At 39.9% G+C, this 112,714-nt stretch overlaps 5 protein-coding genes across 13 annotated transcripts; 2 read left to right on the top strand and 3 right to left on the bottom strand.

Moving 5' to 3' along the window:
- Positions 1-1,376: 1,376 nt before the first annotated feature.
- On the bottom strand, positions 1,377-29,262 carry trappc13 (trafficking protein particle complex subunit 13). 6 transcript variants are annotated; one of them, XM_016990886.2, is made up of 13 exons: positions 28,978-29,260; positions 18,176-18,244; positions 17,206-17,305; positions 16,344-16,428; positions 15,189-15,316; positions 14,920-14,992; positions 12,190-12,234; positions 10,467-10,484; positions 5,907-6,040; positions 4,603-4,801; positions 2,979-3,079; positions 1,812-1,959; positions 1,377-1,700 (listed from the first exon to the last, which is right to left on the bottom strand). In XM_016990886.2, the coding sequence occupies exons 1-13, from the start codon at positions 29,021-29,023 to the stop codon at positions 1,596-1,598; spliced, it is 1,251 nt and encodes a 416-aa protein (XP_016846375.1). In that variant the 5' UTR covers positions 29,024-29,260; the 3' UTR covers positions 1,377-1,595. The 6 variants fall into 6 exon arrangements, with proteins under 6 accessions (XP_016846375.1, XP_003216376.1, XP_008101090.1 ...); XM_003216328.4 differs by having other exon boundaries at positions 1,812-1,962; XM_008102885.3 differs by lacking the exon at positions 1,377-1,700 and adding an exon at positions 2,282-2,337 and having other exon boundaries at positions 1,822-1,959; positions 28,978-29,262.
- Positions 20,183-22,719, bottom strand: shld3 (shieldin complex subunit 3). Its single transcript, XM_016990887.2, has one exon. The coding sequence runs from the start codon at positions 22,647-22,649 to the stop codon at positions 21,903-21,905; it is 747 nt and encodes a 248-aa protein (XP_016846376.1). The 5' UTR covers positions 22,650-22,719; the 3' UTR covers positions 20,183-21,902.
- Positions 29,263-29,460: 198 nt separating the features above from the next.
- Positions 29,461-71,118, top strand: trim23 (tripartite motif containing 23). The gene is made up of 11 exons (XM_003216322.4): positions 29,461-29,617; positions 34,234-34,396; positions 56,448-56,569; positions 58,515-58,793; positions 59,859-60,041; positions 60,898-61,113; positions 61,858-61,992; positions 62,889-63,018; positions 63,108-63,218; positions 65,969-66,093; positions 66,253-71,118. The coding sequence occupies exons 1-11, from the start codon at positions 29,525-29,527 to the stop codon at positions 66,430-66,432; spliced, it is 1,737 nt and encodes a 578-aa protein (XP_003216370.1). The 5' UTR covers positions 29,461-29,524; the 3' UTR covers positions 66,433-71,118.
- Positions 71,119-72,979: 1,861 nt separating this feature from the next.
- ppwd1 (peptidylprolyl isomerase domain and WD repeat containing 1) lies at positions 72,980-89,791 on the bottom strand. Its single transcript, XM_003216290.3, has 11 exons — positions 89,574-89,791; positions 86,559-86,661; positions 84,655-84,755; positions 84,365-84,485; positions 83,086-83,533; positions 82,255-82,445; positions 80,805-80,994; positions 77,176-77,357; positions 76,345-76,426; positions 74,505-74,687; positions 72,980-73,428 (listed from the first exon to the last, which is right to left on the bottom strand). The coding sequence occupies exons 1-11, from the start codon at positions 89,758-89,760 to the stop codon at positions 73,285-73,287; spliced, it is 1,932 nt and encodes a 643-aa protein (XP_003216338.1). The 5' UTR covers positions 89,761-89,791; the 3' UTR covers positions 72,980-73,284.
- On the top strand, positions 79,146-105,498 carry cenpk (centromere protein K). 4 transcript variants are annotated; one of them, XM_062972377.1, is made up of 11 exons: positions 79,146-79,161; positions 85,353-85,422; positions 91,961-92,086; positions 92,775-92,831; positions 94,888-94,960; positions 97,915-97,961; positions 99,794-99,876; positions 99,982-100,080; positions 103,002-103,134; positions 104,793-104,840; positions 105,049-105,498. In XM_062972377.1, the coding sequence occupies exons 2-11, from the start codon at positions 85,390-85,392 to the stop codon at positions 105,205-105,207; spliced, it is 858 nt and encodes a 285-aa protein (XP_062828447.1). In that variant the 5' UTR covers positions 79,146-79,161; positions 85,353-85,389; the 3' UTR covers positions 105,208-105,498. The 4 variants fall into 4 exon arrangements, with proteins under 4 accessions (XP_062828447.1, XP_062828450.1, XP_062828448.1 ...); XM_062972380.1 differs by lacking the exon at positions 79,146-79,161 and adding an exon at positions 80,386-80,487; XM_062972378.1 differs by lacking the exon at positions 79,146-79,161 and having other exon boundaries at positions 85,176-85,422.
- Positions 105,499-112,714: the final 7,216 nt, after the last annotated feature.

Consider the following 112,714-nt stretch of genomic DNA (forward strand, 5'->3'; position numbering starts at 1 on the left):
CACTTACTTTAGATTGTTTAAAGAGATGTGAGGCAGATCTATGGAAGTTGAGTCCATCATGGTTAGTGGACATGATAATGTATAGAGAGCCCAGGCTCAAAGACAGAATACTATTTGTGCAACTTGGAAAAGGTAGGATTTTTTGGACTGACTGGTACCTGATTGCTACAGGTAACGGGACACTGATTAAGATTGTCTTGATTATATTCTGAATGATGCAACCTGCCTTCTCCTTCTCCAGATTCGCCTGTCTTTCCACCTCACTCAACATATATTAAATGCCCAATATATTAGGACCAAAGCGAATATATGCAATACTTCGGCGTGTATCCTATTGCTGCACTCAAGTATAGTGGATGCTCTGAATTGGTGAGAATTACATCTTGACTCACTATTCAGTCAATGAGTCTACTCCAGTAAAAACTAGCCATTATGTTCAGACCTTTGTATTCCTAAAGCAGGGGTCCTCAAACTTTTTAAGCCAAGGGCCGGTCCACAATCCTTCAGACTATTGAGAGGCCGAGTTATCATTTGAAAAAATACAAACAAATTCCGATGCACATTGCATATGTCTTATTTGTAGTGCAAAAACAACAAGAACAAGAACAATGAAAGAACAATACAATATTTAAAAATAAAAACAATTTTAACCAACATACATTTATCAGGATTTCAATGGGAAGTGTGGTCCTGCTTCTGGCCAATGAGATAGTCAAGTTAATTCGGGTTGTTGTTGTTGTTGTTGTGTGCCTTCAAGTCATTTCAGACTTTGGGTGAGCCTGAGTCTAACATTTATTTATTATTTACTGCATTTATTTACTACATTTGTATCACACCCTTCTCACCCCAAAGGGGACTCAGAGTGGCTTACAAATTATATGTACATACAATATATTATATTATTAGCATAGCACAATATTAGCATTATATATTACTATATTGAACTCTACCACTATACTGTAATATTATTAGTAATATTATATGTAATATAGAATATATAATTAATATTATTATATGGTATTATTATTAGTGTTATATTGTATTACATTATAATATTATCAATATTATATGTATATACAATATATATTATAAAACTGAGGGCGGGGGCCAGGTAAATGACCTCGGAGGGCCGCATCCGGCCCCCGGGCCTTAGTTTGGGGACCCCTGTCCTAAAGTATAAAATCTAGTCTTAAAATGGAGAGCATAGGAGTAGGAATTCAATGGCTGTCAAATTAAGTAATGTTTTTCCAATCAATGTCTGTTCATTGATTTGTACCTTTCTACTGTTTAGAACAGAGATTTTTCAGGAGTTTAATCAAAACACAAGTCAATATAAGATGAGATGTACAGAAATAAGATTCAATTAAAACAGCTGCCTAATTGGGCTAAAGGCTTTATTTCCAACTCAATTAAAATACATATGTTTGACTCTTTGCAACTGTTTTAAAACATTGTGAAAGATGACAGATTGAATTCCAGAGGAACAATTAAATAAAGTATTCTCTCCCTCCCCGCTTATAGATGGATGCAGTCTGGCATGTTCATCACATTGTTGGTCCAAAACTTCTGGAAGGACATATTAAAATAATTTATTCTTAGTTTTCTTTTATTTTTGAAGAAACCACACAAACTTGTGCAATATCGTCGTACTCATACGTTCTCTTCAAAAAGGTGTCTGTCAATCTCAAACCAGAGACACTCTGAAACGGAAAAAACAGAGAAAGAATAACACGGATTTTAAGCCTGAGACAGATATGCATCCAAATTAAAAGGAAAGTCACACATCTAGACCTTAAAGAGGGAGCTCTTACTTGTAGTCCCTGCACTGAAGACAGCAGTGTAAGTGTCAAGTGGAGGGAGGACGTGGGGTGCAATTTGCCCAGCTGCCTCCCAGACACACCACACCAGTGAATGGAATTAGTGTTGCACATTTCCAAAACCAGATCCATGGTCCTTTCACTGCTGGATGGAAAAGAGAATCATTAACATAGATATCTATTTTTCTAAAGGCTGGTTCACTCCTATTCCTTGCCTCTCCATGCCATCTATTTTTCAACTAACTGAGCAATGATCATCACCCTAAATGCATCTCAACAATGTCCTTTACTGAATACTTAGTGCAACTTGGTAGAAGGGAATAAAAATATTTAATTTTTCTTGCATCAAGACATTGGTTGGCATCTTCAGTATTTATAATGTAAGCTAGATGTAGAATCCCATAAATGTTGGTATTCACAGTAATTCACAATTGCTGTAATTGAAGATGCCACATAAAACCTACCTTAAAAGTCATGAAGCCATTCTAATCAATGAAGTTCAGTGACTGGATCAACATTGCTGCAAAAAAATGACACATCCAATCTTCACCCATTACTGCACAGCAGCAGTGTCATCTTTCAGCACCCCGATTTGCCAGCACAGCTAACTCTTTTTGGTTGGTGTGCTTGCTAGACTTTTAAAGTGAGTTTTAGCTATATCTCCCATGTGAGATCTCATGGGAGTGTTGTTTTAAGCCAATGCAAAATATAAATTGTTCAATATATATCATTTTCAGTACAAATTCCTGCAAATCAAACACACCAATACACAGCCTTTGCCTGACGAATGACAGAGTCATACATCTTTAGCCTACTATCACATGCAACAGATTAGATGAGCATGGATCAGGGTTTTGCTCTCCTTTCCTAGGGGTGGAGGAATGAAATATGCCTACTAACATTACTTCTGGATTCTAAAACCTGCAGTTAGGAAGTGGGGAGAAGATATGCGTATTCAGAAATGAACATTTCTATCAGCTTGACCACCCCAAAAAAGCATTTTTAAAAATGTCAGCCATTTCCTTCTGCAGTGCATGATAATGTTAATTCAAAGCACAGATCTGTAAAATATTTTAGTGCATCTAAGTAGTTTACAGGGCGTGTAATCACTACAAAATTCTTCCAGTTTGCCAAGAGGAAGGGAAAGAGTAATTTCATTACCTGCAGTTTGTTATTTTACATGTAATATCAAATGGTTCTTCCAAGTTTACTGTGTCTGGTATGGTCTCCAATGAAAGCCTCACATCTCCATAACCTGGAGCCTGAGAAGGTATTAAAGGTTTACCATAAGTGATAATGTTTGGTAATGTGTTGGGATTGTCAAATGAAATTATCAAGCTAAATACAACAGTATCAACTTCATATTTAAGCTGAAATACAGTAGCTCTGCATATCATGCTGAAATACAGTAGGACTGGCTGCATTTCTGTCCACTGAGAAAGGAAACTGACTTCTCTCTCTGGAAAAAAAAATGCAGCCAGGCTTTGGTCAATTCTCTTTACACAGGAGAGAGATTGCTTTCTTGATGGAGGAAAGTGCATAACCGGGCTTCCTGCTAGATTTGGCATCCAGAGGGGTTTTGCTTTTGGGAGCTTTTGGGGACTCAACACAGGCAGACTGCACCCCATTATGTGCATGAATTACATCAGCAGGGAAACACTTTTTCCCCCATTCATAGTGTTAACAAGCTGGTCTGCCTTTTAGATTTCTTTTTGCCTTGATTATGCTTTTGGAGCTGTAACTATGTATTGTAGAGCAATATATTAAATGAAAATAAACGTGTTTTCTCCATGTAGGTATAAACAAAGGCAAGATTATGTTTTTCCCCCATGACAGGAGTGATTTGTCTTGATGTATATTGTTTTGTATGTTTTTTGGGGGGAGGGGAAATTGAATGGTTGCCATATGTTTGGAAACCACCCTGAGTCTCTTTGGAGATATAGGGTGGTCTATAAATAAAATTTTATTAGTATTTATTATTGAGAAACTACAAGTCGCTTCTGGTGTGAGAGAATTGGCTGTCTGCAAAAGCATGAAATTACTGACCTAATGCTTGTAAAATAACTTGGTGTCTATAAAGAAGAGAGGGAGATACCAGTAGGTTGAGGGAGAAAATAAATATGTACTCTGGCAAGAACAGGCAGAAGAGAAATGATACCAACTTTACCTCAAATCCCTCTTTATTGGATGGGAGAGCAAGGAGTAAAATAGATTTCCCAGCTGACTGGCTAAGGAAAGGCTGAAGGGGGTAAAACAGGTCTAGTAGTGTTGCAGCTGCTAAGTAGTTGCTGATAACCTGAACTTTCTTGATCGAGCTTGTTATTTAATATCAACCCAAATACCAGTGTACAGATAAGGTTAAACAGACATGCTAGGAGAGGAGGTGTAACTTTTACTATATAATTCTACTAGCTTGTGCCTTGACTAGTGCAAGATCTCTGTAAGCTGTGCTATTTGTTTTATAAGAATAAACCTTAGTATAAAAATTGCAACTTGTTTGTCTGTTAATTTCCTGAAAGATCAGAGCTTAAGAATACTTTCAGGAAATACCTGATGTGGCTCTGACTACTGGATAGAACTGAATTGCAACCTTGGAAGCTTAGGTGGCCAGTAAGCCAACTCCTAGAAAATCCAAATGGATTCAGACCAATTCAAACCCAACAGGCACAAGGCCAAGAACCTTATATCTTCTACATGATAAGAAGAATCATAGTTCCAATAGTATGGGATACCAGGTCATTATTCAGGTATTAATTTTAAAGAAAATATTCTGGAGAAGACATACCATTCTTTGCAACTGACTTGTCTGCAACCTTCCCCTTTCACCCAAATTTGTCTTCCATACTATATCCAGTTTCCCAATAACAGTGACTCCTTTAATCACTCCAGCTTTCTCTGCAAACTCTTGCTTAGGTTTAAGACAATATAAATACTGCCGTGTATCCATGGGTTGTAAATATGTCCTTGTGCCAAATGTTGAGATACTAGAAAAAGAAGAAACATGCTTGACTTAGCTTATACTACAAGCCAGTGAACTAAATGCTTAGTTTGCTGTGGCACATTCTGCAATTTTCACTGAGACGTTTTCTCCATTGCAACTCATGGTAGGAAAAGAGCAAAATCTAAAATGGGAGTGCTGTCCCAAGTTTTTCTGGGAAACAAGGCATGGGAAGAATCATCATGTCAGCAAAGTCTATTTCCCAGCAGAAACCCATGAGCCCACCAAACAGCACTTTGTTGAACTGACAAGACATCCAATTTTGCTGAAAAACTGCACGCACAGCTCTTGTTCTGTACCCCACTGGTAACAAGTGTGTGTGTGTGGGGGGGGGGGGGGATGATTCTATGGGATAAGGCACCATTGCTGATCTGTGCCATGGCAGAACAGCAACACAGGACAAAACTCCAAAGAGCAAATCATTTCTAGAACAGGAGAAAAAAGAAGGGTGTGGATATTCAAATTTATATCATATTGAAGGCACAGAGCAAGCCTGAAGAATATATACCATCTTCAAAATATTTTTTGCCAACCTCTGGGATTTTACTTTTTAAGTGTCAATGCACTGCCCCTTTCAATGGTGTTGGAATTCAGGTCCCAGGAGGCCTAACCAGCACAACTATGGAGGAATGCTGGAGCCATACTCCAACAGTATCAGGATGGACTCCTGATGCCCACCCCTCATGTACAGAAATGAGACTCAAGCTATAGTTTACACTGACACACAAAGGAAGCACTCTTTCTGGTCAATATGTTTGGAGGTCATACATATCTTGCCAAAAGCTACATAGATGCAATAACTTAGTGTGTGCCATCAAATCACTACTCTATGTACGTACAAAAAGCCAATATAATTTTGGATACAATCTGTCCTATATGTACAATACCAGCAGAAATCCAGTCACTGAAAGCAATGTAATCCAGATGCCAGAACAGCCAAATTGATAAGATATTATACTCAGAGTCCATCATTCAGAGGATGAGAAACACAGAAAGTACATGCAAGAATTGTACTATCCATTGTTAATACAACAGCACCATGCTGGAATATTGTAGACAGCACAGTTTAGACATGCAAATAAGGTTCTTACCTGTCCTCAGTGTGGCTCACAGTATTTAATTCAACAACATTATACATAATAGAAGGTTCCAAGGACACCTTCTCCATAAACATTGGAGAGGTGGTGATATTTTGAATTTGGGCTTCCAAAAAGACTTCATCAGTCTGGAAAAGCAGAGAAAACGCCTAAGTAAAACATAGTCTAAAATGATGGGTGCTCAAAGACCTTAAGTGTTTGAAAAACATTAAAACCACAAAAGTAGTTAGTTTCATGCCTGAAAATCAAAATAACAGTCATTAAATGTGAGAAACTCTTGATCCCAAAAGAGAGCAATAGAAGCAAAAATGTTAGTCAACTGGAATAGTGCTGAACAATGGATGTGGGATAATTTTGGTATTTCCTATTTTCCTTTTTCAAGTGTAGTGTTTCTATGGCCTAACAGAACATGTAATATGAGCTCCAAGGGTTGACATCAACTCAGATTTTTACATTAAAATTAAATATTTTAGAAATGTGCAATACACAATGTAGACATGCCATGCCAGATGAATCAGGCTGCATACAAGAAAGATATATGGTCATTAATAGGGAGGTTTTTTTAAAACTATATAAAAAACATGTTAACTGTCACAGGGACTTAGATGCATGCTAGGAGTACAGGGAAGGAATACTTACACACTACAGTAGTTGATTTTTTTTTAAAAATAACTTATTTATTGTCTCCTTCAAAAACTGACTTCAAAAAAATTGGGTTCTATGGCCAGTGTGCTCAAAGTAGTTCTTTGGATGTCAGCTCAAAAGCAAATCTCACTGACCTGATGAGTACATAAAATTGCAGCCCAAAAATAGTATCATCAAGATATATAGAAGTATCTTACCAATACTTTAAATATTTCTGTGTTTCTTTATTTCCTACTTTAGAAAATCAAACTTTTGTACCAAGCACAAGGCACAATGGTAAGAATGGGAAAAATATGCGTATTTACCATGCATTACTAAGAAATACCACATATACTCATGTATAAGTCTAGAAATTTTAGTAAAAACGTTGACCAAAAAGATGAGTTTAATTCATCCTGGGAGAACCTTAAACAAGCACTCTTCCCCTCTACTCTTTCTTCTGGCCTTTCTGAATGCCAGGGTGGGGAAGTGGCAGTGGCAGCCGGCCCCTATGGCAACATTTATGCTTTCTCCCTGCATGGAATGACCTTCAACGTATTCATAGTTCATATCAAAACCCATAATTTTGGCCACAAAATCTGTCTTTGATTTATATATGAAGTCAATTTATACACAAGTATATATGGTATGGTAAAGTAAAGGTAAAGGTTTCCCCTGATGTTAAGTCTAGTCGTGATTGACTCTGGGGGTTGGTGCTCATCTCCATTTCTAAGCCGAAGAGCCGGCGTTGTTCATAGACATCTCCAAGTCATGTGGCTGGCATGACTGCATGGAGTGCTGTTATCTTCCCGCTGGAGCGGTACCTATTAATCTACTCACATTTGCATGTTTTCGAACTGCTAGGTTGGCAGGAGCTGGGGCTAACAGCGGGCGCTCATTCCACTCCCGGGATTTGAACCTGGCACCTTTCGATCCGCAAGTTCAGCAGCCCAGCGCTTTAACACACTGTGCCACAGGGGCCCATATGGTAAGGTAGGCATCCTCAAACTATGGCCCTCCAGCTGTTTGGGCCTACAGGTCCCAGAAGCCCTAGTCAGCTTGTTCAATGGTTAGGAATTACGGGAGTTAGAGGCCCAGACAGCTAGAGGGCTGGAGTTAATGCCTGTGTTAAGTGATAAAATTAAACTTGCTTGACTCTTTAAATGTTTAACGATGGCCATTAGGGTATCAGCATTTTTTTTTAAAAAAACACATTACCTGCATATTTGGAAGTATCAACTGCATGATGTCCCTTAACAAGGGATACAACCCTGTGATTTCTGTAGTAGGGATGTACTATTCTAATGTTTTTGCAAGACCGTAGCCCTATGAAACATAACAAGATATCCAGCAATTCAAAGCTGGAATCAAAACCTGCTCAAGATCAAAGGGATAGCAGCATGATCAAGATAAAGAGAAAAACGTTCACATCACACCTTGTAACAAACATGTACAGTTCCTATGGAAACCAAATGTCCACCAGCAAACACGACACTATTGCTGAGAAAATGATAGCACCTTTGACTCAGATGAAAACTAATTTGGAAGTATTTGCTAAGTAGCAATACTGAATTAAAAGAAATTTCGTTCTTCAGATTTTAAGTACAAAGGACCTTCAGAAGAGAAGACACAGGACTGGTTCTGAAAGTAATGCTAAGCAACAGTTCAGTGTTATGAGAACAATGTAAAATGAGCATTTGGTTCCATACTCCTCTTCCTTTTTCTCTATGAACACAAGAAAGCTTCTATATTTTAGATTAACCACAGCATGCTATGTTGTCTGAATACAGAATGAGTTAAATTAATCTTAATTATGGTTAGTGGAAACAAACCAACTTCAAACCATTACCTGAGGCTTGTTTCTACTAACCATAATTAGGATAAACTGGAGTATGACATACTAAACTGTGGTTGTTTAAACAGAACTAGAAGTTTCCTGCCTCTCTTTTGCTCACTGCAGCCACTTTAGAGGATTTTTTTTGGGGGGGGGGGGGATGCCAATTAGAGGCTTATTCTCATAACGCTAAACTGAATTCAACTATACACAAGAAGGACATCAGTAACAACATTTGGCTATTTTACCATAAACATCAAAGAAATCTAAGTTGCTACGAGGTCTTCCAACACCAGGGATTTAATATTTTGTAGTGTTCTGGAAGAATAGAATATCCCATTAATCCATTGCTTGTGTTTTTGTTTCCCAAGTGTCCCATTTTAAAACAGCCACATTAGGAAAAATAGCAACAGTTAATTTCATGGAAGAAATCAAACCCAAGCAGCATCATGAAAAAGCAAGGTAGTTTATGATGAGTCCCAATAAAAGGATTAGATTGGTACGCTTCACAGCAGATTTACTAGATTATTAGCCACACGCAGCAAGATTTGAATTAAAATCACACTGGAATTACATCATTAGAATAATTGTCACATGCAATCAAGGGTTTAGAAGCAGACTTCTAATAAGCATGCATAAGAAAACAAAGTAGGCATTAGGCTCTCTCCTACCATCCAGTGTCTTCATGAGACAGAAACCAAGTTATAGCAACATTAAACAAACCTACATGCACACTGAGGGGGGGGGGGGGGTACTTCATGCTACTAATTCCACCCACATACAAAATAAAGACTCCCATATTCAGACAACCCAGTATTGTAAAGTGTGTATGTTATTTAAACTTGAGAATTTTGCATTCTGGGCTAGATACTGCAAGTAGAAGCTAAATAGTGGCTAGTAGATTTAAGGCAAAATGATGTGCAAAATCTTGACCCATTTATTTTGGCAGTGTAATCTATCAGACAAAAATAAACACTGATCCTTTCAACCCACTAAAAATGTAATAGGTTTTGTAATATTTGGAATAGTATTTTATCTTCTTTATATATCACGAAGCAAAAGACAGTCCTCTTATGAATGAAAGATAATTTTCATATGCAGAAGGTGACCTCAGCACCCAATCCTAATCTCAAACTATTTCTTAGATTTTGCATAACTCATTCACTTTGTTTAGCTGTGGGGAAGGACTAGGACAGTGGTTCTCAACTTGGGATCCCCAGATGTTTTTGACCTTCAACTCTCAGAAATCCTAACAGCTGGCAAACAAATTTCTGGGAATTGTAGGCTAAAAACATCTGGGGACCCCAGGTTGAGAACCACTGGACTAGGATCTATACAGGACCATGGAAGCCTACTACCAAGCACCTGAAACCTTAAGTAGACCTCTGACTGGCTTCTGGGATGTCTGCATGTATTATCCACACATCTGTACACCACTGTAAGGACTAAAACCCATTTTTATTTCGTCTGTTTACAATGAAATCAGAAATTCTCAAGAAGGCAAGTCACATACTGTCACAGAATGGCAACATGAAAAGGCTTAACTGTCCATAACATCATGTGCTACTTTCTTCAAAGAAAATAAATTCATTTGCTTGCCACAGTACTTTAGTGAAGTAGTTGTTCAGCCCTGGTGTCTGAAGTACAGGCCACCCCTGTATTTGCAGGACCAATTCTCATGGTTTCATTTATCCGCATTCCACAATATATGGCTTTTCTAGGCATTGTCCAAGTCACCCTACACAACTCTAAGAAGGAAAGAGGTCCTTTATTTCAATAGTGTTCACTGTTATCCATTGTGTGTGTCTACACAAAGTCTGGAAATATACCTTCTGCATATACAGTGGTTCATACTGTACTACATACTGCTAAACAGTGGATAGTAAGGAGAGCGCTAACACAGCTCAAGAGTAGCTTTGTTCCCCCTGCCAAGGTTTGGTTTGCATAGGAAAGGAAAGCACAGAATCAAATATGTCTGTGTAGATGTAATGAACATTGCTTTTTCATTAATGTTTACAAAATAATGTTAGTAACAGGCAGAAAGACAAACAGAAGACAAGCATACATATATATTTATAAATAATAAATAAAATTACCACAGAACTGAGGTCACTCTAATGGGAAAATAAAAAAGAAAAACATTAGAGAAATTAGGGTTAAATGTTAAAGAAAAAAGGAGGACAACTAAGTTTCAAACAAAATGCATCTTTTTGCATTTTTTTGCATATTCTAAACAAGACAGCATTAGTAAGAGAGGAATGATAACTGGCAATAAAAAAATAAAAAGGACTAATAAGAAATCTTATTTATAAATAAGACTTGTGTCAGCAAATGATATAAATGAGGAAAGAAATTATGTGGAACAGGAAACACAGTTACCACACAGTGAACACATTGGTAAATCTGTACATGCTTACAGCATAGTTGTACTAAGGAGTTCTATGTGGATAAGAAATTAAATACTCTATCCCCCATTCCAGAATTCCATCTTTTAAGTAACTTTCTTATTGTACAGATCTAATTTGAAATATGATTTGTTCACTGTTTAATGTCAATTTGGAACCACGAGTTGAAATAATCTGATAAGAACCACTAGAAAAGGACTCTTGTTAAATAAACTTTCCTACCAGATGGATATGTTGAAGAAAGCTAATTCACTACCTTGATTATCATAATAATCAATTTATGTAGGTCTCTTTATCTTGGATTTATTCAGCAGTGACATTAAATATAGATCAGGAGGCTCTGAAATTTAAGGTATTGCAAATTGGGTCACTGGAATGTGAAGCACAGTTCTCTCTCTTTTGTCTCTTGATTTCTCAATAATGGGGCACCACAAGTATTGTATTGCTTTTTTATGTTTCTTGACAGTGTATCTTTGCTATAATTCAACATGTGCAGCTTTCCCAGTATGTAAATGCAGCAATGAAAAACCTATTCATGTAGTATAGCAATCACTTAACTTATAGGGGAAACAGCAATCCTGTTTTTCCTATAGGTCAAGTAACTGCTTAGCTACACCTATCCTATTTAAATAGATGAATAGAAAAATAATCATTCCCCATGTCATTGCTGAAAACATCTCAGTCTTTTGGAGTAAATGCCAAATAGATACATTTGGTGAAATTCAACAAAGAACACAACAATGCTTTAATGTATATAGCCACACCTTTCCCAAATGATAATGGCAATGACAACAGATAGGTTAAATCAAGAAGGAAGGAAAACAAGTATTTTACTTACCTATTTCCCTCACTCTCACTCAAAAAAGAAGTCAAGATTATTATCCCCCACCCCACCCAAGAACTGCAATACTTTGCATACTGGCATGCAGAAATTTAATGCCACAATCAAAATTCCCTTGTCGGCATTTTATGTGATCTCCATGTCTTGTAAAATAGCATGTTAGGCATTTTAGCTTGCTTTGAGAATATATTAAGTATATTTGCTGTTTCATCTAATTTCATAACAATTCTTCAAGACTTAAAGTTGTGTCTATCCTTAATGTTTCAATTTTCTCCTATTTCAAGTCTACTCTACCTAACAGCTAATAAAAAGTTCAATATTCAAGCTGTCAGCAACTAGGAAAAACATTAATAATTTTAAAAACCCTAATAAATGTAGAAAGGAGAAATGTAAAAATGCCTGGCTGGCAGAAAAAAATGAAGTGGGCTTCTCAAAACTGCAAACAGTATATAACACACGGAGAAATTCCTTATTAAGAACCACCATTCTATTCTTAAGGTAACATAATTTTATTGTCTGTTTATTTAATAAATTATTATACTTCAAGCATTAAATTGGATGTTCTGTACTTACCTCAGCATTGTAGAATTTAGTTTTTACATCTAGTGGCTTCAGCACCTGGTTTTTAAAAAAAGAATAAATGTGAAAGCAAGATTTATCACTCTCCCATTAATATTACTATTTATTAATTTTTGTCTCCCTTGGCTTCTAAGTATTTTTAATAGCCAATTTGTCCCACTTATAACTAAACTAATGCAAATTGTGTTAAAAATACAAACATTGATATTTTAGTGAAAAACTAAATCATAAACCCACTTTCTCTTTGCTATGTTTAGAAATTCTTCAAGTATTATATTTACACCCAAAAAGATTTTAGAGAAAGAATCTAAATGCCTTTCCCAGACAAAAAGTATTCTTACACAAAATGCAGAATTTTGTGAACTAACTTTGTCAGTCTGCTTAAAATTATGCATTTCTGAGCAAGCAGTTTTTAACTTCTAAATATTTTTATCAAGGAGTGTAAGAAACTAAGACAAAGCTGTTTTTTCTTGCTTCTGCTAGAAGAAAGTCAGCCAGTGGTAGATCAGCTGTAAGCAATTACACTAGAAATTGTTAGCTAAGTTTTCTAATTGAAGAATGTAGCTTTAACATCTTCACTGAAGCATATTAAACAGAACCTAAGAATGTCAAGTACCCAAGTAACAGATTAAAATAAAATGTTTGCATGAGAATTTTGAGAACAAAAAAGCTGTTCGCATAATACTTGTTATAGGTCTATAATTATTCTCAGTGAGATGACACAGTGTCTTGATCTGAGAGTAGAGTGACTAGAAAGGCATTTAACTTTTGAGGAATTTTCATTATTGCATTATCCAACCAATGAATAATTTGACACAGTGACCACTAACACAGTGATGCTGGTTAAAACAACATTTGCCAAATTCACTCGCAATGCCCTTATTCATGCAACTCATGCCAGGGAAATGTCACTTGTTTATTAACTGCCCCTTATATAGCTACCTTGCCAAAAAGAAACGGGTCTCTTAATCACCCTTATGGTACCCCATTACTTTGTCCATAATCCTATCAGGGCTGTGGGAATAATTATTCATTCATTTCTTCCCCAAAAGCAGCACTTGATGCTTTAGGTCATTTGGAAAAACTTTAAACATTTGATTTTCACTGAATTAAAACCAACAGTTCTGGCCTCTTTTTCTATTTTAATTATAAATTCCCAAAACTCACTGCCTGCTTTTCTCTTCCATAGTTTGAAACATGGAAAACGTAAAACTGAGCCAAAGAGGTTAGAAGTCCCCAATATAGCTTTAGTATAGATGCTGGCCTGTTTTAGCTTTTGAAATTCACCAAGGCTGGGATTCTGTTCAAACTCTTAAGTTTTTACCACCCTCACAAGAGTGATAGAATCCTAACTTGAAGCATACTGGTTTCAAACAATTTTCACCCTGCATATCTACTGATTTTGAAGAAGGAAAAAGGGCAGATGGTGTCTTTTTAACTTCAGGCACTTTTGGATGACAGTGACTATTTGGATCTGCTGTAGTCTAGCTTTTTTTGTGATGAAACCCGCCTAGGTCATCCTAGGACATACCAGGGAATAAAAAGAGAGATAGTAATGTGATCCTGTGAATTTTCTCAAACTTTTTAGTAACCACCAATATCTTTCTATACCAATCATCCCCATCAGAGTGCCCTGTAGAAATTTTGGACTACCATCAATCCAAGACAACAGAGTCAACAGAAAAGACTGGCCGTTGGAAAGACATAAAGTTAAAGGAGACATGTCGGTCACTCAGTGCAGTGGAACCTAGTTTTCTAGATGGATGGTGATGGATTTCTACATATAGATACTGGGACTGAACTGTCATCAATAGACATTCAGCTTTACCTTTCATCTACAATTCTATTTCCAGAGAGGTGGAAGCAGTTTTGGATCAAAGGGGACAACCTTAATTCATACAAGCTGCAATTGATATTGGTTGGAACATCTGCCAACCTGGATAGATGCTTAAAATTTGTTGTTAAGAGAACTGCAGTATCTGAAAAGCAGTATCTTGGCACTAGGGGAATCCCCTATACTTTGTGCTATCAGAGCTTAGGGATGCCTTACATCAGCTTAGGCTAGTTTGCTAGCTGCAACCCCGTCTGAGAAGCAAACTTGGCTTCATTTACACGCATCATAGTTGCAGCCACTACCTCAAGCAGTACTACACAGTTGACTCTATTTTGAGCTATTTGGAAACTTCAAAGGGTACAGATTGTAGTCATGAAGATGCTTGCAGAAGACAAGAACTGTTGACCAAATGGCATAAAATGAAAGTAAATGTTTCTTGCAATGTCTAGTATGCATCTATGAACTGAAAGGTTCCTTTCATTCACAAATGTGCAATCAGGATCCAAGCCTAGCTTGTTTGGTATCATATATTCCTTCTTGTATTTCATCTCAGAACAATTTTGAAGTGACTGGGGCAAGAAAACCTAACATGAAAGATCATCTAAAAAGGAGTCAAATGGGAACATTTCAGGTGTTTTTTTAATGTTAGTTTTTTTTTACATTTATCCATATTAACGCAGTGATGAGAAGTACTGTATAAGAAAAAAACAAATACACTGAGCCCTTTGTTCAAGGATGGGACTGAGACAAGACCAAGGAACTGGTGGAAGGGGAAGAAAAATTTTGAAAACTAATCTATTACAAGCATTAGGCAGGATAGAGAAAATGCAAGACCAAGGAAAAGTTGGTTTCAAATATTATCCATGTTGCAAGCATTGCCTTTTCAATACCTGGAATTTGAAGAATTTTCTGAAGTACATCTTCTCACCAGTCTGGGTGGTGTAACTTACTGCACACACTAAGCTGAAAGATAGAAATAATCAGTGTTTTAATTATTTTTTTAATCTTGCAGGTGTCAGGAAGGATAGACAAAGAGCAGCACATGCCTGTTTACAGTACACCTTCTTTAAACTTCTGAGTACATTTGGCAAAACGTCTACAAGGTGGGTACATTAAATGAAGTATTAAGTTCATGGGAATAAAGTATTAAGTGTCTCACATGTGTGTGCCTATTTCCTTTACTTCATGGTGAATTACATCATCGATGCAACAATCTTGTTTGAGTTCTGCCACCGCAGCACTAGAGGCTGAAAGGTTTAAACGTTGTGAACTTGTCTGCAGATCAGCCTTGGAATTAAAAAAAGAAGCAGAACATATTTTTCAGCGAAAGAATGATTCCTACCTGTTGAAAGAAATGGTGTTGGAGCAGTGCCTCATACATTTTTTACAAATCTTATTTACTAAAATATTTTCAACCCACCCTTTATCCATGGATCCTAAGGTAGGAGACATTCAATAATAAAGATTTGGCATAATAACTATAAAAATCACAGTCAAAATTCACTGTGAGTTCAATATAGATAGGTCATAAACCCACAGATAAAGTGTAAGGTACAGTAGAGTCTCACTTATCCAACATAAATGGGCCGGCAGAACGTTGGATAAGCAAATATGTTGGATAATAAGGAGAGATTAAGGAAAAGCCTAATAAACATCAAAATAGGTTATGATTTTACAAATTAAGCACCAATACATTATGATATACAACAAATTTGACAGAAAAAATAGTTCATTACACATTAATGCTATGTAGTAATTACTGTATTTACAAATTTAGCACCAAAATATCATGATATATTGAAAACATTGACTACAAAAATGCGTTGGATAATCCAGAACGTTGGATAAGTGAGTGTTGGATAAGTGAGACTCTACTGTAGTTACCATTGTCCCAACTCAAGAAACCAGACTTCAGAATTGCATGTAGTAGATGCAACAGGCAGATGCCAGTTGCAAGCACTACTACAAAATCCAGGCTATGGACTTAAATTATTTATTAATATGGTTCTTTTCCAATTTTATGTACCATTTTTCATAATGTATCCATTAAAAACTTGGGCACAATCCACCAAGATGACTTGCTGGAAAAGCACTGCTGAAACATCTGATTCCCTTGAACCCTAGAACTTCCCAATGGATTATGCTTTTAGAAGTGCAAAACAAAGCTGCTTTCAGTTTTGCCTTAAAAGTGTTCACTAGACAATGAAGTATGCTTAGTTTTTTACATTTAAATCTGAATCGTATATGGCTAGATGGAAACTATGACAATTAATCTTTAAATGCACATTAAACTAATATATGAATTCAAACATACCTTTACCAAAATGTCTTTGACCACTTGGTGACTGTCATTATGTACACTAATGTAGCTGGAAAACGTCTCTCCTAAAAATATATTTCTTTTCAGTGGGTTGGGGAAAAGAGAGAGTATTATTAAAGCTACAGGTTTTAATAATGTATATATTTCTGAAATCTGCAATTGTCCACTTTAAAGAGCAGCAAACACTTCTGTCATCCTTAAATATACCTTTTATTTATTTATTTATTTGATTTAACCTATAACCTATAGCAACTGTTATTCATTGCAATCTCTCATTCAAGTACTAACCAGAGCGAACCTTTCCAAGGTCTGTATGTGTGTGTGTGTGTTAGGAGCAACTTGAGAAAATGCAAGTCGCTTATGGTGTGAGAGAATTGGCTGTCTGCAAGGATGTTGCCCAAACATGTTTAATGTTTTTACCATGCTCGTGGGAGGCTTCTCTCGTGTCCCCACATGGGGAGCTGGAGCTGACAGAGGAAGCTCATCCATGCTCTTCCCAGATTCGAACCGGCAACCTTCGGGTCAGCAACCCAACCTTCAAGTCACAAGTACTGGTGGTACAAGGGTTTAACCCATTGCACCACCTTGCGCTCCAACTTTCTAAGATGAAATAGGATTTGATGCTTTTGGGTATCTAGAGTCCCTTAGACACTATTAGGAATTGCAAAGAAAAGTCAAGTCAAGTCAAGCCAAACCAAACCAAACCCTTATATATAAGGGTATGTTATATACATTTATTGGAATTAAGTGCCACTGAAATAGTTTGGGAATTTGAAAACTAGGACTGTGTTGCAAAGGATTAAAGACCATGAAACTATTTCCTTTATAGATGTAAACATCTGCATGAAATTCTTACCCAAAATTCTGAGGCAAAGTCAACATTTCTCCAAGCATTAATGTTTCTGCTCCTTTTACTGTGGAAGGATCATCTTTCATTAATTGGTTAAATAGATCTCCTGTAGTAATAGAAAATGTTGTGTCACGTCATTTACGGTTCATTTGATCAACTGAGTCAAGATTTTTAAGTAATTAGGCATCAGACAGATTAAGTACTTAACAAATCTTTGGGTTCTAACAACATTTGCATGTACGTTTTGCTTTGTCTTATCTTAGTAAAAACAGCTTTTCTAAAAGTTAGAAATTAAATGTATCCTAATTAAGTTAAAAATTGGGATTCTAAATTCTCTATAAAAACCAGATTTGTTGCCAAAATTGTAAATAATAAAGATTTAACATTGCATCTAAGATATCATAGTGACTAAGCTGTTAACTGCCAATCTTACTACACAATCATTAGTGAACACAGGCAATCTGGTTTACTGCTGCTTTTACAAACTAGGTGGAATGTTTTCTCTCCATCTCAGAGGCCATTAAAAAGCTAATTGCCCTAAAGAGAAAAGCAGCAGGACTATAAACTCTGGATGATGATAGTTGCTTAAACTGCACTTTACCAACAGTGACAAGAATGAGGAAGTAGTACATGACAACAAGAACACACTTCTAAAGACCAGCAACCTCTGCCTGCTTTTTAGTGGGGATTGAGTCAAAAGACTACTTTTTTGAAGGCCTTGAAAACATAGCATCTGTTTTCTATCACAGCTTGTCACTATCTGAACAAAATAATAATACTATTACAAATACTAAAACTACTACTACTCATTTATTACCTGACTCTCCTGAGGTAGGTTTCACTATGACAGAAAACATTCTCTACCCCTACTCTGCTCAAGATTCATTTTCACATTGACTTGTTTTTTAAAAGCTACATGTGTCTAAAATGCAAATGGACCACAACTTTTAAGTATTAACATCAAAACATAATTTACCTGGCAAATCTCTTTCTTCACAGGTCACAGGAATATTGGTGAACAATGTAGGCTTGGTCAACCTCATTACTGTGAATTTAGAAAGCAAATTCAGGATTATTGTCAGAGGATCATAAATTCAGCACTTTATAAATGACAAATACTGCCTTGCCTCCAGAATTCAACTCCTGACAAGATAAGGTAGACATCTGGCATACAGACTCTTTTATATTCTTGTCACAGAGGAGAGAAGATAATGCAGGATCTTGTGTTTCCCTGAATTAAGGATCTCTATCAGACTGCACATTTGCCCCCACCAGAGCTTGAAAAAGTCATTTGATGGACTACAACTTAATGGATCCTTCAACACAAGCAGGATTGCGGTTGGATCATATGAACCCCTTGGATGTTACCTACAATGATCATGATGGCAATTCTGGAAACTATACTCAAAATAGTAACTATTTTAAAAACGAGTTCCTACTATATCATCTATGAAATTAGAATGGATTACAGAGACAAAGCTTCAATGAGAGATTTAAGGAGAATATACAGTGATACCTCGAGTTAGGAGATTAATTTGTTTCGTAATCAAGCTCTTGACTCAAATTGCTCTTATCTAAAAGCTAATTTTCCCACTGAAATGCTAATAATTTTTGTTACATGCTTTTAAATAAGAACATGTCCTTTTAAATAACAAGCAATGTATAAATGCACATTCATGTGGAACAATAAAAAAGGATTAACTTTAAAAGGCAGGAAGGATTCTTTTCTTCATACTGTACTCATTCCAGCCTCCCTCTCTTTCTTGCTCTCTCTTCATGAAACCAAATAAACCAGGAATAAAACTCACACAAAATCAACTAACCCAAAGTTTCTCAAAGTGGACAAGAGCCAAGAGGACAGCAATCTCCCAAAGCAGACAAGAGCACAAGGCACAGAAGCTGCTCCCTTGAAGCCCTAAAGCCTTGTAATCTGGCGTTAACACCTCCTCTGGCACTAGCACTAGCTCTTAACAAAAAAAACACTGCTTTTATGTCAAGGGCTGAGTGATGGCTCTTAACACAAAATGGTCTTAAGTTGGGATGATCTTAAGTCGAGTTTCCAATGTACATAGAATCATAAAGTTGTAAGAAACCTCACAGGTCATCTAGTCCAACTCCCTGCCAAGAAGCAGGAAAATCGCATTCAAAGCACCCCCGACAGATGGCCATCTAGCCTCTGTTTAAAAGCCTCCAAAGAAGGACCCTCCAACACACTCTGGGGCAGAGAGTGTTCCACTGCTGAATAACTCTCAATTAGGAAGTTTTTCCTAATGTTCAGGTGGAATCTCCTTTTTTGTAGTTTGAAGCTGTTGTTCTGCGTCCTAATCTCCAGGGCAGCAGAAAACAAGCCTGCTCCCTCCTCCCTATGACTTCCCCTCATATATTTATACATGGCTATTATGTCTCCTCTCAGCCTTCTCTTTTGCAGGCTAAACATGCCTGGCTGTTTAAGCCGCTCCTCACAGGGCTTTTTCTCCAAACCCTTGATCATTTTAGTCGCCCTTCTCTGGACACATTCCAGCTTGTCAACATCTCTCTTCAATTGCAGAGCCCAGAATTGGACACAGTATTCCAGGTGTAATCTGACCAAGGCAGAATAGATGAATCAGAAGACCTGCAAAATATTTTATGCTGGTCACCTCCTCTATTCTAAGCATATTTTAAAGAACCTGGGAGCAAAGCAGTCCTCCTCAGTATGTGTTCATTCTCCAAAAAGAGTACCAACACTAGGAGTAGAAAACCGCACAAATATTTGCTTTACCTTGTTGTCAGTGGCCTAATCGAAAGCCACACAGAATGCTTTCTGACAAAGCCATTCCATTCCAGATAAATCACCACAGAACCAGGCAGGCTTTGCCTACTGTGATCCTATATGTGTGTGTGTGTGTGTGTGTGTGTAATTGTCAGCGTTTCTTTACTTTCAAATAATGGCCATGTCAGTGATGAGTTAGAGACATGCATGCAGTATGGAAAAAATGTGACATTTCCCTGCTGAACTAGTTTATTGGAAAGAGAAGGTACCATGGTCTTGTTTTGAATGATTTAACAAGGAAGTCATATTGATATTGTCATTTCTGCAATTGTCTTGAATGCCTGATACCACAAGAAGATTTTTTTTAGAGTTCTAGTTCAGAATACATTTCCACATTTCTTTTAATGATGATTTTAAAACTTAAACTGGAAACATAACAACCAACTGCCAGATCAAAATATACAAAACATAGTCATTAGATTGGCTTCTCCTTACACTGAAGGACAGAAGATAGCAAAACAGAAAACAGATTGTGATGAATATTTAAACAATATGAAATGCAGCAGGTCTCTATTCATTCAGGTCAGACTAAATATGTATATACCAAGACAAACACCATAGTTTTGACAATGAAGTTGGGGGAAGTTGGATGAAAACTATTTTAAAGGCCTTTTAAAGTTTGACTACATGAGCTCATTAGCTCAAACAGTATGGCTGGACTTCGATGAGATGGTTCAAATCCTATTTATATTAACATCTCAAAAAGTTATTTAATTCCACTGTAGGGAATTGATCCAATTGACTATAGTATTCAGGCTTGTGTATGAAAAACTGACCTTAGTATATATGATTCTAATATATTTAGTTTTCTGTCAAAAGGCCTGATTAGATAGATACTAGCCACACGTTTCTCTTTTAGCTTTCTAAATTTGAAATTTCACAGAAGTAATTTCTGTATGGCTCTCAAGATATTGTTAGATTAAAATTTCCAGAGTTCCTCTTAATTGGCTGTTTAAAACTGGAAAGAGTTTTGTCTGTGAACAATGGTTCTGAAGAAATTTTCTTTTTGGTTAACATAATAGTTGGCATGTTGATGAAACATGATCATCCTATTCTGGCCATGCTAAGTTAAAAAGCGTAACAAGGATCAAATGACAGCTACCAACCAAATGAGAAATGGACAAACCTCAGTATGACAAACCTAATGATACCAAAATTGAGGAATGATTTTCTAGTGCAATCAGTCTTCTCTTATTAATTAGTAATGTTAGTCAATTAACTGCAAACATAAACAAGACAATGCCTAAACATTAAAACATTAATTCTTAAATATGCAATTGATCTTATAAAAGACATATCTCCTTAAGCAACAAAAAAGCACAACTCGTCATCTTGTAGAGATCAAATTTGAGAAAATATCTCCAATTTTCATGGAATTCATACATTTTAAAAATCTTCTGAATAGGTTCTACAGCTTAGTTCATAGGCACAGCTAAATAACAGACAGCTCTCTTCATGTGAGCAAAATGCTCTAAGAGGACTTCCTAAAAGACAATAACATAAAATGTTGATGTTTTTGGTAACACAGAATGATAAGATATTTACAGTAAACTACAGTTACTTCTCCACATTTGTGGGATAAGTATTCATGGACTTATCAGTGTATTACTTACTGTATTAATAAAAATCACAAATGCCATTTCCTTTTACTTGACAGAACACTTCTCTCAGGATTTCTAGGATCGCCAGCATATTTTTATGTTCCACTTCCTAGAGAAGTGTTCTCTCAGGTTTTAAAAAAATAGCATGCACAATTTTTATTTATATTTACAGCTTATCCATTTCTGCAGGGAACTGGTGCTCTCAACCCCCATGAAAGATGAGGGTTAATTACAATTAGGTCGTTTTAAGACCTTGCCCTTCATAAATGTGCACAGAAACATACTGTTGTCTATAGTTCCAAGCTATGTATTATTCCATATTTATGAACATACAAATTCATTTTTCCTGAAAGATTTAGTTTTTCTCTAAGGTTACTGGCAATGTATTCACAGTAAAGTATGTCACAGAAAATCAAAATCTGGCCCTTAGATCTCTGGACTGTAGCATTGCAAGATGGCAGTTCATCGTGTTTGATCATTCTGATAAGCTTTGTCCAAACATCTTCAAGTGTCTGATTGTTTAAAATGGAAGGTTCAATTATCCATTGTGCTCTATAGAAGACATGTAGTTTTAGTTTTTGTAAAGTTTTCTGTAGCTCTATGGATAAAGGAAGAATTTTGTCTTTGAGCTCAGAATTTGTAAGAGACACACTCCAAGATCTCCTGAAGGTCTGTTTGTCACTTGTCGATTGCTTTCCCAAACTGCTCGATTTAATTTTTCCTTGTTCAGTTTGTAAATACTGCACAGCTTTCGTATCAGGATGAAATTCCTTAAGCTCTTCTGTACAGTCATAATATAGGGAGCCACAAACAGTTTCTAGCAATGCATGATGCTGTTTCAGTTGTTCTGCCTCTTCAACCGAGATAACTGGAGGTTTTGTTTTAGGCTTGAGGGGGAGATTGCATAAGTCACTTGGAAACCAGGGTATGAAGCTTGGCAGCTGCCGGATGGGAAATTCTTTCAGTGCCTCTTCTGCAATTTTTTGCAATAGTGCCGGGTCCCTTTGCCATGGTCGATAGTGTAGAACCACATCCATGCTTGTACATGTTCTAATCAAGAATGTATCACGGAGTTTTGCCACCAACACGACAAAAGAATCTTATTTTGTCTGTTGAACAGAAGAAAACAGAATCTAGAGCATAAGTATTACAAGTAATAAGACACACTAGCAACTTTACCATCAAATGTACTTAAACAGACTCAGTTTTCTTAAACAAGGACAAATGAACAACTTGCTTGGGGGGAAAAGGGATTCAAGAAGTGCAACCTGCAGAGGTACATGCAGCCCCCTGGGCCATTTCTGTGGCCCCAGGCTCCCCAAATGTTTTTTAAATGCTCCAGAATGCTCCCAAATGACTACCTGGGATAAACCCAATAAAATAATTGGGATTTCAGTTTTGACAGACAAATGCCATTCATGTCATGTCATTAGTCAAAACCAACTGAAGGACTGCAAAGGGATACTGGGAAATGAAGACTGGGATACTGGGAAATGAAGTTTGCATTCACTAAGAAGAATCTAGCTTGAATCCCCAGCAGCAGTGTCTGTGAGGCTGGCAGGGCAGTGAAAATTAGCTATTGAGAATCTCAGAATACAAGTGAGACTTGGCCTAACCCATACAACTTTTTGTAAGTTATAATCAGCACACTGAGATGTGCCCAGAGACAGGCTGTCACATTATACTTGAAAACAAATGGAGGGCGGGGGGGAGAGAAGCTAGATAGATTAAAATAGGATTTATACTTACATTTGATTACTGATGTCCACTAAAGTCTCTACCATAGTAATTTTATCAGTGCTACAGGGCTGTTGTTTTCCTATAGGAACCTAGTACAACCTCTCTGAATTTTACTGTAATAATAATAATAATAATAAAAAACTTTATTTATATCCTGCCCCCTCTCCCCAGGGGACTCGGAGCAGCTTACAACATAAATAATACAATAAGTGCAATACAATAAAATACAGAAAATGGAATAAACAATTAATGAACACATTAATAAATATAAGACACAAAATACAGCACAACCAGATATAAAAATCAACAATAAAATTATAAGCATTAAATTAAAACATTAAATTAAGCCAGACTTGCATATAAAATAAAAAAATTCAATTCTGCTACTAGACACTGTTTTTAAAAAGCTTAATAATTCATCATTGAACATAATGAGCACTCACCAAGCAACTATACATTCCAATTACCGGCATATGTATGACTTCTCAGGAGGAAGTTCAACGTGGTTTATTTTCAAGTCAGTAAATGATACAGAACTGCCTCCTTTAAATCCTCCACTAATGTTAATTACCTAGCCATACGCTTTGTTTATAGACTAGACCAGGGGTCCCCAAACGAAGGTCTGTGGCCCGGATGTCGTTCTCCAAGGTCATTTACCTGGCCCACGCCCTCAAGTTTTAGACTTAGGCTCACCCAAAGTCTGAAATGGCTTGTAGGCACATAACAACAATCCTAATTAACTTGGCTGTCTCATCGGCCAGAAGCAGGCACACATTTCCCATTGAAATCCTGATAGGTTTATGTTGGTTAAAATTGTTTTTATTTTTAATTATTGCATTGTTCTTTCATTGTTATTGCTTTTGCACTACAAATAAGACATGTGCAGTGTACATAGATTTGTTCGGTTTTTTTTCTTTCAAATGATCATTTGGCCCCTCAACAGTCTGAAGGATTGTGGACCGGCCCTCTGTTTAAAAAGTTTGAGGACCCCTGGACTAGACAAAAACGTGCCTCTGCTATACAAACAAAAATGTGCATTGCCATGAAATTACTTAAAATCATTTTGTCTGGAGAAATTCATTATGATTGGACTGATTCCACTATGTTTGTTTGCTCTTTTTTTCACTCAGAGAAATGACTTCAAATGCTTTTCTAACCGCTTTACTGATTATAAGAAATTGGAGAAAAACAGATGACATAAAAGGGTTCAATTCATGGCTTCTTTGCCTAAGAACTCTACCACTCAACCTTCTCAAATTGCTCACTGTACTCATTTTTTACAACCCAGTTGCTTTCAATGAAGTACAGCTTCTACCTGAAAACAGTTGTCACCAAACATAAAGCACTATATCCATGACACAGAAAGATACCTAACAAACACTGTGGGAAGGTGTGTGTGTGTTAAGGAAGGAGACTGACTGCATTACATTTGTAGAGAGAAGCTATTCTTTCAGCACCAGCTGGTTTGGGGTAATTACGAAGGCTATAGATTGCATTGTACAGATTAAAGAAATCTCTGTTTAGGAGGCACTGACATCCAAGTCTCAAGAGGAGTTTGACCATTTTCAAGACATTACAGTGGAAATAAAAATAAAGATTACTTATTTCAATATTTTCCTTTTAGTTATTTCCAACATGGTGACCCTATCAAGGGGTTTGTTGCCTTTGCCTCCCTCTGAGGTAGAAAGAGTATGATTTGGGTCTCCATGGCTGAACGAAGATTTGAACCCTATTATTATTATTATTATTAAACTTTATTTGTACCCCGCTAGCATCTCCCGAAGGACTCGATGCGGCTTACAAAGGCTTACCCTAGTCCCTAATATCATAGTCCCACACTCAAGCCATCACACCAGCTCTGCACAATAAACACAGCCCTCAAACATTTGTTTATTACCAACATCTGAAAATTACCTCTTGCAGTTAGCACTTTGGGAAACACAAGAGTGGTGGTAGGGTCTCCCTTGTGAGACAGACTTTTGCTAAGGAGTCAGACTAAATGCAGCAGACTGCTACCAAGCATCAGGAATTGTGTAGGGGGTAACACTGAAAGAGGATCTCTCAAAGACAATAGCAACAAGACCATCAGTAATACTCATTAATAAAAAAATCAGAAGAAGACTTGCACTTGAAAGGGCAGTTATGAAGGAACTAGGCGGGATCCTGAAGTGTCAGGTTGGTGTTGTTAGTATAAGTTAGGACTGTGCATGACATCATATTTCTAGACTCTATGTGAGGTTGTGAAAACCGGACAGTAAAGAAGCTGATAGGAAGAAAATATTTGAAATGTCGTACTAGGATGAATGCTATGGATACTGGGGGCTGCGAAAAAGCCAATAAATGGCTTGTAGAGTAATAAAGCCTGAACTGTCCCTAGAAGCCAGGATTACGAAATTGAAATTGTTGTACTTTGGTCATATCATGAGAGGGCACGATTCAGGAGAAAAAGCAATAATATAGAGGAGAGTACGGTAGGAAAAGAGGAAATTGCATTATATATGGATAGACTATGGGTGAATCTACAGTGTAGAATTACTATAGTTTGATACCACTTTAACTGCCATGGCTCTCAATACGATGGAATCTTGGGATTTGTAGTTGGCGGGGTACCAATATTATTTGAATGAGAAGGCAAAATGCCATGTAAAACTACAAATCCCAGCTTTCAACAGCACTGAGTCAAATGTGTTTCCCAAGTGTTTTGATATGGTTGATGGGTTAATCAATAAAGTGTACTACCATTATTATGGGATCCCCGATGGTGCGGCAAGTTAAACCGCTGAGCTGCTGAACTTGCTGACCAAAAGGTCGCCGGTTCGAATCCGGGGAAGCGGAGTGAGCTCCCGCTGTTAGCCCCAGCTTCTGCCAACCTAGCAGTTCAAAAATATGCAAATAGGTACCACTCTGGCAGGAAGGTAACGGTGCTCCATGCAGTCCTGCTGGCCACATGACCTTGGAGGCGTCTATGGATAATGCTGGCTCTTCGGCTTAGAAATGGAAATGAGCATCAATCCCCAGAGTCAGACACAGCTAGACTTAATGTCAGGGGAAAACCTTTTCCTTTACCTACCATTATTATTATAATATTATTATTACAGTATTTAAATTTTTAAAAATAGAATTTAGAAAGCAACCTCAGCCTTGTTCTGCACATAAATCCCAAAGAGTGGCCTCAAAGGAGTCATTTCTCGCAGTAAACACAAACACTTCAATTCAGAAACCTTTCAATTTTAGGTAAACCCTTATTGGAAAATGATGTTGCAGGGGGTGAGGGGCATGTATAGATTTACAAATGATGTAAGAAGGCAATTGTAATGTGTTAAATATGTTAAATACTTTACCATGGCTGGTTTAAATTGCTTTTAATGATAAGTATTTAATACAACTATTTATTTTAACTTATTGTACAATGTTTAGTATTGTCTTTTGTTTAAATTTTTATAGTTTTTTGTTTATATAGCATTGAATGTTTGCCTGTTACCATGTTGGAAGCCACCGAGTCCCCGTGGGAAGATAGGGCGGGTTACAAATAAAGTTTACACACACACACACACAATCCTGCAAGGTACACTCCAGCAATACATGGAGCGAGAGTTGCCAGATATACAAGCTGGGTTTAGAAAAGGCAGAGGAACAAGAGACCAAATTACCAATATCCGCGGATAATGGAAGAAGGCAGGGAGTTGCAGAAAAACAACTCTTTCTGCTTTATTGACTATTCTAAAGCCTTTGACTGTGTGTATCATAATAAATTGTGTCAAGTTTTTGGTGGTATGGGGATACCGAGTCATCTTGAATGTCTCCTGAGGACTCTGTATAACGACCAAGTAGCAACGGTAAGAACAGACCATGGAACAACAGACTCGTTCAAGAACGGGAAAGGAGTACGGCTGGGCTGCATACTTTCACCCTACCTATTTAACTTGTATGCAGAACACATCATGCGATGTGCGGGGCTTGACGAATCCAAGGCTGGAGTTAAAATTGCTGAAAGAAACATTAACAACTTTAGATATGCAGATGATACCACTCTGATGGCTGAAAGCAAGGAGGAGCTGAGGAGTCTTATAACCAAGGTGAAAGAAGAAAGTGCAAAAGCTGGGTTGCAGTTGAGCATAAAAACCTCAAGATTATGTGAACCAGACTGATTGATAACTGGCAAATAGAGGGAGAAAACGTGGCAGCAGTGTCAAGACTTTGTATTTCTAGGCGCGAAGATTATAGCAGACACAGACTGCAGCCAGGAAATCAGAAGATGTTTATTTCTTGGAAGAAGAGCAATAATCAATCTTGATAAAATAGTTAAGAGTAGAGACATCACACTGGCAACAAAGGTCCACATAGTTAAAGCAATAGTATTCCCCATAGTAACCAATAGATGCGAGAGCTGGACCATAAGAAAGGCTGGGCGAAGGAAGGCAGACGCTTTTGAACAGTGGTATTGGAGGAAAATTCTAAGAGTGCCTTGGACTGCAAGAAGATCCAACTAGTCCATATTCCAGGAAATAAAGCTTGACTGCTCACTGGAGGGAAGGATATTAAAGGCAAAGATGTAGTACTTTGGACAAAATACCTTGGAGAAGATAATGATGCTGGGGAAAATGGAAGGAAAAGGGAAGACAGGCTGAGCAAGGGCAAGAAAGATGGATGGTATCCTCGAAGTGACTGACTCAACCTGCCACTTCATAAGGAGGGAAGGAAAGCAGTGATGCGCTCTTTCTCTCTCTTGGCTGCCCCACAAAGAAGAGTGTGGACCTTGGAATACTATAACTCTCAGGAGGACTCAATTGCATGGAGCCATGGCATTTAAAGTGGGGTGCAAAGGCATTCATTCCATACCGTAAATGCTCCAAGAGAAGGGTATGGACCTTGGAAAACGATGACTCCCAAGACTGCACAGCATGGAGACGTGGCATAACAATAATAATAATAATAATAATGGCATTTAAAATGGCTCCCGGCTGCATTTATTTTCCAGTACAGATGCATTCAGAGAAGGGTATGGACCTAGGGAAACTAGAACTCCCAGGACTGCAAAGTATGGAGCTATGGTATTTAAAGTGGGGTCCGGGAGCATTCATTCCATAGTGTAAATGCATCAAGAGAAGGTTATGGACCTTGGAAAACTATGACTCCCAGTACTGCACAACATGGAAAAATAGCATAATAATAATAATAATAATAATAATAATAATAATAATAATAATAATAATAATAATAATGGCATTTAAAATGGCTCCCGGCTGCATTTATCCTCCAGTGCTGATGCATCCAGAGAAGGGTATGGACCTTGGAAAACTATACCTCCCAGGACTGCATAGTATGGAGCTATGATATTTAAAGTGAGGTCCATGAGCATTCATTCCATAGTGTAAATGCACCAAGAGAAAAGTATGGACCTTGGAAAACTATAACCCCCAGGACCGTACAGCATGTAAACAACTATATATATAAATATATATCAATAGTTAAAGCAGGCCTCGATCTTTAAGCTTTCTGAAACGAAAGGAGACAATTTTCTTAAAGGGAAAGTTTTTTCTCTGACCCTGCTTTACCCACAAGGCCTCTGGCCTTCACTTCAGAACTGCCATGAAGTGAGGGCAAAGCGAGCCGGGCTCGTCGTACCTTTCAAGGCCAGGAGATGCTCCTGCTTGGGCTGGGTGACATCCATCGCCTCAGCCTCGCCACTTCGCGGCCTCCTCCTTTACACGGACACAATCCCTCCAACTTCTGCCGAAAACACTTCCCCTTCTCTCCCGCCTACACGACACAACGAAACGAATCCTCTCTGCCTTAGGGCCGCTCTCTGTTCGGCCTCAGCTAGCAACTATCGCGTTGGGAACTACATCCGCCAGAATACCCTTCGGGTAGGCGTGCTGAGCTTCCTCCAAGCCGTCGACGCAATGCATGATGGTAGCTGTAGTCATCCGCTGCTAGTGAAATCTCGCTGAGAAGGAACGTAAAGAGTGACGTCGATGCTGACATGCGCAGTGCAATAGGAAGCCATAGGCGTATGAAATTCTTCGACGTTACTAACGTACAGCTCTCATTGGTGTGACGTCGGCGCGTAGAGTCGCCCCGCTGTTTCCAGGGAAACTACGCTGTGGGCGGAGAGAGCGCGGAGGGGGCGGATGCTGTTGCTGCTGCTTGGCTTTATTCTTCCCTTTCCAAGATGGCGGCGCTAGGTGTAAACAAGGTCGGGTCTGGCGCAGGGATAGATGCCGGGAGCAGGCCGGGCCGGAGTCCGGGTGGGCCGGTGGTGAAGGTGAGGAAGGAGAGCGAGCGGATGGGCGTTGAGGACGCGGGACGGGACACCTCCGTGGCTCACCGCCTTTGGAGATGGGAGAGGCCGTGAAACTCTACGGCTGTAGAGAGGGCCGCAAATTTTTCTACAGTAGTCCTTCAAAGAATGTTATCCTTCTGTGGATCGATTATCTGGTCGACTATGGGTGCATCTACGCTTTTATCTTAATGCCGTTTTGACTTTAACTGCCATGGCTCAATGTTATGGGATCCTGGGAGTTGTAGTTTTGCAAGGCCTTGTCCCCCAAAGAGAGTGGGTGCCTCACCAAACTACAGTTTCCTATAGCACACAGCCATATAGCCCAGATTAGCAAGGCAGATCATTTTACAATATCATCTTTAAACTGGGTTATGGGTCCACACTACTATATAGCCTGGTTCAAAGCAGAATGGGGCGCTTTTATACAGCTGTGTGGAAGGGGCCTGGGTCATAGCAGCTTATTTATTCATTGTGTCAGAAGCGAACCGGGGGTGTAGTTGTAATGTACTTAAAAACACAAAAACTTGGCATTATACTAAATGTCCTTTGACCAGTAGCTGGACACTTGGAGTGCCTCTGGTGTTGCTGTAAGAAGGTCCTCCATTGTGCATGTGGCAGGGCTCAGACTGCATTGTAATAAGTGGTCTGTGGTCTGCTCTTCTCCACACATGCATGTCATGGACTCCACTTTGTGGCCCCATTTCTTCAGCTTGGCTCGGCATCTCGTGGTGTCAGAGCGCAATGTTCAGCACCTTCCAAGTCACCCAGTCCCCTGCATGTCTAGAAGGGAGTCTCTCATTCAGTATTAGTCATGGCTTGAGGTTCCAGGTTTTAGTCTGCCACTTTTGGACTCTTGCTTGCTGAGGTGTTTCTACGAGTGTCTCTGTAGATCTTAGAAAACTATTTCTTGATTTAAGGCGTTAGCGTGCTGGCTGATATCCAAATAGGGGATGGGTTGGAAGTGTCACAGCCTTGTTCTTTTCGTTACTGGTTGCTATTTCCCAGTGGATGTCAGGTGGTGCAATGCCAGCTAAACAGTATAATTTCTCTGGTGGTTTGGGGTATAGACATCCTGTGATAATGCGGCATGTCTCATTAAGAGCCACATCCACTGTTCTAATGTGGTGAGATGTGTTCCACACTGGGCATGTGTATTATTTACCCTGTTTCCCCTAAAATAAGACCTAGTAGAGGTTTTGCTGAATTGCTAAATATAAGGCCTCCCTTGAAAGTAAGACCTAGCAAAGTTTTTGTTTGGAAGCATGCCCGCCAAACAGAACACCAGAGCATGCAGGATCGGTAAATGAACGTACCATAGAGTGTTGTAAATGGAAATAATGGTAGTAACAAGAAATTCTTGATAGGATTCACAGTTTGTCTGGTTATGCTGGTTTGTGATGACAACTACTGTACAGTATATAATAAATGTGGATTACTCATGGAAAAATAAGACATCCCCTGAAAATAAGACCTAGAGCATCTTTGGGAGCAAAAATTAATATAAGACACTGTCTTATTTTCGGGGAAACACAGTAGCAGCAGAGTTGCAAAGGGCAAAGGCAGATGTCTTCACTGTATCTGAATGTGATCTCCAGGTTGTGCCAGTCAGCTTTCGTATGATATTATTTCTGCCGCCCACTTTTTGCTTGATAGTCAAGCAGTTATTATTATTGTTATTATTATATTTATTTATATCTCGCTTTTTCTCTCCATAGTCAAGCGACTTGTCATAGCAGTTAAAGTGATGTCAAACTGCATTAATTCGGCAGTGTAGATGCACCCTGTGGCCTAGCACAAGTGATTGCTTGCCTCCCCTGCAATTGTTTATTCAGCTTGAGTGTCACTTATCCAGAATGCTTGGGACCAGAAGGATTTGGGTTTTTCCGGGTTTTAGATTACTTGTATTTGCATATACAGGCTGTCCCTGAATTACAAGCATCTAACTTGCAAACGACTCATAGTTAAGAACGGTGTGAGGCAACAAAATCGTCACTGCTCCACGACTTAAACTTCCTGCCCAGGGAAGCCAGAATAGCCACTTCCGGAGGCAGGCTAAAACCTACCTATTCTGGCAGGTTATTAAAGATGAAGGTGTTTGAGACCATCAAGGGCTGTTGTGCTTTTGTGATTTAGTTTTATATGCTTTTATGGTTTTAACCTGGATTGTTTTAATATTAATGTTTAATACTGTTTTAATATTTGTATATTTTAAGTTGTAATGAAATGCTTTTAGTTGTGAGCCACTTTGAGTCTCTGTATGAAGAGAAAAAGTGTGATATAAATAAATAAATAAATAAAGATAATAATAAAAATAATAATAACAACAACAGGGAATTAGAGAAATCTACCCCTTGGAAGGGAAATTCACTCCTGAAAGAATTGTCATGGAGAAAAAGCTGTCTCCACTGAAACTTTATCAAAATCCAATTATTATAGGGACATAAAGTGAGGCAAAGTCTGCTAAACAAGGGGCACAGACCACAAAACAAATATCACAAACCTACAGAACCTATCCTGTTCGTAATTTGGGGACTGCGATGGGGTTCAAGTCAAAACATGAAATTCGTTTATGCATCATACATGCCTTATATACATAGCATGAAGGTATTTTTGTACACAATATTTTTTAAAATTTGTTAATGAAATAAAATGTGTATACAAGCAGTCCTCAAATTACAAAGATAGGTTCTGTTGGTTTGTGGTGTTTATTTTACTCTCTGTGCCCCTGTTCAGAAGATTTTCCCTCATTTTTTATCCGTGTGATAAATGGATTTTAAAAAGGGGGCTTCTTGTGGAAACAATGATTGGTGATAAAACTTCAGGGGAGACACCTTTTCCCCATGATAGCGCCTTCAGGAGTGCATTTCCTTTCCTAGGGATAGATTTCTCTCACTTCCCGTTGCCCCCCCCCCCTCACTTTCTTAACTATGAGCCATAAGTCAGATGTTTGTAACTCAGGGACTGCCTGTACACAGAACCGTCAAAAAGACAAGGTGTAGCTCTGGCCCCATCTACACTGATCATTTAATGCAGTTCAAAGCTAGCTTCAAACTGCAGTGGCCAAACAACAAATACTCACGAAGAAAATCCTTAATGTTCATCAGTGTCCTGTGATTTGGGTAATCACACCATCCAGGCCTTAGTCTGGTTCCAGTATTTCCTTTGTAATCACTTTCTTCAATACTGGTTTGAAACGGCATTAAACAATCAGCATAGATGGTACCTCTCTCAGCTAGGCATGTCAATAATTTTGGATTTCTGTGTTCAGATTAAGAGATACTCAATTTGTATTGCCCTTTCTTCACCCCTAACTATGTTCAATGTAATATGATGTTATGTGGGGGTTTTGTTTTACAGTTTTGTTTCTGAATGTGTCAGTGGGACAAGAATAGAGGAGTGAAATGTGTCAGTATTCAGCTTTGGCAAATCTCTTGTACTTTTAAACGTGTAATAGGCAGAAATTTAGTAGGGGAACCTTTTTAAAGTATGAAGATGCAATGATGAATCACATTATCTTTTGTTTGCATTCTGCTTGTCAAACTGCTTCCAGTGTAAAGTTTTGCCTGTCCTAAAATGGAGTGGCAATGCAGTTGAATCACACAACACATCAACAGATGCAGTGATAGCACTACGTTGAAAATGTTTGTACAATTTCAGACTGTTTAAAACATAGTGGGATTCAGTGTAAATACCAGTGAAAGGCATGAATCTAGTCTCTTTATTTAGAGATTTGTCTATGGATCATTTATCTAATGCAATGATTCCCAAATGGTGGTCCAGGTGTTTTAGACTTCAGTTCTCAGAATGTTTGACCATTGGTCAGGCTGGATGCAGTTTCTGGGAGTTGAAGTCCAAAACACCTGGAGGACCAGAATTTGAGAATCACTGATCTAAAGTGATTTTTCTCCTGCTTGGAGGTGGAAGCACCCAGAGACCAATTTAAATCAATTTGTTCATCTCAGTAGAATGAATGCTATTTCCATGAGTGCTGATTTACCACCCAGCAATTGATTCAGTGGGTGCAATCTACCTGGAACTAACAATAGGATTTAAATCTACATTTGACATGACATATTGATAGTACATGTTTGGGCTGTAGAGAACGTGTTGGCCTATGAAAGATTAAAATGGATCCTCAGTCTACCTGTAGTGGCATTTCTTGGCCATACGTTATGTTGACTTTTGTATTGGTTAAAATTGAACATATAGGCATAGTCAGTTAATGAAACCTCTGAGAGTGAGACTACTGTATAGAAATTATTTTTATGCTGCCTTGAATTTCATGATGGCAGAAAGGCAGAATATAAAGTAAATGTCCATCCAGATTCTCTTTTCCTCCATGACTCTGGGATATTTATAGCAGCACTGGAGGATGTCTGAAGAAACACAGACTTTAGATACTGCATTACAGCAATGTATCTGCAGTATAAAAAAAAATGTAATAAAACCTGAACTGAGAAAGAATGGGATTCTGCTTTAGGCTATTCTTTCCCTGATTTTTCTACCTCTGGTATCAAACTTTCTGTTAAAGAGGTAATGCCTAAGAGCATGCCTACTTTGTTAACTGAGGTATGCCTGTATTCCTTTGTAACTTTTAGGTTCTGGAATGTGGAGTCTGTGAAGATGTATTCTCATTGCAAGGAGACAAAGTTCCTAGACTGCTTCTGTGTGGCCATACTGTTTGTCATGACTGCCTCACTCGACTTCCTCTCCATGGCAGAGCAGTTCGATGTCCTTTTGATCGGCAGGTTACAGAGTTGGGTAAGGCACTGAAACAGTAATAACATTAACATTGAAATAATCATATTGCGGCACCAAAATTCTGAAATTTAGTAAATCTAGATATAATTATGTTTTATCTTTATTCATATAGCTTATTGTGCATTGTATTGTTCTAGACAGAGGTATATTTAAATTATATTAAAACATTGTAATTGTAATTAAGTTTATTTTAGTAACGCAAACTTAGCTTTAGAAACAAACCCATATTGGTTGGAAGGTAACTCAAGAATTTTGACTGCCATTCAAAAATAGTAGCCCTTCTGTGTGCTACAAAAGTTGTGGAAGATTTTAGTTTAGTGAAGGATGACCTCGTTCTGGAGATTGTCAGACTTCTATGGCACTGAATTCATTGACAAATGTTCTCAGATTTCGGCAGACCTTTGGTAAGGGTGGTTGGATAAGCTTTAAAATTAAACCCAGGATGTAAAAGTCACTGAGTTCAGCAACAGAATTTTCTCTGTGGTCAACTTAACCAGGCACGAAAGGTTTGTTTCTTTGAGCAAGTTCCATAGATCACTAAACTATTTCAACTGCATATTTCCTAAATATGTTTCTAGCCTTGTAAAGAAAGCATCTGTGGTCAAGACATAGCCTGCTGCTCATAGTAATGCGTTATCACTGGTGGCAGAGTTAGATTAGAAGAAAGTTGATATAAATGAGGTTGTGTTTCTTATGGAAGAGGAGCTTAATCATATTTTCTGCAAAGCCATCCATGCATTTGGAAGTATAGAGAGTAACAAAGGAGAAAATGACATGTTCCTACTGTGATAGATTCACAGTTTTATTTAAAGCAAATTTCAGGCAATAATACCATTGCTTTGGTTTAAGTGAAAAATTAATGGATAAGGTTGGTGAGGGATTTTTTGCAAATCCATTCTAGGCTTTCTTGGTGGTATTTTAACTTAACGTCCTCACAGGTGTGTGGTTTTGAGCCATGGTTTGGCTGCTTCTCATCATTATCTATTTCTGTCAACATTTCTAAGAATGCGCTAGATTTTTTTGTATTGTGTCCTTATTTTTTTCAATACTCAGGTTCCGGCAGTCATATTTTAACTACAAAATGTGTGTTTGACTTTTGATTTCAGGCACAACTGTATCTCTCCTCTCTTCTTGGTATGCAAGGTTCCTAATTCAGATAAAACAGGAAACAATACTTAATTAGATACTTCCTAGTTTGATGGTGGTGGTGCTGGGTTTAGTAGGAAGGCATAGATTTTCCTAGAGAATGTTTTAACTGGAAATTTTTCCTATGACCTAAATAAGACCTTGATCTCATAATATTTCCCTAATATATAGTAAATGTTATTGTTCCCACAGTCCATATATATTTTCACTTAAATATTTGGTCAAGGAAAATGAGAACATATAATTTGGTTTATATATTCTGTTAAAAATAATTCAAATCTTTATATGGAAATTATATTGGTATATTTGTCTTTAAATGTTTGCAATATGTAACTTCTCTTTTATAGGTTGTTTAAATGTAAAGAGGAAAGTTACTGAGAAAGCTGCAGATGTGTGTAATGACTACTTCTGTGAGAGGTTTATTCTCTTCTTTTGAAGATGATGGTACAAATCCATTTTCACTGGCACTATTTTGCACTGTGCTAGTAGAAAATGCAATAGGAACCTTTTAAATAGGTTGTAGAGTCCTCTGTACCAAAAAATATGCTCCTTCAAAACTAGGCCTCAGTCTCTAGACAGTTTCTGTTTTATTTTTAGGGTTTTAGCATTTTTCTCAGTTTATTTTCAGTCTGGAAAAAAGTCACTTGGTTAACAAGTATAAACTTCTTCCAGTAGATTAGGCAAGGAATCTCTGGCAAGTGTGTTGAAACCAATAGGCATAGTATTCCGTCTGGGATTGACTCCATAATGCCGTTTTGTTTCTGATCTGCACAGTTGCCGCTGTTAGATACCTTTTCTGAAGAGAGGCTGCCAAAAATGGGCAACAGTCGCTGTTGTCCGTTTTTGGTCTAAAACTATTTAGCTGTTTGTGATCCCTTTATTTTATCAATTTTAAACTTATTTATTTATGCACTGCTTTTGACACGAAATAAACATAAATAAATGTATGTTGATTCCTGATAATTTGTCTTTGTTCAAAAATATGTCTACTTATGTGTGCAGAAGCGGTTTACTAATTTACCCCCAAATCTGAAATACAGTGGGCCCTTTGCATTTGCTGGAGTTTGGTTCCAGGACCCCCAGTGGACATCAAATATCGTAGATGCTCAAGTCCCATTAAAGGCAATAGCATAGTAAAATGGCATCCTTTATATAAAATGGCAGAATCAAAGTTTGCTTTTTTTGGGCAGGTGGAATATTTTCCAGCCTTGGATGATGGACACCATGAATATGGAGTGTTGATTGAACATAAATGTATGGCGGTGGGGTTCAGAAAGCAGAACCAAAGTATGCAATGCTGGAGAGAGTGGTCTGGTAGAGTATGTGTTGCGGCTCAGCAGCCTGATGCTGGGAATGCTGAGGATTCTGCCTCGGAGGATGAGGGGAATAATTGATTTTTCACTGAGTTTGTGTGTGACCAGGCTAAATCTCAGACAGAAATGCAGGCTGTAAATCAGAAAGCAGGGCCGACAGCTCTTGAGAATCGACCTTCTTGGCCTTCTCAGCCTTCAAAAAATTGGGAATTACCCCGAGATATGAGATTAGGGCTTTGCTGGGAGATAGCGAAAGGTTAATTAGAAAGTTAGAAAGACTTTGTCAGAAGCAGTCTTTGAAACCCAGGTGCCGATGGGATGATCTCATGGCTTCATGGTCAGGTTTGAGCTTAAATTGAGTGATATTTTCCTGGTCTCTTCAGAGCAAACAACATTGCATTAAAATCAAGTTTATGTTTTGTTATGATTGAGCCTCATGGCTCTGTTACTGACAGACGTGGGCGTAAGACTCCTCGAGAGTCAGATACTCTCGAGGAGCGAGAGAGAAAAAGACTGCGAGACATATTTGCAGCACCATCTGACGAGGAGTCTTTCGAAGGGTTTACGGAGAGAATGGAGGAGGGGCTGGTTAGCTCAGAGGAGGATGAGATGGATTGGACTCGGGTAAGGGAGGAAGTGGGTGCCACTGGCCATGATGGGACAGAAGATGAATGGGGACCTTCAGGATTAGACCCATGGTTTAGCTGGAGGGATGGGACGGGATCCACAGCTGGAGATGCTGTTGGGCGTAGTCAGAGGTGTTCCAGCTCTGACGAGGAAAGTGATGAGGAAACGCCCGGGTTAAGGAGGACAGCTGACAGTGATGAAGATTTGTAACTGGCATAAAATGGGGCTTGAGAGCAATTGCAAATTGCGTTGGGCAAGGTAATCTGGGCAAACGCTTGGGATCCGTGTGTGTGTGGGACGTTTCCCTGAAGACTTGTGTGCTTTCCTGTGCTGTGACGTAAGTTGATTGGAATCCAGGGTCAGACGGCGGGAGGGATTGTGTGGGCATTTGTTTGTGCAAACCTGTGCTTACTCTTATTAGCTTGACCTTCCGTCGTCTTCTTGACGGACGCCATCTCCTGCTTTGAGAACTCGGACTGAACTGACCACGGCTTGTCTTCCCCCCTTCTTGGACTTGGAAAAACTACAAACGTCTGCTTCTGGCTTTGATCTACGGAACGGAACTGGTCTACTCAACTGCTACAATCCTTGGCTGATTTACTCGTGTTGGAGATCCTGTCTGCTGTGTGTGTGGGGGAGCGACGCAAGTTACTCTAAGCACAGTGTTGGCAGCAGAGAGGAATCTGCTGCCAATTAGTTGCATTCTTTGTATCTTTTGTTCCTTGGCTTTCGTTTCGTTTATACCCAGGCTGAAGCAAGCAGTTTGTTTTTACCCGGATTAAACTCCGGTTTAATCCGGTTTATCTTTTGAACATTTACTTTTGCCCCTTTTTGCTCCTAAAGGCAAAAACTGCCTGGCCCTTGTGTTTTACGGGCATTTTTGAGTTCTGTAATCTAATAAACTCTGTTACTTTGAATCTTGTGGCGTTCTGTCCTTGACAGATTGCCCAACGCCCATAAAAAGTTTATTGCAGCAATAAACCCGTCAGGAAGACGATGGATGAGTTAAGGGCCAAAGTAGACCAATTGCAAACGGCTTTTACCGTTATCCAAACAGCTCAGGCTGTGAAAGGACATGTTTTGACTCCTGAACGCTTTGACGGAACCAGGTGCAAGTTGCCAACCTTTTTGGCACAAGTGGAGCTTTATTTTTCTCAGCTCAGTGCTCATGCTTTTCCTACAGACACTAGCAAGGTGGCCTTTATTTTGAGTTTGTTGACCGGTCCCGCAGGACAATGGGCCACTAATTTAATTTTGGGAAATGACCCAGTCAAGGACAATTTGAATAATTTCAAAAAGTTGTTAACTGATACTTTTGGGGATCCTCTCCGCACGGAGAACGCTGGGTGGGCTCTGTATCGGTTGAAACAGGGAAAGGGGACTGTTTTGGATTACTTAAATAAGTTTAACCTGTATCGCCACCAGCTGGATTGGGGGGAAAATGCATTCATGCTTTTATTTACTGCCGGGTTAAGTGATATGCTCCAGGATGAATTAGCACGCTTGGAGCCGGCTGAAAGCTGGGACGCCTTAGTAGCTAAGGTGCTGCGTTTAGACGCAAGGTTCGAGGCTCGTAAACACTCAAAAGCAATGTGTGCGCCACCCATGCATGTAACCAGGGCACCTGTGGTGATGGGGGAAGAGCCCATGGAGCTTGGGGTCTTTAAAAAGCTGTCTACAGAGGAAAAGAGCCGTAGGAGGCAGCTGGGCTTGTGTTTGTACTGTGGGAATGCTGGGCATTTTGCCAAAAATTGTAATGTGAAACCTTCCCAGCTTTCGGGAAAAGGTCAGCCCTAGTGCGACGTGAGTCCAACGCACTAGGGCTCCTCAAGCAGTCAACTGAGGGGAGGAAGCATGTTTTCGTACCCATTACATTATCTGTTGGGGGTAGGGAACTTGTTTCTACTTTGGCACTGCTGGACTCAGGGGCTACGGTCTCCTATGTAGATATTGAGTTTGCTAAGAAGCATGGCATTCCTAGAGTGCGCAAGGCATGCGACGTGTGGGTGGAAGGAGCAGATGGGAGACTGCTGGAGACTGGGGTGGTTAACCATGAGACCTCAGCAGTAACGTGGGAGGTGCAGGGAGTAACGGGAACGTTTGTGTGGGATATTACGAGCTTGCCTAGATATGATGTGATCCTGGGGATGGATTGGCTAGCTGTAGTAAACCCACAAGTAGATTGGGCAACACGTAAAGTGATCTTAAAGAGGCAGGACTGTTGCACTCTAAATGTTACTCATTCTGATATGGAGGGAGTACCTGCTGAGTATGGGGAGTTCTCTGATGTATTTTGTAAAAGAGAAGCGGATAAATTACCACCGCACAGGCCATATGATTGCGCCATCAAGTTGGCAGAAGGTGCGAAACTGCCAGCAGGGAGGCTGTATGCCTTGACTGTACCGGAAAGGCAAGCTTTGCGGGAGTTTCTAGATGAAAATTTAGCCAAGGGGTTTATTCGCCCATCTAGTTCTCCAACTGCGGCACCGGTATTCTTTGTAGCCAAAAAGACTGGGGAACTTAGGTTGGTCTGCGATTATCGGATCCTAAACAAATACACCATTCGGGATAGGTACCCGCTGCCTTTAATCTCGGAACTGTTATCAAGGGTGCAAGGGGCCAAGGTCTTTACCAAGCTTGACCTGCGGGGGGCCTATAACTTAATCCGTATACGGGAAGGGGATGAATGGAAGACGGCATTTAACACGTGTTTCGGATGCCACGAGTTCCGAGTCATGCCTTTTGGGCTTTGTAATGCTCCTGCGGTATTCCAGAGGTTCATGAACGATGTGTTCAGGGACCTAATTGACCAATTTTTAGTGATTTATTTGGATGATATCTTGATTTTTTCTAAGGACGAGAAAGAACATCGTCAACATGTCAAGCAGGTTCTGCACCGACTGCGGGCTAATGGGCTTTTCGCCAAGGCTTCCAAGTGCGTCTTTCATGTGCCTGAAGTGGAGTTCCTAGGTCATGTAGTGTCAGGTAGGGAACTTAAAATGGACCCACATAAGGTTGACGCCGTCAACTCATGGCAGGAGCTGAAGACTAAGAAGGATGTACAAAGGTTCTTGGGTTTCGCTAATTACTACCGGGAGTTTATTCCGAATTTTGCAAAGCTCACGGTACCTTTGACGCAGCTTCTGCGCAAGAAACAGCCATTTGTGTGGGGGCGGGAAGCTCACGAGGCGTTTCTACAACTAAAGTCTAGTTTTCAATCGGACAACATACTAACCCATCCTGATGTTGACAGACCGTTCGTGGTAGAAGCGGACGCTTCTAGCTACGCGTTGGGGGCTGTATTGTCTCAGAAGGATTCCTCAGGGACCTTGCGTCCCTGTGGATTTTACTCGCGGCAACTAACACCCTTCGAGCAGAACTATACCATATGGGAGAAGGAGTTGTTGGCGATTAAGGTGGCGTTTGAGGTGTGGCGGCACTGGCTTGAAGGGGCACGGCACCAGATCGTGGTCAGATCTGATCACAAGAACTTAGAGCACTTGCAAACAGCAAAGAAGTTAAACCAGCGTCAAATCCGCTGGGCTTTGTTTTTCTCCAGGTTTAACTTCAAGGTGCAGTTCGTGGAGGGGAAGGCAAACTTGCGGGCCGATGCTTTATCCCGCAAGCCGGAATTTAAGACCAATGAGCAGGTAGTATGTCAGACCATCTTGCCTACTGCCTCTCTGTGTGTTGTAGATAATGAGCTTGGGTTACATGACCAGATCCTTGAGGCTCAGAAGGATGATGTGTGGACTCAGGAGCAACTGATGCTGCTCTCTGCAGGTAACCGTACCATACTGCCGCATCTCCAGGATCAAGACGGGGTATTGGTGCGTAGGGGGCAGGTTTACGTACCAGTAGGGACCCTCAGGTTGGAGGTGATTAGAGCCCACCATGACGAACCCATGGCTGGGCACTTTGGCAGGTTCAAGACCGTACAGCTTATCACCAGGAGCTACTGGTGGCCAAAGATGCGGCAAGACATTCTGCGCTTTTGTGACAGCTGCGCCGTTTGTCAGCAGAGTAAGACGCCTGTTGGGCGCCCTAGAGGGTTGTTATCGTCTTTACCTGTTCCGGAGAGGCCATGGCAAATCATTTCCATGGATTTTATTTCAGATTTGCCTAAGTCTGGGGGTTATACTTGTATTTGGGTGGTGGTGGATTTATTTAGTAAACTGGCTCATTTTATTCCTTGTTCAACCATTCCGGCGGCCCCTACGTTGGCCTTACTATTTACAAAGCACATCTATCGTTTGCACGGAGCACCCGAGGTGATTATTTCAGATAGGGCTCCGCAATTTGTGTCACGCTTTTGGAAACACTTCCATGAGTGTTTGGGGACTAAGTTAAACGTGTCTTCAGCTTTCCATCCGCAAACGGATGGACAGTCGGAACGGGTTAATGGGCTCTTAGAGCAGTATCTGCGTTGTTTTTGTTTAGATCAACCCACGGCTTGGGTAAAGTGGTTACCGGTGGCGGAATTTGCTTACAACAATGCGGTGCACACGTCTAGTCAGCATACGCCATTTGAGCTAACTTATGGTTTTCACCCACGGGGAGGTGTGGCGCCGTCGACCAATGTGGTCTCTTCGGACCCTGTGTACCGCTCTTCGGAAATGGCTGCATTGCATGATGTTGCCCGTCGCTTACTGTTGGAAGCTAAGGCAACGCAGAAGACTCAGGCTGACCGCCACAGGCAGGCAGGGGAGGAGTTGGAAGAAGGGGATTTGGTGTGGTTATCTTCCAAACATATTAAACAGGCTGGGGGAAAGTTTGCGCCTCGGTATTTGGGTCCCTTTCCTATCGTTAAAAAGATTTCTTCTGTTGCGTTTCGTTTGCGTTTACCGTCTAGTTTAAAGGTCCATCCAGTCTTTCATCGTTCGCTGTTGAAACTTGATACCTCTAGTCGTCGTGGTGCTATAGCGGAGGGTATCACTGCCACTTCTCCGCCATCGGGGGAGGAGGCCTTTGTGAGAGGGGATAGTGTTATGATTGAGCCTCATGGCTCTGTTACTGACAGACGTGGGCGTAAGACTCCTCGAGAGTCAGATACTCTCGAGGAGCGAGAGAGAAAAAGACTGCGAGACATATTTGCAGCACCATCTGACGAGGAGTCTTTCGAAGGGTTTACGGAGAGAATGGAGGAGGGGCTGGTTAGCTCAGAGGAGGATGAGATGGATTGGACTCGGGTAAGGGAGGAAGTGGGTGCCACTGGCCATGATGGGACAGAAGATGAATGGGGACCTTCAGGATTAGACCCATGGTTTAGCTGGAGGGATGGGACGGGATCCACAGCTGGAGATGCTGTTGGGCGTAGTCAGAGGTGTTCCAGCTCTGACGAGGAAAGTGATGAGGAAACGCCCGGGTTAAGGAGGACAGCTGACAGTGATGAAGATTTGTAACTGGCATAAAATGGGGCTTGAGAGCAATTGCAAATTGCGTTGGGCAAGGTAATCTGGGCAAACGCTTGGGATCCGTGTGTGTGTGGGACGTTTCCCTGAAGACTTGTGTGCTTTCCTGTGCTGTGACGTAAGTTGATTGGAATCCAGGGTCAGACGGCGGGAGGGATTGTGTGGGCATTTGTTTGTGCAAACCTGTGCTTACTCTTATTAGCTTGACCTTCCGTCGTCTTCTTGACGGACGCCATCTCCTGCTTTGAGAACTCGGACTGAACTGACCACGGCTTGTCTTCCCCCCTTCTTGGACTTGGAAAAACTACAAACGTCTGCTTCTGGCTTTGATCTACGGAACGGAACTGGTCTACTCAACTGCTACAATCCTTGGCTGATTTACTCGTGTTGGAGATCCTGTCTGCTGTGTGTGTGGGGGAGCGACGCAAGTTACTCTAAGCACAGTGTTGGCAGCAGAGAGGAATCTGCTGCCAATTAGTTGCATTCTTTGTATCTTTTGTTCCTTGGCTTTCGTTTCGTTTATACCCAGGCTGAAGCAAGCAGTTTGTTTTTACCCGGATTAAACTCCGGTTTAATCCGGTTTATCTTTTGAACATTTACTTTTGCCCCTTTTTGCTCCTAAAGGCAAAAACTGCCTGGCCCTTGTGTTTTACGGGCATTTTTGAGTTCTGTAATCTAATAAACTCTGTTACTTTGAATCTTGTGGCGTTCTGTCCTTGACATGTTTAGCTTTCAAGTTTGCCTTTGTTCCTGTCATAGTATTGCCTTAGAAAAGGTCCTGTTTTTATGCTTATGGATATATGCTTATGTTCCTGACTTCATTGATTTCATGTACCTTACTACCTTGGACTATTGATCTTTGTATTTTTTGGACTATTGCTATTCTTTTTGACTGCCTTTTGGGGAAAAGCCTATTTTCCCTTTTGTATATTGCTTTTTGTAAATAAACTGCTCATACTGGACTATGTGTGGTGCTGGGTGAAAAGGTGTTCCTTCCCAGGCCAGAGTGCAACAGTATGAATAAAAATTAATACAGGGATGATGGATATTATTTATTCACAGCTTTAATCTTATGTACTCTCATTCTGGTATTTTCATTTGTGACAAGTACAGCTTCCCTTTTGTAGTTTGGATCCATTGTCATCATCAGGAGCACTGTTCTTGATATCTTTTCTTGCTGAAAGTAATGCACATAGTCTGGCTCTGATGTTCTTAGTAACCAAGGAATCAAAGAGGGACATCTGTTTAATCACTGACTGGTGTGCTGAAATCAATAGGCATAGTATTCTGTCTGGGATCGACTCCATAATGCCATTTTGTTTCTGATCTGCACAGTTGCCGCTGTTAGATGCCTTTTCTGAAGAGAGGCTGCCAAACTGTGTTTTGAAATTCATATCATTAGTTTCATAGAATATCTGTGAAACCCTATATTCTTGCAGATGTGGCCTTCATAGTAATGTATGTATTGATATGAGTAGCCTGTCAATTAATATTGAATAACTTCTGTATTTGCTGTAATATATTAGTAGAGGCCTAATTAATATTGGCATTTGTTTTGAAGTAGGATACTGGAGACATAATATGAAAATATGGAGAAATAAACTATCCACAATATATTTATTAAAACTCTGAAATATATGCATATACTAAGCATAATGTGAACCCAAAATAACCATTTTTGCTATATCTATAGTGGAATAATGATAATGATAACAATAAGTTTATTTACAAGGGCTATCCAGAAAGTTCATGACGTTTTGGAATTAAAAATAAACAAAGTATAGGAGAAAACATTTACCATATTCAGTTGAAAGCCAGACCCAAATACTAATTCTCACCATAATCCCCACTGAAATCTAGGTAGTTATCATAGTGATAAAAGTGTTTGAAAAGCCCTCCCCCACCCAAGATTCCCGCCTGGCTTGCGTCCTGAACCAGGCTGGCTTCCCTTCTCTCAGCTGTCAAATGGTGCGCTCAGCTTTCCGCACGATCTTCCTCGATCGCTCTTTTGTTTTGCAGATGCTTGCAAGGAAGGTTTTTTGGGACAGGAAAGGTGTGCTTCTTGCAAAACCTTAGAAGAGCACCTTCTTTGCAAGCATCTGAATATCAACTGAATATGGTAAATGTTTTCTCCTATACTTTGTTTATTTTTAATTCCAAAACATTATGAACTTTCTGGATAACCCTCGTATATACCACTCTATCTCCCTGAAGGGACTCAGGGCGGTTTCCAACATAGGTAAATTGTTCAATTACCAACACAAAACATACAACCATAATAAAACATGAACATAATTACTATTAGCTCAACATACTCATGTAAAATTAAAATTAATGCCAACTGGAAAGGTAACAATTGAGATGTGTTGTTTAGCAATTGGCCCTTGCATCTGTGTTAGAAAAAGCTGGAACTAATACTAGGGATTCTTGGATCTGTGTGCAGCTACTCTGTTGTTGCCCTTCTCATTACAGTACTTTCATCCTGTACTATATTTACGAATTTAGCACCAAAACATTGCAGTGTATTGAAAACATTGACTACTAAAAATGGACTACATATAAAGATAGAATTGCATAAAATGAACTTACAGTAACAACATTGTCAGAAGTTACATCCATAAAAAGTTCAGTCCTTGCTGCCTAGAGAAACAGCTGTGGATCTGGGCGGGAGGCAGACTACGTTGGATAATACAGAACGTTGGATAAGCGAAGGTTGGATAAGCGAGACTCTACTGTATAAGCAAAGCATAGTGATGTCTCTCAGTATAATGTTTTAGCCTGGTTTACATGTAACAATTGACCATGTTGGTGTTCTGGGTTGCCTTACTGGGACAAGTACTTGAAGACATTTTTTTACAGTGGCTTCATTACTTCCTAGAGCAGCAAACCCAGAAGGTGGTGCTGAGGGCTTTCTGCTTGTCCCCTTGGCCTGTGGGATCCCTTAGCGTATACATGCAACTACTGGGAGAGGTCATCTGGAGTTTTGGAGTGCAGTGCCATCAATATGCAGATGACACTTCTGCTAATCTATTCCATTCCAATCCAAGGAGGCTCTCCTGACCTTAAACCAGTGTCTGTCATCAGTAATGGATTAGATGAAGGTAAGCAAATTGAAACAATCTATACAAGCTATAGATGCTCCTGTCAGTTGGAAGGCAGGTCAGGAAATGGAGAGCACTAAATGACTACCACCACCCCGCCCTTTGGAAGACATAAGCTCATTTTGTGTAGTCCTGAAATCAGCTTTTTTTACTGGCCAAGAGTGCTTTTGTGCATTTAAAGTTTGTATGCCCACAGAGTCAGTTCCATGAAATGTCAGATCTGCCACGATGATACATTTTTCAGTCTTATCCCATTTAGAGTACTGTAACATGCTATACTTGGGATTGCCTACAACTGGTTGAAAGAACTGCAGACATACTGTTGACTGCAGGTTACTATGCCATGTTGCAACAGCTCCATGGCTGCCATTTTGTTTCCGGGCACAATTCAGAGTGCTGATCATGTCCTATAAAGCTTTACATGGGTCAGATCCTTGTTGTCCTTTGGGTAGCAGCATAAAACATTTTTATTCACTCATACTTTTCAAGCCAGGTTTTTAATTAATAGTCTGTAGGGTTCTGTATTGTTTCAACTGAACTGTTTTAAAGAACTTTTTATATATTTCAATTGCATTTTATTTTATTTCTCAGATATAAATTGTTGTAATATTGTAAATAGTTTAATTATATTTTAACATTTACCTTTTTATATGTTTTAATTGTACAGTATTTTTTTTAATTATGAGTTGTTTTGAGTCACAGTTCTGAGGGAGACAGGATATAAATTAATATAACAGCAGCAGCAATGATGATGATAATGTCTGGGGAAGGTTTGAGGTAAGACAGCCAGAATTACATTTACAAAACTAAACCATTTGAGAGTCTTTTCTTAGTGGGGTTGGGTTTTTTCTGTCTTTTTTTTTGTCTATCATTTGAGGCTGAATATTTTTGAACAGCAGACTGAAATGAAGGTTACATGTATGGCAATTCACTGTGGGTAAAAATAACAGATATTAAAAATAGTGTATTTATAGTACAACAATCCTATGCATGTCTACTGGGAATTGAAACTAATTTAATTCATTGGTACTTACTGTCACGACCCAGGCGGCAGAGGCACCAATAACCATACACAGAGGCCAGAATCTAACTAATATCTTTATTGAAGGAATATATAAAGTTAATAAAAACAAGTATAGAAAATAGTCCAGAATTAGACCCTTCAGGAAAGGTCAGAATTAGTCCAAAAAAGCAATGTCCAATAAGAAATATTAAGGTCCAAAGTTGTAATCCAATAACCGAAACACTCACTTTGCCAAGCAAAGTGAGGGGAGATGACAAGGTCCTTTAGTCCATAAAACTTGAGCGAGGCTAGGAAATAACTTGATACTTGAAACAAGGCTTGAACGTGGAACAAGGTAACTAAGAACAAGAACAAGGTCCGTGGAATAACTTGGTAAAATCCGTGAAACAAGGCAAGGATTAATCCTGGGAAACAAGGCAAAGTCCGTAGATAAACAAAGGCTGGGAAGCAAGGCGAAGGCTGGATGGCAAGGCAAGGCTTGAGCAGGAGCGAGGCTTGAATCGGAGCGCGCTGTCCAGACACAACTCGCTCCGTAGGCTGACGAATTGACTCCGCGAAGTTGCTACGCGGGCAAAACACCTATATAGAGTCCAACTTTCTCACCAAAGCGGTTCTCTGGGAATCAGAAACGAAAGCTAAACTCTGAGACCAGATGTTAAACTCCTTAAAGATTCTCACGAGAACCAATGTTAATTGGCAACATTCTTAGCTGCTATCCTCGCACTCCTGCGCGAAGCTGAATCCAAACTTCTCTGTTGTTTACAAAACTCCCGGCGCAAGAACACGGGAGAAGTAGGCTCTGGGGTTGTTTGACATACTTCTGGGGCACAACTTTCTTGCAGGTGCAAGGTTTCCAGATCTGCCTGGGAAGGATCTGGCTGAGAGGAATCCAGTTCAGACTGGGAAGGTAAAAAACCCAAGTTTTCATCTTCATCAGGGATTACAATGTCCTGAGCAGGACTACAAGGCCCATGGTTCATCACACTATCCCCCTCCTCAGGGCCCCTCCCAAACTGGGGTCCTCTCCCCGAGGCGCGAGGTCGCGGTTTGGTGGGATAGGTCAGATGGAAGCGACGGGTTAGATCAGGAGCATGGACTGTGGAGGCGTCTTCCCAAGAGCGTTCCTCAGGCCCAAAACCCACCCAGTCAATGAGATATTGTAGGCGGCGGCGATGAAAGCGAGAATCCAAAATGTCCTCAACCTCGAACTCCTCCTCCCCATTCATCAAAACAGGAGGGGGGGCCGGTTGGTCTGTATCAGGACGCACACCATCCGCCGGAAGGAGCAGGGAACGGTGAAACACTGGGTGAATGCGCATTGAACGCGGAAGTTGGAGTTTGAAAGTCACGGGGTTTAATTGCGCCACCACTGGATAGGGGCCAATGAAGCGGGCATCTAACTTCCGGCATGGGCGGTGGGAGGGCAGAAAGCGAGTGGACAGAAAAACCCGATCTCCTACCTTGATTTCGGGGCCCGGCTGGCGGTGTTTGTCAGCGTGGCGTTTATAGTCCTCCTTGGCTTGGTCCAGTTGCTGGAGCAAAAGTTGTTGCACCGCTGTGAGTTCCTGCAGCCAATCCTCTGCTGCGGGAACTTCTGAAGTTTCAATGACAGGGGGAAAGAAACGTGGATGGAAACCGTAGTTTGCAAAGAACGGCGTTTCTTTTGTAGAAGCTTGAACTCCATTATTGTAGGCAAACTCAGACAGTGGTAACAGAGAAGCCCAATTGTCCTGTTGGTAGTTTACATAACAGCGAAGATACTGCTCCAAAGTGGCATTGGTGCGCTCCGTTTGCCCATCTGTTTGGGGATGATGAGCTGAAGATAAGCGAGAGTCTATGCCCAGTAGTTTTTGTAGTGCCTTCCAAAAACGAGAGGTGAATTGAGATCCACGGTCTGTGACTAAACTCTTGGGCAATCCATGTAGTCTGAAAACATGTTGAAGAAATAGATCCGCAGTTTCTTTGGCCGTGGGGAGGCCTTCGCAGGGAATGAAATGGGCTAACTTGGTGAATAGGTCCACCACCACTAAGATCGTGGTGAATCCACAGGAAGGTGGTAGGTCAGTGATGAAATCCGCGGAAATTATTTCCCATGGGCGAGATGGGGTAGGAAGGGGGTGCAAAAGCCCTGAGGGCTTCTCCCTTCGTATCTTGGAGCGCTGGCATACTGGGCAGGTGTTGACATATTTTTCCACATCCTTGCGGATCTTGGGCCACCAAAAATCTCTTAGGATCAAATGCATGGTTTTAAATAGTCCGAAGTGTCCTGCTGGTTTGCAGTCATGACACAGACGAAGCGCTTTTTCCCTGCCCGGTCCGGGTGGGATATAAACATGATTTCTATAGCAGAGCAGCCCATCTTTAAGCGAAAAGGGAAAATGCAGACCTTGGCGAAGTTGGTCCTGCGCCCAGGCATCTGCTTGCTGACTAGCCCTGATTTCTTGAGCACAGATGGGTCCTGGAGTAGGGGAAGTTGAACCAATGGGACTGGATTTGGTGTTCCCCACTGTGAGCGTGGCAAAGTTCTCAGGTTGTAGCAGTTGGGATTCAAAGGTCTCCTTGCGTCCTGCAGCGTATTCCGGTTTACGTGACAGGGCGTCTGCTTGCTTGGTTTGAGCTGGGGTCACATAATGGATCTGGAAGTTGAAACGTTCAAAGAATAAAGCCCAACGTTGCTGCCTCTGATTTAGTTTGCGGGCAGTTCTTAGATGTTCTAGATTACGATGATCAGTGTGGACTTCAATGGGGAATTTGGCCCCTTCTAGCCAATGTCTCCAAGTTTCAAAGGCTGCCTTTATGGCCAGTAGTTCTTTTTCCCAAATGGTGTAATTCCTTTCTGGTGTGGTTAGTTGACGAGAATAAAAGGCACAGGGGTGGAGGTGATCTCCCACCGGTTGTAAGAGTACAGCCCCAATTGCCACATCAGAGGCGTCCGCTTGCACCACAAAAGGGGTTCCAGGATTTGGGTGCTGTAGAATTGGCTGGGAGGTGAATAGTTTCTTCAGTTGCTGGAACCCTTTCTCTGCTTGATCAGTCCAGCGGAAAGGCTGCTTTCCACGGATGCAGCTAGTGATGGGGTCGGACCAGCGGGCAAAATCTGGAATGAACTTGCGGTAGTAGTTCGCGAACCCCAAGAAACGCTGCACCTCTTTCTTGTTAGTTGGCGCCCGCCATTCCAATACTGCTGAAACTTTGGCTGGATCCATGGAAAGCCCTAGAGGCGAGATGCGGTAGCCAAGGAAATCTACCTCTTGTAGATCAAAAGCGCATTTTTCTAGCTTGGCATAAAGTCCATGATCCCGCAGTCGTTGCAACACCATTTTGACGTGGTTCTCATGTTCTGATTGTGATCTGGAAAACACCAAAAAATCGTCCAGGTAGATTATCAAGAATCTGTCTAGATAGTCCTGAAAAATATCGTTGACAAAATGCTGGAACGTTGCGGGAGCTCCGCATAAACCGAAATTCATAACTCGGGACTCGAATAATCCGAATTTAGTCTGGAAGGCGGTCTTCCACTCGTCCCCTTCTCTGATGCGAACTAGATTATAAGCCCCCCGAAGATCCAGCTTGGTGTAGACCTTGGCTCCTCGAAGTCGGTCCAGTAGATCCGAGATTAAGGGCAGGGGATAGCTGTTCCGCTTGGTGATATTGTTCAATGCTCTGTAGTCCACCACCAAGCGTAATTCCCCTGACTTCTTCTTCACAAACATCACTGGGGAGGCGGCTGGGGATTGAGAGGGTCTGATGAACCCCTTGCGAAGGTTTGTCTCTAAGAATTCCCTGAGAGCTTCTTGCTCTGGTTCAGTCAGGGAGTAGAGATGCCCTCGCGGGATCGGGGCCCCCTCCACCAAGTCAATGGCACAGTCATAAGGTCTATGTGGGGGTAATTTTTCGGCTTCTTTCTCATTGAATACATCCCAATACTCGGAGTACTTCTTTGGCAAGGTGATGATGGGCTCGGAGTCTGTGGCATGGCATACCTTGGCTACGAGGCAATGGTTTTGGCAGTACGGTGAAGCAAACTGCAGTTCTCTGTTGGACCAGGAGATGTTAGGGTCGTGGAGTGTCAGCCATGGAATTCCCAAAATCACAGGGAAATGGGGAACCTCGGTAACAAAGAAGGAAATCTCTTCCATATGTTCCCTTATCCACATCCTGGTGGGTTCCGACCACTGGCTTACGGGGCCCGTCTTGAGGGGACGGCCGTCTATGGCTTGCACCACACGGGCATTCTTGAAATCATGATATTGTAATCCCAGAGAGTCGGCATACTCTCTATCGATGAAATTGTTGGTAGCTCCAGAGTCTATCATGGCGTGGATCATGACGGGTCCCCTTTTTGCTGACCATAATGTGACCACGAGAAGGAACAGGACCCCGGTTGGCGGCTCTTGGATGGATTTTTTGACCGGGTTGGCGAGCCTCTCTACACCCGGTCGTTGGCTTCCCCCGCCGGCTGTGTGCCAGTCGGCTCAGACGCCTTCGACTCCGTGGAGGACGCCGCCGCAAGACGGGCGGCAGGCTTCCCTTTGGCTGGGCACTCTCTGGCGAAGTGGCCCCCGTTCCCGCAGTACCAGCAGAGGTTCAAGCGTTGACGACGGGCCTTCTCGGCGGCATCTAGTCTGGGACGCACATTGCCCAACTGCATCGGCACCTCCTCGCCTCCTCTGGGGTATGGGGTTGGCGGCGGGGGTCTCCACACCGGACGTGGCTGAACACTGGCGGGAGCGGGGGGTTTTGCCCCGGCTCTACCGCCCTGGCCTCGTACCCATTGTTTCCTGTTGGCAATCATGACTTCAGCCCGTAAACATTGATCAATGAGTGCCTCGAGGGTCTGGGGAGGATCCACCTTGGAGATTTCTTCCAGCATTTCAATGTTGAGACCCTCCCGAAATTGTCCTCTGAGGGCTACATCGTTCCAGCCGGTGTTGTGGGCCAGCACGCGGAACTCGGCTATGTACTGAGACATGGGTCTGTCTCCTTGAAGGAGGCGCCGGAGTTTGTGACCGGCTGCCTCCAAATTGTCCTCGATTCCCCAGGTCTCCTTAAGGTGATCCAAGAAGCGTTGTGCTGAACTTAGGTGGGGGGAGGCTTGATCAAACAGGGCCGTCGCCCAGCTAGCCGCTGGTCCGTCTAGAAGACTGTAGACCCACGCCACCTTGATGTCTTCTTGGGGAAACTCGGCATCACGGGCCTCTAGATAAGCTTGACATTGGCGGCGGAAAACATGAACCTTAGCAGCTTCTCCAGAAAACTTGGTAGGCAACGCCATGGCCGGGAGGCGAACTCCGCGCTCCCTCAACCCTTTTATTTCTCCATCCTGCGCGTTGAGTCTGTCACGGATGCGGTCCACTTCGTCCTTGCTGATGGTGTAGCTGAGCGGCTGTCCAGCCGGCGCGGCTCCGGTAGACATCCTGGCCTCGGTTAGTTGGTGCTTATGGGGGGCGGAGTCAAACTGTCACGACCCAGGCGGCAGAGGCACCAATAACCATACACAGAGGCCAGAATCTAACTAATATCTTTATTGAAGGAATATATAAAGTTAATAAAAACAAGTATAGAAAATAGTCCAGAATTAGACCCTTCAGGAAAGGTCAGAATTAGTCCAAAAAAGCAATGTCCAATAAGAAATATTAAGGTCCAAAGTTGTAATCCAATAACCGAAACACTCACTTTGCCAAGCAAAGTGAGGGGAGATGACAAGGTCCTTTAGTCCATAAAACTTGAGCGAGGCTAGGAAATAACTTGATACTTGAAACAAGGCTTGAACGTGGAACAAGGTAACTAAGAACAAGAACAAGGTCCGTGGAATAACTTGGTAAAATCCGTGAAACAAGGCAAGGATTAATCCTGGGAAACAAGGCAAAGTCCGTAGATAAACAAAGGCTGGGAAGCAAGGCGAAGGCTGGATGGCAAGGCAAGGCTTGAGCAGGAGCGAGGCTTGAATCGGAGCGCGCTGTCCAGACACAACTCGCTCCGTAGGCTGACGAATTGACTCCGCGAAGTTGCTACGCGGGCAAAACACCTATATAGAGTCCAACTTTCTCACCAAAGCGGTTCTCTGGGAATCAGAAACGAAAGCTAAACTCTGAGACCAGATGTTAAACTCCTTAAAGATTCTCACGAGAACCAATGTTAATTGGCAACATTCTTAGCTGCTATCCTCGCACTCCTGCGCGAAGCTGAATCCAAACTTCTCTGTTGTTTACAAAACTCCCGGCGCAAGAACACGGGAGAAGTAGGCTCTGGGGTTGTTTGACATACTTCTGGGGCACAACTTTCTTGCAGGTGCAAGGTTTCCAGATCTGCCTGGGAAGGATCTGGCTGAGAGGAATCCAGTTCAGACTGGGAAGGTAAAAAACCCAAGTTTTCATCTTCATCAGGGATTACAATGTCCTGAGCAGGACTACAAGGCCCATGGTTCATCACACTTACTCTCAGGAGAGTGAGCAAAGCATTGTGGCCAGTTTAGAACACAGTGTCTGCTGTTTTCTGCTTACCCAGAATTAATTGATTCTTCATTGGGGGAAATAGTCAAGTGAATGCTTGCTTACTTAGGCGATCCCTCGTAGGCCGAGGATGATGGTCCTCTCATTTTGGTGTCTTGGGGGTGTGTCCACAGGTGGCTGAAGAGATCTATTCTTGACCCGCATGTTCTCCTGGCGTGAGGACATTGGTTTCCAGGTGGAAGGCAGTCCCGGTCAGGGTTGGCTTGACACACCTTCCTCTTGGCACGTTTCTCCCTTAAGTTCGTGCCTCTTCGAACTACGCAGCATTTCTGATCACAGCTGACCTCCAGTTGGTGCGCTCAAGGGCCAGGGTTTCCCAGTTCTCAGTGTCTGTGCCACAGTTTTTAAGGTTGGCTTTAAGCCCATCTTTAAATCTCTTTTCCTGTCCACTAACTTTCTGTTTTCCATTCTTGAGTTGGGAGTATAGTAACTGCTTTGGGAGACGGTGATCGGGCATTCCGACAAAGTGGCCAGTCCAGCGGAGTCGATGGCATTGGAGCATCACTTAAATGCTGGTGGTCTTTGCTTCTTCCAGCACGTTAACATTTGTCCGCCTGTCTTCCCAAGAGATTTGTAGGATTTTTTGGAGGCAACGGTGATGGGATCGCTCCAGGAGTTGAGTGTCACGTCTGTAGACTGTCCACATTTCGCAGACGTATAGCAGGATTGGGAGGACAATCTATATATATAAAAGAGTGATGGCATCACGGCGACCCACAAAACAACAAAACTACAGGCCCCCCAACCTCGAAACTTGACAACACAACCCATCATCCACGCCTCTAGGTTGATACAACAAAAAGAAAAGAAAAATAAAGTCCTAATTAGAGAGAGAGGAATAATTGCTTTTATCCAATTGCTGCCAGTTAGAAGGCTAAGCTCCTCCAACTTGGTCTCCTAGCAACCCAATAAAAAATAATAAAAAACACTAAAAAAATTAATACAATAAAATACTATAATAACAGAAAATAACTAAAAATAATACAAGAAAATAATAAAATATAATAAATAAAAATATAACTTACAATAAAATTAATAAAAATGCAAATAAAGTCAAATTAAAATTGCACAACAATTTTTAACCAATACCACCACCACTTTGCCACAGCAACGCATGGCCGGGCACAGCTAGTGGCTTTATAAATGAGCACCTTGGTATCTCTACGGATGTCCCGATCATCAAACACTCTCAGCTTCATTCAGAAAAATGCTGCACTTGCAGAGCTCAGGCAGTGTTGTATTTCAGTGTCAATGTTGACTTTTGTGGAGAGGTGGCTGCCAAGGTAGTGGAAATGGTCAACATTTTCTAATGTTACACCATTAATCTGTATTTCTGGTCTTGCAGAGGGATTGGTTGGTTCCTGTTGGAAGAGCACTTTGGTTTTCCCGGTGTTCAGTGAGAGGCTGAGTTTCTCGTATGCTTCTGCAAAGGTGTTTAGAGTGGCTTGTAGGTCTTCTTCTGAATGTGCACAGACTATGTTGTCATCAGCATATTGGAGTTCTATTACAGATGTTGTTGAGACCTTGGTTTTGGCTTTCAGTCTGCTGAGGTTAAGTAGCTTGCCATCTAGCCGATAGATGATTTCCACTCCTGTGGGAAGCTTCCCATCAACAAAGTGGAGTATTATAGCGAAGAAGATGGAAAATAAGGTTGGGGCAATAATACATCCATGTTTGACACCTGATTCCACCTTAAATGGGTAGCTTTGGTAGCCATTGCTGTCCAAGACTGTTTCCGTCATGTCATCATGCAGGAGCCGCAGGATGTTCACTAATTTGTCAGGGCACCCGATTTTTTGGAGGATGGTCCGGAGAGCACTGCGATTTACTGTGTCGAATGCCTTTGCAAGGTCAATGAATGCCATGTACAGAGGTTGATTTTGTTCCCTGCATTTTTCTTGGAGCTGTCGTGCAGTGAAGATCATGTCCACTGTTCCTCTGGGGAGTCGGAAGCCATTCTGGGATTCTGGGAGGGTGTCTTCTGAGATAGGAAGAAGGCAGTTTGGAAGGATTCTTGCAAGGATTTTCCCAGCGGAGATTAGGAGGGAGATACCGCGATAGTTTCCGCAGTCTGTTCTATCCCCTTTCTTGAAAAGGGTGATGATGGTGGCATCCTTGAACTCTGCTGGGATTTTCTCGGTCACCCACACTTTTTCACTGAGCTGATGGATGACACCAGGACAAATCCTCATATAATCTAAAGCATTTCAATATTTTTGTGGTTGACCACAAAACAATACTTAACTTGGGTTCTGTCATTGAAACAGATGACAATGGTGAACTCACTTAAAAGATTCTATTTTCAGACATCATCATGTCATAGTAAGGATTTCATTGTTTTTGTGCAAGTAAAATGAATGCAGAGTTGTGGATGTAGCCACACACTATGTCTGGAAGCCATTGGAAAAATGAAAGAAAGAAATGAAACCATTCTTTGTTTCCTTTTCTGTTCAAATTTTTACTGCAACACTTTCAAAGAGTTGTCTTTATGAATTACTCTGCAATGTTCTGTATATTTTGATGTACAAAATTCTTTAAAATTGAAATATTTAGAAATTTTTATGCTGTTCATACAAGAAAACCTTTTACATTTTAAAGTGGTGTAGGACATTGTTCTATATTGTTTCAATGCCTTTAGTCAATGTAAACATTTTTCTATACATTTATAGACCTAAGTAATTATTGTTTTTTAAAAAATCGAGTGGAATCAATGTATCATTTAAATTTAAATCTCTGGGAAATCTAGTGCACAAATAATTATAAATATTTGGGCTGCAGAATTAGGAGAAAAGCATATTTTAAAATAGATTATTGTAAAATTCAGCAGATAATAATTATGAAATAATCTGTTACTGCACTGAATTAATTTGCTTAAAAGATAAAATTGGTAATTTTATTCTTTTCCTCCCCAAAACAGGAGACTCTGGAGTGTGGGGTTTGAAGAAAAACTTTGCTCTATTAGAACTCCTGGAACGACTGCAAAATGGACTTGTTGGTCAATGTGGATCAAATGAAGACAGTATTGGCCTCTCTGGAGAGGTACTGACAGTTAACGTAGTATTTTATTATAAATGTAATTTTCAGTTTAGTTTTTGCTCATCTTGAAGTTTTTTGAATTGCTATTTTAATGTTTTTGCCCTTATTAGTTTTAAATAAAAATCTGACGTGATGCTAAGTGTTTTACCATTACGCCTTTTTGCAGTGTTAATAGATCAACATGATTTTGTTTTGTAAGAAAATAAATTCAGAAGTACCATGTAATACAGAGCTTTCAGAATTTCAGATTGTAGGGGAGTCAAAAGTATATATTTTACATGCGAGAGCATTCAGATAATTCCTGTAGACAGTAAACTGATCTGAACATGAAGGAAATTACAACTTACCCTTCTGATATCTAAACTTTCCATGGGTAGGGAATTTCCGACAGAAGAAAACTTTCAAATACAGGCAATCCACAAGTTACAAACAAGATAGGTTCTGTAGGTTTGGTCTTAAGTTGAATTTGTAAGTCAGAACAGGTACATTTTTAAGTGTACAGTATATGTATATTAGTTTTGGATAGCATAGGGAAGGGTTCAGCAGATTTTACCTCTTTGTCCCTGTGATAATTAGATTTTGAAAAATTTGGCTTGTTGTGGAAACAAGGATTGGTGGGAAAGCTTCAGTGGAGACACTCTTTTCCTGTGATAACTCTTTCAGGAGTGAATTTTCTATTTAAGGGGGGTAGATTTCTCTCATTTCCTGTTGTTTTACCCCTGTTTGTAACCATGAGGGTTTTTTTTGCAAGTCAGACGTTCGTAACGCAGGGAACTGCCTGTATATGATCTTCTGACTTCAAGATTAGTTCAGACAGTAGTGTTCCACTTTATATTTCTAGACATGAAGTTAATAGAAAGTGTATGCTTTAGAGCAGATGTTTTAGACCTTCAGTTCCCAGAAATCCAAACAGCTGGTAAACTGGCTGGGATTTCTGGGAATTGTAGACCAAAAACATCTGGTGACCCCAGGTTGAGAACCACTGAGCTAGAGTAACTCATCTTTCTAAACAGGCTAAAGGTGATAGCAGGTTTCTTGGGTTTCCTCAGAAGGGAGTTCAGATGCAATTCGATGCATAATGTGTCCTGTGGTGTTGAAGGACAGAAACCCAGTATGTGTCACTTATTTTCAGGCATTTTCTTTGGTTATTAGTTAGTTTCCAGGTTGACGCCAAATGCTGACTATTACCTTTAAAGCCTTAAGAGACCCAGAATCAGGTTGCTCAATTTGCCACCATTACTTGAAGGATTCTACAAGTACAGTAGAGTCTCACTTATTGAACACTCGCTTATCCAGTGTTCTGTGGATTATCCAAGACATTTTCGTAGTCAATGTTTTCAATACATTGTGATATTTTGGTACTAAATTAGTAAATACAGTAATTACTACATAGCATTACTGCGTATTGAACTACTTTTTCTGTCAAATTTGTTGTATAACATGATGTTTTGGTGCTTAATTTGTAAAATCATAACCTAATTTGATGTTTAATAGGCTTTTCCTTAATCCTTCCTTATTATCCAACATATTCGCTTATCCAATGTTCTGCCAGCCCATTTATGTTGGATAAGTGAGACTCTACTGTATACCTAAGACTTACGACGTATATCATAATCAGGCATTTGCTTAGCAGTTAGAATAGATAGATTAAGGGAAATGACCTTATTTGTGGCCCCTCCCTGATAGAACTCTCCTCCTGCAGCTTTTCACTTCATCTGTTCCCTGCAGATACTTGAGAAATGTTTTTGTTCCAAATGGCATCTTATGAATAGGAAATAAGCTCTGAGCAAATTAAAACTTGAGTCAATTCCTTCACAGTATTGCTTTTAGATATGTATATGTGCATGTGGTCCAATATTTTTATCATTGGCATTGTGAGGATATGCCATTGAAGAGCAGACCGTATGTTTATTGGATAAAAAGTGAATGTGTTTTTATTTCCTTTTAGTGTATTATCCGTTGTGATGAAGACGATACTCACCTTGCTTCGGTATACTGCACTGTATGTGCCACTCACCTTTGTGCAGAGTGTTCCCAGCTTACGCATTCTACAAAGACACTAGCAAAACACAGGCGTGTGCCACTTGCTGATAAACCTCATGAGAAAACAATGTGCTCTCAGCACCAGGTGCATGCTATTGAATTTGCATGCTTGGAAGAAGGTTGTCAAGGCAGCCCCCTTATGTGTTGTGTCTGCAAAGAATATGGAAAACACCAGGGTCATAAAGTAGGTGTGCCTTTTTCTCTCTATTGCTTCATTGTTAATGCATAACTAACTGAAGGGCGGGTGCATATATTTTTTATTTACTCGATTATATTTTTGTTCCCTTTTCTGTTTTTCATATTAGTGCTTCATAAGCTATAGGATGTTGGGCACTGATAAGGTGTTTTCCCCCATGTGTCAAGAACCAGTAACGTATTTGTGTCCATTGAATATAACTTTATTTCATGGAAACTTGCCGTGAAACAGCTCACAAATGAGCACCAGTCCACCGACCACCATAATGAATACCACTAATTTTGATTACTACTGTAATAATGCCTCATTTGGTATGCTGGCAAGGGCACAATCTAGACGAATGCATCATTCTCACCCTTGGTTTAAATTTAGCTGTTTGTCCCATCTGGAATAACTTGTATCAATGACATTTCAATTGATTCAGTGAATCTACAGTAATTTAGTTGGTATCAGTGACTCTATTTAGGCCTTAAGCCATGTGACCTGCCAGAACATTGTTTGTTTTGAATGCCATTCTGCTGTCTCATCTAAAACTATTACCAGTTAATTTGGAGTTTGATTTGGAATGGCATACGAAACTTGTTTTCCTTTTTTAAACGTAATGTTTCAAATGAAACCACTCTGCATGTACTTTAATCTGAATTTAATCTGAATTGTTTTAATGGTGTTTTATACTGTTTTAATATTTGTATATGTGTATATTTTAAATTGCATTGTAATGCTTTTAATGTTAACTGCTTTGCATCTCCTTGTGGAGAGTAAAATCAGTATATAAATAAACATAATAATAATAGTAATACTTCAGAATCTTTTCCTAACATTTGTAAAATATAGTGAGGCTATATAATTCTCATAGCAAAGATATACAATGTAAGTTTTATTATTTATATCTATACCCTGTCTTTCCAAATAAGGTATTTAATTCAGAGGGTTCAAATTTTCTGTCTTTCTTCTGTCCCTTAATAAAAGTATACAGCCGGAGAGGTACAGATGGCAAAAAAACAAGAATTCCAGGAAAGGATTTCACACACACTTTTAATGCTTTCCCTTTAGCACAGTGTTTTGGAACCAGAAGCCAACCAGATCCGTGCTTCCATTTTAGACATGGCTCACTGTATCAGAACTTTCACAGAAGAAATTTCAGATTACTCCCGGAAACTAGTTGGAATAGTTCAACAAATAGAAGGAGGAGAACAGATAATTGAAGATGGCATTGGAATGGCCCATACTGAACATGTAAGCAGTCTTTTGTTTTTCTACTTAAATCGTGTACCATGCAGCATAATTGGCTGCTTTTTAAGAACTGCAAATCCAACCTTCACTTTAGTGTGTAAAACTAGCCTATTATTCTTTGAATTTATTATTAATATTTTGATTTCCAGATGCTATTTCTGGCTCTTTTGACACAAAGGCCGGCATTTGTGTTATGCAAGAATGGCAATGTTGGTTGCTAAAGATTTGTCAAGGAATTATATAAAGAGCCAGAGACCCAAATGATATATATATTTGTTATTTGTTGTCTTTTTTTGGTTATATTTTAATGAGTACACACAGCCTTTATTTTTGTCATAGTAATTTTGTGACACATAGCTCTGTGCTATTTTTATTATTTGTAGATCTGAAGATCTTTTAAAAGTTATTATCAATTCTTTTTCCATATGCAGATGGCATTAATATATACTTTTGCATGAAACTGATGGGGAGAGAGAAACAAGGCATATATAATGTGGAGTATTCTGCTTCTTCTGTCTACATTAATTCAGAATCAGCACAATGTATGAGACATAAAGAGACGCAATGTATGAGACATAAAATGACAGTTGAAAATTGGCACTTTTTGTCCTGTTTTTAATGTTCAAAATGTACAGTACTGCCCTTTCTTTCAGCTTTCTTCACAACAAAGCAGGCTAGTAACATTATAAAACTGAAGACTGTTAGTTCTTGAGAGAGATGATGTATTTAACCCAGGCCATATAAAATATGTTTGTCCAGTCAATAGAATCTTGTAATTAGAATCTAGTCTCATGTATGGAAAGGAGAGGTGTGTAGCAGCTTCATGTATGGAAAATGAGAGGTATCTCTTTGTTTCCAGGTCTCAGGCACTGCAGAAAATGCTCGTTCATGTGTCCGAGCCTATTTCTCTGACCTTCATGAGACCCTCTGTCGCCAGGAGGAAATGGCGCTTAGTGTGGTTGATGCCCATGTACGAGAAAAATTGATCTGGCTTAGGCAGCAACAGGAAGATATGACTATTCTGTTGTCACAAGTTTCAACAGCTTGTCTTCACTGTGAAAAGACTTTGCAACAGGTAGGAAAATCTTTGTGTTGAAATTCATATGAATCTTGGGTTCTTGCTTGCAAGATGCCAATATTAATTATCTGGGACCCAGAATCTTAGATCTTGATCATTCTGTAATTTACATGTAATCTAATTACTTTAAAATGTTGATTTTGCAAATATTGGTTTGGAACCCATTAGTGGATTACAAACGTTTCTTGAGTAAGTGGGCAGGAATGAACATTCGATCACAAGATATCTGGGTTAAAAGTTGGACCTGAACTAAATGTTGATGCCAGACAGCGGTTCTTTTTTTAGAAAAATGCTTGAAAGCCATCTGTCTGAAAAGTGAGTGAAAAAAAAACCCCAAACAAAATTGATTTTGCAATTGGCATTGCTTTTTAATCCTTCCATTTTTTTTAAAGCTATTGTGAACTGGTCAAATTCAGTTTTAGTTAATGAATAGAAAATTCACTTAACGTTTTCCCCCCAACTGAGTAGAACAGTACCTTTCTTGTCTTAGTTATGGTATCGTAATGCTTTGTCTTCTGTAGCTGGTATAAACATCATATATTATTTTCTTGTGTTCCTGCAAACTTTCAAATTTGTTAAAGTTACGGCAGGATTTTAAGTCTACTTGAGCTAAAGCTCTATTTTAATTTTATTGTTGAATAAAGTGTTGTCTCTGAGTATAGGCAATTGTTCAGATGGATTTTAGAAGGAAAACACATAAATGGTGGTGTGTAATTAACATTAAGTTAATTTTTGTTTCAGGATGACTGTAGAGTTGTCTTGGCTAAACAAGAAATTACAAGATTTCTAGAAACCCTACAGAAGCAGCAGCAACAATTTACAGAGCTTGCAGACCACATACAACTTGATGCTAGTATTCCAGTTACTTTTACAAAGGTACAATCTTATAAACTTATAATGCTTAGAACACTTCATTATTGTGAGTGTGAATCCAGTTATGCCATGGATATATATGTGCTGTTTTGAAGTGATTTTCGCGGAGTTTCAAAAGCAATTTGCTACATGGTTGAGGTGAAAATTCCCTATACTTAAAAGAGATTCAGTGATCTAGAGCTATAGCAAAAAGTGCAATTTGAAACTTCCAAATAATGTTTTAAGACACTTTCATGTGTTGGGTATAGCATCGTTAAAAGGTTTAAGTTTCATAATTTATGTGGCTGGGAGAAACTCTTCCAGTATTCCTCATAAAGTAGTACAGTGGAACTGTACAGTGAGACGGGTGGGAAAGGGACAAGGAACTTTTCTTCACCTGAGTTGAGGAGGTGTTTTTGATCTTGGATAACTATCCAGAACAACAAAGAATGCAACATGAAGGAACTGCAGAGAGGAGGGGAATCAACATAGATTCATTCAGAGTATATTTTTGCCACAGTTCAATGAAAGCATCCCTTCAAATAAAACTTCAGTATCACAATTAAGATGCAGTGCAAAAGATTTTAAAAGTCCAGACATTCCTATGCATAAAATAGGGATTGCCAAACACTCTTCTGACTATGGTTTTATATATTGCAGTAAAAACCACAGTAGAAACTACCTTCACTGTTCTGGCTACTGAAGCTTCAAGGCATACAAATCCAGAGTTGTTTTTACAGAGAGTTTTTTTCATATAGCTTTTTCTTCTCTTGCCAATTTATGAAGATTAAATTGAGGGACACACACAATACTTCACAGTAAAGTTTTCCTTTGCTACAGCACTTGGACCTGAAGAATGGTTTTAAGAAAAGAAAAATACAATGTCAAGTCTCTTTTTAAAAAAAATCTCTCTTCTGTAGGATAACAGGGTACACATTGGACCAAAAATGGAAATCCGGGTTGTAACTCTTGGATTAGATGGAGCGGGCAAAACAACAATTCTGTTTAAACTAAAGCAAGATGAATTTATGCAACCTATTCCAACAATAGGCAAGTAACAGCATTTACAGACATTATGAATTTCAGATATATAAACTTGGTATTGAAAATGTATGATTAAATTCCTATTCCCTTTTTAGGTTTTAATGTTGAAACTGTTGAATATAAAAATCTGAAGTTCACTATTTGGGATGTTGGTGGTAAACACAAGCTGCGGCCTTTATGGAAACATTATTACCTCAATACACAAGGTAAGAATGCAGTAGTTTTCCATTAATAAATTTGATAAAACACAATATAAAATTCACCATTATTTTTGGAAAATGGCATTCATAAGCATTTGGAGATTAAAACCTTTTGGAAAAGTTTGATCTTTCAGAGAAGAACCAAAACCCCGTTTGAATAGACTCTTCTCACGTGGTATACAACCAAATGTAATATGCAAGGCGATGTCTTCAGTTATTAGACTGAACCTATTGTCTCTGATCTGTTAAGAAAACAGAATATGCCAGTGCATAAAACAGAAGTGTTTTTCAGTGCCCAAAATATATTTACTCTCCCATAAAACAATTTTATATAATGCACTCAAGAGACAAAAATGAAGTAGGCTTTGGTAAAGTAACATATTTGGTTTATTCACAACCTTCATGGTTTCAGCATAACACAGGTACATAACTTATCAGTCCAGTTTCAGATATGTTTGAGATATGTTTCTCTGTGCAGATGAAATAGTGCATCTTTCCTACAATCATCAAGCAAGTGTTTGCTCTTAGCAGTCCAAAGTCTAAAGAGAAACTAAAGTGGAGTCTGAGCAGTCTTAGATCAAATCATATGGTCTGCAGCCCCATCCACAACTTCTCAGGAAACATAGAGCAAAAGAAGCTGCATACCAGAACATACACACAAAACATTAAGCAAACAGAATCATAGATAAACAAATGACAAGAAAAGGCTTGAAGAAGGTTGTAATTTCTAACAATTATTAAATTGTGTTTTAAAGAAGAGAATCTTTTATTTATGATATAATCTGTAGTCATAATTATATCTGAAGTTTACTCATATGTTCTTTGGAAATCCTGGGGAAATGCATTTCAAGGAGAAAGTTTCTAAAACTTCACTGTTGAGAAGTTATTTTGGTTTGCTTGATTTTTCTCTGGAGTTTTCACTGAGCTATAATGGGATTAGTCAATGACCATTTTAAATAACAACAACAACAACAACCTTATTCTTATACCCTGCCACCATCTCCCCAAAGGGACTCGAGGTGGCTTACATATGGAACAAAGTGCCCAGAAGACATAAATACAAAACAATAAATTAAAACACAAACAATCAAAATAAGAGCATAGTAAAATATAACAATCCAGATAAGAGCACAATTAAATAAAACATAAGAATATAAAATAGCAATATTGAAACTCAATCAAAACAATACTCAACAAAACCAACAATACTCAAACAAAACCAATAGCCAGTAATATAATGGACATGACCAGGCTATAAAAAGACCAGGCATGGGATAGTGCAAGCATATGGAACAGTAAAATAATTGTTAACATGCATGAAAGACTTCTTCAAAATACTTTAAAAGATTACGGAACAATTGTCACAAATCCAGGCAAACGTTTTTCAGTATTTTTCACTTCTGCAATTAAGAGTTGTTAAGTATTACTAACACTGGATTTATTCTAAATCAGTCAGTTTTGACTTATCCTATAGTACAGTGTTCCCTCACTTATCACAGGGGTTACGTTCCAGAACCACCCGCAATAAGTGAAAATCCACAAAGTAGGGACACTGTATTTATTTTAATGTTTATACATTATTTTAGTAGTTATACACTATTTGAAGCACTTATCAACCAATCGTGTGTTGATAAATTGCCTCCTTCTCCTCCCGTTGCCGCTTGGGCTCATTTTCTCTCCCTTTGGCTTCTCCCTCCTCCCTTCCTTAGGCTGTAAATTGTAATTTTTTAATGATTTATAATATTCTTTTACAGTTTATTGAAAAACTGCGAATCTGCGAAAAGTGAACCGTGAAGTAGTGAGGGAACACTGTATTAATTCTTGAGATAAAGAGAAAAACATTAGATCTGTGCCTTTTGAGGTAGGAATGTCTTATTTCATTGTGAAAGCTCTGGCAACAAACCACTTAATACTGAGGAGCCCTAATGAAGTCACCATAGTTCCTCCTCATGTGGTTTTGGATCAGACTGCCATTTAGTATAGCAGAAAAGTAAATCTCCAGCAATACGTTTTCAAAAAAAGAGCATCAATTTTATATGGTATTTATTTCATTACTACATTGTTAATGTTTACAGCTATTATAACCAGATTAATACTGGTGCTTTACATGTATTCTAGTCTACGTTTCTCCTTACTTGGGGCACAAGGCAACTAAAACATTATTCACCACATCTGGCATCAGTAAAATTCCAATCACTTAAAAAATTCAAAATGTAGCTTTCTACAGTGTCCTGATTGTCTTACCATCACTATCAGTTAAATAAAGCAATATGTACTGACTTTTTGCCATCTCACACTACCATTTCCTTGAAGAAAACACAAGTAAACTTATTAACTGATAAATATGTACAAGTGTTAGAATATGTTGGTTTGAGTCTAGAGTTGCTATTCTGTGTAAATTCTCTTTCCATTTATGGCAGTCACCAGTCCCCAGAGCCATCCTATAAGCAGTTATGGGATGTCATTTAGTTTTCGCAGTGAATATATGAGGGCTGATGAAAAGAGGAAGAATTAATTTAAAAAACTGCTTCGCCTCCATAGTTTATTGCCTGTTGGATCATGACATTTACAAAGCTCTGCTCTATACAACTCTGGATCCAGTCCATCTTTTTGTAACTTAATGCTGTTCATTTAAATTCTATATTTTTTCATTCTGCTTGGTGCTTGTGCCAGTTTAGAAGTCCTATACAATATCTCTTTGCTATACAATGAAAATGTGAATAAAATGTAACTCTGAAAGTGTTCTCTTTCTATAGCGGTGGTGTTTGTTATTGACAGCAGCCACAGAGACAGGGTCAGCGAGGCACACAGTGTACTGGCCAAACTGTTAACAGAGAAGGAGTTGCGAGATGCGCTGCTGCTGATCTTTGCCAATAAACAGGTATTCTGGTCCTTTCTTGGACTTCTCCATTTCCCCTTCCTGTTTTGCTTTATTTCTTTTAGCACTGTCTTTCTTTCAACATAAGTCATTCAAATATAATACAATCACATTCAAATTGTTTGTCTTTGCATTTAATAAATATGTCACTTTCCTTTATAGGATGTAGCAGGGGCACTTTCCATAGAAGAAATCACAGAATTGCTGAGTCTTCACAAACTCTGCTGTGGCCGTAGCTGGTACATTCAAGGTTGCGATGCCCGAAGTGGCATGGGACTATATGAAGGACTGGACTGGTTGTCCAGACACCTGGTAGCTGCAGGAGTACTGGATGTGGCTTAAGGCCCTACTGGGAGGCATTAAACTTGAAGATCTGTTAATTTATTTGTGTAACTTGAGTAGTCAAAGATGAACTTATCATCTGATTTTCTTACAGGAACCAACTAACAGTTTTGCTGGAATGCTTATTGAAGTGTAGTAAAGTGAGTGTGTAATTCCTATAAATTATGGTAACCAAGTGATGTAGTGGATTTGCAGGAAAGGTGCCTTGATTCTTCTAAAGAAATTAAATATAAAAGGTCTTCAGCTTTCCTATTAAACAGATTAATCCATTGTTAAGACTAGTGATTTCAGGAGTTGGCATTTATTTCACCTCCTTTTTTCAGAGTTGAATTTATTGCATTCTTTTCAGATTGGAGACACATGTAGATTTAGACCTTTGACAGCAGTCTTCCTTTCCTCCTCTTCCCCATAGCAGATCTCTCTCCTGAAAATACTACACAGTGGGTTGAAGGGCCATATGAATGTGATAAGGTGCAGTTCAGGGTAGATGCCTGAAAACTGGGTGAAAACACCTTCCATGAACAGCCCTGCTGCCTATGAAAGCCAAATCTTGGGTCCAATACTGTGTTTCTCAGATCAGAAGTATACACTTCCTTCAGTGCTCACACTGCCAGCATTTGTCAAAAGATGTGCAATTGTAGCATAGACTAAATTGTCAATTTTTTATTTTTCTGGCTTTTCGCCTCTGCTTGTTTTACTTACAAAACTCAAGTCTGTATCTTTAGCAGATCATGGCACTGGATTTGGTTTGGGGTACCATCTCTCTAGAGTTTTTCTGAGAGGCTGCCCTACTCTCCTTTGCTTTCAGTTATATAGTTCGTAGGTGAAGATATTCATATTGAAAAGATTGCTGCACTCATTAGAGAGTCACGTATTATTTTGCACCATGTCAGTCATATAGTATCTGTGAGTTATGCTACTTTAAAAAATTATGTCAATAAAACACACAATTTTTTCTTGTTACGTATAATAGAAAAATTAGGAGCATACATTTATAGTGGCCATACATTCAACATTCTGGAAGTTAAAGTTGAAATTTAGTAAACATTTTATATCTTCAAAAAAAAGTACCTAAGTTAAAAAAGTGCTGTGAATTTTATTTTGGTTAATCTGCTTCATTAAGGGATTGTGGTTGGAATGCCTGAACAGATAATATTTTGTACCTTTTATTAGCATGACATCATACTTAGTTTGCTGAATTTTCAGTTGCTTGAAATCCCTCACTGATGGACTTCTTGAGGCATTAGAATTACCAGGAGCAGTATTTATTGAGTCCAAAAGTGAATCTCTGTGTTGTAAAAGTGCTTTACAGGTATTACTTGTGGTGTGATGGACCCAGGCTTTTTTTTTTTTTGGTGAAATGGAGCTGCAGATAGGAGAGCCATAGAAGAACAATGAATATAGTTCGGATAGGAAAACAATAACTCATTGTGTAACTATTAAGAGTCTAGTGATGTGACAGCAGGAGACTTGTACAAAATTAAGCCAGAGGAAGAGAGTTAAAGGAGAAACAGTTGCGTTGTGGGCAGAAGAATGTGGTATTTGATAGAGAAAATGGCAGCAGAGTAAGATGAATTGGAGAAAATGATTTCTGCAAGTTGGAGCCTTACAGGTTGTTTGTCCTTGGTTCCCTCATTGACCTTCTACCCTTTATTTGCTTGCATGTGAATGTAGGATCCCAAGTTGTTGTTGTCCCTCATTGCATTATTCAGATGGAAAATGTTCTTAAGAGAAGGAAAGCCCATTGCCCTCCAGATAAAGCAACATTAAGAATAATCTCTAATTTTCTGATGTTGTGAGAAAGAGGCCTTTATTGGTGGCCAATCAGAACTCAATTATTTTTAGTAGATAGTTGAAAGAGCAAACTTCCCCAGTTACCCTAAATGTGTCTTAATGGAGATCTTCACAAATGACTTTTCATTGTAATTAAAAATAGAAATCGTCATCAATTTGTGACTGGATTGTTTTTATAAAGCTGCATCATATGCGGTTCCCTTCTCCCTCTGACATCTCAAGTGACCTGAATGCCCTACACTGTGACTTGAGTCAACTGCTCATTTGATGGCAGATTGCATTTCCGTTCCTCCCATCAAACAGATCAATCATGCTTTATCTTCAGAACTTTGTGATGAAAAATAATGTAAAAATCTTGTAGGTATGGACAATTTTTCTTGCATGTGCTCATAACAGAAACAGTTTCTGTGTCAATTTGACTTACTTTTTTTGATCCTGCTTAAAGATTGAATGAAACTTGACTTCAACTTGCGGGTATTATCTTTGGCTGATACAGAATCAATAGTTCTGCATATTTTTCCTAATGTTAGACTGTGAGTGAATGAGGAAAGCTCTGTACCATGATTGTAGCAGTTCTTGTTAAATTTGCAGTCTTTATACTTATTCCTGAATAACCTGGTTTGAAATACTTTGTATTAATAGCAGAGGTAGGACATAAGTACTTGATGGCAAAGATGCAATTGGAGCAGTGGGAATCAAGTCTTGATGCTTATATTTCTGGATTGAAATCAAGCCAAATAGTGGATTTTGTAAGTTACCAGCACAGCTATCGTGAAAGCATATAATCTCTCACACAGTTATATTATCTCACAATTGAGTCTCTGCTTATCATTGGAGATCATATTTCCTCTGAAATCTGTGTTTTTAAAGACCCCAACAGGTAAGTCATTGGAATGGAATGTATATTCCCTCTGTCTGATTAGTCAGGAGGATTCTGACCCACTTCCTTTCTTACATACATAAGCACAGTCGTATTATAATAAATACTAATAATAAATCTTTATTTATATCCCGCTTTCCTCCCTCATGGTACCCAAATCTGAATTTTAAAGTGCTTGCATCTGACAAGTTGGATAAATCGTTGCCAGGTGAACTGATTTCAGTTTTTAAAAAATTACAGTATATTGCAATCTTCTTCTGGGAGTCCTTTTGACTTCAGTTGTAAGGTCTGTAGTTGTAGAAATAGTTGAAGCTACATGTGAAAACATGCCCACAGTCATACTGTCTTCCAAATCTCACCACCTTATCTCTTGTCCAAGACACAAAGTTGCTAATAATCTTAAAAGACACGACAATTTAAAATCCAGAGCAACTCTGGGTTGAATATTTTAGTGGCGTAAACAAGGGCTTAAGCCACAGGAAACCATACATTTCCATTAGTACTCCGTAGCCATTCTTAACCTATTCCTGGTTCCTGCCCCTTCCTTACATTCAGTTTGTGTTTAAGATGCAGAATGTATTTATTTCAAAGAGAGACTTGTGCAATATCTTACTGCTGAAGTAAGTGGCCTCACTCACTGAGGGTATGCAATGAAACTGACATATGTAATTTTACATGGCATTGTAGCCTTCGCTGCAAGTGAAACGATAGCTAGTGAAATGATCTATGTAAGTTGATACATAAAAATGTTACCAATTTTGTTTTCCTGTTTGAACATACCTGGGCATGAAATACTTCAAAACACTGGTGTAATTTCACATTTTCAGATATTTTTCATGATGGTCTTTTTTATATGCCATCCGAGATTAAAAATACATAGAACATACAGTCCATGACAAATTCCAGGGTTGAATGTAAGCACAACTATCCTACCTAACTGATGTAAGCCTTCTTCTATGGGGTCTTTTCATTTTTTTTGTTTCTTTAGATGAAGAGATTTTTGCATTCTGTATCTCTTAAGTGAAGTTGTAAAGTAAATGCAGCCTTCCGATTTATCACAAGGGCTGCATATAAGTTTCCACTCCCCCCCCCCCCCTCCAACTAATTCTTACCCAGAAGTAACTCCTTTTTTTCTTCAGTGAATAACCTTCTTAAAGCATAAAAGATGAAGTAATACTTTTAGATGGAAAGTCTATTGTGGGTGTAAATAATCTGAAAACATTTTATTATACTCACAGAAGCCACTTTCACATTGGTATATTTAATAGTTACACTAGACTATTTTAACTGAAATGGAGCAATTTGGAAAGCTACTTGTGAATTGTTAGTTCTTCTGCTGATTTTAGGACACTGGAAAAATAGTTTGGAAAATATGTTAATTCTTTAACACAGACAAAGTCAAACTGTGCTACAAGTGTGGTTTGCCTGCATAAGTATTATTTTAATTACACTGAAGTTGACTGTGAAAACAGGTATTGCAGCTGTTTGGATTCAAGTTTTACCAGATTCATCTAGCAGCTTGTTTGAACAGTGTGTAATAACTTCAGTTATAAGCTTAAGCTTGTTTCAAACGTCACTGAGCTTTAAATTCACTTTAGTGTACTAATGTGTTGCAGCTTTTAAGTGTGTTTAAATTCCATTTTTTAAATGCTAGTATAGGTTGTTTTTAAGAGCAAACTGTATTTGACTAAATACTTGTTTGTAAACAATTGGATCGTAATCAAGTTTTAACTGTGAAACTAAAATGCAACATTGTGACTAAAGGAAAGGTATACTAACATCTTGCTTTAAATGTAGAGCTTTATTTCTTGATATACTCTAGCTTTTAAGTGTTTAATGAGTTATTTTATGATTCTGGGAGTAAAAGGGTAGTTGTTTCAACATGATGTCATGCTCTCTGAAAAGACACGATGTGTAAAATAGCGCACAAAAAGGAACAGCATGTAACAGTTGTACGAGAGTGGATTCAAGAGGGCCCTGGACTCCCTAACAGTAAAGGTTATCTAACAAGAGTTTGAGTGTGTCTTCTTTCTGATAAAGCAAAGCTTGTCAGTTTTAAAATTCCTCTAGAATTCAACAGTTACAGATTCATCGCTGAAGTTAGGGTAATTCTTGTAATAGATTGACCCATTTTTCATAAAGTAGTAACAAGGGAAATATACCCTCCTGGCATAGCTATATGAGATATGGATTTATGCAGTTTAATCCAGTATTCTGCATAGTTCCACCAAATGGGTAAAACTGGAAAACTTACATTTTTATTTCAAAACTGCCTATTGGAGGTTGTTTTCTTAAACCGCTGCCACTAGTGTATCTTCTCACTATTCTGATCAACATTGTTATACTACCATAATGCACAGAATCAATATTTCTATGTTGTGAAGGTAGAAGAGTAGAACATTCATTACCAGCTTTTTAAACGACTGCATTAATCTATGCCATAATATTACCTCGAGTGGAGGCCTTGGTGGTGCGGTATGTTAAAACCCTTGTGCCGGCAGGTCTGATGCCATGAAGGTTGGGTTGCTGACCTGAAGGTTGCCAGTTCAAATCCAACTTGGGGAGAGCGCGGATGAGCTCCCTCTATCAGATTCAGCTCCATGTGGGGACATGAGAGAAGTCTCCCACAAGGATGGTAAAAGCATCAAAACATTCAGACGTCCCCTGGGCAACATCCTTGCAGACGGCCAATTCTCTCACACCAGAAGCGACATGCAGTTTCTCAAGTCGCTCCTAAGACAAAAAATAATCTTGAGTGTATTTCCCACTTTTTACATGCAGAACAGTGGAATACATTAACCTGCATGCAGCACTTTCCTTTGCCATTTAGCTAAACCTGAAATACTTTGCCACAGTTTATCACCCTGTTGCAACCATTTACCAGAACAACTTGTATGCTGTGTGCCTTTGACATTTTATTAAAGGGCTTTTTTGTTAGGATTCATTGAGAAGTTTGCTGTTGATCTCTTCTTCATAGAACCCACAGCATCTAGTGGTTTCCAAAGTACAATCCTGATCCTTCTAAGTTTCCAAAATCAGGATCATGGAGCAGATCTGGAGTCAAATGGGAGGGGCGTTCTTATCCAGCTGTAGTCTTACCTCCAAGTGAACAGAGTATCAGAATCCCCAACCATTTCTATTTGTACCATTCGCATGACCTTGTTTCCATCCGCTGCTTACAGAAACAGGCACCTATACAAATGAACTTTTCCAGCCAAGGTCTGAAGAAAAAGATTTTTCAGGCTTTGGGGGGCAAAGCTCCAGGCCTGCCAGCCAGAGTCTACATCCGAGCAGGCCCAGCGCTCAGGTGTAGGCCCTACTTGCTGGGCCTATGAGCATCAAGCACTCAATGGCTCGTTGGCCCAGCTCGCAGGGCTTACGAGCTATCGAGTGCTCTGTAGTCCCTGCCTGCCAGGCCTATAGCCAAGAGCTCAATGCTAATATGCCTGGCAGACAGGGCTTATGAGCATCGATGGCTCCTAGGTCCTGCCTGCCGGGTGTACAAGCACTGAGAACTTGGCGCTCGATTTTAGGCCCTGCCAGCCGGGCCTACAAGTGTTGAGTGCCGAAAATCAGCCAACCAAATGGCTACCTTCCCCCCCCCTTTCTTTTTTTCCATTGCACTGTTTCTTTTGTTCAGGATGGGGTTGTACTGTTCTGTGTCATCCGAATGGACAGAACAGTACAAAACCATGAAAGAAACAGATGAAACAGGATTCGGGCCCAACTATACTGAATAGGGAAAAGAGGGAGAAAACATGGTTGATGGTGCAAACAATTACCTATTGGGTGAGAAGAGCGGGATATAAGTATTGTAATAAATAAATGTTTTGAGAAAAAACTATATTCTGACAAATGATAAGACTTCTCAAGTCCTTTAGATGCTTCCGTGGTTTTATTCAGCTTTGGATATGCTTTGTTGCTGGAAGACATCTATATATTTTTGAGATGGGACAGCTTATAATGTGGGAACATTTTTTTCAGATGTGAAACCAAAAAAATACACATACCCTTTGTAGTAAAATACAAAATACACTTGTTCAAAGATGAGTATTTTTTCTGTACAAAACATTACAAATACAGATAAATGAAGATTAGAAAAGCTGTTCTGAATCTTCACAGCAGAACTACTGTGATACCATACAGATTGTACTTGGAAGTCCAGAAGAAATCGTGCTTCATTTCACTGTGATATTAATAATACTGACATCTTCATAAGCTTTGTCAGTTTTTGGATTCACTTTCACATTCGATATTCTCTGAACAACTTCCATCCCTTTAGTTACTCTTCCAAACACACTGTGCTTGTTGTCTAGCCAAGGCTATACAGTTGTGTTAAATTGAGAATGAAAGAAAAAAAGATAAAAAGTATTAAAATTCTACAATACCGAAACGTGGGAGAAACAAAGATTAGGAGTATGAACAGTCTAAAGACTAAATTTTTGGAACGGGGGATATGTTCCCCAGTATATTTTTTCTTAAGTTTTTACTGCAACAAGTAAGTCTGCAGAGGTATTTTTATCTCTTAACTTGAGAAAAACACAAAAGGATACTACTAAACAGTGATGGTGTAAGGAAGGATTCATGGCCTTCTGCAGAAAAGGCAGTTTGAGATTCAATCTGTAGTCCCCACCCTTGGACTTATTTTTACTAAACAGTACATCTTATGCAAGCTGCTTCCCCATTCATCTGGTCATGCAACAACCTTAAATGGTGATCCAGCATCCAAGTGTAGCTGTACCCCCACCCTTCTGGTGGTCCCTGATTTATCGGTACAGTGTGCAGGGAACTATCCAGGCTACACATCTTACTTTTTTCAATAGTACAAGGAGAGGGCAAAACTTTTTCCTCCATTGGTATTACTTAGGATCTTCAACCCTCAGTGGCAAATATCAACAACAAGCATGCATTAACTGGGCAAGTGTGGCAAGTTCATCAAGTGGAAGATGTATGAAGCTTTCCTCTGATTTGCCTTAGGTTTCAGAGGAATGCTGAAATGCTTGCATTTCTCGCTGCTTCTAAGTATCTGAGTAGCATTGAAGCAGCCAATTCATATAAGTGTGAAGACTGACATGATTCTACCTTAATTTTGTGGTCCCATTCTTCCACCAAGTAGACCTGACATGGGCAACTTGTGGCTCTCCAGATGTTGTTGGACAGCCAACCCCATCATTCCTAGACAATGTAGCTGATGGTGACATGAATTACAATATAAGACTATCTAGAAGGCCTACAAGTTACCAGTCCTTGCAGTAGACTATTGACTCAAATTGAGCTATCTTTTGGTTTAAGTTTCCACCACCATCAATTGTTACTCACCACCAACATGCTTATGCAACTAATACAGCTTATAATTTAGCAACTATGACTATTGACAAATGACTGACATATTACTTACCGTTGGTACAACTGTTATAAAGAACTGCGAGCCATTGGTGTTTGGTCCTGCATTTGCCATACTAAGCGTGTAAGGCCTGTCATGTCGTAAAGTGGAGTGGAACTCATCCTCAAATTCTCCTCCCCAGATGCTTTCGCCTCCCATTCCTGTGCCTGTTGGATCACCAGTCTGAATCATGAAGCCCTGCATTGGAAATAAGTATTGTACCTCCATATTATAGAGAATTTACAGACACCCAAAATGCCCTGCTAGACTGGACCAAATACCCATTTAGTTCAACAACCTACTAACCACAGCTAAAAAAAATCACTCTAACCAGCCCAAATGCAGGCTTTGAAAGTAATCGCTTTGTCCCTGGGCAATTTCTACTCTGAAAAATCCAATAACAGAATGTAGGCAGGTGAAATGCAGCAACTGATTTACCTTCCCTTCTCCCATTTCAAATGAAGCTATCGCCTCTTTGTGGCAGCAAATGTTGTACAGTAATTATGTGAACAAGGACATTATTTTTCCTGAATCTAGCACCAATTTTATCATGTGATGTCAAGTACTACAATGATGAAATGAAGAGAAATATCACCCCATTTTCTCCACACCATACATAATTTTATATAATTATATTGTATATCTTCTTAAATAGGGTCTTTCTAAGGTAATGTTTTCACGTTACCTCCAGTCTCTTGATTCTTATGGTTGTTTTTCACAGTTCATTCAAATGCTTTTTGTATTGAGGGCAAACAGAACATACCCAGTATACCATGTTGTGCTAATTAATAAATATAAGTATGCAACAAGCAACTTTTTACCTTCTCTAGTATCTTGTTGCCCAAGAAAAAGCTTATATTTTATTTACTGGATTCATCCACTTGCAAGTGCAAATTGCAGTACTAAAGACTAATCCTCAGCAATCTCAGGATCTCCCATGTGAAAAAATTGAAGAGAAACACCTTAGAACAGTTATGGACAAACTAAGGCCTGGGGGCCGGATGCGGCCCCCGGGAGCTTACCTCAGGTCCTCCCCATTTTCACTGTCCTCTTGGCATAAGGATATGGCAGTTCACCACATCCTCATGCCAAAAAGATGAGAGAGGGAGGCACGCAGCAGCTGAGAGCCCTCTGGAACGCTCTCAGCCACTTTATGTCTCACCCTTCTCCTCCTCCCAGAATAAGGATGGTGCAAGTGGACTCATCCTTATGCCAGGACAGTTTTGAGGAAGGCGTGCAGTGGCTGGGAGCCTTCCAGGGGCTGCCTGTGTCACCATCCTCCTGGCATTATGCCAAGAGGACGAGCCAAGGATCAGGGGAGGGCAATGGTGAGGAGGATCGGGGCGGTCACAGCGTGTCCCGCCTTCCTCCTGTCCTTATACTGGGAGGACAACCTGAGGAGGATCCGGGCCCTGCCCTGCCACCTCGTAACCCCACCATTTCCCTCTTCCGGCCCCCACTGTGTGCTTGTCCCCCTCCCGGTTTTCTTGGCCAGGTTTGCAATGCAGCTGCAAGGCAAAAATGTTTGCTCATGCACGTCTTAGAAGATATTGGCGGTTGTAGCAGCCACATCCAAGTGGCTGCTAAGAGTACAATGAGGAAACTTCAGGTAAATTTCCTCAAACACAAAATCCATAGGAAGATCTTGGTTATAAATAGCTCTATGTATCATGCTCTAAACCAGACCTCCACAACCTGCAGCCCTCCAACTCCCAGAAGCCCTACCCATTGTCCAGTGGCCAGGAATTTTGAAAGCTGAAGCCCAAAATACCTGGAGGGCCACAGGTTGTGCAGACTTGCTCTAGAAGTGGAAAATATTGTGTTGAAATGCTATAAATGATTATCAGACATTTACCTTTATGATGCGGTGAAAGGTGTGGCTATTATAGTAACCATTCCTGCTATGCACACAGAAATTTTCCACTGTTTTAGGACATCTGTAATTGGAGGTTTTTAGGGTTAGTGCAATGTATTATGTTAAGTTTTGAATGAGACATAAAACCACAAGGAAAGCTCTGACAGATTAGACAGATGGGCATATGCATGGGGTTCCAGGCAACCTCCCCTTCCACTGGCTGGGCTGCCTCTTCCTAGCATGCTGGAATACTCATTCCTAGCATCACTTACAGACACCATTTTGGGCCAGCCTTAGGTGCAAAAAAATTGCACCTCTACATGGCGAAGCTATTGGAAGATGGATTCCTGAAGGCTGCAGAGCCTAGAAACAAAGGGAATCAAAGCAAGCAACTATGAGCCATCACCCTCTATGATAACCATGCAAACAGGTTGATTAGAGGAATATTCACTCTTCCAGACTGTTCTCAGTCTTCATTTCTTTTTCCTGCCTCAAACTGCCAGGCTAATGCAAATATATTACAAGACCACTAATATAAGTTAATTCTTTCATGCCACTGGGCAGCTGTCAACATTTGACCATACTTCCACTGAGGAGATCAAATGTTATGGGGTAGGGGATTTAAACTGATGCATTTGCAGATATTTTCATCATTTTGGACCACCACAGAACAAAATATAGCTAGAAAAACTGGAGGGAATGAGAAAACTCTGGAAAAACTGGCAAAAACAATCAAGATAAAGGAATGGAATATATATAGTTCCGTCAAGTAGGTAAAATTTAACTAAGTTTTTTACTAAAAATAAAATTTAAAAATATTCATATACATACTCAACAGGGAAGAGCTTGACATGAATATCTCCCATGCTTGTGTGAATAATGGCACTATCAGATACTCGTTTGGGTCCTTCTGCCTGAGTGGCTGCCATGACCTCTTCTTTAGACGGCTTCTCGTTAAATACATCTCTATCAGAGTCTGCACTCTTGGTGTCTTCTGGTTCACGCTTGGTAAACTGAAGAAAGAGACAGTAGTACCCTTGTTTTATTTTTATTAACAAGACTCATCATAAGAAATATATCTAGCAACCACACTCTAAAATTCTCCCAATAAATGTCCTATATCAGTGGTTCTCAATCTGGGGTCCCCAGATGTTTTTGGCCTTCAACTCCCAGAAATGCTAACAGCTGGTAAACTGTATGGATTTCTGGGAGTTGTAGGCCAAAATCATCTGGGGACTCCAGGTTGAGAACCACTGTTCTATATGATAGCTTAATTTACATAAGGAACGCCATCTTGCAGCATAGTGCAGACTCCATTTCACCACTATTACTTTTGTGAATCCTTATTAACCCCTATTTTTGCTTATTAACCCTGACCTTTCCTAAAGGACATTTACAGTGTTCCCTCACTTTTCACGGAGATTACATTCCAGGACCACCCACGATAAGTGAGAATCTGCGAAGTAGGGACACTATTTTTATTTTAATATTTAAACATTAGTTTAATAGGTGACCTTTCTCCCCCTTGCAAGCCCAGCGGAGAGTGAAGCCTTTCCTACCAGCGCTGGCAGGTCCCTTGCTCCGTGCCCACCCATGTTGTCCTGTCTGCCTCTGCTCCTGCAGCCAGGGAAGAAGGAACACCGCTCTGCCCGGTGAGCGAGCGAGTGAGGGTGGGTGAGAGAGTGACAGTGAGATTGAAGGCAGGCAGCAGCAGTGGCAGAAGAGGAGCCTGGAAGAGGGGGCCAGGCTCCTGTTTCTGTTGCCGCTCCAGCCAGCCACGCCGGGAAACGTGGAGGACTCGGAAGAGGAGGCAGGACTTGTGCAGGACTCCGCTCCCTCCGCCTCCTCCACATTTCACGGCATCGCCAGCTGGAGCGGCGGCAGAAACAGGAGCCTGGCCGCCTCTTCCAGGCTCCTCTTCTGCCGCCCGCCCTCACTCTCTCACCCACCCACCCTCCCTTGCTCACTCACTCATCGGGCAGGCACAAAGCAAAAGGGCAGCCCAGAGGAGGAGAAGCAGCAATGGGGAGGGTAAATAAATAAATAAATTTCCCGCGAAACAGCAACCTTACGTTCCTGCGAACCCTTACGTAGCAGGGGAACACTGCTACGTGGTCAATTAGGCTAGTTAACCCCTACTTCCCTGCAGGGCTAACAGGCTATCTATAATTCTATCTTCTGTCACTGGCCCCTGATGGGAGAACCTCAAAAAAAAAACACAAGGTTAAGTAAAGGAAGTGGTAGTAGCAGTAGGCGACCCTTTCAAGAGACATGGAACGAGATGGATGGCATTATAGAAAAAATGGCAGATCAAATAGTAGTAAGCAGAATGTGGAATATAAGTAGGCATTTTGAAACTAATCATTCCCAGCTCTTGAAAAATGTGATGAAAGGAAGGAATACATTTCCAGGCAGCTACACCTTTTGAGCCAATCTAATTCCCTCCTTAAATTTGTAAAAGACTCTACAAATTTAACATCTGCAAGTTTGAGCATTGCTCACTCCATAGCTCAGCATGTATATTACAATTATACATTTTTGTTATTTAAACTATAAATATAGCAAAATTATGGTTTTTTTCTCAAACTGATACACCATGCGAATTATGCTTGGGTTTTTGTTTTGTTTTTTGCAAATTCTGACACACCCAGCACAAGTGGTTGCCCATCTCTGCTCTAACTGGAATGGCAGGATCCAAGGTTCTTTTTCAGTTGAGCCATTAAGACCCCGCCCCCTTTTCCAACAGTTTTTTCAATGTTGCCTAATCAACTGGTCATATTTGCCCTTCTCTGACAAACCTAAAAGGCGAGGATGTTAGTAAGGATAAATAGAAATAAGAAAATTAGGAAACGTATGCAATGATATGTCTCCTGGTAACCTGCAACTCGATTTTGAAAACGAGCTCAGAGGCAATGGCTCCAGAATGGAGAATATTGCAGTAGCAATGATATCTCTCTTGAAAAGTTGCAACTGTTATTTTGAAAATGGCCAACATTTAGAAAACTGGGCCTCCAAGGCGATGCCTTCAAAGTGGAGAACATTTCAGTACAGTTTAGAAATAGGTAGAGTCTTTGAGACAAATGTGAGCAAGAGAACTAGTGGTTCAATGTAATCTATCCAGTTTTGTCTTTGCTATTGAAAAATTGAGCAGGAAGCATTCTGTTTTGAATGTCAAGAAATGTCTAAATCGTTTTGTGAGGTTCAAAATGGATAAGTTACAATCAATTTTTAAAAAAGAAAAAAAAGAAAGAGAATAGATGTTATTCTTTATAAATCTACATGTCCAGGGACCTTTTCAGACTGAAAATATTGATTCCACAAATAGTGTTATTGCAAAGAGAAAGGGTACACCTAAATGACTTTCATAGAGGCATCTTCAAAATGACAGCTAGTGAGAATTGTTCAAGAACTGTTACAAGAAATGTTATAAGAAACTCATGTGGAACCAATAACCCCAATTAGTCACTTGTGGGTGCTCTTTTTCTGGCACCTGGAATCAAATAACATTGGAGAGAATAATGAGAATTGTGTTTTGTAGGGAAATGATGGACTTGTAGTGATAGCTGTCACAATGGGACATAATGGGACGAATTCCCTGAAGAATTAAGGAAAAGCCTATTAAACACCAAATTAGGTTATGATTTTACAAATTAAGCACCAAAACATCATGTTATACAACAAATTTGACAGAAATGTAGTTCAATACGCAGTAATGCTACGTAGTAATTACTGTATTTACGAATTTAGCACCAAAATATCATGATGTATTGAAAACATTGACTACAAAAATGTGTTGGATAATCCAGAATGTTGGATAAGCGAATGTTGGATAAGTGAGACTCTACTGTAAATAAAAATTAGTTGACAAGTGGAAGTGGTTCTTAGAAATTCTTAGTTAAGGTTCATTCTGGGATGTAGCAATCCACTACATTGGGTTTCACTCCCATGCTATAACTGGAATGGCAGAATCCAAGGTTCTTTTTCATTTGAGCCCACCCCCTTCTCCTATAGCTTTATTATCAAGACTTAACTAACAATTTTTGAGAACCACTTCCACTTGTCAACTAATTTTAATTTGTTTGCTTGCTTGTTTGTGGGAGGGCCTGGATTGCTGCTCCTGCCATCCCAGAACGAACCTTCACAGTAAGTACAATTTCTCATTCTCTCTTTTCAAAAAATGTAGGGCAAAATTTGAGACACATGGTAGAAAGTCAGGCAAACAAAATGACCAGAACAATACTTTTTCCTTGTAAAGAAAGGCTTAAGACGTTGGCAAACTTTAACTTGGAGAAAACATCAAAATGAGAAAAGTCATTAAGCAGAAACTTGGGAAGCAGCACAGCTATTAGTTGCCTCTAAGGTGGGACATGGAGCCTTGTAATGGGACACCCTATAACCCTAGAAAGACAGTTGTCTAGGAAGGAAGAAAAGACCAACTCAGCTGGAAAGTATAAACTTACCATATAAAATCTGTTTTTCTTGAAGGCAGTGCAAATTATTGTTGGATCTGCTTGTATATTTTGGAGAACAGGATTATCAGATGCTTTCATCTCTACAGTAACTGCTGCACGGTGTTTCTTTGCTACACCCTGGAACAGAGCCAGCTGCATAACTCTGATATTCTCCTGTTTGCCTAGAATCCTAACACATCTACATACAGAAAACAAAAATTTCCATTTATTATTTCATTTCAAAATCATTATGTAAACTGCTACTCTTGAATCAACATGACTCTGCTGGAATATTTCAAAACCACTTACATCTAAAGTAGTCTGACAGCTTGCGTATTATCATACCCTTGCAAAACTGCTATGAAATTTACAAAAATCATAAATGAAAAATCCCTGTTCATCCAGCCATATATTGTGGAAGCTTTGCCATGTTTATGTGGAGAGTAGCAAATAAATTTGTAAGTGTATGTCTTCTGGTTTGTTACAGAAGCTAATAGAAGCTTAACAAATTATTATCATGAATGATAATGATATTCCAACCATGTTTTCGTCTTCTACAGTGAATACAGACCAGTGGTTCTCAACCTGTGGGTCACCAGATGTTTTGTCCTTCAACGTAGAGCCTTTTCGACCTATGCTCCAATTCTGTGGAACTCTTTGCCTCCATATGTTAGAGCAATGTCGGAGTTGCACCCTTTTGTAAAAGCGCTGAAGACTTGGCTGTTTGGTTGTGCATTTAAGTAAATCAGATCAAATTTGCCAAATAGTCACTGTTGAATGTTTTTATGTTGAATGTTTTATATTGTGGAATGATATTTTAAATTGTAAGTCACTCGGAGCACTCTGGTGGAGAGCGACTAATTAAGAAATAAAGTGAAGTGAAGTGAAGTAAACTCTCAGAAATCCTAACAGCTGGTAAACTGGCTGGGATTTCTGAGAGTTGTAGGCCAAATCAGCTGGGGACCCACAGGTTGAGAACAACTGATATAGACTAACAAGCAGAGGTTTGTTTTCCATCCCACTAAATAGGGTTCCTGGCTTCTTGTTCCCTTTACAAGCTTGTATTTCATTTTTGTATTATGAATCCTAGGTTTCCAACGGAAAAAAGCCAAAAATCCTGTTATATACAATGTGCTAATTAACCCTTCTGGGTTTATCAGTTGTTGTAGGATGGAGGAGAAAAGCAGGAGTGAACTTCAATGCACTTGGACACAAATTATTTGTGATAAGATGGAATTTTGGAGAAATATTGTAGGGTAGGATTTAGATATTTTAATAAGTAAATAAAGACCCAGAATTAAACTAAACTCTGCCTCCTCTCAGCAGACTCCTCATGTGGTCACCAAATCAGCTTCAGTGGGCGCAAGGGGGGGGGGGGGGCTGCATAAGGAAAGAGAAGGAAAACTTTCACTGCACAGATGAATGTGTGCTCATATCGCACATTGAAAAATATACCTACCGGTTTGTTTCCACATTGATGACTTTAATTCCCAGCATTGTTCCATAGAGCACAAAATGTCCAGTTTCATCGAAAATGATGTTAATTAATCGTACAGCATCAACTTTCTCAAGCTCCCGTTCCACAGCCATACGGCGTCCAAACTCCATGTCTGGTAGCTGTTGCCTCATCTGTTGCAGCTCAGTAAACATCTATGGAAACAAAACACCTTCCTATTATATGCCTTGAGCCAATTTAGTAGTGCACATCAAATATAGCACCAAAATAGTAATATTCATGGCAGTAATATTTACCTGGTTTCAATCTAGCATAGTTTTATGAATTTGAATTAATTGGAAGATTATTTACAAAGAGACAATTATTCATGGATTAAAAAGGCTGAAATCACAAGAAACTGAACACAACTAAAATACATCAGCCTCTCGCTTTTAACAACTATGGCAAACTTAACAGCTCAGGACTATGGCACCCATTAATGCTATTTTCATCCTGTAAGTTATCAAACAATTTAAATACTTCATGAATAATTTGTCACAAAAATTCCTTTTTACAATTAAAAATAATATTTCAAGAAGATATTCATACAATCACCTGATTGTTGAATTTAACAGCGGTAGGCATTTTTAATTAAAATCTTTATTGAGGCCCACTGCTCCAGTTTTGAGTACTATTTTAAACATAAAATACCAAAATGTACTGATAGCTGTGTCTAAGGCTGTAAAAGAATTAGCTCTTACAACGTTTTTGTACATATGTATGCAGATAATTTCACAGTTGAAACAATTTAAAAGTTTTATTAGTTTCAGCAAATAATTGAATATGTAAACTTACACTCAAAGATTCATCGAAGACCCTCATCAGCTTTCCTGTCAAGAATCTGAAAATTCGGACTTTTCTGTCAGAACCAATAGTGGCCATTTTTTTGCCATCCGAAGAGAAACACATACTGGTCGGATAGGCTTTACATTTAGCAAATTCATATAGATCAGTGTCTGTTTTATATTCCCAGTTCACATTTTTAGGAAATTTATATTCATGAGGAGGCCCAGTCCAGTATTCTATCATTCCAGATTTGTCAGATGATACTATGACTTTATAGACAGAGTTCAGTCGTATTTGTGTAAGAGGTGATGTATGGAGTTTATCAAAAACGTGAAGTGGTTGATTGTTTCCCCGTCCATCGTATATGAATATTCTCCCAGTACTTTTTTCAGATGCAGCAACTGAAGATATAGCATCTCCTGGGCAATATACCCATTCACATTGGCCTGGGTGATAGCTAGAATTCAAATTTCAAAATGATCAGATTGGCATGTTTTAAGGTTACAAGTGAAATCCTACATTTGAAATAACCAAAACAAGTTTAGAAAACTGAAACATGCAGAAAAAGCACTACAGCTGGCCTTTGGCATCTGCTGGGGTTTGTTTTCAGGACACCCTGTAGATTCCTAAATCCATGGAACCCATCCCATTATATATAATGGTGTAGTAAAATGGCATAATCAAGGGTTTTCTTTTGAGGGGGGTGTTTTCAAGCCATTGATAGTTGAATCCATGGATATAAAGGACCAGCTGTATTGAAATCTGTAAGCCACTTTAGTTGCTGGTTAGATACTGATGCCCTAAAACTTTCACTATTCCTGACTGGCCATGTAGATAACGTCAGTTAAAAGCTGTTTCTGTAATATGTGTTTAGTTAAGGAATCCAGTTGCAGTTTTAAAGTAAGGAAAAGTGGTGTTGCACTATTCTGATAAGATTTTCTCATCATATTTTAATATTCAGTTTATTTCTTTTTTTACTTTGGTTTGTATACATCTAAAAACACAAAAAGCACTTCCCTCATAAGAACATACACCAGCGATCAGACATATTGCAATTCCTTGCATAGCCACAAAATCCTAGTAAATTAAATCCATAATTAACAATAAAACAATTCCTTTAGTCAAATATAGCCTGGTTTAAAAATAGCTTGAAAACATTATCTTATCTTATTTATTTATTTATATTATTTATATATTGCAGAACTTTCAAGCAGAACTTTCTCAAATGAATGCTTCAGCAAAAGCAGTGTAAAATAATTGGAAATCCCAGCAAAGTGAAGTGACTTACCCAAGTTTGAGCATATTGATCATATCAAAATTCACCACATCAAAAACCTTCATTGCTTTGTCATCCCCTACAGAGCAGAACAATGCCCCTTCTGCGCTTGCAGCAATGCTCTCAACAACACCTGCAGTGATCAAATCAAAGAAATAATCTGCTTCCAGAAAATAAATTCTATTTGTTCAAGAAAAAAAATTTCAACAAAATCTTAGCTGCAATTTGATTGTAAAATGCTTAAGATGGGTCTACATCACACACTAAAGCTACAGATGTTTATGGTAGAAACAGTAACTTACTCAAATGGCTGCGAAAATGTTTAACAAATTCAATTCCTTCTTCCACTTTCTTCCAGAATTTGACATGCCCATCATGGCTGGCTGTTATTACAAAATCGGTCCTGTAGCACAAAAGCACATAAAAACAACATGGGCACAGATTTCAAGAAAGCGGTAGTCTTGATTGTGCCATTCTATTTTCCAAGTAGAACAGCTGTTTAGCACAGTTCAGAGATGAATGTAATGAATAAGCTTACTTGGATTTCTAAGCAAGGGCTATGAGGAAAGAGCAACAAAGAAATGAAAAAACCCCAGGGCAGCACTAGTGGTATCATTGGGGAGATGAAGAAGTCAGCTGTTTCTTAGAACAGACACTGGTTTATGGGACTTGGAATCTTTTAAAATATATTTTCTAAAGAATCACTAGTTTTATATTGTGTTAATGAAGTATATGTTGTAATTTTAAGGATTATCAACAAGAAAAACATGGGCTTTTGAATGCTAGGAAAGAAAATGCAGAAAACAAATAGTGGTACTGTGTTTTGTGTCTCCTTAGTGTAATCGTACTGTTTTGACAGACTTTGCAATCTAACTGGTTTCAACTGGTTTGAATATTGATATAGTTTTGCTAGTGCTATTTTAATTATCTCAGTTATGTAGAAAAAAACTTTTTTTTTTTACTAAATGCATTTATTTTTCTTATGTGCTGATTTGCCCAGTACCCTCCATTCCTTTGTCCGGGAGAAAGCAGCATGTATGGCAGGCCGGAAAAGAGCTGGGATCCACAGGGTAAGTGAAGTGGTGTACAGGGCTGGCTCCTTGTTATCTTCCCTTGAGACCACAGAAGATAGCCCTCCTCAGGGACTGCTGCAGTGGGGCCTCATTCTCCCTCTGGAGATTGAAGGGCTGTGTTTTTTCCACTTTCTGGAGAGAGAGGGCTGCACCCCAACCTCCAAAAAAGTGGAGGGACAACTGTAATTACTTTGCATCAACTCTCTTCCCTTCAGTAGCAACTTTCCATTTTGTGATGAACTATGTCTTCCACAGTGGCTTGCAAACTTTGGCCTTGGCAGCCAAATTCTGGGAAAAGTATACAAGACAACATGTACATTCCAGTAGAGGTCATTCATTTCACAGGGTGTTTCAAAAAGATGGAACTGATATGAAATCGCTGTTTCTCTGCAATTGTGCCCATGAATGAAACTCTTACCGCTTGAAAGGGTGGGGCATAGAGCTTCAAATGATTACTGCTAGATGCCTCTCCTGCACACAAAACAGCCCCTAGCCTGAGTCATTTGCAAGATGGCATCACCGCAATATAAGGCCTAATAAGATATTTTTCATTTGCAGAGGTATTTTTAGATTTCTTTCTGCCTCAAAATGGTTAGTAAAAGTTGATAATTTGATCACTCATTAAACCATTTGTACCTTTTTGTGTAATTGTAACATGTTGCCATCATGAATTATGCTGCGTTGAAATAGGGTCCGTCATTTTGAAACGCCGTGTACTATTAAGGTCTCTTGGTCTGAATGCCTTCAAACTTGTACTGATCAGTACCATAACATCCCACTACTTAATCTGAAGTTCTGAATATAATGATCCACATTGTTGTAAGGCACATCAGAGTTACTCAAATCAAGTCTCATAAGTGTAAAACAAAGTAGATGCTCTGAATGCCTTCAAACTTGTACTGATCAGTACCATAACATCCCACTACTTAATCTGAAGTTCTGAATATAATGATCCACATTGTTGTAAGGCACATCAGAGTTACTCAAATCAAGTCTCATAAGTGTAAAACAAAGTAGATGCTAAAGCCTTCCTCCTTAGATAGGATCAAAAATCTTCTACAGTGGTAATGTATATATTTCTGAGGCACTTTCCATGCAGTATTGCAATGCAGATAAATACATTAGCGACTTACTTAGTACACACAACGTGTGTGATGACATCTCTGTGCATGTAACTGCGTTCATACATTGAAGCACTGGGAAGATTATCCAGATAGACACGTTCGAACTCAAGAACTGCAAATATATTAAGGGGAAAAATTAAGTCTCTACACAGAAGTCTGAAATACAGCACTTCAGACACAGATTTACCACCTTTGTAAAAATTAGTACTTGGGATGCTAGTGCACTCTAATCACCATTTAAACAGGCTTACACACTTCAAATTTCCTTGGATTCATGCAAAACAGAAGCTATGAATGTTAAATCTCATATTAAGCTCTTCAATGATGAATTAAATGCCAGAATCCCCAGTACATGGATTTGCAAATCTCAAAAAGTTCAGTAAGAACAAAATATCAGAACACAGAAGAAAGGAGTTGAAATCAGATACACAAAAGTCAAGACATAAATTAAATGATGACACAATTTACATTCTGCTGAATTGTTTTAGTGTGTAAAAGTTAAAAATGATGAACACTGGATTATCTTGAAACCCCAACAAAGAAAATCTGGCAGATCAAGAGATGAGCTGCTAGTTACATAAATATTAGCAGTCTTCTCATCTCAACATTTTGCCACATTATTTCATTGACAACCTGATTCAAAAGTGCATGCCCCACTTGTCTGAATAGGACTTGCTTCTAGATATAGTTTATGGTTGTGCATCCTCAAGTCCAATTTATGATGATGCTATAACAGGGTTTTCTTGCCAAGATTTGTTCAGAGGCTGCTCACTTTTGTTTTCCTCTGAGGCGCAGAGACTGCAACTTGGCCAAGATCACTTACTGGGTTTCCATGGCACAGCAGGGATTAGATAAGGACATTATGTATACAGGCAGTCCCCAAGTTACGAACAAGATAGGATCTGTAGGTTTGTTATTCAGTTGAATATGTATGTGAGTCAGAACAGGTATATTTTTAAAGTGTAACTTGAGTGAGAGCGAGAGAGAGAAGTTTTGGATAGCACAGGGAATGGTTAACACCCCAGTGGCGATTGTTTTCCTGTCTGTGCCCCTGTTCAGAAGATTGCCCAGTGTAGAATACATCTCATCACGTTAAAACAGTGGATGTGGCTCTGCCACATGCATTATCACAGGATGTCTATGGCCAACACCGCTGGAGAAATTATACTGTTTAGATCAGGGGTCCCCAAACTAAGGCCCAGGGGCCGGATGCGGCCCATCAAAGCCATTTATCCGGCCCCCACGGCACAAGGCCAGAAGGGGGTTGGGCTAAATGACCCAAGGGGTCTCTTCTTCTCTTCCAACCCTATTATTATTATTGTTATTATTATTATTATTATTATTATTAACATTGAGGCTGGGTGGCCATCTGTCAGGGGTGCTTTGCTTGTGCTTTGGGTGCACAAAGGCAGAAGGGGGTTGGACTCAACGGCCCAAGGGGTCTCTTCCAACCCTCTTTTTTATTATTTTTATTATTCGTGTCAGGAGCAACTGGAGTTGCTTCTGGAGTGAGAGAATTGGCCGTCTGCAAGGACGCTGCCCAGGGGACGCCCGTATGTTTTGATGTTTTACCATCCTTGTGGGAGGTTTCTCTCATGTCCCCGCATGGAGCTGGAGCTGATAGAGGGAGCTCATCTGCACTCTCCCCGGGTGGGATTCAAACCTGGCAGCCTTCAGGTCAGCAACCCAACCTTCAAGTCACGAGGCTTTTATTCCCTAGGCCACTGGAGGCTCATAGAATCATAGAATAGTAGAGTTGGAAGAGACCTCATGGGCCCTCTAGTCCAACCCCCCGCTAAGAAGCAGGAAATCGCATTCAAAGCACCCCCGACAGATGGCCATCCAGCCTCTGCTTAAAAGCTTCCAAAGAAGGAGCCTCCACCACAGACTGGGGGAGAGAGTTCCACTGCCGAACAGCCCTCACAGTGAGGAAGTTCTTTCTGATGTTCAGGTGGAATCTCTTTTCCTGTAGTTTGAAGCCATTGTTCCGTGTCCTAGTCTGCAGGGCAGCAGAAAATAAGCTTGCTCCCTCCTCCCTATGACTTCCCCTCACGTATTTGTACATGGCTATCATATCTCCTCTCAGCCTTCTCTTCTGCAGGCTAAACATGCCCAGCTCTTTAAGCCTCTCCTCATAGGGCTTGTTCTCCAGACCCTTAATCATTTTAGTCGCCCTCCTCTGGATGCTTTCCAGCTTGTCAACATCTCCCTTCATCTGCGGTGCCCAAAATTGGACACAGTATTCCAGGTGTGGTCTGACCAAGGCAGAATAGAGGGGGAGCATGACTTCCCTGGATCTAGACGCTATTCCCCTATTGATGCAGGCCAAAATCCCATTGGCTTTTTTAGCTGCCGCATCACATTGTAGGCTCATGTTTAACTTGTTGTCCACGAGGACTCCAAGGTCTTTTTCGCACACACTGCTGTCAAGCCAGGTGTCCCCCATTCTATTATTATTGTTGTTGTTGTTATTATTAACATTGAGGCTGGGTGGCCATCTGTCAGGGGTGCTTTGCTTTTGCTTTCTGTGCACAAAGGCAGAAGGGGATTGGACTCAATGGCCCAAGGGGTCTCTTCCAACCCTCTTTATAATAATAATAATTATTATTATTATTAACATTGAGTCTGGGTGGCCATCTGTCAGGGGCGCTTTGCTTTTGCTTTCGGTGCACAAAGGCAGAAGGGGATTGGACTCAATGGCCCAAAGGGTCTCTTTGTTGCTGTTGTTGTTATTATTTCTCGGTGGCCAACTATAGTCCGGCCCTCCAACGGTCCGAAGGATCGTGAACTGGCCCCCCGTTTTAAAAGTTTGGGGACCCCTGGTTTAGATGGTATTGGACCCCCTGATATCCGTCCGGAATTAGCAGCCAGTAATGAAAGGACCAAGGCATTGACATCTCCGGCCCATCCTCTATTCGGATATCATCAAGCATGTCAACGCCTAAATCGGCTGTTAGGAACTGTGAGTCCAAAACACCCGGAGGGAAGGCCGAAGCCTGCCCATGCACCTTGGAGGCTCCTCACCTCTCCGCTTTTTGACCTGCGCCGCTTCCCCGGGCAAAGGCCCCACCCAGCGCTCCTGCTCGTCCTCCTCCGCCTCGTCCTCCTTCTCCTCTTCCTCCTCGGAGCGTCCATCTCCTCTTTCTCTTCCTCCTTCTCCTTCTTCTTCCCCGCGGTGGCGTCTCTTCCTCGGCGATCCCACGTTCGCCATGTTGCTTACGTCACATTCCGGCGACGCCGCGAAGGCCTGGCGCGAGAAAGTTCTCCGGCAGCCAATCAGGACCCAGGCAGAGCGGCTTTGAAAAAAGGGAGGGAAGCGGCCTAGTTCCGTCTCCTCCGTGAGGCGAGGAAGAGCCCCAGGAAGGGAAGAGAAGAGAAGGAAAAGGAAAAGAAAGGGCGGCATGGTAAGAGAAGCGAAGTTGGCGCTTTATGGAAGGGGACCTTCGCCTTATTTGAGTGCGTCTCTAAACTGCAGAATCAAGGCACTTTTATACTGCTTTAACTGCCATGGCTCAATGCTACGGAATCGGTCTGGAGCCTCCTCTGCCGAAAACAGCTGGTGCCTGGCCAAAAGGCAGCTCCCATGATTCCATAGCATGGAGCCAATGCAGTGAAAACGGTATTAAACTATTAATTCTACTAGATCAGGCCTGGGCAAACTTCGGCCCTTCGGGTGTTTTGGACTACAACTCCCACAATTCCCAACAGCCGGTAGGCTGTTGGGAATTGTGGGAGTTGTAGTCCAAAACACCTGAAGGGCCGAAGTTTGCCCATGTCTGGAGAAGCACCCTAAACATCTGTTGAAAAGTTGTTCCTAAACTTTTTGAATAAGGAATGTGCAATCTATATTATTATTATTGTTGTGTGGTCGAAGACTTTCATGGCTGGAATCCCGAGTTGCTGTGAGTTTTCCGGGCTGTATGACCATGTTCCAGAAGCATTCTCTCCTGACATTTCACCCACATCTATGGCAGGCACCCTCAGAGGTTGTGAGGTTTGTTGGAAACTAGTCGAGTGGGGTTTATATATCTGGAAAGTCCAGGGTGGGAGAAAGAATTATTGTCTTTCTGATGTATTTTCTGCAGAGTCCACTGTAGACACTGCACATTTTTGCTAACAAATTCATGTACATGTATAGGTGGCATTCAGAAATGCTTTTCTGTTGCCAAATTTTTCGTGACCCCAGTATTGAGTAGTGATCCTAACCGACTGCGTCAGCTCACTAAACTGCGACATGTCAAATTTTAGAATCATAGAATAGTAGAGTTGGAAGAGACCTCATGGGCCATCCAGTCCAACCCCCTGCCAAGAAGCAGGAAATCGCATTCAAAGCACCCCCGAACGGGATTCTGCAGGCCAGAATCCCGTTGGCTTTTTTAGCAGCCTCATCACATTGTAGGCTCATGTTTAACTTGTTGTCCACAAGGACTCCCAAGATCTTTTTCACACGTACTGCTGTCGAGCCAGGGGTCCCCCATTCTGTATTTTTGCATTCCATTTTTTCTGCCGAAGTGAAGTATCTTGCATTTGTCCCTGTTGAACTTCATTTTGCTAGTTTCTGCCCATCTCTCTAGTCTGAAACTAACAAAATGAAGTTCAATTTGTGTAAATGTCATTTGTGTAAATGTTAAACATTGATGGAGCAAGCATGTAGATGATTACACAGGAAATCCTGGGACCAGTTTGGAATCAGTTAAACAAATCACAGAGCATTGCTGCATATTAAGGACTTTACTTTGCCTTCTTTGGTAGGAGTTTGCTATCTGGCCACCATTTAATTTTGAAACTAACTTTGAACTGCATTAAATGGTTAGTGTAAATGGGCTCTTGGATGTGTTTGGTTCTTTTAGGAGTTCTTCACCTATGACAATAAGGTATAACTGATGCTTTTTTAAAGCACTTGTTCCCAGCCTTTGTTCCTTCAGTTGTTTGGGTTTTCAACCTCCAGAAATCGGAGCATTAATAATAATAATAATAATAATAATAATAATAATATAATAAAACTTTATTTATACCCCGCCACCATCTCCCCATGGGGACTCGGGGCGGCTTACATGGGGCAGAGGCCCAAACAAGTTAAGGACAAAATAAAAGCAACATAATACAATCACAATTAGCCAACCTCCAAACAACTGGAGGACCAAAGGTTTAAAACAATATTGTTGAAGACTTTCACGGCCAGAATCACTGGAGTGTTGTGTTGGACAGTATGGCTGTGTTCCAGCAGCATTTTCTCCTGACGTTTCATCTGTGGCTGGCATCTTCAGAGAATCCTGTGGAATGTCCAGGGTGGGAATGAGAAAATGCTGCTAGAACACAGCCACTCCTTTAAAACAATATTTCTTGTCATCAGTTATTTGCAGCTGCATTAGAAAAAGTATGTTGACAATAAATTTAAACCTTATCTGTAGGCTGAAAATTTTGCAAACAACAAGCAAAATATGTCTCCAACAATCACCAGCCCCTTAACAAGTTCGGATGATGCCAAAGAACAACTCATAGAAGAATGCGAAGAAATGTGGAGAGTGATAGAAGAGGTAAAGACCAGTCTTTGGGGATTGAATACTGATACTTTTAAGTTGAATGTATGTTAATGTGATCAGTGGAGCTGCACAGATTGATATTAGGTACTTCAGTTAATTTATTATGCTTATATATGTGCCCAAGCAAGCTGAAAATAGAGATAAAATTAGAAATGATTTTTGAAAAGACATCAAAGGTAAGTTCTTGCCTTCTCTGAGTTTGTATAAAATGAACAGTAGTGAGTAAATTAATGTAAGTCCAAACAAAAAATATCTACCATATTATACTTACTGTGCTGTCAATACATGCTAGCATGAATTTACTAATGGAAAACCTATCAGAAGATGTTGATAGGCTTAGGTACAAAGAGGAATTTAAAGGAGTACTTAGATATGTTGTTAAATGGCTCAAAGTTAGTAATATTTTCCAGAACATGAAATGTGCAACATAACTTGTTTTTGTTTGAAGATGCATGATTCTTCCAAGGTGAAGCACTTATAAGCTTTCATTTCAATGGAAGAGAGTTTAGATTTTAACTCTCCAATTCAAATGAACGGGATCTCAGTTTAATTGAGTCTTCACTGTTTCTAACTTTGAAGGAATAGGAAATGATTAGTTGACTGAGCTTATGAAAGAGGGAATAGGAATAATGTGGATGTCTGTATATATCTTTATCTGTCTTTTTTTTTCTTTTTAATTAAGTGTCAGAATAAATTAGCACTTCAAGAAACAGAAACTCTTCCGGATTCAGATCCCAAGGTACAGTTAGAATTTCCTTCTGAGAACTATCAGGGAAAAATGTTTCCTGTGCATAGTGTGTCAGGATTAATAGATTTCCAATCCTGTTTGATATGCATCTATTTATGCATTTAAATGTCTACCTGATCTAATCCCAAATGTGTAACATGGACATTAACCAGCCTCCCTAATTGTACTGGCTGGGAGTGTTGTAAAGTATACACTAACAAATCTGGAGGGATCAAGTTGAGAACAGATGGCTTAAATCAGTGATTCCCAAAGTAGGTGCTACCACCCCCTGGTGGGCACTGCAGCGATCCAGGGGGCGGTGATGGCACCTATTAGGACATGGGGGCGGAGCCAGGGGAGGGGAGGGCTTTTTCCCAAGAGCCTGAAACAGGGCTGAGAATCTATACCTCTCCTGAGGCGCTTGTTGGGACACAGAGGGCGGAGCTAGGGAAGGGGGCGGGGCCTCCTTCCAAGAGCCCGAGACAGGGCTGGGCCTTATACCCCTCCTGAGAGACCTTTTAAGACTAAAGGGCGGGGCAGGGGCAGGGGCTCTTTCCAAGAGCGCAAGACAGGGCTGAGCCTCCGTATACCTCCTCTGAGGTGCTTGTTAGAACATGGGGGTGGGGTATAGAGGTTGAGCCCCCCTCCGTTAGCCCCGCCCCCTGTGTCTTTGGAGGTGCCGCAGGACAGGGATAGAAGCTCAGCCCTGCCTCTAAAACTCGTAACTCCGCCCATCCCTGTCCTGGCCGCCCATTTGTGGGCCCTCCCCCTCCAAGCCCTGCATCTTGGACTAGGGGAGAGGCTCAGCCCCGCCCTCTTGAGCAGGAGCCACACCCACCCCTCTAAGCCATGCCCCCCTTTCTGGGGGCACTGAGTAAAAATTTTTCTGGAAAGGGGGCGGTAGGCCAAGTTTGGGAACCACTGGCTTAAATCCTGCATATTTTGAAATGCATGGCAGGTAAACAAATTTGCAACAACAAAGATGTATCCAATATAGCTGTAGCTTCCAGTGGAAACAAGTGTATCCAGAGTCTTGTATGTTTTAGGTTTTAGATTGTACGTTGTATTGTTTTTAATACTGTTAGCCACTTTGTGTTCCTTTTAAGAGAGAAAAAACAGGATATAATTTTTAAAAAACCCACAGAGTCCTTTTCAATCAAATCAAAGCTTCATCTAGCATTTGCTTCTATCTTTTTCCACTGTGGCCTACCAAATATCCCTGGAAAATCCTAAAGTTCAGATATGAAAATGATGCTGTTTTCCATGATTCTTAGTGACATGGAGTCTCCTTGTAGCCACTACAATTAACAGATGGTTGAGTAAATGGTCTGTGTTGTTTTATCCATGAGTCATAACCATTCTACTAGGAGCAGCAGTGGCACAATAGGTTAAAGCTTTGTGAACGGCTGACCTGAAGATTTGGTTCCTGATCTGAAGGTTGCCAGTTCGAATCTGCGGGATGGAGTAAGTTTCCGTCTATCAGCTCTAGCTTGTGAGGACATGAGAGAAACCTTCCAGTAACACATCTGGCATCCCCTAGGCAACGTCTCTTTAGATGGCCAATTCTCTCACACCAGGAGCAACTTGCAAGTCGTTTATGACACAATTAAAAAAACCATTCTGCCACTGCAGCTAGTATACATAATAGGTTTCGTCTTCTCTAACAATCCTAAATATATTCCCTCTGTTTAAGTACAAGGTCGCAGGTATTTTTTCATTTGACTTATTATTACAAGCTGATTATTTACCTTCACCTTATCTTTATTTATATTTAGGCTGGCTCAATGTTCTTATTGTATGATGTTATGTAATATACTTCTATCACAGTTCTCAAAGCTTCAATGAGGCAAACAAATATAAAAACAGCTCAGCCTATTGTACAGTGCAGTGTTATACGCTAGTGCTGTTCTGTAACAGTATAGAATTTGACTTATATTGAGATTATATTAGGAGACAGAGGAATTTGGTAAAACTTTCCAGCTTTAAAAGTTTAGTTTAAGATACACACAAATATTGTGTATAACAACATATTTTATATGAAGTTTTAAAAGTTTTGAATGTTTGACAGCTTCCATTGTTAATGAAACGTTTAAAGACTCAAACGGCAGAATTTAACCAATGGCAAAAGAAAGAACCTGGAGGTAAGTTATTTTTGAAAATAAAACTTTAAACTTAAAAGCTATGAAGTCTTAGGTCTTCAAAATGTCTAGGCTTCCGTGAAATGTATAATCATTATATTAATTAATGACACCCTGCTCTTACTCGTTTTAGCATTGTTGTATTTTAGGCCCTTCTTCATTCTATCAAAATGTAGTCTTGTTTTTTTCCTTAGTGAAATTTCATTCTAAATTCTCAGGATTTTCTTCATACTAAAGTATCTCAGAAGAGCTTTAGCATGATGTATTTTGGGGGATGGCACCTTTTGTCTTTCCCTCAGTCTTGTGTCCATTCTCTAAATACCTACAAAATAGCAGTTCAATTGCAACATAATTCCAGGATTAACAGTTGGTCCTATCTGATCTTGAAAGTTAGCGGGGTCAGTACTGCATATTGTATAGGAAACAAACAAAGAATAGCAGGTGCTATAGGCTGTATTTCAGAAAAAGGAACTGGCAAAACTACCTCTTGAGATTTCCTTGCCTAAGAAAACCCTGTAAAATTCATGGCATTGACAGGTGCCTTGGAGGCGCAGACACACAGCTTTGAGGTGCTATTTTTTGAACTACAATTCCTATAAAACTCTGTTAGAATAGCAAATAGCTATTCTGGTCAAGGAATTCTAGGAGCTCTTTGGTCATTGTGTATTTAATATGCATGAACATATTTTGATCTGTAAGCTGTAAGATAAACTGAGAAAATGGGACATACAATATACATATACATTGACTTTCCAGATATTCTCATCTAGATATTGGCAATATCTAAATCTGCCTTGGAGTTGAGATATTATTTTACATCAGGTGCCTTTGGAATGTTTTCTGAACTAAAGGCCATAAAGAATTCACAGACGTGTCCATGCTATAGAAAATGTGGGGGAAAATGTGTGCTTCCACCCAAGAGAATATTTAGTATATTCTGTGGAAATGAACTGAGCCAGTGTCGATTTCTTCATATATTAAAATCTTCTGCTTATAGTCATAATTCTGTTGAAATGCTGCATCCAGCTGTGTTTTCATTCAGCCTTACATGTAATCACTTTCTCATAATTGTCTTCTAGTAAGCGTGCTTTGCCTTTATATTTTTCATTGAAACTTTATGATTTTATCATTGTCATTTCCTCTGTAATTGTTCTTTTTATACAAAGCTTCTAATATACCTTCATTTTTTTTCTCGTGTCAGGAGTGACTTGAGAAACTGCAAGTCACTTCTGGTGTGAGAGCATTGGCCGTCTGCCAGGATATTGCCGAGGGACGCCCAGATATTTTACCTCCTTGTGGGAGGCTTCTCTCATGTCTCCACATGGGAAGTTGGAGCTGACAGACGGGAGCTCACCCCGCTCCCTGGATTCAAACTGTCGACCTTTTGATCAGTCTTGCTGGCACAAGGATTTAACCCATTGCGCCACCGGGGACTCCTTCATTGATTTACATAATCTTTTTTTGCTCTCATAATTTCATTGCTTTCAGTGTCAGAATATCTTTGCTCAAAAATAAAATAGGCAACACCTTTAAGACAGCTTGCTCACAAATAACAGATCTAACTTATAACATGCCATGATATTTGAAATACTTTTAAAAATAAGAACGCCTAAATATTCCCTCACAGGTTATGTGCAATTGTCATACAGTCTATCACTTTAAATGGAAGATATATTGTTCTGTTAGACTATAGTTTTCAGTCCTTTGGTAAATACTGTATTTTTTCAGTTCTAAGAGTATCTCTCTTATCCTTCAACAAACAATCCTATCTTGCATATAGGCCTAGTTCCTCAGTCCCAAATAGTGATTATAAATTTGCTGGGAAAATTAGTTTGAAAATCAACTGCTCAAAATCAACTGCAAATTTGATTTAGTGTATCATTTTGACGTAGTTTTAGATAAGAATGTAAAAGTTTATCATATTAATATTGTCCACTGTATAAATAAAACATTTTGCCAAGAGTCAAAATGCCTGAGCGAAAATAGATGTTTAAGGGACAGAAATTTAATAAAGCAAATTGGTCTACATTTTAGACAGATATGTATGTTTGACCTATGCGCATTGACATCCCACTCATTGGTGAAGACTGTCTTGGGAGGGAGAATTGTCTTAATTTTATATTCTGTCCATAATAATTTATTTCTTTAAGCCATTGTTCATGTTTATTCTGTTGATGTTTTGTCTTCTGTTCACTGCATTGTATTTGAAGTTGTATTGTTCTACTTCGTTGAAACCTTTTTAAATAATACAACCAAACTGTTGACTGGCAGTTCAGTGTTTTGCATTATAGATATAGCAACCACTAAGTGTAACTCAAGGAGAGGAAAGACAAAGTATTAAGGAGAAATTAATGAAAAAGATCATCTGGAGGACAGATTTACAATAGAAGATGAATATGCAGAGAATTAGTTCAACTCAATTTTCACTGTAGCAAAGGTTCATTCACTCCAAAAGTAATGACCAAATCCCACAAAGAAGACATTATCTCCATGCAGATAATCACCAGGATTCTATTGCTAGAGAGCATCTCTACTATAACCTCCAACAAATAATGATTAGAACTGATGTTTGTTGTACTTTTTCCAAGTGTTGCATTAGAGGAAGGGGAAAAATATCTGGTTTTTGGCTAACCATTCCCACCACTCTATACAGAAGGGAAAAAGAAGAGAAAAAGAATATGGTTCATTTCCCCAGAGAAGTGTATTCTACCCTGCAGCTTTTCAAACTTGGTTAGTGAACTATCACGCCATATGAATTCTTTAGGAGACAGAGCCTACCCCTTCTCTGTCTATTCAAATAAGTAGCCATAAGTATGAATAATGTTCATAATTATAACTGAATATCTGTTGTAAAGATCTGTACTAAAAGAGAGAGAAAATAGCTGCTTCAGCCCAATTTTGACACATGTTGCAAATAAGCTTATTTAGTTGAAAAATATGTTATTTTTGTTTTTCAGTGATTACTACAAATCCAGAGGTTCTGGTAACCTTAGGAAGAGACCAGGTATGTCCTTTAAATGTTTTTAAAATAACTAACTAGTTATTCTCGCTTTAGCGTACCAGTCTTAGGAATAAATATACATATATCCCACTAGCTTCCCTATGGATGGGAATGTGCAACTATCTTGATTATGTTGGAATGCAGCTGCAGGCAGATCTGGCTTTCATAAGCAAATGTGAAGGATAGTGGGAGTTGGAGCAGCAACATCTAGAATTTTACATAGTCAACATCTTTGTCTTAGGAAGCAATTGATGCGTTCTGCATCTTTTACTAGTGACACATTAGTTTTAATTTATAGAACTGTTGGGGTGTAATAACAGGAATGTTGATACATTGATCCTTTTCTCAACCCAATGTTCTCCAGATGTGTTGGCTGGGAGTCATGACAGTTGCGTGCCAGCACATCTGGAGGACACTAGATTAGGGAAGCTTGCTCTACAGAGTATAAAAGCTAACAGTGTCTCTGAAATAGTATTATGCCCTGGAAAACATCATTTACAGCATATGGTGGAGCAGCCAAGGGGTTGTCATTCCTCCTCTTTTTTGACCCTATCTCCTATATAAATTGGGACTCCAAAAATGTTTTTGCCCCCAAATGGGCAGTAATTCCATGCAAATACCCCATGGCATGTTCTTTTTGCCATTTCTCTGCATTTGAGGTAATTTTGCATCTTACTTCTACCCTAGAAAAGGTGATCCTCTCCCATGTAAAGGAATGGACAATAGTGCTGCCAATAGACTTCGGGCATTTGTTTTTTTGTTTTGTTTTTTTGTTTGTTTTTTTGCAAAAATATTTTGACCTCTGAATTTGTGGTAGATTGCATTTAGCTTGATGGAGTTTAGGTCTGCCTAACTTCCTTGAAGGTATTATAAATCAGATGTGTTTTAAAGCCCAACATGTTATGGAAATAGCATCTGCAAATATTACTTCTGAGTTCTTCCAAATCTGGGCCTAACAAGCAAACCTAGAATGTGTTTGTGGTAGGATTTTAACATAGTGGTCAAAGAAATACTATACAACATTACCTGTGAAGATTCCTGTGGTTACTCTAGTAAAATAAATAATTATAATGTAGCTAGTAAATGAAGTCACATTTACATTAGAAAGGTTTTTATTTTATTTTATTTTTTTAAAACTTTATTTGTCTTTCTCTGGATGTTGTTATATTCCAACAGTTTTCTTTTACTGATTAGAAGTGAAAGTGGAGCTGGTCTGCTACTTTGTTACAGCAAGATAAGATCCCACAGTCTTTACTTTGAGAAAATATCATACATTCAAAATCCTATTTCTTTGACATTTCTGTTTTCTAGACAGCTTCGCTGAAAATTTCAATTTTTATAATACATGTGTATACATATTTATGTGTGTATACATATTTATTTTATTCTTGGGTAAACATTAATCTAGAATTATAACATTATACAAAAACCATATGGATGGTTATTTATATGAAATAGACTGTTCTGCTAACATCTGTGGACCCCTTCCTATTCCACTGCTGTGGCCACCAACTGGAGGGACCTCCTGGTTAGTGTACAACGAACATAGATGGCTATCTATTGGCTTTTGCTCATATTTAAACCTCCCAATACTGTAGCATTCACATAAATTTACGTATATACTAGGCATGGACAAACCTTGGCCCTCCAGGTGTTTTGGACTTCAACTCCCACAAGTTCTAACAACCAGTAGGAATTGTGGAAGTTGGAGTCCAAAACACCTGGAGGGCCAAAGTTTGCCTATGCCTGGATATATAAATACATCAAGCACTGTCTTATATTGAGTTTGATAGCATATTCACAACAATTGTTTCTTAAACAAAAAATTTTTTTAGTTGCAGAAATTAGACCAGGAACTTGAGATGGTGCTATCATCAGTTCAGGCAAGGAATAAAAACCTGAAGCAAAACTTGCTAAGGTATGCGTTGTATCGGACCCAGTGTTCATTTTGAACCATTCAATTGGTGTTATACAAAAAAAAGTTTAGCTGCTTTGTCTGTTTTTCTGATGTCTGTGTTAAAAGGGAACAACAGTGGTTGGAAGAACATCAACGATTAATAGACGATCTCAATCAAATTGAGGAAGAACTCAGCAATGAAATTGTAAACCTTTCTGAGAAAAGGTAGGTAGACAATTGTGTCTTATGTCTAGTACACATCTAGCAGTATACTCTTTATCCTTTGTGCCCTTACAGTCCTCCAGAGCTGCCTAAAAATCTGCTCAGAAAGAGTCCCAGCGCTCTACTGAAGCTTTCAAGGGTTCAATGGGTGCTTCGGGTGGAAATTATCCTTCTTCTAATTCCACTGGCAAAAATAGTTCCATCAGTGACATATTCTTCAAATTTCTTAAGGAAAAAAAATGCATAATTGGGAATTATATGAAGAATAATTTGCACTATTAAATTTAGCTTTTGTTTGCTAGCTGATTTGGTAGTGCTAGTTGCCAGTTAGTTTAACGTTAATTAATTTACCGTATTTACGCGAATTTAATGTCCACCTTTTTTGGCTAAACCGTCACACCAAAATTGGAGTGCACATTACATTTGCGTAGTATGATGTATGATAAAGTGTGGATGGACATGCACACAGGAGAGGCAGTGGGAGCGTGCACCGGCCTCCCTGTTTGCCCCAAGTTGCAACTGCCTTTGCCACCTCCTCCATCACTCGCTGGGGCTGTTGCCTCGATAGAGCCAGGGCTATTCCCACTGGCTTCACCAGAGCCTGGGCTGCCCCCACTGGCTCTGCACCACCTTCACCTTCCTGGGGCAGCATAGGTAGGTGGGGATGGTGCCCGTCAGGGCCTAGTTGAGACTCTGTGCAAGGAGGGAGCCTCACCAGGAGCAGAAGGAGACAGCTTTGGGTCTGGTAAGTGAGTGGAGTCTGAGGGGACTGCCCTGGGAGCGGGGGAGGTGGAGGAGGCGCAGGCAGGGAGGCTGGCGTGCACTTCCATTGCATCTTCTGTGTGTGCACCCGCCTGCCTCCCCCCTTAAATCTTTTTACCAGTTCAATCATCGCTGCTTATATTCCTTTTGTTTACTCTGCTCAAAATGAAATACCCAGTTGCCTCTTACTGTGCCATTAAAATGTAGATAGAAAGGAGGACTTGGTATTTCTTTTAACTGAGAAATTACGGGGGGGGGGGGGCACACAAATAGGTCTACTGGAAAACCTTGTTCCTTTCCTTCCCTGGATGGAAAGGAGAAATTGGAAGGAGGAACAATGGAAGAAAAAGAACAAAGGAGAGAAGGAGGAAAGGAAAGGATAGATGGAGGCTACAAAGAAAGTAAGAAAAGAGGATGGAAGAAAAGGAAAGGAGGGAGGGGGGAAGGAAGGAAGGAAGAAGGAAGGAAGGAAGGAAAAGAAGAAAACGTGAGAGGATAAGAAAAAGGGATGAGAAGGAAATAAGGCAAGGGAAGAAAAGGAAGAGAGGAGGGTGTTGTAGCTCAGCAGCAGTCGCAGCAGGATGATGGGATCACTAAAGAGTTTGTGCCAGGTGGGATTGTGGGTTTTCCTGGGATTCAATCTCATGTAGAGGCAGAAACTGAAACTGTTTTAGACAAAGACATGGCCTGAGAATCTAATTGCCTCTGATCCTCCAGGCCTTGAAGGCGTTCTCGGGAAGAATCCTCCTCTCCAGATAAGGAGCCTAGTGAAGACAAAGGGATAACAGATTCTCATGAGAACACACCTGGTGACACTAAGCAAGGAGGCTCACCTGGTTCGTAGGTCAGCACGCCTCCGAAGCAAAAGTTCTAGGGGAGTCTCAATGCTTTAGTGTCTATAAATTAGTAGCTACGGGTTCCTTGCTCTTCAGTTCAGGCAGCATGGCTTTTACAGTCTGGTCTGGGTTCTCAAGTTCTTGTCCTGGCTTTGGGATTCAAATTTTCCTCTGTTCATGCTGTGTATTCTTGTTCAAGTTTTGCCTACTGACTGAAGTGGCTTTTGGTTTTTGGATTATTCTTGAACTTTCTTGCTTTGGATTCGCAAGAGACATTTGCTTGTGACTTTTTGGAATTTATATCTTCTTCCTTTATTTCTGCTTTGGCTGTATATGTTCGTGTAATTTTTGCAATAAACTGTTTGCCTTTTCTTTGGATTCCTGTGTGATGCTCTGGTCATAGGTGGCTTCAGGTCTGGGGTGCAACAGACAGATGGAATGGATAGGAAAGAGATAGGAAGGAAAGAAAAAGGAAGAGGGAGGGGTGAATGATGAGGATAGAAGACAGTAAGTGGAGAAAAGGAAGAAAGAAGGAGGGATAGGAAAGAGGATAAAAAGGGGGGAAAAGGAAGAGAGGGAGATGGATGAAGATAGAAGGGACAAATGGAAAAAAGAAAAGGAAGAGAGAGGGAAGCATGGAAGAGAGAAGGGAAGGAAATAAACAAGGTTTTCCAGTAAACCTATTTGTGTGCCTTCCCCCCCCCCTCCCCCCCCCCCCCCGGTGATTTCTCAGTTAAAAGAAATATCAAGTCCTCCTTTCCATCTATATTTTAATGGCACCGTAAGAGGCAACCATAAGAGGTTACTTTCCATTGCTGGAAAATTTGGGGATCTTAACACTTTTTTAATTTTAAAGAAAGAATTCTAAGCAGGCGGCCACTCAAACGTAGACCTTTTTTTGGGCCAAATGATAATGAGTGTCCTTTTTGCCGCAGTGCATTACATTCTCCAGCAAATACCTTTTTTGGTTTCAGGGTTTTGAAAATTGAGGCGCGCATTAGATTCGATAGCACACTAGATTCGAGTAAATATGGTACTTTACTATCACTGTGGTGTTAGCAATAAATGCTCACTGGAGGGAAGTAAATTAAAGGCAAATATGAAATACTTTGATTACATAATGAGAACACAGGACAACTTGAAGAAGAGAATGATGCTGTGGAAAATGGAAAGAAAAGGGAAGAGGGGCCAACCAAGATTGATGGATGGAATCCCTGAAGGGACTGGCTTCACCTTGAAGGAGTTGGGGGTGGCGACGGCCAACAGGTCCATGAGGTCACAAAAATTGTGTTAGAATGCTAATTTAAATTTTGGTTTTTGTTTTAGAGTATTTCAAGAATTGGAAACCAAAACACTGACAGTTACAGCTTGTAAGGATAAGATGCTGACGGCCCTGGGAGAGTTCCTTGAAGAACATTTCCCTATCCCTGAGAAATGTGAAACTACAAGAAAGAAGAGAGTATGGTCATTTGTATTTTCATATTAAATCAAGAACGCTTTTTCTTTAGATCAGAGCTTCTTAAACTTTTTCCACTTGTGATTCCTTTCTGCCCAGGAAATGTTTACATGACCCCAGGTATATAGGCATATAAAATAGGTTAAAAACTAAACATTTACTGATAATAAATTAGCATGTACGAGGCCTGCTAAACAGGCTGATTTTCCTTTTTATGGAGTATAGCTGAAACATTTTCTGCAGAGTCCATTGTAAACACTACATGTTGTTGCTAACAGGTTCATAAAAATGTTTGAAAAGCGCTACTAGGTGGCAACACTTTTACTGATGCCAAATTTCCTGAGACCCCAGCACTGCGGTAAGGGAACCCATAGTTTAAGAAGCAGTGCTTTAGATGATAACTAAAGCTGGAGATGAAAATGCTCTAAACACACCAGCATTGCAATCCAAATGGTTTGGCCCACATTCATCCTAGATTCACCTATCAAGTACTTGTCTTGTCAGAAGCACACTATTTCTAAGAACAAGTTCAGTTTCTGAGCCTTCTTCTCTTGCATAATGTCCAGCTGCCCATCTGTTCTTGAACTTCCTTATTTTCAGCGTATTCTACTTCTCCCTGCTGTGCTACCAGCCTTTCCATTTTGCAGGCTATGAGAAGTGGTGCATGTGCGTAGTCTTCTTGCAGGAAACCATTTCAGGCAGCAAACCGACCCTACAGAACTTTTTCTTTTTCAAATACAGTTGAGAATAGAGTACCTACGATGCCTCCTGGTGGCCACCTTTAACATAATTCCGAGGGACATCCATATTCTCAGTCTTAAAAACCACATTGAAAGTTCTTTCAGATTTAAATACCCGCAGATTCAGATACTTGAGATGTCTTTAGCATGTTTTATTTCTCTACCTCTTAAGAGAGGGTGAAAATCATCACTGCTGAAAGTAAATGGTAAAAATCTATCTCACCCATTTGGATATTTGCCTTTTTAAGAGATACCATCTTCCTTAGAAAGCTATAACTTCTGTGAAAATGTTGGAAATGTACATGTAGATGTATATTTTATTTTGACAGTTTAAGCTAAGCATAAATTCAAAATATTAAATACAAGTACAATTTAAAAATAGTTTAAATATTAGTGTTTTTAAAAGAACACTGACTGTTTGTCTACTTTTCTGTTAACTCAGACTAGAGCAGCCATACATTTTCAGATTATCTCCCATGTCCATTCTTGTTAAAACCTTATTACATAAAAATGACAGTTGAAATACTAAGAGCTTGAAAATGCAAACTTTGTATGCAAAAATCTACATGGATCACATACATTGGATTGAGGTCTTTGTGTTTTCTAATATTCTCTATTAGAATTTCCCAAACCATGAAGATCTTAGCATATAAACAGACAGCTCCATTTGGGACTCGGGGGCTTGTGAACCATGAGTGTAAATGAGAAATTCATTTGAGTGAGGATGTCGTCTATCCCTATTGTAAAGTTTTAAATGGTATGAAAATGAAAGTGTATTCCTAGCCATATCCTCACACATACATAGCTTTTACATGCCTGAAATTATTCAAAGTATGTATGAATTTTCAGTTCTCTATAAAACTATTTTTCTTTGTAAATATGAATGTCTTAAGTATGAAATTGTCTTTTTGCTTCTTGTAGCGTTCAGAGCCAGAGGTACAGCTAACAACATTACATGAAATTTTAGAGGTAAAGAGACTTGTTTGTTTTGTGTTTGCTATAGTTAAAGGCTGATATTAATAGCCAGCAAAATAAGTATGCAAGGAATTAGTGGCTTGGAGTTATTTGTATCAATTTTTTTTCAATTGTATTCTGATTTTTTGTAAGTTCTTACTATATTTACTGAAGTTTCAGGCCAACTATGGGAAATCTAATCTGAATTTGTTCTTATTTCCAGAATCTTATAGAAAAACATGTAATAGCACCTCATGATCCATATATAACAATCAATGCTTCATTTTGGCCACCTTATGTTGAACTTCTTCTGCGATATGGGACTGCATTAAGACATCCAGAAGATCCTGACCGAATACGGCTAGAAAACTTTGACAATTAGTGAGATGTATTAAGATTAAGCCATCGCTTAATCAGTAAAATAAAATGAACAATAAGGGGTATAAACATTATTTTGCCTCAGAAAATATTAGTTAATGATTTGTATCTTTCATGATAGTTCTTAACGCTGTGTTTGTAAAATATAAACTACAAAACGTATGTTAGTGTGAGTGTAAAAAATGCTTCTAATGTTATTTTAAAAATAATTATTAGCAAATAATGCTTGTATTCTAAAAGCTGTTCAGATTGTTAAAATAAGATCAGTTCTGATTAAATGACCATTTTAAGTTTATTTGGCTGTAGTTTTCCAACCAATTTTGCTACCATGAACTCTCTGATTATATCATCAGCATAAAAATAAACAATACATCTTCCTGGGATTATACGATGAGAAAATAATAGAATTTTTCGCTTCAAAATAATTAAGGCATTATGTTGACACACATCTGGAAAAGAGAGACAAAGGAAACTGAGACAAGGGTTGAGGATATTTGCTATTATTCTGTCCCTCTGTAGTCCTGCGGATTGGTAAGCTTTATTATGACCATATAATTAGAAATAAGGGCCCCTGGTGGTGGCGCAGTGTGTTAAAACGCTGAGCTGCTGAACTTGCAGACCGAAAGGTCCCAGGTTCAAATCCCGGGAGCAGAATGAGCGCCTGCTGTTAGCCCCAGCTCCTGCCAACCTAGCAGTTCAAAAACATGCGGGAAGGTAACGGCGCTCCATGCAGTCATGCCAGCCACATGACCTTGGAGGTGTCTACGGACAACACTGGCTCTTCGGCTTAGAAATGGAGATGAGCACCAACCCCCAGAGTCGGTCACGACTGGACTTAACATCAGGGGAAAACCTTTACCTTTACCTATAATTAGAAATAGGCCCTTTTGAATATATCAGAAACACATTTACAATCCTAAATGTGGTTTCAGTTACTCATATTAAAGAACATGTTATCTAGACATTTTCTATGCCCTCCAGTGTGATTCTACAGTATGCTTCCACCTGGAGTCGTTCATGTTCACTATTATCTAGTTTTATATTTCTACATTACATCCAGAAAAGTATCCTCCTGGATAATGGTGGTCATGCTGTGTTGTAGATAATGTCACTTACTTCTATAAGAAAGAGGTATTTTTAAAAATCACAGAAAATATCCAGCCTGTTCTCAGATCAATTTTAAATTCCAAATTCTTAGATGACATCTAATTTTTGCTGTTTTCTATCTAACACTAGCATCCAATAGCTAGTTCGTGTGGGAGAAACTTTTGGCATTGTCAAAGGCCTTGCAAAAAGAAAGGGCAATTGCCAGAGTTTGAAGGCTCATGGGTCCCAAGAGAAAATTGTTTTATAAAAGATTTTTGGCCCAAAATGCTCCTGCATGCTTACAAGGAGTCATGAGGGCAATTTTGATATTCTCAGTCAACTCCATTTTGATTGTAGATGACATCTCCCTATAGACTATATTATTTGCTCTGTTATTTGTGTTATGCTAGAAATGCTGTAACTACAGTATTATGTACCCAGGGCCAAAAACCAGAAGTTATGGTTACAAACAGTGCCAGACCCTAAGAATATCCTTGTAAACAATAAACAAACACTGGAAACATTTTGTACTGGTCACATAGACCTCAGATAAGGATTACCACATATGCATTAGAAATTGTTTGTGCACTCTTTATCTGCATTCCTCTTAAATTCTATAAAATACTGATGCTTGAAATAAACTATGTGTCTCGAACAGTGCGATGAGTAGGTTGGACTGAAAACAATGCTAGGGCTTGATAAATCATTTTCCAATGTTGTTGCTCGTTGTCTGTTTACTTTCCTGCTCAGTTTCAGAGCTTATTCCAACTCCATTTCCCCTTGAAAAATACACTAGGGCTGATATTTCAACACTGGTATGAAGATGTTCTACTTTCTTCTATACACAAGGGGGAAATGAATAGAAACCTCCTATCCTAATTAGTAAGCAACATTTGCTGCTTGATTATTATTGAAACTACTTTTATTCTGCCCTCCTATATTTACAGCATTTAGGCAAAGCTTAATCAAACAGCAACAACAAAAATAATAAAACCAGACAACTGCAATAAAAAAAATCCCTGGGGAGAATCCCAAAGAATCCTCAACCAGCAGGTCAAAACACTTGCTAATTTTTTTCAAAGGAAAACCTCAGGTCAGAAGAAGAAAATGGAAAAGGGGAGACAAACGTATGTCTCAAGGTAAGGAATTTCCTAATTTTAAGAAGGATATGAAGATATCGTGCTTTCAGATATCAAGCAGTGCATTGGCCATTACTGGAATATGGAGAAAAACATCCTCAGGAGATCTTAGGAGAGAAGAATCTGATGATCCCCAGGAGTTCTTGAGCCTAAGTTATTTAGGTTTTTAGATATACCGTATATACTTGAAGATAAGCTGAGTTTTCAGCCCTTTTTATGAGCTGAAAAAGCCTCACCCGGCTTATAATCGGGTCAAGGTCAAGCCGGCAGCGGAGCTTGGAGGCCATTGCTTGCAATATAAGATATATTTATCTCTCATCTTACCCTTCCTTATTAGTGTTTACTCTTTCAAAGCCTCCCTCGCTCTTAACCAAGGGAATGTTTTGAAAAGGGAAAGAAGCCCTTGCAAGTCAGGAAGAAGAATATATATATGCCCATTAATCTTATAAAAGCATTTTCCCCTGAAATATTTATTAATCTTTGCTATAGATACATAAGCATTTCCCCCTGCAAGCCTTTGCAATCCCTATGTACCTTTATATTTGTATTTATCTATCTACATTAATTTTATATATGAATTTCCCCCTCATATGTTTGCAAGTCTTTGCAAATCCTATATACATATAGATATCTAGAGATTTCCATGTACCTGTATATCTGTATCTATGTGTATACATTATTTTATATATGAATTTCCGCCTCACATGTTTGCAAGTCTTTGCAAATCCTATACAGATATAATTATCTATATACAGAGAGATGTCTAGATAGATATATATGAATATAGATATATAGGGCTTAAAAATATTGCAGGAGGGAAATGCACATATATAGAGAGGATTTGCAAAAATTGCAGGGGGAAATGCATATGTGAAATTAGTATATATAATTATAGATCTATATCTAGCTCTGCATTGTTTATGTAGGTATTGAATGTTTACCTGTTACTATGTTGGAAGCTGGCCTGAGTCCCCATGGGGAGATAGGGCAGGATACAAATGAAGTATTTATTATTATTATTATTATTATTATTAGGAGCTCCCGATGGCGTAGTGGGTTAAAGCCTTGTGACTTGAAGATTGGGTTGCTGAACTGAAAGCTGCCAGGTTCGAATCCCACCCAGTGAGAGCGCGGATGAGCTCCCTCTATCAGCTCCAGCTCCATGTGGGGACATGAGAGAAGCCTCCCATAAGGATGGTAAAAACAAAAACATCCGGGCGTCCCCTGGGCAACGTCCTTGCAGACGGCCAATTCTCTCACACTAGAAGCGACTCAGGTTGCTCCTGACACGAAAAAATATTATTACAGTAGAGTCTCACTTATCCAACATAAATGGGCCAGCAGAACATTGGATAAGCGAAAATGTTGGATAATAAGGAGGGATTAAGGAAAAGCCTATTAAACATCAAATTACGTTATGATTTTACAAATTAAGCACTGAAAACATCATGTTTTACAACAAATCAACAGAAAAAGCAGTCCAAAACATGATAACGTTATGTAGTAATTACTGTATGAATTTAGCACCAAAACATCGCAATATATTGAAAACATTGACTACAAAAACATTGGCTACTAACAAATTCACTACAAATAAAGATAGAATTGCATAAAATAAACTTACAGTAGCAACATTGTCAGAAAATAAATCCATAAAAAGTTCAATCCTTGCTACCTGGAGAAACAGCTGTGGATGCAAATTGCATTGGATAATCCATAACGTTGGATAAGCGAATGTTGGATAAGTGAGACCCTATTATTATTAAGTTATTGTTAATACAATATTGTTTTTGTTGACCCTACTTTTCCACTTACAGAGCTAGTTTACTGTTTTTCTTTGAAATACGGTAAATATTCAAAAACCTTTAACCTACTGATGCCTCAAAATAATTACATTGGGATCTATTTTCATTTTGAAATTTACCTGTAGCTGCTGCATTTTCCACCCTCAGCTTATACTCGAGTCAATACGTTTCCCGTTTTTTGTGGTAAAATTAGGTGCCTCGGCTTATATTAGGGTCGGCTTATACTCGAGTATATACGGTAATAGCCAGTATTTTGAAAATGACGACATCATTAGAGTAACATTAGTGATGAACAGGATGTTGGAGATGATCTTCAAAGGAGAGCCTACATCTTCTTAAGGCAGGGTGGTTACTTGCTAAACAGCTGTCACTATTAAGATGTCTCTCCTAATATTAAGCTAAATTCTCCTTTCCTGTCAGGACCCAGGCTGCAGAGCACCAATAACCATACACAGAGGCCAGAATCTATCTAATATCTTTATTGAGGAAATATATAAAGTTAATAAAAACAAGTGTAGAATATAGTTCAGAAGTAGACCTTTCAGGAAAGGTCAAATATAGTCCAGGAAAACAATGTCCAATATGAGATATTAAAGTCCAAAGTTGTAATCCAATAACCGAAACACACACTTTGCCAAGCAAAGTGAGGGGAAATGACAAGGTCCTTTAGTCCATGGAGCTTGATGCAAGGCTGGGAAGCAAACTAGATTCTTGGCAAATAAGGCTTGATTCAAGGCAACAAGAAGCGAGGAGCAAGAACAGGGTCCGTGGCGAAATCCGTGGCGAAGTCCGTGGAACAAGGCAGGGCTGGAACGAGAGCAAGGTCCTGGAAACTGGAGTAGCGTAGTCCACACACAATCTACTCCCGAAGCTGACGAATTGACTCCGCAAGGAATCCTTTGTGGCCAAGCATCTATATAGGATCTTGTTTTCCCGCCAAAGCACACTTCCTCTGGGGAACAAGAACCGAAACCTATACTGTCCAGATGCAGGACTCCTTAAACTTTCCCAAGGGAAATAGACTTAATCATCTAATTGTCTGGCAGCTATCCGGGCGCTTCGGCGAGTCGCCTCCCGCGCGTGTCTATCTTGATTATAATAAAGACGGCGAGAAAATGGGGGAGATTTCTCCTCAAGGCTTGTTTGTCTGACTTCTTGTGGGCAAACATCCTGCAGCTGCAAGGGCTCCAAATCTGGTAGAAACGGTGGGAAACCCAAGTTTTCCTCTTCATCTGTCACAACAGTACTAGGAACGGGACTACATGGCCCATAAGTCATCACACTATCCCCCTCCTCAAGGCCCCCCTCAGAAATGGGCTCTCTTCCCGAGGTGCGGGGCCGCGGCTTGGCAGGGTAGGCCTGATGGAAGTGGCGGGCTAAATCAGGGGCATGGACTGTGGAAGCGTCTTCCCAAGAGCGTTCTTCGGGGCCAAAACCCACCCAGTCAATGAGATACTGAAGGCGGCGGCGGTGGAAGCGAGAATCCAAAATGTCCTGAACCTCGAATTCCTCCTCCCCGTCCACCAAAACAGGAGTGGGGGCCGGCCGGTCTGCATCGGGGCGCACACCATCCGCCGGAAGGAGCAGGGAGCGATGAAACACTGGATGAATGCGCATAGAGCGCGGAAGTTGAAGTTTGAAAGTCACGGGGTTAAGTTGCGCCACCACTGGATAGGGACCAATGAAACGGGCATCTAGCTTCCGGCAGGGACGGTGGGAGGGCAAAAAGCGAGTGGACAAAAGAACCCGATCTCCTACCTTGATCTCGGGGCCCGGCTGGCGATGACTGTCAGCGTGGCGTTTGTAGTTCTCCTTGGCTTGGTCCAGTTGCTGGAGCAATAGTTGTTGCACCGCTGTGAGTTCTTGTAGCCAGTCCTCCGCTGCGGGGACTTCTGAGGTTTCAAAGACAGGGGGAAAGAAACGTGGATGGAAGCCGTAGTTTGCAAAGAACGGGGTTTCCTTAGTTGAAGCCTGGACACCATTGTTGTAGGCAAACTCTGACAGAGATAACAGGGAAGCCCAATTGTCCTGCTGATAGTTTACATAACAGCGAAGGTATTGTTCCAAAGTGGCATTGGTGCGCTCAGTTTGCCCATCCGTTTGAGGATGGTGAGCTGAAGATAAACGAGAGTCTATGCCCAATAGTTTTTGTAGTGCCTTCCAGAAACGAGAGGTGAATTGAGATCCACGGTCTGTGACTAAACTCTTGGGCAATCCATGTAGTCTGAAAACATGCTGAAGGAATAAATCTGCAGTCTCTTTGGCCGTGGGGAGGCCTTCGCAGGGAATGAAATGGGCCAATTTGGTAAAAAGGTCCACCACCACTAGGATCGTGGTGAATCCAAGGGAAGGTGGTAGATCAGTGATAAAATCCGCAGAAATTATCTCCCATGGACGAGATGGAGTAGGAAGGGGATGCAGTAGCCCTGAGGGCTTCTCCCTTCTTGTCTTGGAACGCTGGCATACCGGGCAGGTATTGACATATTTTTCCACATCCTTGCGGATTTTAGGCCACCAAAAATCTCGTAGGATCAAATGCATGGTTTTAAATAGTCCAAAATGTCCTGCTGGCTTGCAGTCATGACACAGGCGAAGAGCCTTTTCTCTGCCTGGTCCTGGAGGGATGTAGACATGATTTCTGTAGCATAATAGTCCATCCTTAAGAGAGAAAGGGAAATGTAGTCCTTGGCGAATTTGATCTTGAGCCCAGGCGTCTGCTTGTTGACTGGCTCTAATTTCTTGAGCACAAAGGGGTCCTGGAGTAGAGGGAGTTGGTTCAATTGGAGTGGATTTGGTGTTTCCCACTGTGAGCGTGGCAAAGTTCCCGGGCTGCAGCAATTGGGATTCAAAGGTCTCTCTGCGCCCTGCAGCATACTCTGGTTTCCGTGATAGAGCATCTGCTTGCTTGGTCTGAGCTGGGGTTACATAATGGATCTGGAAGTCAAAACGCTCAAAGAATAAAGCCCAGCGCTGCTGCCTCTGATTTAACTTGCGGGCAGTTCTTAGATGCTCTAAATTTTGATGATCAGTATGGACCTCAATGGGAAATTTGGCCCCTTCTAACCAATGTCTCCAATTTTCAAAGGCTGCTTTTATGGCCAAAAGTTCCTTCTCCCAAATAGTGTAATTTCTCTCTGGTGCTGTTAGTTGACGGGAGTAAAAGGCACAAGGATGAAGATGTTCTCCCACTGGTTGCAAGAGTACAGCCCCAATTGCCACATCGGAGGCGTCAGCCTGCACAACAAAAGGGGTTTTAGGATCAGGGTGCTGTAGAATTGGCTGGGACGTGAATAATTTCTTTAGTTGCTGGAACCCTTTCTCTGCTTGCTCCGTCCAGCAGAAAGGCTGTTTTCCACGGATGCAGCTGGTGATTGGGTCAGACCAGCGGGCAAAGTCTGGAATGAACTTGCGGTAGTAGTTCACGAACCCCAAGAAACGTTGCACCTCTTTCTTGTTGGTTGGCGCCCGCCATTCCAATACT

Source organism: Anolis carolinensis, chromosome 2 (genome assembly GCF_035594765.1).
Source record: "Anolis carolinensis isolate JA03-04 chromosome 2, rAnoCar3.1.pri, whole genome shotgun sequence".
NCBI lineage: Eukaryota > Metazoa > Chordata > Lepidosauria > Squamata > Dactyloidae > Anolis > Anolis carolinensis.

Coding starts and splice junctions, on each gene's coding strand:
- ppwd1 (XM_003216290.3), bottom strand. CDS start 89,760: ATGGCGAACGTGGGATCGCCGAGGAAGAGACGCCACCGCGGGGAAGAA. Junction 83,534..84,364: donor ATCAATATGCTCAAACTTGG/GTAAGTCACTTC, acceptor TTTGAATTCTAG/CTATCACCCAGGCCAATGTG. Junction 80,995..82,254: donor ATCAATGTGGAAACAAACCG/GTAGGTATATTT, acceptor TTCTGTATGTAG/ATGTGTTAGGATTCTAGGCA.
- shld3 (XM_016990887.2), bottom strand. CDS start 22,649: ATGGATGTGGTTCTACACTATCGACCATGGCAAAGGGACCCGGCACTA.
- trappc13 (XM_003216328.4), bottom strand. CDS start 29,023: ATGGATGTCACCCAGCCCAAGCAGGAGCATCTCCTGGCCTTGAAAG. Junction 16,429..17,205: donor ACTTTGCCTCAGAATTTTGG/GTAAGAATTTCA, acceptor CCCACTGAAAAG/AAATATATTTTTAGGAGAGA. Junction 15,317..16,343: donor TCAAAGACATTTTGGTAAAG/GTATGTTTGAAT, acceptor TTTAATTCCAAG/GCTGATCTGCAGACAAGTTC.
- trim23 (XM_003216322.4), top strand. CDS start 29,525: ATGGCGGCGCTAGGTGTAAACAAGGTCGGGTCTGGCGCAGGGATAGAT. Junction 58,794..59,858: donor GAAAACACCAGGGTCATAAA/GTAGGTGTGCCT, acceptor CTTTCCCTTTAG/CACAGTGTTTTGGAACCAGA. Junction 60,042..60,897: donor GAATGGCCCATACTGAACAT/GTAAGCAGTCTT, acceptor CTTTGTTTCCAG/GTCTCAGGCACTGCAGAAAA.
- cenpk (XM_062972378.1), top strand. CDS start 85,318: ATGCATTTATTTTTCTTATGTGCTGATTTGCCCAGTACCCTCCATTCC. Junction 99,877..99,981: donor CTGAAGCAAAACTTGCTAAG/GTATGCGTTGTA, acceptor CTGTGTTAAAAG/GGAACAACAGTGGTTGGAAG. Junction 103,135..104,792: donor AAACTACAAGAAAGAAGAGA/GTATGGTCATTT, acceptor TGCTTCTTGTAG/CGTTCAGAGCCAGAGGTACA.